The sequence below is a fragment of the Lampris incognitus genome, chromosome 4 (assembly GCF_029633865.1).
Source record: "Lampris incognitus isolate fLamInc1 chromosome 4, fLamInc1.hap2, whole genome shotgun sequence".
Lineage (NCBI taxonomy): Eukaryota > Metazoa > Chordata > Actinopteri > Lampriformes > Lampridae > Lampris > Lampris incognitus.
Genome location: NC_079214.1, coordinates 52,821,326 through 52,951,704, shown reverse-complemented (window position 1 = coordinate 52,951,704; position 130,379 = coordinate 52,821,326). Strand labels below are relative to the sequence as shown.

The 130,379-nt window shown below is 42.2% G+C and overlaps 2 protein-coding genes across 2 annotated transcripts; one reads left to right on the top strand and one right to left on the bottom strand.

Annotated features, from left to right (window-relative positions):
* Positions 1–15,262: 15,262 nt before the first annotated feature.
* Positions 15,263–28,399, bottom strand: gpib (glucose-6-phosphate isomerase b). Its single transcript, XM_056278103.1, has 18 exons — positions 28,226–28,399; positions 27,284–27,374; positions 26,695–26,763; positions 26,001–26,120; positions 25,755–25,838; positions 25,158–25,304; positions 24,231–24,302; positions 24,088–24,132; positions 23,925–23,978; positions 23,288–23,348; positions 22,387–22,430; positions 22,144–22,296; positions 21,001–21,130; positions 19,801–19,877; positions 17,802–17,930; positions 16,947–17,022; positions 16,501–16,567; positions 15,263–15,720 (listed from the first exon to the last, which is right to left on the bottom strand). The coding sequence occupies exons 1-18, from the start codon at positions 28,342–28,344 to the stop codon at positions 15,597–15,599; spliced, it is 1,662 nt and encodes a 553-aa protein (XP_056134078.1). The 5' UTR covers positions 28,345–28,399; the 3' UTR covers positions 15,263–15,596.
* Positions 28,400–29,388: 989 nt separating this feature from the next.
* On the top strand, positions 29,389–125,867 carry LOC130111078 (granule associated Rac and RHOG effector protein 1-like). Its single transcript, XM_056278102.1, has 14 exons — positions 29,389–29,418; positions 52,886–54,397; positions 86,000–86,212; positions 87,142–87,282; positions 87,761–87,856; positions 98,234–98,395; positions 100,810–100,968; positions 109,649–109,746; positions 113,132–113,257; positions 113,800–114,917; positions 116,266–116,431; positions 119,681–119,818; positions 121,261–121,336; positions 123,778–125,867. Exons 2-14 carry the CDS (start codon positions 53,894–53,896, stop codon positions 124,093–124,095), a joined length of 3,315 nt encoding a protein of 1,104 aa, XP_056134077.1. The 5' UTR covers positions 29,389–29,418; positions 52,886–53,893; the 3' UTR covers positions 124,096–125,867.
* The last annotated feature ends 4,512 nt before the right edge of the window (positions 125,868–130,379 follow it).

The window sequence follows — 130,379 nt, the reverse complement described above, 5'->3', positions numbered from 1 at the left end:
GGCTAAAATTCCTCCAAGCCGATGTGAAGGACTGATCAACAGTTACCAGAAATGTTTAGCTGCAGTTATTGCTGCACAAGGGAGGGGGGTCACATCAGATACTGAAAGCAAAGGTTCACATACTTTTGCCACTCACAGATATGTAATATTGGATCATTTTCCTAAACAAATAAATGACCAAATATAATATTTTTGTCTCATTTGTTTAATTGGGGTCTCTTTATCAACTTTCAAGCCTTGTGTGACAATCTGATGATGCTTTAGGTCATATTTATGCAGAAATATAGACAATTCTAAAGGATTCACAAACTTTCAAGCACCTCTGTATGTATCCTGGTCGCTGCACTAGCTCCTCCTCTGGTCAGTCGAGGTGCCTGTTTAGGGGGAGGGGGAACTGGGGGAATAGCGTGATCCTCCCACGCACTACGTCCCCCTGGCTAAATTCCTCACTGTCAGGTGAAAAGAAGCAGCTGGCGACTCCACATGTATTGGAGGAGGCATGTGGCAGAGGGGGTGGAGCAGCGACCGGGACAGCTCGGGAAGAGTGAGGTAATTGGCCAGGTACAATTGGGGAAAAGGGGGGGAAAATTTTTTTTTTTAAATGTTCTCGTACTAAACCATTGCTGATAGGAAAGTAAAACTATTTAAAGTTAGTTGTCAATCTAAAGAGCTTTGCTTTTAGTAAATTATGATCTCATCCACGATGTTTACATGGTGATTTGGGATGAAACCAGATTGAAGTTCTCCTCTAAAATCACATAAAACAAAGCCCAGATGTTTATTTGCTTTCATGACGTGACCAGCTGTTTGTGATGGCCTATTTTAAGGGTTTTGTTCATCTTGTGAATTCTATTAAGATACCACAGTTGAATTATGTACACCTTTAATATTACAAACGCAATGTTTGCATATTTGTGTCAAGCCACATTACCTTTGACATCACAATGCAGGATTTTGTGGAATTATCACCCATGGATGCATGCAGGTAATACTATGATGCTATTTTAACAGACTATAACTGTATTGGTTACTGCAGCATAGCTTTACTGAATTTGAGGAGCAGAAGTATGTCGAGACATGAACGTTCCCTATGACTGCTGGGATAGGCTCCAGCATCCTGCAACCCTGTTAAGGATAAGCGACTTGGAAAATGGATGGATGGATGGATTCTTTTTCAAGACTGGATGTTCAAAGTTATATGGTGTTGAGTGGAACGACTGATGGAGAGTGATCAAGAATGGTTTACCGGTCTAAACATGGCCAAGAGGATCTCTTGAGACTGGGAGGACTGGGAGAGGTTCCTTTGAAGCCTCAGGAGCCTTAAGTTTCTGCTCTTCTCATTGGCTGATGAGGAGTGGAAGATGCATTGTGCCACCAGAATCCCATCAGTTCTCCAGTCACTAATTGCTGCTGCTGCAAAAAAAAAAAGATTTTCCCTCTCTGTTTAGCTCTTATTTCTCCCCTGGCGATTCTCTCTCACATGGTTATTTTATGTGTTAAGTATCATTGTTTGGTGACTGTGGCTTGAGACCTCTTCAGCTAGATGCCTAAAATTTATAATGTGTACACAGCTCTTTGCTCTTGGCTCATGTTGCTGTGAGATCTGTGACAGGATGATGTTAGAGTATGATTGCATCCATACACGCAACCCTCTTGCACATCTTGTGATGGACCCCCCCATAGCCCCTGCAGGCCTTGCGCTCTGCCCCAATGACCAGATAATCTGGAAGAGGTATATAGGGTGTATAAAAAGGGGGTGCGCGCCAATTTACGAGACAAATTTTAACCTCAGCTGGAAACTAAATCAGTCATCGGCCAATCCCCCTTGGACTGAGCCTGATTGCAAATTGATTTTTTTTTTGTCAATTTGTCAAAGTAAAATTGAATCAAGAATTCACCATCTGCCAGCAGTACGTCATATGTGACACCAGAGAGGGGGGAAATGCTTGGCCAGCACCACACCACTATCGAAGCCAACTCACCTCTGCATGGACCGGGGACACTCCAACCGCACAATGCCCACGTCTTCTTGACAGAGATTGAAAGTTGCATCACCTCTAGTGGGCAGCATGGTGAAAAGGAGGTCCAGAGACTGCCAAGAACTTGGAGAAATACAGTACTTTCACATTGTAACATCCTACATCACTTCTTGTGAGGACATCTGCACAAGCTTATATACAACCAGTAATGTACAGTGGTAAAGTATAAGCTTCAGTCAGAAATCATGCAACCAACCACCACTGTGAGCAGTATTCTCATAAAAACACAAACTGACATATTTTCCCAATGAAATACACTGTTCTGTATATCTTACATCAGTTTTATACAATTTTCTTTCATGTATACTATGAATGTATGTAGTGAAGATTCATTTTAGCCTCGGGTGGTGTGTTTACCCATCATCGTCCTGCTAGTCAGACCCTACCTCAAAGAGCAGGGTCTGACTGAGCCCATTACCAAAGAAGGATAATGAGAGAAACAGGTGTGGGTTTTTTTATTTTTAAGAAACCAATCACTATCCTGGCGGGCAGGATTTCAGGCGACCATGCTCCTCCAAAATGGCGTTGAGTCGCAAATATGTTGGCGATTTGAGAAAGTGAGCAATGGTCTCCCAAAAAAAAATACTCCAGCGAAAAATGTCGACATTTGTCAGCTTTGTGGTTTTAGTCATTGAGATGAGAGAAACAAGCACAACCTATTCAATGGCAGCTACCTTAAACCGCGAATATGCTGTAGAAGTAGAAGGACTGTTTGGGCCCATTTGGACTACCGATGTGGTAGTTACCCACTCCCAATAGATGAAGGGCCATACCTGAAAAACCAGGCTGCTACTGTAGCTGGTCGACAAAAGAGCAAGGCCATCGCAGTTCAAAACTAAATGTTTAAAACATTCTTTGCTTTTTTTTTAGATATCGCTGATAGAACAAGTCACACATGATAAAGAGAGTGCAATCATTTTTGTTTTTTGTTTTTGTTGATTTTTTTTTTTAGGATTTTTTTCCCCTTTTTCTTCCCCATTGTACTTGGCCAAATCATCCCACTCTTCCGAGTTGTCCCTGTCGCTGCTCCACCCCTTCTGCCGATCCAAGGAGGGCTGCAGTCTACCACATGCTTCCTCTGATACATGTGGAGTCGCCAGCTGCTTCTTTTCACCTGACAGTGCCAGGGAGAGGCGTCACGACTGACCAGAGGAAGTGCTAGTGCAGCGACCAGGACACATACCCACATCCGGCTTCCCACCCGCAGACACGGCCAATTGTGTCTGTAGGGACGCCCGACCAAGCCGGAGGTAACACGGGGATTCGACCCGACGATCCCCGTGTTGGTAGGCAATGGACTAGACAACCACGCCACCCGGACACCCCATCATTTATTTATTTATTTTTGGGTCATGTTATCCATGTTGAAATTGTTCTAGTGTTTCTAGCGGGGTGTTGAAATCTGTAACACAAGGCGCCCGAGAGGAAAGGATGGGATGTGTCCAACCAGATTTGGTCAGCACCAATAAGAAATAAACAAGAGTTTCTCACATCTGTTAGGCCAGACTACCCTCCACTACACCACAGGATACAATCACAATGTGCCCTGGATGACAGGAGAACTCCGCCAGTTTGACTGGGCAAAGGAGGAAGCAGGAAGGAGCAGCAATTTAAGCGTGTCTACAAAGGCCAAGTTGAGACTTGAGAGCTACCAGGCAGAGGCATTTTTACAACCAGTTCCCAGTCAGTGACTCATCCTCAGTGTGGAAAGGCCTTGGTGAAATCAACGCATCAAAGAAGAAAAGAGAAATAAAAACACTCCACTGACAAAATGTTAACTGACTAACTAACTGAATTGTGTTACAGATTGCAGGTGAACCTTAATCTCCACTCCCCCAGTAGCCAGCAAGCCTGTGCACACCGCAGAGGCCAAAGCCATCGTGGCACTTCTTTGGCTCCCCCAAATGATTTTCTTGCCAATATGGATGAGTCAAATTGCATTTCTGATTCAAATATACTGAAGCTTGAATAGACTATTTAACACGAAACATAAAAAAAAACAGCAGAAGAAAAAACAACTACCCCAGACTCTGTATCCCCATAAAGCATTGTGCTGACAAACAAACATTTCAATGACATTTTTTACCAGTTACTATTCCAGCAGATGTCATGAAGACATTTTAAAGACTTGCACCAGTCACCCTAAGAACTATTGTGGATCCTCTGCAGTGCACCAACAGAGCCTACAATGTCTTGAGAGCCCAAAGTCCTACGCCAGGATACTTCTAAGATCTGTACTCAATCCCATAGCAGGCCTTTTCCTAGATGACCGTACTAGACTCTATAATCTGTCAGACCTGAGACAAACTGACCCTCGTCACATGAGCTAAACAAGGTGGCATATCCTCTCCTCTATTCCCACTGCAACAACAACTGCCCCGCTAAGGAGCCCTCTGCAAAGCTCCATAAATTTCGCTGACGGTGGATCGCTAACTGGCCTCATATGAAACGATGCAAGTCAGCGTAAAGAAAGGAAGTCAAACAGCTGGCTTCCTGATGATACCACAAACATGATCAACTTTTAGCTCTGACTTAAGATGAGCTCCCGCAGATGTTCAACTGGTTGGGGATCTGGTGAACAGACGGGTCACTTCATGAAGATATATTTATCACCAGGCTCTTGGAACCATTCCTGGAAACATGAGTGAAACAGGATCCTGCTGAAAAATATCCATTGATCCACTGATGCCATGAAGAGATGTGCAATGATTGGCAAGGATGTTCACATGTCTTGCGGTATCCGTCCATTCTGTTCTTATCAAGGGGCCTGATGTTTGCCATAAAAACCCCATGCCATCACAAACATGGAATATGTGGACTACTGACATGAGAAAAAAAATGGATTTGTGAATTAGTCTTTGTCTCCATACCCTTGTTCTCCTATCAGGGTGAAACAGCAGGAATCAGACAGGACAATGTTTACCCAGTCCTCAGTGTTCACTGTTTCCTGTTCTTGGCTTACTGTAATCACACTTTGAAAGAGCTGTCTGAGGTGGCGCAGTCATACATTTTTGTGTCCCCAGACCGTCAGTTGACTTACTGTCGATGGTGGCTCTACCTAATTAATGGCAACCTCGTTTGGCCTCTTTTGTCCATAAGACTACTGGATTGCTGTGGGCTGGATGTCCTTTGGGTGGAGAACCACTTCAAATACCCGTGAGGTGCTGCTGAGTATGAAAAACCCAGCAACACTGCAGTTCTTGACACAATCAAACCAGTGACCCCGGCACCAACTATCATAACCCATTCAGAAGCATGTAAATCTGTTTTTCTTTTTGTAATATTTACACTCACATACACATTCTCTATGTCTCAGTTGTCTCAAGCCTGTGAAATCCAAATTTTTGGGAAGGCGGGGGGGGGGGGGGGGTTCTCCCTTTTTTATCCGATTTGGCATGATCAATCCCGTGTTCTTCTAAGGACCCACCATTGCACAACCCTGTATGGTGGTTGGGGAGGGTATTGACTTCCAGGCGTGTCCTCCAATATATGTTGAAACAGATGACCTCAAAATCTTATCTGATTATCTGATTGAACAGGTGGTCTGTCTGTCTGTCTGTCTGTCTGTCTGTCTCGCTCTCTCTCTCTCTCTCTCTCTCTCTCTCTCTCTCTCTCACACACACACACACACACACACACACACACACACACACACACACACAGGTGAAGCATAACAGCTTTCAACCTGGATTCAGCTAGTCTGTTTCAACAAAATAAAGGTAAAAGGAAGTGGAAGTATAACAGGAGATGTTTCAAAAGTCTTATTACCTGAAGCCCATCATTCAATTTATTGAAAATGTTGAAGAAATCAGATATTAAAAGTTTTGTTTTTTTATTCAATCAAGGGAGTTCATTTATTGATCCTTTCTTCTCCCTGAAAGGAAAACCCAGATTTGTTGTAATTTGCTTGTCCCCCCACACACACAACAAATGGCGGATCTAACATTTTATGAGTGAAGCTCCAGCTATGCAGAGCAGCAAAGAAGAGCTGGAGTTATATTTGCACAGTTTAACCTTCTGATGAACTATGAGAATATTTCTGGAAAAAAAAAGAAAGTCCCTTTCGGATTTCACCCAACTGCTGAGCCTCGCGTATCCTCGCCGGTCTGTTTCTGTCCACGTTTCAGCTTTTAACTACACAGTACGTTTTATAACCTGAATAAAACTGGCGGGCTATGTAGATGAATGAGTGGACGGCACCCCTGGGGTGCTGTATTGTACAGCGTTTCAGCTAATTGGAGCATAAAGTAGGATGATGACTGTAACGCTTCTAATCTCTTAAGTACAAACCCCTCATCCACCCGCCCACGCTAACCAAATACTTTCCAATAAACACATCCATCCAGGAGACCTCCTCACACAGTTGATGCAGAGACACAAGGTTTTACAAGGGATGTTTAAGCAAAACCCTTGCAGATAAAGCCCTCTTGGCATCACTTAAAGTGACAGATCTTACATTCCTAATCACCCGAGTTTGCAAATAGTCCAAAACTCGAGATCAAAGCTATCCTATATATATATATATATATATATATATATATATATATATATATATATATATATATATCAACTATTGATATTCCGCTCCTTATTAGTTGAACACTCACAACACCATTGATGGTTTCGGAAAAAAAACACTATATATGTGTGTGTGTGTGTGTGTGTATATATATATATATTATCCCTTTTTCTCCCCAATTGAATCCGACCAATTACCCCACTCTTCCGCACCGTCCCGGTCGCTACTCCACCCCTCTGCTGCAGACTACCATATGCCTCCTCCGATACATGTGGAGTCGCCAGCTGCTTCTTTTCACCTGACAGTGAGGAGTTTCGCCAGGAGGACATAGCATGTGGGAGGATCACGGTATTACCCCCCAGCCCCCGAACAGGTGCCCCGACTGACCAGAGGAGGCGCTAATGCGGTGACCAGGACACATACCCACATCCGGCTTCCCACCCACAGACACGGCCAATTGTGTCTGCAGGGACGCTCGACCAAGCCGGAGGTAACATGGGAATTCAAACCAGTGATCCCCGTATTGGTAGGCAACGGAACAGACTGCCACGCCACTCGGATGCCCCGTATCCTAGATATTTCTAACCCATTTAATCTGGCAAGTAATGTTATAAACATTTTTTTAATTGAAATTGAGAGCTTGTATAGCAAGATGGACCCCAACCAACTCTCTCATCTTTTTTGTTTGTTTGTTCATTGAGCGATAGTAGGGGAAACACAAGAGTTGAAGGTTCAGGTGGGGTTCGATCGTGGACCAGCAGAGATACTGTACGTGCATGCGGCGTCATGTAAAGTGCGGAGTTTTTATCCTGCAAATTGCTGGCAGGCACGTCAACGTGTTATTTGCAGTTACATCCTGCAGAGAGAAGAGATATTCAAAGCACCGTCACCTGGACGGTGCCCTGCGGTGCACCGTCCGGCCCCACTGGGGCAAAATTGGGGTTTCGTTGCCTCGGTGAAGGGAATTAAAAAAAAAAACCACACAGTTATTCAATGGGGGTGGGGGGGGGGGTGCGGGGGTTAAAGTTCCACGTTATTAGTTTTGATCTTTTTTTTCCGGCAAAAGAGGAATTGCCTCTGTAGTCGGTAACAAAAGATACAGTTATTCTCCAAGGCCGTCTGAAGCCCTGGAATCCCGCATCGGGTGCCAGAGCTTGCACAGTTGCTCATAGTCAGAGCAGCCGAGATGAAAGCAAGGCTGGAGGCCGAGGCAGGTTTGATTACTGAGCCAGTCACCACGCTTATTCAAGCACCCTGTTGTAATAAAAGCTTGCCATGTTATTAATAATGCCCCCACATTTTGGAACTGGTCTTCGAGGTGGAGAATGGAGGAAAATCACAAAACAGGTAACCGCTGTCAGCTATGTTGAGGATTTTCAAGGTGAGCGGGTGGATTTCAAGCTATAATTACTCTGGCAGTCTTCCAGGGACAAGTACGGATGTATCCATTGTAAAAGTCTCATGTTTTACAGTGAGCTCACTGAACCGCCGCCACACTTTGACTATGGCCCGAAGAGAAACGGTTACACGTTTTTTTTTTTCAAGCCGGAATATTTGAGGAATGGTCAAATTGCCGGTTTGTCGAAGACTGTTCGGTGGAAATAAATAGATTCTTTTGCTCAATATCCTCAAAAAGAAACGTCTGCAGTAACAGTGGCAGATAGATGGCAGGATCCAATTTTTAAAGTTGTTACCCTAAACCAGAGAATACAATACGGGATCACACAGAAACCCTGAAATTCAAGACAGTTTGATTTCCATATTTCCACAACAATAGGTTGTATTGGCATGTTTTGGGTATGCAGATTGGTTACAAGGGCAGATATGGTTTATGGAGGAGTTAAAATCAGTCTGCCCTCGGACTGAGCTCTCTCGAATCCTGAACAGAGGCGTTCAGTGTGAGCAGTTCTCCGGTGTTGGTTGACAGCTACCTGAGTTTGGGGCACAATGCACCCTTTATCTGTATGTGGGCTCCGCCCTGTGACTCAGGGAGTGCAGTGTGTGTGTGTGTGTGTGTGTGTGTACCTGTGCATACATGTTCACGTGTGTGTGTGCGTGTATTATGTGTGTGCGTCCCAAAGGACCCACAGTAAAGGGAGCTCTGTTACACCGAAGGAAAACCTCACAAGCCTTACAAAGGCGAACCTTCTCCACCGAGCACACGGATCCCTCCACCTCCCAGAGACGAAGTGAGAACATGCTCGGGAGGTGCAGGATTACCTCATACCCTCAGATTCTTTTGGTTACTGGCACTCTGGCCGGCTTGTTTGTCATTTAAACCAGTGACAAGAAATCTGCTTCCTGTTTGCATGACCATCAGAATGTGACCCATCTGTGCGCCACCTTGATTCTGTCAGTTTATCGAACCACTGAGCGTAGTGATGGTGTTAAGGCAGATTATTACACCATCCAATCCAACACCAGGTAGGTGGAAATACTGCTGAATAAACTAAAGGGTTATCAATACAGTGAGTGAATACTTTTTATCTGTTCCATGATGAAAAACCACAGCAAAGTCTTGAGTCATTATGACTACAACATCTGGACAACAGACAGAGGGATGTCTTGTGCACCAACCAACACAGCCGCATTATAATAGTTTCAATAAGCGGTTCTCAAACTTATTGGACTAAGCACCACCACTGACCAAACCTGTGTATGGCTGATCTTTCCACATGGTTAAAAGAGTATAGGACTGGATGGATGCTGGGGGATAGTGTTATTAACCATCTGATGTACGCTGATGACTTAGTCTTCCTGTCTCCTTATAGTGCTGGTTTACAGCAACTACTCAGTCTGCCCAGTGGTTAGCACTGTTGCCTCAAACCCCAGGTCGTCCCAAGTCCTTTCTGTGTGGAGTTTGCATGCTCTCCCTGTGTCTACGTGGGTTTCCTCCCACCATCAAAAAGACATGCATGTTAGGGTTAATACTCCTGTCTGTGCCCCTGAGCAAGGCAGCGGAAAGAAGAACTGGAGTTAGTCCCCGGGTGCTGCAGCAGCCCACTGCTCCTATGCAATAGGATGGGTAAAATGCAGAGAACACATTTCACTGTAAGAATACAATGTCAAATAAAGTGACTTTAAGAATGTTGTCATGATTGCTAAAACCAAGGCGGGTCAGAGGAAAAAATTTTTCCTTCATTCTTTATGGCAGACCAAGCGCTAAATGTGGTGAACAAAGCGAGATGCTTGAGTCACATCATCAGGAATGATCTGCGTGATCACGACGATGTGCACCAGCAGGGCTGCAAACTGTATGCACAGGCCAATACGCTGGCACGCAAAGTTAATATGTGTACAGATGATGTTAAAACAAGCCTTTTTAATAACCCGCTGCACTCTGTACAGCCCACTTGGGGTGCAATTATAGTAAAGCAAAAATGAAAACGCTTCAGGTGGCATTTAATGATGCATTCAGAATAATCAGAGTCATGTGTTTGGGACTGGTCATGTTCCCACCTTTCATGCTGTATTGAGGAATTTTATGTTCAAATTTATGTGTCGATTAACTGCTTCAAAAACGCAATCACAATGTGCAGGCCTTAACTGAGCCTACACAAAGTGACACAAGGTACTCCTCTTTTTACTGGTAAAATTGGAGCAAATGTCTTTATGTGTTTTAATCACTGGAGACAAGTGATTCGCAATCATTATATCTTTGTGTTGTTGTCTTCATGTTGCATTTTTATTTTTATACTGACATGCACCTATGTGTCTGAAATAACATTAAATTGAAGTGAATTGAATCAAGCTACAGCAAACCAGTTCATCCAAGTGCCACCTGCAAGCTGCCAATTTACTAAGCCACAGAAATAAATCTCAACAATTAACATGAACACGCACACACACACACACACACACACACACACACACACACACACACACACACACACACACACACACACACACACACACATGCACACACACACACACACCCAACCATCTACAATCTCTCAGTGTGACAAACATGAAGAGGACACATACAAGTGGAGTTCTTTGCTTATAAATACAACCACACCAGCAACATTATGCTATGATAATATGATTATGCTATGATTATTCTGGTTAAATAAACCACAAATTTGAAATATTTAAACATTTTAATGTTTTTGATTAAGCTTCTGGGCAGCACAGTGGCGCAGTGATTAGCGCAGTCACCTCACAGCACGAAGGTCCTGGGTTCGAGCCCCGGGGTAGTCCAATCTTCGGGGTCATCCCGGGTCATCCTCTGTGTGGAGTTTGCATGTTCTCCCCGTGTCTGTGTGGGTTTTCTCCCACAGTCCAAACACATGTAGGTCAGGCCGTACTAAATTGTCCCTAGGTGTGCATGTTTGTGTTTGTTGGCCCTGTGATGGCCTGGCAGCCTGTCCAGGGTGTCTCCCCGCCTGCTGCCCAGTGACTGCTGGGATAGGCTCCAGCATCCCCATGACTCTGAGAGCAGGATAAGCGGTTTGGATAATGGATGGATGATTAAGCTTTGCCAGTTCGTAAGAGCATAAAACAAATTTCCAGAGTGAGCCACCAAGAGACGCCCTGTTTACCAGCGGTGGAAGATGTTACATGGTTTGAGAACCACTGGTCTAAACCAGTGAGGTCAGGAAGGCCTGTTCCCTTTGACTCCTACAAGAGATGGACTATGTCTTTGTCCTGTCCCCAATGGGCAAGTGCCTTATTTTATAGATATACATTTATAGTTATCAGAAGAGCGCAATTATATATCAGTACATTAAATATATAAAACATGAAAAAACAAATATTCCCATCTTCTCTCTCTCTCTCTCGCTCTCTCTCTCCCCGCCGCTCTGTGTACGTTATCTTTTTAATTCTGTTTCAAGGGAGGGGGTACAGTAAGTGTCGCCCGATTCGAGGTTTACTGTGTTTCTTTTGTGGGCCCCAGGAAGAGTTGGAGGAACATCTGTCCTGGCTTATGGGGATGTAGATAAACAAAATGACACCTCTCGCAGAGCGATGGTTTCCAGAGAAATGGGGGACCACCCAACGCTCCCTGCCGCCTCACGGGGCTGGCTCCCTGTACTAGCAGCATGACGAGCTCTGCCCACGCACTTCAGCTATTCTTTATATAACTCCAGTAGTCGTGGGAAAAATGGAGCGGAGACCAATTCAATGGTCCCCCCCCCCATCCTCTTTTTTTTTTACAACCCCTTGGGTCTCTGTGTCATACTGTCAATAGCAGCCTCAACCATAGGCAGACTGGGAACTGGAGAAAGCTCATCCACTGTGCTACATATGGGAGGTGGCGGTGGTGGTAGGGTTGTCGGGGGGGGGGTAAGTCATGTGTTTGACCCTATGGAGCTGAGGTTTTTGCAGAGAGAGAGAGAGAGAGAGAGAGAGAGAGAGAGAGAGAGAGAGAGAGAGAGAGAGAGAGAGAGAGAGAGAGAGAGAGAGACTGTCATCCTGATGGATTGCCTCAGAGGAGAGGATCGATGATTGCAAACAGATTAAAGGCATTCCAACAAAACTTCCTGTAAGTATTAAAGGAAAATTCCGGGTTTTTTTTTTTTTTTTACAAATTGGGTCTTATTTTTTTAGTTTTTTGCCATTGTGCATGTCAGTTATATTATTCCACTCATTTCATTTATAAGATTTTGAACATGGGACCCCACAGCACAGCCTTATAACAGCGTCTTAAAGGGCATCAGAACATGAGGCTCACAACATAAAGCCCCTAGTGCCCCAGTTACTGTCACAGCCCCGGCTGTATCTCCAGTTGTCTCCCTTGGGTTTCTATGGGTTTCCCTTGTCCCCTTTCTATCTCTGTCTCCATGTGCGTGTATGTGGTGTGGGCGTGACTTTCTTCCCTGACACTCTCCGGCTCCCTCCTGATTGGGGCTCATTCATCTCACCTGCCCAGCCTGCACACCTGCCCTCCGTCCACTCACCGCCAGATCGTTGTTCCAACCACTGTGGTAGTCTCTCGCTCTGTGCCGGTCTGCAATAGTATATTCAGAGTCATTCCTCTTGTTTTTTGTATTACCTGTATTTACCTTATTTCCTTGTGCTTCCAGGATCACTACCCTCCGGCCTGCCTGCCCATTTACTAACCCTCCTGAGCTTATCCTCAGCCAGCCACCATTGCCTCACTACTTTCTGCCTTACCTGCCCCCCTCATTCCCCTTTATTCCTACAATAAGCCTCTTTTCATATGTCTTCCAGTCTGTGTTTGGGTCCACCTCTACTGATCATAACGGTTGCATGATCTCCCATTATCTATGACCTCTCAATTGTGCTGGCTTATAGATCATCAGTCTATACCAACAGATTGATTAAAATATGATAAAATTTGACATTTTTGTGTGATAACTTGCATCTTGCACTTTCACTGTCACTTCATGATATGCATGGTTTAGATAAATGGGTTAAACTGGTCTTATGGGGGGCATCAGAATATCCCCATAAGATGCCGCTGTATAGCTGAGTCAATCGTTGGTCCCGTGTCCAAAATCTATACAGTGAAGCTGGGGGTAAAAAGATATAATCAATATGCATGATGGCAAAAACTATGAAAATAAGACCTAGGTTGTACGCACACAAAAAGAAAAACGAAAAACCCCGGAATAATCCTTTACAACTGTTTGCTGACCCAGAGGGCTGCGTTCTCAGAGGAGGAGCTTGGTCGCTTGTTTCCATGCGAGGATGCTGATTTCAGAGTACTCCCAGAGACATGCACTGCGCTTTAAGATGAATACGAATGAAAGGTGAAAGTGCAGAAGGAGAGAACCGGGAGTTCAGATTATTTATTTTCTCATTCTTGCGCGTGATGAGCCAGGGGCACAGCCGGTAGTTTTCATGGTCAGTACACAATCATACCCAACCTTAGTCTGGTTCCTCCGTCTGACACTTCTCACGTCTCTCGTTGAACTTGGGAGTGTGTAGTCGGGGTGGCAGGGGCTGATGTTGTCACAGCAACCGCACCGCTTAGGCAGGTTGGGACCCTGATCGAGCTAGGGGGGCAGCTCTCAACCGGGCAAAGAGGCAAAATGACTGACAGGCCCAACCAATAAAGCATGAAACGGAATGCGAGGGTATACACCGCTATTGTTCAGCAAACATCTCAGGAACGTGCCCCTTTTCATGCTTTCATGCTATTCGATTCTGCTCTGCAGTGAATAGACCTGAGCTCCTTCCTGTAGTAGTCTTAAGCATTTGTTTCCTCGTGTTTGTGTGGTGTTAGTGCGGTTCAATACAAAACTATCCCATGAATGTTTGCCTTGCTTTGGACGGACAATGAAACAATCCATGTATTAAGTTTTTTTTTTTTTTTGCTTCATTTCATGAAAAAAACAAAAATTTGCTTCTGAAATGTGAAAACTGTCACAAGTTCAACCGGGGCATTCGAGTAAAACCGCACAAAGCCCTAGTAGATATCATTGGAGTTAACTTTAGTGAAATCCAGGTCGTCGCACTTGCTCAAAAAAATGGCAGCGTTTGTGAGAATGCAATCCTTTTTTATCATTAAATGCTGAAACAATGAACATCAAGCAATTACATCACACCCGCTCCCCGGTTTCATTCGTTTTAAATCAGGGATTTTTGTAAAAGGTGCAAAAGGGATGGATGGGTAAGGTGTCCCCTCCAAACAGCGGGCCGTTCTGCTGACGGTTTGCAACACTTCTGCAGCTAATCATCCTGAAAACGTCAATTAGCACAATTTCTGTCCTCGGCCAAATTCACTTTGTTCTAATGGTTGTCTCGGAGCCAGAAATAAAAAAGGCCAAGTTATGTTTGAAGTAAAGTATTGTTGCCTGGCAACAGCGATGAAAAGCCAGCAGTGTCTAGGGCCTGGGATTTTTTTTTCTTTCTTTCTGTTGGTCCTTATGCACACACACACACACACACACACACACACACACACACACACACACACACACACACACACACACACACACACACACACACACACACACCATAGTTGTACCCAGCAGCAATTTTGCGGAGGTATTTTGAGGATACATGCTGAAATGTACTGTAAGTCTGCCTGTTAGTGGATTGAGGCAAACTGCATTAGATAACACGCTATATGATATCCTCCGACATCCTGCAGACATACAATGCAGTGTTGTAATGAGGGGTTACCAGATAACTTTACCGCGATGACATCCATGCACAGCAAAGTAGGTTTAATGTTTATGAAATGGATTGACTGTAAATGGCGTCGTATCACATAATGTTTCCCAGATGCAACCCCCCCCCATCCCATCAGCATATGTTTGTTTTTCTGCTCTTTAAAGGATACTGTGATGTCTGGGGATTTGCAGCGAAGGAACAGAGCAGATGGACTGATCTCTGACTCTTATGCTCCACTGAATAAATACAGTGGGAGGCCGGTTGAGGCTCCACTAAACGGAGCTTGCACTCTTGTGCCATCTAGTGATCTGTTGGTAACAGACGCTCAGTAGATGGTCCCTGAAACTGTATTTCTTACATTTCAGCCCTGGGAGCTGTCCAGTACAGCCGTGGTCTTCCTACTGTTGCCCTTTTAGCAGCATCACTGCAGTATTTTGTGGGTTCCGGGCCCTGTTGAAGGGCACCTCAATGATGGCCGCCAAAGCAAGGGGAAAACAGGACTTTTCTCCGGCGGCTTACTGTTACATATGATATTAAGTGTGTTTCCCCATTCAATGGGTCTGTGGAGGAAGTTATGTTAATCGCAAAAAGGCATGGTAGCCAAAAATAGAACGATCACTGACAGTGAAGATGTTTATTCCAAAAGCTGAATTCCTTTAACGGTGTGTGTGTGTGTGGGGGGGGGGGGGTTGACCTGTTTTCCATGTTGCTCTGATACAGTAGCTCACATCTTCACAGTGTTAAACTAACAAACATAAAAAAGATGATGGCACAGTAGACTGACATAGACGACAGACATAAAATTCGTAAAGCCAGTATGAAAACAGAAAGTGCTTCTGCTTGGCTGTGTGGGAGTGACCAGCTGCCTGTCCAAGTCTCAGCCCCACAAGCCGATCTGGAGTCGGTGGACGTAGCGCCGGGGGCGGACATCACAGGTCGTGGGGGCCGGGGACTTAGGCGAAGTTCTTCTTGAGGAAGTTGATGAGTCCATTGGTGGAGGAGTCATGTGAGTGGACCTCTGTCTTGTCCTTGAGCTCAGGCTCAATTTTCTTGGCCAGCTGTTTGCCCAGCTCCACTCTGAGGCAGAGGAGGTAGAGATGTGAGAAAACGCACTAAAACACACACAAGCACAACTCCAGAAAATACGAAGGCTTTCAATCTAAGATAGTGTGTTCAGAAAAAAAAATCATTCTTCAATTTTGTACAAGTATTAAAAACACAACATTGTCTTGCAAATGCTTTTCAAAAATAAGATAATTCTGATAAACGTAAGGAGAAAATCTCCTCTTTATCCTCTGGATGGGCCAAAGAGTCAGCCAGCTAATGTGACGGTGATGCGTCTGACAGTCTGACAGGTTGGGGTGTAAGTATCTTGCTCAAGGATACTTGGGGACAAATGCCACCTTGCAGGGGGCTCAAATCTGGGGTCCCCAGTAAGGCCAGCAGTCATTTTGTTAGAGTGATCACACATTTTAAAAAAATTGTTGCGCTCTCATTTGGCAATGGAGTCATTCACATACACCCAAACAATAGGTACGGGCACAACTCAAGAGCAGCATAGACACAGTAAAAACGAGGGTGAGTATATTGTGAAATCCCGCTAACATGCAGTAGCATACATTCACTCCTGGGAGAAAGACACAACTACAGCTTACTCCTGCAACTTGTGAGCAGGAGAGCAGCCCCCACGGTAGCAGTTAATGCTTAAATGCTCAAGAGCACCTTGACGGTGGTGGTGGTGGTGGGGGCATCTGCACCAATAGATAAAAAAGTTACAGATTTTGGAAACTCTAGTCTTCCGGGATCATTACAATTTCACCCTGCCCTAACCTAATATATTCACAGTGTAGAACTCACCCCCACTGGTCAAAGCTGTTGATCTCCCACATGACACCCTGGACGAAGATCTTTTGCTCGTACATTGCTGTAAAACAATACACAAAAACATTAGAGAAAGGACTTTTCCACAGAGAGACTTTAGGGACTGTTCAAATGCAACGAGGCTTTGAATGAACAAAACAGATTTGCACCTGACCCTTAGTTTGGCCTCTTAGTGACATAATAAACAAGCCTCTATTTGCTTTATGTTTCTATATCCTACTGTTCTCACCCTCAGCCCAGTAGCTCTTTTGCAGGCGTTGCATGCACCCCTTGCCGTGTTTCAGAGACCAAGAAATGTTCCACTGCGGCATAGAGTTATATCACTAATACTGCAAATACTACAAGCAACACTATCAGTGTTTCTTTATGTAAAACTGAATACAGTAGCAATGCAGCTCATGTGCACCATGCATCACTCTCACCAATAAGTACTCCAAGTGTGTAAGGAGTCAGTTTCTTGAAGATGATGGAGTTGGTGGGCCTGTTTCCTTGGAATACCTGCATTGAATAATCAAAAACATTTCATGGTACAAACGGCTTAATGGGCATGACTGTCCTTACAGCATGAGACGTGGATTTCTATGCTTATTTAGAACTGTCTTGGTCAATAGGGGGCAGCACTACCCTTTCAACAGTCTCATCAGTCCTCAGTCCATAATGCACCTGGTGTGACACTGAAGTATTATGTCAGACCAACATGAGGGGTGAGTGTCTTCTCTATCATCTGCTAATGTGAACTGGTGAATGAATATTCATGTTTTTTTGTGATGTGCACCAAGGAATAATTAAATATTTAGTTGCATGTAGGTCCTCAGACAAAATAATTATGAAGACCACAACTTACAAGTACACAGTAATCTAGACTCAGCAGCAATTGCTAAATTTTTTAGTATTTCTTAGCCATGGTATGTCTTTACAATAGGAGATAGTGGACGGTAGCAGCAGAGTATGTCAGTACTTTACAGAAGTCACATGGCTTGTAAATAGAAATAATCTCTGCTTTACTCTGTACTTTTTTCCTTTATCCTTTGTTGCTCTAAATGACACTTAATGGCAAGCCTATTTGCTAAAAGCACTCAATAAGCATATACATTTTACATAATACTTTATATAAGGATAATCTTTAAATTTTGAGATGAAGCCCTTCAGTGTTGCGCCTCTTCTATTTCGTTGAGTATCATTGTTCCTTTTCTTATTGTCACATGAGAAGAGCAGTGCTACAAACAGGACATCTATGGCCTTCTCTTTCTGACTACATCTAATGTGACCTGACTTACTTTGTGTGGCAGAATCTTCTCCAGAGCTTCTCCGCTCAGGCCACTGGCCTCCAGTTCCTTCTTGGCCTCCTCTGTGGTCTTCCCAGTCATGAGAGCCTCAGTCTGAGCCAGGAAGTTGGCCACCAGGATCTGCAGGAACACCAGAACCAAATCAACACACACAGAGCTCTAGATACACAACTGTGACCTCGGACGTGTACTACAAGCAGTGCAAAGTCAGATAAAATCTTACAGAATTTTCTTGCCAGTATCTTACACATTTTGTATGTTTTCTCAGTACAACTCATCAACATGTTTGTTTCTCTTCGTGGAATTATGGTTGCCACAATATCTTTGGCTTTCTTTACATGCTTATATGCTTTACATATTTCAAAATGTGTTAATTACTGTGTTAAACCTAGTTTAATTCATCATCATCATCATCGGTGGTCACTCGGGGTCAAGTATGACTGTCCTCCTTCTGAGTCTTCAGCTGGGTGTGGAGGCCGATCCTGGAGCTTCATAATGGGAGGACACCTGCATGTGACAACTTTTTACGTGGAGTGGCTGATGTGCCTGCAGCCACCACACAGTCCTTGGCAGGGGGTGGACAGAGTCCAATGGCATGTAGAACCAAGACAATTGGAGATCACCCTCTGTTCCAGCCTTCATCCGCCTTCACTGCCATTGTGACCTGGAGACATCTTCCACCAGTTCCACCGTTGAGGTCTTTCTGGGATCACGCTTCATCTGGAACCCCTTGACCTATCCACCTTGGGTGATCCTACCAGGAGCCAAGCTCCGGACGGCATAGTTCTTGTGATCATTGGTACACGCAAGCGTCTCCACCATGGCAAGGTGGCGATCCAGGAGAAGCTATTGTAATTATAAATGCAAGACTACATGCATATGAATGCCTTTCATCAGAGGAGGACAAAGTGTGAAGGCAGCCAGTGGACTGCACTGCAGGAAGATGGAAGGGTTCAGTATGTGGTTCAAGGATACTTAAGACAGGGACGAACACATTGGCTGATATGGAAAAGGCACCTGTGATGTTCTCGTTAAGGGGTGGTTTCTCTAAACAACAGGTCACTAACATAAATAATAATAATAAGTGAAAAAACCTCAACTGTTCCTAACCGTTAAAAACATTATGGTACTTACTCAAGTCATGTCAAATTTGTCTGTGTAGCCCAAATTCACAAATTAGTCCCAAAGGACTTTACAATTAGTGCAATACATGGCACCCCCTATCTTTAGAGCCCCTCGACTCAGATGAAGAAAAACTCCAAAAAAACAAAAAACAACCCTTATCAGGGAAAAAAATGTAGGGGAGACCTCAGGAAGCGCAACAGAGCAGAGGTCCCTCTTCCAGGATGGACAGACATACAATAAGTGTCAAATACACAGAGTACACAAAAGTAACATAGTTTCTATGTACAACCAGAGTTACATTATAGTAACTGGTTAGCGACTCAGCACTGACATGCCCGCTGCAATCCTACATCAGTAATGCAATGACAGTGAGATCAGTGCATCTTAATCTAATCAGTGGAAACTGAGAGACCATTTAAGTGCACAACTTTCGAGAAAAGTCTGTTTTGTTTCAAGTTATTGTTATATGAAGTTTTGTGATTTCTTCCCAATAGTAAGTAAAACTGCATGAGAGGGAGAAACTGAATAAAATCATTTGGTGGCAATGTTTCAAATTTGAAACCGTGTAAGTGGGAATAACGATTAAGCATTTCTTGGTGTGTGAATGTTATAAACTTTTAAGGAAGAGAGCCACCAGTTCAGTGGGTGTGCATAGTGCTGCACTACTATCTAATATGAGTCAGTCGTAGATACTTGTTTAATGGCATATTTCATCAAAATATACTCAGTATATACCTCTCCATACTCATATACCTTCCATACTCAAAAATATCCTTTATTACACTACTGGTCCCTATACAAACTTGGGAAAAAATTGATTTACTTGGATAAATCAACAACTTTTTCCATTGTTCCATGGTATTACCTTGTGATGCAGGCTGTCTCTGATGGGGTGCTGGGACTGAGCTGGGATGAGGAAGTCAGCAGGGACCATGCGAGTTCCTATGGGAAACAAAGTGAGGCTGAATTAGGTGGGCATTTTCTACACTGTGTGTGAGACAGAAAGGCTTCATACGGTCTATACTGGGCCTCCTTGGATAAGGCTAACAATGTAGTCTTACCATCAATATAACAAACATAAGCTTTTATAATATTTTGCAGTCTTTTGATAGTGAAACTGATGGGTATTACCAGAACTTGTTAACAGAAATAAAAAGTAGAGCTTTGGTTCACAGGCAATCCATTGATATTGGCTTGGATGCTAAGCATAAGCCTACATTTCAAACTTGGTGGGGGTTTTTTTCTTTTTCTGTTAACATCTGTTTCAGTTGTGGACAACTACAGGGGACGTGTGCCATGAGAACTCTCAAGGGATGATAATAATAATAATATATAGATAATGGGTAGCTACCTTTACACACACTATGATTTGTTGCTTGGATAGAGTTGGAAAGCAAGCAGAACAAAGCAAGCTAAGCTTTATCGATTGATGCTGACGATAAACATGACTGTTGCTTGGCATTATGGGCTCCCTGAGAAGACACTGGACACCACTGACCCACCAACCCCCCAACCTGTAATGTGTAACATACTACATTGGTATCCCGTCTTTCTGAAAGGCCCCTTTCAGTTTGGGGCCCCCTGACAGTACTCCAAGGGGATGATGATAAATTCACTTGGAGTCCAAAAAATATTCATTCATTCGTTCATTCGTTCATTCATTCATTCATTCATTCATTCATTCATTCATTCATTCATTCATTCATTCATTCATTCATTCAGTCATTCATTCATTCATTCATTCATATGCTCTCATTTACATTTATTCAAATTCAGTTTGGATGAGTTTGTTCCAAAATGAGACATTCACCATTTGCAAAGGGACATTTTCGAGAAATCATTGATTGCACAAAGTGAAAGCGACATATTGTACTTTTTAAAAAAGGTTTCCAGACAGTAGATAACTAAAGTCATTGGTTAGAAATTTGAACAAACACTTACAGACTGGGTTCTTTTATTATTCAGCAACATCGAATAATCAACTTTACTGTAAATTATTCAATTGATGCATTCAGTGTGAATTAACTCATCCATGGTTAATGTACCCTTCATGTCTGAACAGTACCTTGGTGGATGAGCTGGTAGAAGGCGTGCTGTCCATTGGTTCCTGGTTCACCCCAGACGATGGGTCCAGTGTGATAGTTCACACGAGTCCCATGGTTTGTGATATACTTCCCATTTGACTCCATGTCGCCCTACATAAAGAATAAAGAACACACTTAAATTTGGTTTTACGCTGTAGATAGGATCAATATAGCAAGTGAACAGGCCTCTCTGTGCTTTATGTCAAATGAAGCGACTAATATTTAAAGCACTAATCTATTTTGCCATCAACGAACAAGCTAAATGATAAAACTGAAAAATGAAGTTGTACTGTAGACTCATGTTAGATTTGTTTGCGCTTTTACATCCAAGGCAGCTTATTTCACTGAAGGCACAGAAAGGAATAAATGTCTACATATACATTAAAGTTACTGCACACTGTCGACAGATCTGCAAAGTCAGTCACACTTTTGCCATCAGAGTCCAGCACTGTACCTGGAAAACTTAGGTCGACACACTTTCATAGTTTGCTTTTTGTAATGTTTCACATTCTGCCCAGTGGTTAAGCTTGTTTTTCATTTTCTTTTTGTTTTTTTTGTTATGAATTTGTTTTATAATAGTTTTTCTTTTGAATATGTTTCCCAGTTTCTTTTTTCATTTCATACTCTTTTTCCTACCAATATTGATATCATTACAAGTTCCTTTATTTATTTTTTTGTGTGTGAGCCAGACTGCATTGATTCATCCTTCAAGTGTACTTGGGTGACAGTTCTTTACTCTTTCTTTTGGTGATTCACAAAGGTGAGAAGACACTTTATTATTTGCCGTTGTACATACATACAACGAAATTTGTTTTCTGCATATAACCTATCCTATACTGGGAGCAGTGGGCAGCTGCAGCGCCCGGGGACCAACTCCAATTCTTCTTTCCATCGACTTGGTCAGGGGCACAGACAGGAGTATTAACCCTAACATGCATGTCTTTTTGATGGTGGGAGGAACCTGGAGCACCCGGAGGAAACCCACGCAGACACAGGAATAACATGCTAACTCTACACAGAAAGGACCTGGGACAGCCTAGGGTTCAAACCCAGGACCTTCTTGCTGTGGGGCAACAGTGCTAACCACTGGGCCACCGTTCCGCCCAGGTAGGATAAACACACACCTGTTGGAAATAGGCAGTGAAACGGTGCATGTACTGGTCATAAGGCAGCATGGCGTGCGTCTCAGCATGGAAGAAGTTGATGTACCAGATTCCCAACAATGCCAGCAGGACGGGGGCGTTCTTGTCCAGAGGAGCAGTGCGGAAGTGGTTGTCCTGGAGAGGAGAGCGAAATGTTGTATCGGCATTAAGAATACACAGAGGCAATTAGATTATGCTCTTATAAGCTAACTCTGTGGTACTTACCATCCAGTGAGCACCTGAAAGAAGCTTCTCATAGTTGTCAAAACCTAGAAGAGGGAAACATAATAAAAAAGTAAAGCGAGTGAATTAACATTTGAATCTAGGAACGAAGAGTGTTATGAATAATCTATTATCTGTGCTGTTTCTTGCACTGTGTGTGAGGAAATGGTATCCTTGGACCATTTGTGTCACGCATATGTGCCTTGTGTAAGTACTACCATGATAATCTGCAAATTGTCATTAACTTTTAGCAAAAATATCAACAAGACAAAAGCCTGTACATTTATCAGACTTGACAATTAAAGTGATCCTGATTGATTGCCTGGGTTCTTGATTTCTTGATCACCAAAATAATTTTAGAATACATTGATTACTTACTAATTACGATTTTTGGATTCCCGCAGATTTTTCATTCTGATCAATCTATATCATTCCATTATTCTGTTTAATCTATGAGGTTATATAGTCTCATATTGTATCGTATCGTATCGTATCGTATCGTATCATATTGTATCATATCACATCACATTGTATCATATTGTATTGTATTGTTTCATATTGTGCTCCGGGAAGGAACAAGTGCTGATCAGTAGGAGGGCAAAGAGTGTTTGGACCGGTGTTAAATCAACAAGGTTTGTAGTATCTATGTGACAATCTCTTTACTCCAGTGTACAACGGAGGAGCTGCTCAGCTATCAAGGTTAGAGAGAATCTCGAGCTGACTACATTTCTGTTGACAGGTTTTCTTTATCTGAGTCTACACAATAAATAGCAGATCAAGACCAACTCTCCAGTGTTCGCAGTTTTCTTAAAATTTAGCTCATAACACATGAACGAAAATATAACTTTTCAGTTTGGTCTAAAGATAATTTAAACTTTAAAATGGTTTATATCTGAGCACATACCAATGTGCAGGGCAATGGCCATTCCAATTGCAGACCACAGGGAGAAACGACCACCAACCCACTATAGGAGAGAAAACAACTGATGAAAAATGCTGACTTGTAGTCAGCCATATCTCATGAGTTTATGGTGTACTTCTCAAGTTTTGACCTTTTAACTCTTACTAAGCTATCAACTATCTTTTCTCCATTTAGGGGAAAGGAGCTGTAATGGCTTAACGTAGTAATGCTAAGGCCTCATAAATGCCTCACATGAAAATTGCACCTATAACATACATTATACACGTAAAACTGCTGCAAAAATTCAGCAAGCAACCACTCTACCCCTGACATAAAGGGCATATTAGGGTTGTTACCCTTTAAATACCAACAATGTAACTAAATGTGGCTCCCTGACCTTTGATGCAAGCCAGTCTGTACAGTAACCTCTGCAAGAGAGAAGGTCACTACCAATAATATCGTGCTCTTCAGAGCAGCACTGCGTTGACAGGCTTCTGATTACCCAGCAGCTGCTGGCCAGTGTCCATTCTACCTACTTCACAGGTCAAAAGTCAAGCCTATTTATAGCCATAGCTACAGCTTCAGGCTCCATCATGGCCAGAAAACATTTCCTGCTGCTATACACATACTGCATACTCACATCCCAGAACTCGAACATGTTCTCTGTGTCAATGCCGAAGTCCTTAACTTTGGGCTGAGGGAAAGAGGGAGATGTTGGATATCATACAAGTCTTTTTGAACAGGGATTTGATTGCCTTTGTAAATGGTCCCTTGTGAATGAACAGTTAAAACAACAGATTTACCCCGTTTGTGGAGAGTGCCACAAAGTGCTTGGCAACAGCAGATTTCTGTGGCAAGATAAGATGTATTAGATACCACATAGGATGTGTGGATACAGCACATTACCACAATATAATGCTGCTTTCTTTGTCAATGGTGTACTTACATCTTTAGCATGCTCAAGGAACCATGCCTTGGCGGACTCAGCATTGGTAATGGTCTCTTGTGTTGTGAATGTCTGAAAAGTTAGAATACATTTAGAAAGATAAACTTGCTCACATCAAGTTACAATGTCAATGTCAGACTTTACAAAATAATTTATGAAAAGTGAAGACCAAAATGTTTCATTGCAGTATATCTACCATTTTGAAAAACCAACACCTATTCTAACAAAGTAATTGCTGGCACTGAGTTAAAGCACATTCATGTCTATGACTAAAGCTCATCCTTTTTTCTTTTTCCCCCCTTTATTATCGCTGGCTGGATTTGAACCGGCAACACTTGCACCTATGGCGTATGCATTGTAACCATTCTGCTACAGAGGCACTCCAAGCTCATCTTGCAACTTGTAAAATAATTGTTTTCGAGGGCAGAATCATCTGCATCTAAATATCGACCAATGAACCTAAGTCAGCAGAATTTCTACAAAACAGAGATAGTGTCTTTGCATAAAAAAATAATCATATTTTATTTCATTCCTGTCTATGCTTCTTGTCTCTATCTGCCACGGTTGGAAAGCTGACACGAGAGACATTCATACATGACTGTAAGCGTTGACTGATGTTACATTGGCTTACATTTCCTGAAAAAGCATGACATGGCTTAAAGCCCTGCAGCAAAACCACATTCCCCTGCCTGAATGGAAACTTCAATTACACTAAGCGAATGTTTCCAAGTCTAGGAGTAGCCGTCATAACTTACTAATTACTGTACAAACCAACTATGTGAGCAACTGGGTCGATTGGGTGTCTGGTTTTGATTGCCAGATTTTTGATTGAGCCAGCGAGGTTGAGCACAAATCAAGATTTGAATTCTTGAAACACCTTATTTAGAGTGGTGCAGTATACACAACATTGTATAGGCAGCTAGTCACCTTTGATGCAACGATGAAGAGGGTGGTCTCAGCATTGAGATGTGCCAGGGTTTTGGCAATGTGTGTACCATCAATGTTGGACACGAACCAAACATGGGGCCCTCCCTTTGAGTAGGGTTTCAGGGCTTCAGTCACCATCAGTGGACCCTAAAATTCAAGTCAAGAGATTGCCAACAATAAGTTCAAGTTAAATTCTCCACAAAGTGCTCGCTACACATGGATTAATCAGAAGTCTCTTGTGTTGTGAACGTCTAAAAAGTTAGAGATAAAATAACAAACAGGAGAGATTTTTTTTCTTTATTTTCACTTTCTGACAGATTTTAGGATTCGAGGCCAGAGCCTGTTGGTGCGCACGTGTTTACATGACTCGATAGGAGAACACTACGATGGACTGCAGCAGTAAAGAGTAAATGACAGTCTGTGGAAAAGGAAATGAGGGCAAAGTAATGACTGCTATGATGGAAGTAAAAGTAGATGGTAAGTTGTACTTGAAAAGATGCTGTTGAGTCTCAACTAAAGCAACACAATAAGACAATTATGCAAGGGCTTATTGTTGAATTTGACATTTCCACAAATATGCGTAATTTTCGCACTCACAAGGTCAGATCCTCCAATGCCAACATTGACAACATCGGTGATGGCTTTTCCAGTGTAGCCCTTCCACTCCCCACTACGAACTCTCTGCGAAAATTGCAGTGTATGAAATGTATGAAAGTGAAATTGCGGAACACATGAATACACAATTTTTGGAATGTGTAAAACGACAGCATCTCACTCCATGATGGTGAAATATAGGAAGTGGAAGAGAACAGTTGTGTCTCTCTTGGGCTTGATTCTACTCACATGACAGAAGCCCTTCATCTTCTCCAGCACCTTGTTGACATCTGGCATCACATCCTTACCACCGACCATGATGGGGGTGTTGGAACGGTTCCTCAGAGCTACATGTAGCACGGCACGGCCCTGCACATCCAAGGCACCGGGCACAGGGCAGAGTTAGTACACACATTGGTTTCCTCAGGCACTCAGCATTGGGGACCCCAGTCCCTCTTGTTTCTGGCTACTTATAAAAATGGTGATTTGAGAAACCGAATACTTTTTTTCACTTTTGCACTCATTGCAAGTGCTTTTGGCTAACAGCACATGATTCAACTGTAAATATAACTATAACATCAAATATAGAGCAGAAGGAAGGAATTCATTTCAGGTAATTGTGTGAGCTACATTTCAGTGGTGTTTTTTTTGGGGGGGGTTGCCTGGATATTATAATTGATCCAAACTAACTAGTTCTCATTAGTTTGCTTTAATTTTGACTGGGTGTGTGTTGCGAAAATGTCACAAAGTAGCAGGCCTCTATGCCTCCTGTATTATCACTGTGCTGCAACTCATTTGTAAGCCAGTGTCACCCCCATTTGTACAGTTTTCAATGGCAGGTTTTTGAGTCACATGGTTGCACTGCTGTTTCAGAAGCCTCTCCAACTCTACCAAGATAAAATGCTTTTTGGGACAGGGTCTGGGGACACTGCTGTCTGATAACCTCAGTGAAGTTGATCTTCTCTCCAGAGAACATCTTCTCCCTGGCAGCCTCCACTCCTCTTGACTTGGCCTACAAAGATAGTAGCAAAGCTTTAAAAATAGTACATTTTAATTATGCAGCGTCACTTTACATTAGGTACATGTAATAAGTCTTAGTTAATAGGTAATAAGGCCATTTTAAGTCCTTATAAAATGCTTATTAACATTATTATGTGTTAATAAGACTATAATAAGCATTAGTTAATAGGTAATAATGCCCTTATAAGTCATAGCTTTTGCATTTGGTGGACTATCAAAATTCTTTTAATAACTTGACCATTAGGGTCCTTAAATGTTACTTGCAAAGCTTGAAGCAGATTGAATTTACAACCTAAGACGAGGGTAAAAAAAAGTAGGTTACGCATATTTTGCAAGCGCCACCTAGTGGCCCACAACGTATTTACTATGCTATTATTAACATACTATTATGTTATGCTATTATAACGTTTATAAACTTACTGTTTATGAAGGTGCACTGGATGTTTTAGTGTGTATAATAGACTCATTGACAAAGAAAGCATTTGAAACACATTCATTTTAATGGATTTTACCAGCTCGACCAACATCTTCACGACTTCATCGGTGATGAGATTCTTGGAGTAATCCAGAAGGATGTCTCCTTCTTCCGTCTTCAGTGTTGTGCTGTGAAACACAGAACGTTGTCGAAGACCAGACTTAATGCTTTATATGGCGTAAGACCATATGAAGATCTGTTCAAAAGCTAGATAATGCCAAATAAAAGGGCGCTCTTCAACCAATATGCTAGTCACTAAAATGATTCTGCAATACATTCAAATACAATAGCAGTTTTAGCATTCAGTTTGAAACTACTATGTTGGGCATAGGAATTAAAGAGAAACTGTGTTAGTGTGTACCTATTTCACCAGAGACATTTGCAACCAAACAAAATGAATGTAAAACCAGCACAGAGAACTCATATCTTTGTATGCTCAATTCATAATTTTCCAGTTAACTGGTGAATTACCCTTTTATCAACCAATTAGATGTGTATATTGAATAACATAAGTACAGCTTTTTGCTAAACCCCAATCCCAACCCCCATCCCTCACCCTAAACCCAGGTCACAACCTGCTCCAGCACTGCCTATCTACACACTCATACACAAGCACTTAAATGCACTTTTTATTCACCCCTAAGCACAATTGTATGTGTAAAGTTAATGTTTGCTTAAATAAATATTGTGCTCTTGTAATGTGCATTTAAATTTGGTGTGTGATGTGTGCTAAATAAAATAAAATTTGATTGATTGACGTTTTTAAAAAAATTTTGCATTAATAAATAGGTGTACGCTCCAAAGTGAATGTTGCATTTGAATAGAAATTACTTTGCATGTTCTGGTTTCGTATGTTGTTGTTCTATGGCAATAGACATGTTAACTGGAAAATAAAAGGACATTGAGATTTAAACATTAAGAAGCAAACTACACATATAGGAAAAAAAAATCCAAAAGTGAGTTTTCAAATGACAGATACCTGAGTTTGCTGAATCTCTCCTTGTCAGCATCAAACATGTGTCTCATATTGAGACCCAAGGCATGGGCTTTGTACCATTCTTGAAGCTTCTGGAAGGTGGGGTCGTGTGTGAGTCCCATATTGTCAAGAGGGGGTTTGCCGCGGTCCGTTCTGCTCAACTACCCTGGCTGAGTGCGGCCAAGCAGGTCAGGGGGAGAGCCTTTTGAAGGACAGCCAGTCTAACACTAGAATTGCCCCTCCTACATGTGACACTATATTCAGGGCCTATGAACAGTACACCGCCAACGTCTGCAGCAAGTTTGAGCACCAGCACAGCAGCACACAACGTCCTGTTGGGTTAGGTTAACGGCCTAATCTGCTTGTATTGCTTGGATTGCTGGCAACCTATGAATTTACGTTTTTTCTTGTTTTTCTCTGTAGTTTCAACACTGCAGCAAACTCCATCAGCAGTACATAGACTTCAGTAGAGTACTAAATTATGAAGTTTATATTAGAGGCAATTGCAAAAAGAAACTGCACATTATATGACCATAGCCATTGCCACACAAAGGTAATATTCATAAACTCTACATTGGTATGCTACATACCTATGTAACATACTGTAAACTACTAATAATACACATTAGTCCCTAGCTAATGGGTCTGACCCTTTAGCCGAGCGGTTAGTGATGTCGCCTTGTGGCGCAGTACATACCGTATCGAATCCCTCCACAATACCTATGTGGAGTCGTTTGTATAGTGGCAGCACACCTAGAATTCCAATGTGCAGTTTAAATGTGAAATATCGGTTAATAAAATCAAAAGAAACTGTGCTTAATACAGCTGAGCTTATATCGCCCTCAAGCGTCCGGTTAATGATCATGTTGTAATATGTGGTTCATGTCTTAAACCAGTCGTTTGGAGGCGACAAAGTCCACAATTTGTTAAGCCACGCAACAGTCCACGGGTACAATCAGCGCGTCATTCTTGTTAAATTCCCTGAAAAACAGTACAGTGCTGGCGATACGTCAATACTAAATATTGTGCTTTTCAGTTTATGCGTGCAGTCGTTATTTATCTCGTTTCTAATCTTATTGAAAGAAGTGTCACGGGCTAACGACCGCCCCCTCCAGATAAAACTGAGAAACGTCTCATCCGATGTACACACATACAGACAGGGGAATCGCTGTCAAGAGGGTGGATGCCGAGAGCTGGTGAGCGATGCGGTGATAAATTAATGACACTAACAGTACGTCTTGTGTTTAACTGCAGCCGCCGATTTAATCGGACTCGTCTGATAACGTTGGCCGTTGTCGCCAATATGTAAATACGACCGCGACGCTGGGCGTTTTCTAATGTTCTCTCAACGCTGAGAATCGTGTCGCAGAGAGCTAACCTAGCTTGGGCAGCTAACGTTAGCTAGCAAGTTACCCACCAGGCTAAGCTAGCTGGCGAGCAAGCGAGCCCTGCCCGGCTGCTTGCGGGCTGGTCGGCGAGTGTCAAACCCGGGAAAGGCAGCGGACACCAGGTACCGACTAGTTAGCCTCGGTGACCGCCGTTGTTGTTGTTTTTTTTAATGTCATTCGCGTATGTAACCTTTGTCGCACCGGTCACTCGAGAGTCTTTTCCGGCGAAAATTGCGCCCAGGGCGTTAAAAGGCCGTATTATTGAAAGCTTGCGACGTAGCCTTCCCATGACTTGGGCCGTGTCATCTCGGAGAGTTTCGGTGAAACTGGATAACGTTAACTGCGCCTGCGGGGATTCCGCTGCACCTTCCTGCTTAGCCATACTCGTTTTCGTTAATAGTGCGGCGGTTAGTTTTCCTTTAGGACAGCCGGTTAGCTTTCTGTCTTATTTCATGTGCCATTTGAGGAATCGGCGTCCGGGTTCCAGATGAGTTGCCCTGATCGGAACAGCAAAAAAAAAAACGGTCGTCAGTTATCTGCAATTGGAGTATTGTCTCTATAAGATGAATCATGCAGCTAGGTTGGCTGTTATAACGCTTGACCCACGCAGAACTTCAGAAACCGCTTCTGTAATTTAACCTCAAGTCAGACCAGATACTAACAATGCACGTTTCCGCCCACGATAAGTAGCATCAATTTCAACAGTCCATTAAGTCCAGCGTAGATTTTAATTGCATCGATAAGTAAGCTAACGTTGCCCCACTTACAGTAAGAATTCTGTCTGTCCTATCACGAGGAATGATTTTCCCATACTGCTCTGTGGGGTTTGGAAATTAAAGAAAAAACAAGTCTTATCGTTGATTAATCAAAGCCCTGGAGGCGTTGTTCATGAATGTGTAATGCTATAGCTGGTTGTATCATTTCATATCACAATGTTTAGTTTGCAGCCTTTGGTAGATTGGTAATTCTGGGTATAGTCTGTTTGATCGATGGGTTACTTATCTTTTTATTAATGAGATGCATGAAACAAGAAAGCCAGTGTGCCTATATATTTATAACTTTTAATGGTTTAAAGGCATTACAAATGGCAGGAAGGTTTCTCATTCTTTGGATACTTGGTCAGCTGGTTGTTTAAGAAAACGAAACGGATGCTGTTTTACTAGGAAATTTTTTTTTTTTACGAAAGAAACAGTGGCAAATTGTTAAGTATTTTGTTTGTGTTGAATTTGCCGTCTTGGTATTCTGTGTATTCTAATAGGAGCTTAGTTGTTTTTCATTGACAATGTTAAGTTTTAGTTACTGCACTGCTGGTATTGTTGAAACAGTAGATACAGTGAAAGAATGGATGGGGTATTACATTTTGTGTATAATGTTATGAAACTTAAGGGTACTTATGACCTTTGACCTTTTAAAACAAAAATATGGTTACTGTTTGCATTTTTATGGCAAGCTTGACAGTTTGTGGGAAGCCCAATACAACTTTAAATGACTCTAAAATCTTAATTAAGTTGCAAATCATAATGTAGCTCCTTTTCAAAGGGACATGTCCTTTTTAAGCCTTTAGATACACAATACCTACTTTTGTTTGACTACCTTTGCTGCAGGCTTATGGAGAGCTTTTACAGACACAACCTAGGCCTGCGTGTTGACATCTGCCACAGCTGTGAGGCCATGGAAATACATGCTGGGGTCTGCAAAATTCCTGTCTCTTTGTGCACACATTCTCTCCCATGGCTTATTCACCACCCTGCCTGAATAGCCATTATTAACTGGTGAACTAATGCTCAGGCATGAGTTGTTTTCGTGATTTTTATGAGCCATTTTGGAGTGACACTTTTCCTTAGTTCAACACAGAATTAGGATGTATGTGTTAGGAAGTCAATTTACGGTCACAAGATTACTGTTTGCGGCTGCTTTGGGTGAAGCATAGGCCAGGCCTGTGCTATACCACCACTGTCTCCATGGGCCAGAGTGATATTTTCCCTCAACAAAGGAGCATTCTAATGTTTCTCTTGTTGCACAGTTTTAGATTATGCAGTTGAATGTCACAATGGAATCTTTGATGGGGGATGGGAGGGGCGATCCATGACAAATTGTGGCGAAGGACTCTAATGTTTTATGGCTGTGTGTGTGTGTGTGTGTGTGTGTGTGTGTGTGTGTGTGTGTGTGTGTGTGTGTGTGTGTGTGTGTGTGTGTGTGTGTGTGTATGTATGTATATACATATATATATATATACATACACATATCTTCCTCCCACCCTTTTTCGGGTGGTGTGTGTCTTCTTCAAGTTTGGGTCCTCTACCAGAGGCCTGGGAGTTTGAGGGTTCTGCGCAGTATCATAGCTGTTAAGGACTAGAATTGCACTCTTCTGGACAGAGACATCAGATGTTGTTCCTGGAATCTGCTGGAGCCACTCTCCCAGTTTGGGGGTCACAGCCCCTAGTGCTCTTATTACCACTGGGACTACTGTGGATTTCACCTTCCACATCCGATCTAGTTCTTCCCTCAGCCCTTGGTATTTCTCTAGCTTCTCATGCTCTTTCTTCCTGATGTTGCTGTCGCTCGGGATTGCTACATCAATCATTACTGCTGTATGAAATATGGTTTGTCACGGTTTTCCATCAAACATAGTAATTGGGGAACTTTTTAGGTCAGGCAGAATTAATATTTGAAAGCATTAAATCTTTGTTAGAATTTAACTGAATCCTCCCAAGTGAAATTTTGCCTCAGCCTTTCCTTTTCAAAGTGAGCAAGTGCCGCTAGTAGTTATGTTTCCTCCAGTGAGCTTTGGGATTCTGCGAAAGCCATCTTCTTAGCTTGATGTCATAGGAAAAACAGGTGTTACAGGAAGGAAACAAAATGTTATCGTTAGGTTGTTGAAAAGGCTTCCCCTCCCTAGACACCTACTCAGTGATCTTGCTTGGCCATGTTGACACCACGAACAAAAGGGGTAGTCCTGGAGCTAAATTAGATGGATTTAACTGTATATCTTGACAGACAGGCTTCTTAATGTCCTCACCCGCAAGCCAGTTTAAGTCGGCGGTAGTGAATTTTTTTATGCTTTGACACACTTTTGTTTGGTAAATATCTTTATGGTTGGCTTGTTGGCATGGATATGTCAGATAGAGGAATCGAATCCGATTCAATTTGATCACCAAACTTGATAGATATTCAAAAAATGTCTTACGTACACTAGTGAAAAGGTATAATTAACATCCTGCAAGAATTTCACAATACACGTTGGTCACATACGACACTGTGCAAGGACAATGGCATGGATATGTCAGATATACAGAAATAGAATCGTATTCAATTTTATCACCAAATTAGATATTCAAGAATCTGTCTTGCATACACTGCAAAGGTATAATTATAATCTTGCAAGAGTTCACATTACATGTTGGTCACACATGGCATGGTTTTGCGACAACAGGATGTCATGAAGTCAAAGAGGGCAGTGAAAGACACACTAACTTCTAATTCATAATCAAATAAGATGGATGCAAAAGAAGCTGTTGGCCAAAAATGTATCTGTAGTAACTTTTATGGGGTGACAATGCTTTATTATTAGCAAATTTCATTATGGAATAGTGATATTAATGCAAAAGTATGTCACTTACTGATGAAGAGCCCCTGACCTAGGGTGTACTTTATACTGGATTATGCTAGCTGGGTTACACCTGAAAGAATGCATGTATTCACTGAAATATTTGTCATTTTAATCCAGTAACCACAAGATTATCATATTTCAACAAAGAATTTGTAATGAATATTTGTAATGAACATTGTAAGACAAAAGCATTCTGAATAAATATAGAACCATCTCTTTATTTTTAAGAAATGTAAAAAAATACATCATGATCCTTTGTAATTTGCAATTTAAAACCATTATCGTTGCTAAAAGTAAGACAGACATAGCAATATGACATTTCGGCATTGACCTTTGTAGACGTGGAAGACGAGCACCATCAGAGTGTGCTTTTCATCACCGAACATTAGATAATATCCACCAACTGCTCAGTGTTTTCCCTCCCTATGTATTTGTGAAATGTAGGCTTTGAGTTTTAGTGTCTCTTGTGTCACATAATTTACATTTGTATAAACAATACTAATGACACTGTTTGCACTGTTAGGGCACCTTTTTTTGAAAGAAGAGATGTGTTAGCATTACATCCAGATTTGTAACATCCAAATAAATCTATTTTCCACTTTTTTTTTTCTCTCCAGGTGGAAAGCTGTTCCATTTACTGCTTCATGAATACGGTTTCAATCTCATATACCTAAACCTGGTAGCCAATTTTATTGGTAGAGTAGAATAAGCAGCCAGTGCCCAGTGGGAAGTGGCAAGTGTGGTTGTAGATTGGAGAGAGAGAGGGGGCATCTAGCATGGGAAATCTCCCCCTTGTTGTCTCCTGGGAAACCAATCTAGGCTTAGTCTGTGGGCTATCTATGTGTCCCAGAGCCAAAGATCCCCAGTGAGGTGCTTGAACACATGTACACTACATAATCACCGCGTACAAGAATTTAGGCTACCTTGAAACTCTGAAGTTAAATGATACTTTACATCTCATGGTCCCTGCAAGACGGTTATCATTTTCTTGTCTTCTCCCCTGGGAGGTCAGCCCTCGGGGTAAGTTATAGAACAATTTGCCTTGAGTGAGTAGGAATCCAGTGTTTTGCTAAAGGACTCCTCAACTGGTTTCAAGGACAGTCTCCTTGCTCAATACATGTCCATGCTGCCACTGTTATATGCCCGTAAGTGGCCCAATTACTGAAAGATGTTTATCCCTAATTTTGTTTAGGGCTGTGATGGTATGGATTTTTTCTTAATGCAGTGCGGTTTGGCGGTTTAGAATATTTTTTTCTACAAATGCGGCATATTGCCTCGTCCAAATTTACTGGCTCCCCTGTCACCTGGCTCAAAGCCAAAATGTGCCCAAATAGGCAACGTAATATTTGCCTTTGGAGCTAGATTTATCGCCATTGTTGAATATCTAGCAACTGGCGTCAACTCTATGGGTGTTACCACATAAGAGAAGTGTGTTCGCTGGAATCACCCACCTGCAATCAAAATCTAACTCCAACTGTTCACTTTATGCTGCTGTCTTTTATGTCTGTAGTGTGTGTGTGTGTGTGTGTGTGTGTGTGTGTGTGTGTGTGTGTGTGTATTCAACTGAACATTCTCTGTAGATATTACAAATACTCACTTGAGCCTAGAAATAATGAATAATAATCGGCACACACACAAAAGAAGTCCCCAATATGTTTAATGGACTGTCCCTCTCCCTTGCTTGCGAAGCTGAAGTGACAAGCAACTGAAAAGTTTTGTTTCTCCAGAAGTCCTTGAACATAGGATGGAAGACAGTCAGTGATGATAACTAATGATGATTGTGTTTATATTTATTAATGTGTTTATATTCATATCACACACCATATGCAGTCCTGTAACTTTCATCATCTAAAAAAAGAAATACAAAAAAACATTTGTGGTGATGGCAGTAATCAGGTCAACCCCGCGGTAGGTATCACATGATCGTGGTCATGCGGTTATCGTCACAGCCCTAATTTTGGTTATCATGTGTAATTATTCAAGGTTCACTCTTTTCAAGCCTTCACTGGTAGATGGATACCTGCAGTTACTGTGCTTTGGGGTTTATCCACACCATTTATCTGGATTTCCCATGTAAAGTTTAGGGATGCACTGGTATCATTTTCATTGCTGATACAGATTCCAAGTGTGAATCTTTAAGTATTGGTGGTCACCAAGTTCTGATCCATTAATGTTGCTGGACAGTGCAAACTTAGACCATTAGTTAGGGGTCAGTGGGCAAAATAGTTGAGACAGAATTTTTTTTTTTTTTTTTACCTGCCATTAAAGAAATATGTTTCCATGTGCAAAAATTGGAGTAAATCAAGCCATTTCGCTTTTATTAAGGATTTGTTACCTGTGGCTTTTCGTATTAGATTTTAGTCTTGGATAAAATCTCAGATACCGATTCTCAATTTTAGCCTGGTATTGGCCTGATATCCAGTACCGGCATAGGCACATCTCTGATTAAAAAATAAAAACCCTGCTGGCTCCGTAATTAGACCTGAATATGTCTTACTTCCACAGCAACTCCATATCCTGTCTGACTGTGTCTGGAGTTAAAAAGAAAATTCTTACCTTTGTCCTGGCTAAAAATACAACACCCGGCTCGCTGGCATGCTGCAAAACCTGGAGCCTTAGAATATAGCTGTCTGAATATAGGCTGGGGGAAGCCTTTCTGTCCCCATAGGTTGCCAGTCTGTCTTTTAAGAATTGAACTGCATCAGAGACTTTCCAGTGCTTTTTTTTTTTTGTTGAAATCCACTAGCCGGATTTGCAAAACACTGTTGTAAAATACTATATTATAGTAATTATGATATAATTTACAGTATAATGTTTATCCAGCGAAATCTGAGCTAGTGCAGTTTGTTCATAATCTGTTGCTGAAATGTAGCCATGATTTGTGTAAAAGCTTCCTAGCAGGTCAGAGGTCAAGTTAGTCAGTTTTTATACCCACAGTATTAATAAGTGTTGTACTATCCATTGTCCTCTTGCTCATCTTGGTGAAAATAAGGTTGAAGAGAAATGTTGTGAGGCTTGTATTCCTTGTTCAGTGTGTTTGACTTATTTGGTGAAATATCATATCAGTATTTGAGTCAAGCAAGGCCACTGATGTTTAAATGTGGGCTTACAAAAGCATCACAGACCTGTTTAGTCCTCAAGCATGTCCTTTGTTGGAACGGGCTGTCTGCTATTTTTATAGGAGCCATAAGCTACTTACAGTGTCTGTTGTGGTATTATAGGTTAACAAACATTGTCCAGCCAGCTGTATCAGCCTTTTTACTGATGGGTTTATTTATTGTTTTCCTCTACATTTATTCAGCATACTGGACTACCACAGCAACAGGGCTTTCCTCTAGGATATGGAGTAGGCAGCAAGTGGGAAAAAGAAGCCAGCTTGGCATGTCAGTAGGGTTGGGTAACATAATGGTAATACTACTCTTACCAGCACTGCTTATCGATCCAGTACTTGAACAATACTCTTATCAGTTATTTTTGTTAATTTTTAAGAGAAAAGCAAAAACAAAAAATGAAACATTAAGAACAGAATTAGCATTGCTTGATTTTCTCATGTCTGGACAGAAGCGTTATTTTAATCATTAACGCATGTTTGTATAATTAAGTCAACTCCATGTGGGCTCTGGCTGCTAGCATACATAACATACCTGAGGTGGATGGGGCAACAAGAGATGAACTATGAGCTAAGCAGTCGAAGCTGCGTTTTTCCACCTGTATTTGATGCACTTAAGCCAGATGTTTCGAAAGATTGCTTGTGTTTCAACCCTTGCATGCAAAAGACATTGTTGCACTTGTCGCAGTGAGCATTGTCAGCATCGACTCTAGCGACGTATAACCAGACTTTTGACCGTTTGGTTCTCCATTAGTTCGGCAGTGTCACTAAGACCAGGCTGTGTGTGTGCGTGTGTGTCAGAGAGAGGCAGAGGAAGCTGGCCCCGCCCCTTGGTGGTACAAGACAACATTTATGTAGCCTAAATAAATAGGAACTTTATTTTCTTAATTTCTCCAATACCGATAGCGGAACTGTTGATGTCGGAGCTTATCTTATACGACAGTCTTTAATAATTTAACACCAGTGCCCGTTTAATACCGGGTTTCGGTACCCATCCCTATAAACATTTTTGCCATAAAAGCCCAAATTTGGTGGCCTCTGCCACATTTTAATGCCACTATTTCATCATGAACACCGATCTTGGGGCGTCCAGGTGGTGTGGCGGTCTATTCCGTTACCTACCAACCCAGTGATTGCTGGTTTGAATCCCTGTGTTACCTCTGGCTTGGTCGGGCGTCCCTAAAGACACAATTGGCCGTGTCTGCGGGTGGGAATCTGGATGTGGGTATGTGCCCTGGTCGCTGCACTAGCACCTCCTCTGGTCAGTCGGGGTGCCTGTTCGGGGAGGAGGGGAACTGGGGGGAATAGCATGATCCTCCCACGCGCTATGCCCCCTGGTGAAACTCCTCACTGTCAGGTGAAAAGAAGCGGCTGGTGACTCCACATGAGATGTGGTCGTCTGCAGCGACCATGGAGCAGTGACCGTAACGGCTCGGAAAAGTGGGGTAATTGGTTTGGTACAATTGGGAAGGAAAAAGGGGGAAAAAATCTCATCTCATCTCATCTTCAGCCGCTTTTCCGGGGTTGGGTCGCAGTGGCAGCAAGCTAAGTAGGGCACTCCAGACATCCCTCTCCCCAGCAAAAAGGGGGGGAAAATCCACCCCCCCAAAAAATAAAATAAAATTAAACACTGATCTTATTTATTGCATATTTAATGAGTTTGCCTACCTGATTGTAAACATGTAATGAATTATTGTAAAGGAGAATTATGCTTCTTGTGTGTTTTTTAGCCCACACAGTCTGTAAATAGTGATTCATATTTAAAACCACACCTATTCCTGACTGATCAGAACTTTTGTAATTAAGAATCATTAGACCTTATTTATTTTTTATTTGATTCATTGACAACTTAACTGTAGGGTTTAGCAAGGCATGCCGCAATGATGGTTAATGTATTGTTTTACCAGAAACATAAATGCACTCTTATTCAACAAAAATAAACATGGTTATTTTAAGGGGGAACATGTTTTTAATCCCATGTTTTACCTAACCTGTGTATTGGTTTTAAATTAAATTATTTGTAACATTATTATTATTATTATCAGTTTGCATAATTGGTCAATGGCAAAAAAACAAAAGTGTTCTAGGACATTTTAAACTGTAAAATTACAGTGTGAGGTTGAGGCACAGCCTACATTTTCCTCATATGACATAGGCCTGTTACTTTGACAACATTGCCTGTTTTAGTGTGTTGCAATTCATGCTACAGATGGCTCTGCTGTAAAAATCACAATGTAAATGAAGATAATTAATTCCTTCGTTCATTCATTAAGCCCATAAATGTCTGTGTGGCGTATATAGAAAATGCAACGCTTTCACGGAAGTTTTTAATACTTAAGGTGCAATCGTCAAGTTGCTGCCACCAGTATTTTGTGAAGTAGCCCGTCTGAAAAGGATGTCCCCTGTCCGTGCAATCAATGCAATTCTTGAAGTGTTTTGTCATCAATTATTTTGCTAATATTTTCAAACACCGAAGACGACTGCTCTCTACTTGGCAGGACACAGCCTCTCAGAGCGTGCACACACACTCACGTTCACATGGCGGCAGGACTGATACAGACGGGCACGTTTTTCTGCCGTCATGCTCGCATTGTTTTGAAACAGAGGCTAGTGTCGTTAATGTACAGGCAGAGCGAATCCCAACTTGTTCATCAAAACTATTTTATTGGAATCAAAAATTAATATATTAAAATAGCTGGCTCGACTTAAATGAGTGGTCGGCTCTTTGGCAGGCACTTATTTAGGAATTTATTGAAGGATAGCCCCTTGAGATGTAGCATCTAATTTTCAAAGGGGGTCCTATTGACAAATACAAAATTATAAAACATACAAACAAAAACTGCATCACATAACAAACATACACTGCAAATACACAGATACAGACAACTCCCTCTCCCACCCAAACCCCCAGTCCTCAAAAATTGTACAAGAAAAATTTGATACAATGACCTGGATAATAAATCAATTAACTCAACAAAGAGCAATTCAAGCAGTTTTTCTTCAAGTACACACAAAAGCATTAGCAGGTTGTTTTAAGATTAGAAAATAAAGATGTCTTGAAGCAGCAGAAAGAGGTTATAGGTCTCAGAAAAAGAGGAAGATTATTCTGGTTGTATGGAGCTTTGTATTGGAATGACCTGCATCCGACTTCTTTGAAAATTCTGGGGACCAAAAGAAAGGGATATTGCATATGTCTGAGTGGATATGAAGAGCTACACAGAACCAAAAACTGTTTCAAATGGGAAAGACAATTAATGTAAACACTGGAGGATGAACTGAACCCAGTGAAATTGCCTTCAAGATTTAAGCTGCAACCAATTAAGTGACTCATACGTGAAACAATGTATGACATGGACATCTCAAAACAAATCTACATAAAGAATTATACACAACATTAAGGGGCCTAAGATAAGTGTCAGATGTGTTCTGGTAGACAGTGTCAGCATAATCAATAGGTAGTATCAACTGAGAAATTATTTTTCTGACGTAAAATGTAAAACAATTAATTGAGCGATGAAGTGAACTCAGACAACCATTTTTTTTTTTTAGATAATAAAATCAATGTGGGGCTTAGAAGAGAGTTCAGGGTCAATCTAAAGTCCAAGATATTTGAGCGAATCAACTTTCTCAAGGGGTAAGTTTATGGTAAGCTCTGCAGCACAGCACAACCAGAAAATGTAAAAAAAAAAAATGATAGCCTGTGTTTAGATTTTCAGTGACTGATAATGCCCTTTGATGCCCCCATATTAAGCAGACAACTCGGGGAGGGTTGATCTTTATTTGTTTTACCTGGAAGCAACGAAAAACCTCCGGGGTAAGAAAAACCTTGAATTTTCTCCCTTAAAGTGGCTGTGTGTTGTGTTTCTTTTTTTGTTAGATTTTCCGTGAAGGCAATCAATTTTACCATCTTAGGGCTAGGGCCCTACCAAAAAATTTCAGCCCAGAAATTTATTTTTTTTGGGGGGGGGGTGCTACCCCTTGAATCTGCCTTTGGTTTTCATTGGACCTTAGCCTGCTCAAAGTAATCTGGAGCTGTAAGTTTGCTTTCGTGAAGGTGCGATCTTGAAGTTGTTCTTATTCTGTTTTGGAAAGAGAATCCCTCCTTGGCTGGCAATCTGGAAACGTGGATAATCAGAGCAATTTTGGTCAATTTTTACCAGTTGGGGTATAGTTTGGTGAAAGTGTGTATGAGGACATGGCAAGCCATGCTGAAATGTCATCCACCATATCCATAAAGTGCCATTATCATTGACACCACATCATCACCAAGTACAAGACCTATATTTGACTTTGATGTTAAGAGTGCATTAAAATAGATAAGAATAATAAAATACAAGATTAAAAAATATCTCAATGATTTTTTTGGACAGGCAACAGTTTTGTTTGTCAGCTTTTGAGGTGTGTTTTTATAACTAACTTATGACTGGCGAATAAAAAAAGTTTTACTATATAGCCAACTTTAAAATCACACTTTACAGAAATAAAATGAATGTAGTTCCATGTTTTCCATATGATACTTGTGTTGAAACGCGACACGATAAAATCACCGATTAGTGATCTACTGCATTCAATGATTTAGCCTTTTTTCACTTCTGCCGGACTTTTTGGTCAGGCATGACCGGTATTTTTCCTTCTTTGGTGATCTTGTCGATCTTGTCAACCCACAGTAAGAGATGTGTTTTATATATCAGTGAAATGCGGGAATTCTCTTTGGGATAACCCTGGAAAAGGAAAAGAACACTGAGCTGTAGCAGACAGTGTTATTATGGTGCTTGAAACAATGCCAGACAGAACTCCTCAGCCTTTGGAAGAAAGTGAATAGAAAAGATCTAAGGAAAGGCAACAGGTGAAAACACAAAGTGATAGGCAGAGGAATAAAAGTAGAATGTATATTGGTGCCTCCTTTTAAAGGGGTTATTTAATGAAAATGTTTTAAGCCATTAATTCATTTTTGGTAAGACCCTTGACTTCCCCTGACTCACCCTTTTTGCTTTGCTTTGCTTTTTGATTATCAACCATGATACAAGTTTTACAATCATCTCCGGTATGTAGGCATCAGTACAGACAAGATGCCAGTGCTTTGGAAAAAGTGATCTTTATAAATATCTAACCTATATATGCAAAACTGCTCTGTAGAGATTGACTGTAAAAATATTTTTTTTACATTTATAGATTACTATTTATGATGCAAGTTTCACACTGTTCACCAGTTTCAATTTGACTTTAGACACAGCTAGATCTCTGCCCCCAGATGCTAATCCTAATGAAGCCCACCAAGCCTCTATCTGAAATTAACCATCTCCTATCTAATGCTTAAACCTATCTATTTTTGAAGGTATGCTTAAATTTACTCATATCTAACTGCTGTATCCTGGCTGAAGTAGCATGTTTAAGAGCAGTCACATAATCTGACAGGCCCCAAATTTTGGTGTAACACAGACTACTCATCAAAGTGGTTAATCAGAATTACTGACTGGACATTGTTGGTTAAGCTACAGTGCCTTGCAAAAATATTTAGCCCCCTTGACAGTCATCACTAATTTCTGGATTATAAAAGCTACTCGGACATCTGTTCCTGAACAATATTATTTCTGTGAACCCATAAGCTCTAACAGCATGTTCCCAAAGCCAAAATAAGTTATGTTTTGCTGACTTTTTGTTAATGAATGAAAAACTTGCATTAGTATTCAAGCCCTAGTGCTCTGAAAGCTCCAAGTTTACACAAAGGACAAATTATTCCTAAAACAAACTCAGGTTAACACAATTGGACACAATTAGTGTGCGCCTGTAAGATATTAAAGTAATGGTCTTGTTTACGGGTATAAAAAGCACTCTGTTTAAAGTTCATTAGCAGGACGTGAACTCCATCAGAAAATGAATACAAGGGCGTCCAGGTAGTGTAGTGGTCTATTATGTTGCCTACCAACACGGGGATCATCTATTCGAATGCCCGTGTTACCTCTGGCTTGGTCAGGTGTCCCTACGGACATAATTGGCCGTGTCTCCAGTTGGAGGCCAGATGTGGGTATGTGCCCTGGTCACCGCACTAGCGCCTCCTCTGGTTGGTCGGGGTGCCTGTTCGGGGGGGAGGGGGAACTGGGGGGAATAGCGTGATCTTCTCACGTGCTACATCCCCCTGGTGAAACTCCTCACTGTCAGGTGAAAAGAAGCAGCTGGCGACTCCACATGTATCGGAGGAGGCATGTGGTAGTCTGCAGCCCTCCCCGGATCAGCAGAGGGGGTGGAGTAGCGACCAGGATGGCTCGGAAAATAAGGTAATTGGCCAATTACAATTCGGGAGAAAAAGGGGGGGGATCCCCCCCCCAAAAAAGAAAGACAAAGGAGAATAATACTGAAGTAAAAGACAAATCGATTAAAATGCAGAAGGCTGGAAAGGGATACAAAACAATATCCAAGTGTTTGGATGTCCCACAGAACACTTGAATCTATTGTCAGAAAGTGGAAGCTGTATCACACCACCCAGAAGCTTAGTAGGACAGGCCATCCCTCAAAGCTAAGTGTCCGAGCAAGACGTGGGCTGGTGAAGAAAGCCACAGATGATCCTACAGTAACTTTGAAGGAGCTCTAGAGGCCAGTGGCTGAACTGGGGTAAATGTGCATGAGTCAACCATATCACAGGCTCTCAATAAATCTGGCCTGTATGGGAGGGTGGCAAGAAAGAAGCCGTTGCTCAAAACTATGCATATAAAAGCACGCTTGGAGTTTGCTACCAAGCATGAGACAGACCCAGTTAGGATGTGGGTAAAGGTTTTGTGGTCAGATGAAACGAAAGTTGAACTTTTTGGTCAAAACTTGAAAGCATTATGTGTGGCGCAGACCTAACACTGCTCATGCCCTAAAAAAACACCCTCCCTGTAGTGAAACATAGTGGCGGCAGCATATTGCTATGGGGTTGCTTTTCATCTGCAGGCACTGGGAACCTTGTTCAAATTGAGGGAAGAATGGATGGAGCTAAATACAGGGAAATATTGGAAGAAAACCTGTTGCAGTCTGCCATAAAACTGAAGCTTGGGAGAAGGTTCACCTTCCGGCAGAACAATGATCCTGAGCACAAGGCTAAAGCAACAATAGCATGGCTCAGCAACAAAAAGGTGAGCGTTTTAGAGTGGCCAAGTCAAAGTCCGGACCTCATCCCCCTTGAAAATCTGTGGCACAGACTGAAAATCGCAGTCCAGAGGCACCATCCCACCAACAAGACCTGTACAAATTCTGCCAAGACAAATGGGCAAAATTTTCACCAGAAGACTGTGCCAAGCTTGTACATACTTACCCCAAGAGAATCATGGCTGTTATTGCAGCAAAAAGGTACTCTACAAAGTATTGATATGTGGGGGTTGAATACTTGCAAGTGCTATATTTTAGTTTTTAATTTATTTTAAAAAAGTCAGTAAAACATAACTTCTTTTGGCTTTGAGAACATGCTGTTAGAGCTTATGGGTTCAAAAAAATAATATTGTTCAGGAACATATTTGTGTATATCTTTTATAATCTAGAATTTAGTGATGACTGTCAAGGGGGTTGAATACTTTTGCAAGGCACTGTATATGTCAGTCAAATTGGCCTCATTAATATTTGTGATGGAAGGACAAATTTGCTCAAACAGGATGAGCTAGGAGTCTCTCAAAGCAGCTTGTAAAGCCCCTAAATGACCGATAAAAGGGATACATCTGATGTTTTTCGTTTTTGGATTTTGACTTTTTTTTTTTTACAAAATTGCAATTATTGCATAACCTCTAACATAGTGTAGGCATGTGAAGGTGTAGCAAGACCTCTAAGCAGATGCAGGCATGGCTGTTTTTTTTGTTTGTTTTTTTTTTTTTTTACTGGACAGGTACAGTAATATCTTCAGAAGCCAATTGCTTTTTCTAATTGCACTTAATATTAGATGACTGTATATATGCAGTAACCACTGCTGTGTTGTTGGCTGCATAATTATCTCAGAAAAGCTGACCATTTTGCTGTTAGTGGATTTTTACCGAGAGTCACAATATAGCTAAGTTGTTAGCTCAGCAGTTTTTGTAGTGTTCTCAAACATTGTGTCGGTCGTAAATTACATGTATATATTGGGAAGGTAAACGCACCTCTATTTTCTAGGTGCCAAGTACTACAAGTGTCATTTATAGGTCAGGATAAATTCCTGCACACTGGCTGCTTCCTTGTATTCGAATTATTCAGGACAACTCTGCTGGGATACTACTGTGCAGCTATTTAGCCTAGAAACATTGCTCTTTGCTAAATAAACTCCCAACATGAAGGAGCAACTCTCTTTGTTTTTATCTCAAACAGCAATTTCAAATTCAGCCATTTCTAATTATTTCTTATGAGGTTTGAGAATTGTATATTGATTTAACTGTAGAGAAGTATAACTTACAGATTAAAAAAAAATACTTGACAAACATTACTTGGCTTGTAGACATTATTTGTGCCAAACTTGTATCTTCATTCCACTAGCAGAGGAGGAAAATTATGTTGTCATCTATATGTTGGTCATTCTAAATACTGGGCTGATCTTACAACTTTGTTTGCATGCAACTGATGTTTAAATCTTGACGTCACTAAAATTGACACCAAAGGATTTATGGGTGATTTTAGTCAAACCGTGGTGCAGTTACCTCTTGTGGCCACAGAAATTAAGCATAAAATTTACATTGTGGACCTTGAAGTCAAAATCTTACATGTTGTAAGAAGGAAGCCTTTATCATAACTAAGTATCCAAGCAAGAGCATCCAAGTGTTCTCTGTGCTGGTACTGTCAGTGGAACTGCATATGGGACCCATAGAGGAAGGCATCAAGATAAAATCCCTCACCTCACAAACCAAAAATGTTTACTAATTGTTTTGTGTGCTGCAAAAGCGTGCAAAATGATTCGTGAACAAAAAAAACAAAAACAAAACAAAAGACAAAAAGAAAAAACAAGGAAATAAGCCTAGATGTTGATTCTAAATCATTGCCAAAACTTGTGTTTTTTTCTCCTCTGTAAGCGTCATGCAGCTGTATGAGGGTGTGTTTTTTTTTTCTTCTGTGCGTTGGTATGGGGAGGCCAGAGCCTGCCACAATACACTCCTTGTGCTGTGTGGGCAAGTAGAGCCTGGTTCAACTCCTGTCACACAGTTGCTCGCGACATTTGTCCTGCCATTTGTCTTGACCTCCTCAACCTGTCTGCTGATTCTGAGACTTGAGCTTATCTGCCCTATGGATTATCCCAGGAGGATATGTTCTCACTGGATAGCCATAGTCCCAGTCTTCTTTGTTCTTTAAGAAATTGGCTACAGTCTGATATGTATCTCTACACAATGACATTTTGAGACAACAATTTACATTGTAGGGCTGGTTTGCCTTACCAGTTTTAGTTTTTTTCTTAAGCATACTAGTTTGAATCCATATTAAGAGTATTCTGGGGAAGTGCATTCCTTTGCTTCATTGGCAACAGATGTAGAGGAGGACATTTTTTTCTAAGCTGAACCTTTTGGAGTGTCTAAAAACGGTGTGCTGTGGAGTGTAGGGCAGCTGTTTTGACTATGTAAGACTTAAATAGACTTCATGAGAGAGCTAATGTCAGGCCTGCGGTTGCAGCGTCAGAAGGCCTGTCTGTACCACACGACTGCAGACAGATAAGGAGCTGTCAGCATTGGCAACAGCTGCCCCATCCACAGCTATCAAGCTGCCTTGCTGTGTTGTGACAAAAGTCCCAGATATGGTGGAGTATCCAAAAATGATAGATGTTGGTACCTTAGGTGCTGGTAGCCTTATGGTGAAAGTGCTTTCTGACCTGAAAGTTGTTTGTTTCCATCCCAGGACCATTGGGGTAGATTTGAGTGGCGAAAAATAACACCAAACCCTTTCCCTTCCCTTAAAGACCAAATGAAATGGAAAAATTTATTTTACTCCATGTTAGTTTTCATTTCTCATGTCTTATCATTTTGTGCCAAAAAAAATCACAAAAAACATTGCTCTTTAATTTGCATCTAAAGAATCCTGTGTTTTCTGTCCCTGGAAAAGCGGTCAGGTTCATAGTTGCATCTCTTTACACATGAAGGGATGTGCCCCCGAGCACTGGTATCATATGGGCTCTAGTTCTAAATTATGAAAGACCAGAGTATTGATAAGTTCTGATGTTAACGGTTATGCTATAGGTATTGGAGAAGTTAGAGATTTCCTGATAATTTGTGCTGCATAAATATCGCGACGAGTATTTTGCAGCTTTATTTCTCTGATGCTGTTTATAACGGAGCTTTTCCCTATTCCCGAGATGGACATGAAATATCCAGATCTCTTTCCTTAGCCACTTTTCCATACACGTGATGGCTTGGCTTGACTCGGTTTGACTCTGCTTGTCAGCCCAGTGCGGCTGGGATTTGCATTTCCATTACAACAGGGCAACCCACCCATCTATAACTGATGCCGTGCTTATCTTGAGTCAGTGATGTTTAAAAGTTGTACCCTATTTTTGATGATGATTAAAAGCAGTGCCCTCTTTAGCACCGTTTACTATTGCACTGTGCAACAGTTGTTGGTAGCCAGCCACTTTATCACCATGGATTTTCAGGCTGTTGTTACGATTCTGCTTGGCATCTACCACTTATTGCTTGAAAAACAGAGACATGATAAAGAAATGAATCTAGAAGAGGCGAAACCCATCTGATGTCACCGCAACCTGCTTGGAAGTGGGTCTGGCGTGCTTTGGCCCAACTCCGGAGATGGTCTATCTTGGGCCCAACTCGACGTGTTTAAACTGGTAATGGAAACGTAAATCAATGCGGCATGGTTTGACTTGGCGCTGCCAAAAATGCCAATGGAAAAACCCTACTTCTGTCCTCCAGAGACTGTCCTGGGGCAGGAACCTGCTGCCCTGTCCTCTCACATATTCAGAAAGTGAGTGAAAATGGCAGCCAGAACAAAATGTACTAAAATGTGGTTGCACTTTACTAGGGTAAATGCAGATATTGCTTGTTGCCACAAGTGCAACAGCACGTTTGCCTGCAAAGGAGGGACACAAGCAAACTTGCAAAACATTTATCTAAAGTACACAACAGAGTGGATGGAGTATGTTAGATTACCTTGCTAGCTGTTCATCACTGCCTTTCCCATCTAATGCAGGGATGATATTAGCCTAAAGGAGTGTTTTGACTTAAATACATATTAATAAGTACAAATTACTTTGCCAGGGGTAATTTATATATAAATCTACATATATGTTCATTAGATGCAATACATTTCTCAATGTTATGAAACCCTTTGGTGTGCTACTCAGAAGTATATGGCTAGCTACAGGTAATGTTAGCTCGCCCACAGTTAGGCAAGTCAATTTTATTTGTATAGCCCAATATCACAAATTACGAATTTGCCTCCGGAGGCGTTACAGCAATACAACATTCTGTCCTTAGACCCTTGCATCGGATAAGGAACAACTCGCTAAAAACAAGAAAACCTTTAACAGGGAGAAAAAATAGGAAGAAACCTCAGGGAGAGCAACAGAGGAAGGCTCTCTCTCCTAAAATGGACAGACTTGGAATGGCTGTTGTGTGTACAGAAAACACACAATTCATCGAATACAACAATGAAAGAGGATAACAGAATTATAATGGAATTATAAAATATATGAAGACTATGATGAGGACACCAAGCAGTATCCAGATGCCACCGGAACAGCCGAGGACCTGAGCCATGTGACCACCATCACCATGTAGACCTGACAGGACAGATTACACATGCACACAGGGGAGACACATCACACCATTCACATACAGGGGAGAAGAGACAAGAAAAGACATAAGTCACACATCGAAATGAGAGAAGGATATAACATTGAAACAGGATAACAAAATTATATGGATTTATAAGATGTATATAAAGATTGTGATGAGAAGGATGCCGAGTAGTGTCCAGGTGGTGATTGCCATCAGCATGGAGACCAACGGAGCTATTTAGTGACATAATTTATGATTGTGCTGGTTGTGAGCAGCTCCTGGTTATGCATGTGTGCGTCTTTATGATTGAGAAGCATGGCAATGCTATAAAAAAGGCTGTGCCTGTTCATCTACATTCCCTATATAGATTAAGGTTATTAAAAAGTCCCTCTGTTTTTGTCAGAGGTGTTGTTCAAGTTTTCTTATTGTTTATGGTAATTTCAAGTACTGTAATTTGCTAATTTTGGTCTGATTCTTGAGAAAAGTATATATACACATGATAATGAATTTTGTTGATGAATAAAATGTTCTTTGTATCAACAAAGAGGTGTTTAAAAAAACAATTGTTTGAAAGCCGATCTCAAATTCGGTTGCTGCAAAAGATTCCATCATTCAACCTTGCACGGACAAACAGAAGACGTGAACAGCCTTGTCAGCCTTCTTTCCTTTCCCAAGCTGCCCCCCTCCCCCTCCACTTTACATACTTGTCTGTATGTAGCTGTATCTATCAGTTGGAGGGCCTGTCAGACAGGTAGCTTGTACTCTTGGAGCTTGACAGTTTTGTAACTGGCGACAGAGCGCTCCCATCAGGAAACCTAAGCCTCCTTCTTGTCGAGGTTTAGCAGCTGAGATGCACTGTGAGAGGGGAAGTTGAGCTAACATTAGCCCTAAGAGCTTTGCCTGTTGAAGGAAGGACATTAAGCTGAGCTGGCACAAGGCCAGCACAGACCGGGGAGTCTCCTATCACATGTGTTTGTTTGGGTGCAATCTCAAATACGATGTGCCCTGTACCGGGAGGCTGTCAGCCAACGGAACTGCACTGAAACTTGGCCAACCTCATTAATATGGATGCTATGTCTGTTTGTCTTGGGACAGCCTCTGCTTACAGGGTTTTACATTCAGGCGGGAAATGTATACCTTGGATACTCTCTTGTGGAGCCACAGAACATAGAAATCTGGATTGTGGCGGGGCCATGAGTCGTTGACTTTGTTTCATTCACTACCACTCAGCAACCCCTACTGATATTTATTAGTCATATTATGCTTCAGGAAGGCCAAAATATTACACACGGTATACTTGATATTCTGAAGGACTCCATACTGGTTAAGCCAAATGACATTTATTAGAAAGTATATCTAGTAAGATATAATTCTGATTTCTGTTGTAGAAAATCTTTCTTAACTTGTGACTTCCTTGGTAACAAGATGCCCTGTTCAGTCGTGGGATGTGCTCTAAGCTCTATTTCTTGAGATTTTTACAGTACTCTACTGAAAATTGACCTAAATATGAGTGGATTTTAAAGGGGTTAACTAGCTGGCATGATGGGGCATTTTCTCGCGGAGGTTGTAATCCCTGGGATTTAGATGGTGGAGGGGGGGCACTGCTCACTGTTTGGCCATTTGCACTGGTTAGCTGCTCTTTTAAAAATCCCACCGAGTTGACAGCTTTCATGTGCCTATGCTCCCTCCCAAGGATAAATGAAAACAGCCCACCTAAAGTACTAGTTAAATTGAATTTATTTCTAAAACACTTTTAACACATATCACAGAGTGCTACAGTTCACATAGTCACTGCTTTCAAACAGTGACTATGTGAACTGATGGCTGGGATAGAAACATTCCTTGTGATGGGACAGAAGCAGCTGTTTGTGTGTGGTGCTGCTCCATATGCATGTTTAAGTAACACCCCCTCTTCCCTACATTTCCTGGTTGAAGCTGTAAAGACGACTGTGTTCTTATTCAAGTCGCTTGGTGTTTTTATTCAAGTCACCAGGTCAAGTAAGGGTTAAAGGAAATAGGGAAACTTGTCTCTGCTGCTCTCTGTGCAAGGAGGTCACTGGTTTCCCTTGGCTCTCCCTGTGAGTGGGAAAGCTCCTCTGTCACTCTTTGGCAGGGACTTATGGTGGCAGAGTGTTTGCCGGGCGTACCACTCTGTCAGAGGAAGTGGGACAGATGTTAGTGGAATGTCAGGTTTAAACATGGATGCATAGTGGAATGTACTACGCACATATGGGCAGCCCACAATGACAGCAGTGCCGTTGGCATCTTGCAGAGGAGAAGCTGGGAGTGGATTGTTTTTCCCCTGATAGCTGCTGCTCCTCTCTCAACCCAAATTGCTGGGGGATCCAGCATGGGGCTGTGCGATAACAGTCTCGATGTTCCACAGCATGATAGCCTGACTGTCTAGGGTACAGTGTATCTAGCAGATAAGTCTGTGATGTTGATGTTTTGTTTCCAATTTAGGGTGTGATATCATTAGAGGATATAGCCATAAGGTCTGCTTGTCCTCTAGATAACAATAGAATATGTTTTAATGATTGCATTTTTTTATTTTTTTTAGGAAAAAGGAAATCATTGATTCAAAAATAAGTATGTTTACACGCTTTCAGTTCTATGGTTTTATGTATTAGGACATGGCATTCCCTCATGTAGTCCTCTACAAGCTCTACCAGTAGATGAACCTAACTTCATGTGACAACTAGCAGAAAACCAATTGTAAGTTGTAATTTAGTCTGCCAAAATTGAGCTGACATGCAGAGGCCATTTGTGAAAATGCAACTACATCTCATGATTCAGTTGCATATTTATAAAGCCTCTTTTTTTTGGGGGGGGGGGTTCTTCCCCATTTGTACTTAGCCAGTAACCCATTTTCCAAGCCGTCCCGATTGCTGCTCCACCCCCTCTGCCAAACAGGGGATGGCTGCAGACTACCATGTCTCCTCCGATACATGTGGAGTCGCCAGGCGCTTCTTTTCACCTGACAGTGAGGCGTTTCATCAGGGGGACGTAGCATGTGGGAGGATCATGCTATTCCCCCCAGTTCCCCTCCCCCCCGAACAGGCGCCCCGACTGACCAGAGGAGGTGCTAGTGCAGCAACCAGGACACATACCCACATCCGGCTTCCCACCGGCTGACATGGCCAATTGTGTCTGTAGGGATGCCCGACCAAGCCGGAGGTTATATGGGGATTCAAGCTAGCGATCCCCGTGTTGGTAGGCAACGGAATAGACCGCTACACTACCTGGATGCCATTATCAAGCCTCTTTGAGTGAAATTTTGGTCTTAAGTGAAAGATGAAAGTAAAAATCCCTCAAGTTTTACTCATTTTTAAACTTGAAATTCAAAACTAATAATCAAATTTCTCCGACCTCTGAAATGCAAGTTTCAAACAACCCCAGACCTCACAGGGCATGACTTTTAAGGTTGTCAGAGAGACCGGATTTTTTTCACAGGACATTTACTCAATGCATACCGTCTGTATATAATGGGCATTTTCTCAAAATACAACAAAAAGGTGTTAAAAGAAAGTTACGTACAGCAGCTTTAAAGCCATGTGCACTAGCGTTATTAATGCATTCAGTAGTAAGTAAGCACTCGTTTTTAGCCTATCTCTGCCTACTTGAATTTTTTTTAAAAAGTTGTAGATGTACAGTGATGGTGGTATGTGTGGGTGTGTTTGTGTGTGTGTGTGTGGGGGGGGTGGTTGCCCTATTATAGCAAGACACCATGCCCCAGCTTCTCACAAGTCTTAAGAGAGCTGGCTAATACCAGATGCGCCTTTCTACCAAAGTAAAATTCCCCTTTAATTCTGACAATGTGTATGACAATGCAAAATTAGCTAAACAATGTTACTGAAACCTCGTTCTCCATCGTATCGAGATAGTCTCTTAACTTGGAGAATCATGATTACATATGTAACCTAGCGTTTGTCTTCGTTGAGATTGATAGCTACACAGATGTTAGTTAACACAGTTCTTGCTTTGTGTGGGCTAATTAATATTAGAAAATCATGAAATGATTCAGGCTAACTTGTTTGGGTACAAATAAAACACAGTTAATCTGTTCAATCTCCATCTAACTTCACACATAGAAGCGGTGTCTCCTCTGCACAGTGACGGTTAACTTGAGAGTTGCGGCTCGCTCTTCGGCTGGGACAGTGCCTTTCCAGACACAATGGGTTGCTTATGATATAGTGCCACTTTAGATTGATGCCACCATTACAATGACTAATGACATTCCACCACACCAACAGTAGTTTATGGTCTGAGCACAATAATAGTATTTCGGCACCCAAAATTTGAGAAAAGCAGCTAGCTGCCTTTGAATTCTCTATGCAGGAAAAACCTTGATTAAACAGGCAATTCAGAAGGGATTGATTATAACCTTTTTCCCATTTTGACTGTAATCTGTTTTTCCCTCAAAACTGCCATATGATGCATCTCATGTGTTGTTGACTTTATCATAAAGGCAATCAGCTCTGCCATCCCAGGCCCATACCATATTTTTAGCTCAAAAAGTGTAAAAGGGGGGGAAAAAAGGTTTATTACTCCTTTCAACCAGTAACAAATATTGTTAGTTTTTTTTTATTCTAATGCATTTTTTCCATTGTATTATAGTTTTAGAGTTGAGAAGTGTTATACTTGCATTTTCAGCTGGACTTTCAGCTGGGATTGGAACATACCCCTACAGTGAAGGGAGGGGGTCCTTTACCTACTAGGGCATGTTTGAATGGAAATCCACTTTATTTAGGGCGGGGGAAAAAGAGCAACCTTTAGAGCTTAACCCATTTTTCCTGTTTGACTCGATGGTAACCTTCTATTTTGTGTCTTTCCCCTTTCCTCCCCTAGGAAATGACCTAGAGGCCTTACAGATACATTTGTGCTTTTGTTGCTCTAATCGGCGTGTGCAGAGCACATCGAGATCAAGAAGCACACTTGTTTCCGCGGTGAGTAATAACTACCTCAGTCAGCAGAAGAGAGGGGAAATTGGGAGGCTGGTGGAGTTGCTGGACAGAAAGACAGAAAACACAGGGAGGCAGAGCCTTCAGCTGGCCACTTGCTCACTGCCTGCTGAGCCCTGTGTGGTGAAGAGGAACTGAGACGGACTGGATCTGTCTGGCCATTGCCTCACAAACTGTTCTGGTACCAGTCATTAGCCAGGAAAAGCTGAGGTCTCATCAACCTGTCAGCATTCAGACGCCTGTTATTACTTTGTTAATTATTATTTTATTTTATTTTCCTCTTTGCTGTTGACCAGTGTCTTGTTTTCGCCCAATATCATCTCTGCTTTTTGTGAACAGCTTTTAAAAGGTTTTCTATTTTTTATAAGCGGCAGACGCATACAGTTATAACTATAAATGTACTTGTATATGTATACTCCTGTCTAAAAAATAATTTCTTTTCTGCTTCCGTTTGAAGTAAAAGTAATGCACTTTGAATTTATTTTTTGGCAGTAGCTCCGAGTAGCCTGGAGTGCAAATCAAAGACAGTTTTCGACTTCTTTTCCTTCAGTCACGGTTCTTCTGTTTTAAGGTGAAAGTCGGGGAAACTGCGCTTTGTGGTCACTTCTATTTGCCTAGCTTGTCTGTTGTAATCTGCAGCAGGACTGCAAGTAAGCATCGCACTCAAGACTGTCTGTCTTTTTCAGTGCCCTCCCACCTCCTCCTTTTTTTCTGCAGCCTCTCCACAAGGCACACTGACATGAGCCTCTGGCAGGTGGAACACTGGAGCTCACTTTTTACTTAACCTGAATAGTTCCAGAACTCTCAGGTTGGGTCCTTTTTGTTTTGTAAGAAAAATAAGAGCTTGTGGCTAGTAGAAAGAAAACAAGAAGCTTCCGGTGCCGGCGCACCACTTATGTATTGTTGCAGTGCACAGGAAAGTAAAATGGACTACAAGCGGCGCTTTTTGCTAGGCGGGTCCAAGCAGAAAGTGCAACAGCACCAGCAGTACCAGATGCCTGAGCTTAGTCGCACCCTCAGTGCCCCCCTGGCCTCCTCCTGCTCTGCCACCTCACCCTTGGGCACTGGGGTGGGCATGCCTGGGGGCTGCCACCCACCTCCATCAAACACCACCACTGCGGTAGCCGACATCCAGCAGGGCATCTCCAAGTACCTGGATGCCCTCAATGTGTTCTGCAGGGCCAGCGCCTTCCTTACAGACCTGTTCAGCAGTGTGTTCCGGAGCTCTCACTACTCTAAAGCAGCTATGCAACTTAAGGACGTGCAGGAACACGTCATGGAGGCGGCCAGCCGACTCACTGCAGCAATAAAGCCTGAGATTGCCAAGATGCTGATGGAGCTGAGTGCCGGAGCTGCCAACTTCAAAGACCAGAACGACTTCAGCCTTCAGGATATGGAGGTACGTTCTCTCTAGGATTAATGTAAACACAAAAAAACATGCAAATGTATGTCAGCGCCTTTCAAAGCTTTGTCACAATATTGTGTTAACATAACCTCCTAGAGAATGACAAGCTTTGTCTCATTTCCATTGCTACCAAAATGATGGAAATGAGATAAAGCTTGCATTCTTCAATAGTTTATGCGATTCAATCCTACTTTTTGTAGGCTTGATTCCCTGAAAGAACAACTTTAGCTCACATCTGGAGGGATTAGAATGATGGACCCATCTACTTTGTCATTTTCATTGATATGTCTCTGATCTTATAGCACTGACGCTTAGATGCATTCTTTTGGGATGGCTAGTTCCATTCCATGATTCAGTGTTTCCTGGCTGTAATTGGACTCTCACGCTCAGTGTTAAGCTGGTGTCAGGAATTGAGGGCGAGGTGTGAAAAACAATGAGGACGTGAGAAAAGAACGTCCCTTATCACTCTAGATTTCTGGGCATCTTTTCACCACACCCACATTTGCTGATGGGTTGAATTTGAAACTTAATTTTCCTTATAAGAAGAGGTTGGAGTCTGGGTCATTTATTTCCTAAAAATTCCATTTTCACCTTGGAATATACATTATATGTTTGCTCTGTCTTTCTTATTCACTCTCCTTCACTCTTAACTTTCCTATCCATCTGTCTACCACTCTCTTTCTGACTATTTTCTTCATTTCTATTTTCCCAGTCTCTTTCCATTGTAACATTTCACATGCTACAATAAGATAAGAGAAGCAATACAATAAGAGGAGCAGCCTTGATTGGCAAAGATGGATAGATTAATGATTGGATGATAATTAAAATTGTGATTGCAGTCAAACTCTATCACATGAAATACTTTGCCATCAGTATCAGGTTTTATTTACAGTTGTGCGGGGCAGTGCCACTCCCAAGCGGCCGTTTGTAGGAAGCCCATCCTTCCTTGTGATTACCAGATCTGTTTAATTGTCCGCCTCTTAATACATGGCAGCAAGGCCTAACTGTGGCTCCCTTCATTGTGGATATCTGAGGTCTCCATCTGACCTTCTTGCTCGGAAGACTTAGAGAGCAAGACATCGATTTCATCCAGGTAGTGGCAAATAGGGCTGCACAGTTACTGGGCTGCACAGCTGCACATAGTGGCAAATAGGGCTGCACAGTTATAAGATTACAAATGCTACGACCCTCCTGGTCATAGCATTTGTAATCTTAATTTTGTCATTGTGAAATATGACATTGGTAATATTGAAACATTTGAATACATTTTTTATGGTTCATAGTAGTTGAGAAACTGACATAAGTTATAAAAAATACTTCGAAATGATTTAGCTCCTCAAACAGCAAAGGACACTAATTTTGAGTAATAATCAACTTCCCATTTTGGTCAGCATCAACCAGAAATAATGGAGATTATCATGTTACTGGTAATGGTGCAGGCTAGTGGCAGTGATGGGGACTTAATTCGTTGGACCAGGATACTGGAAGACTGCAGGATCTCAGTGGATGTGGCAGTGCCCAAAACAGGAAACATTTTTGTACCACAGTCAGTAAATCTGACTCCCTGTGGTCTTGGATATCCACAGATGAACATTAGAGGAAGCGCTAACTGGGAAAGTTCAGACACAGTGGCTTGGCACCCGTTTTACTCAACTTGACTTCAGCCAATGTCTGGCTGTGGGCATAAAGGGTACAATTGTTGAGGCAGAAAAATTAACGGTCAAACGCTTTGCGGAGGCCTTATTCCAGTATATTAATGTACATGTTAACATATCAAAACAAAAAAAAATGGGCACACAATTGTATAGTTAGTGATTACAAATGAAACAATCATAGTACAGTTCTTTCAAATACAGACTGCTGGCTAAGTATTTCTCATTTAGAAAGAGCAGCAGCTATATGAGATTAAGGATAGATGAGACCACAGCCACCACAAAATGAAATATTTTAGACAGATGACAAGAAACCGTTAGCAGAGCGTCTCGCTTTTTCCCCCCCTACACACTATAAACTCCTTATTATGGGATATTTTACTCAGCAGCAACTGGTACTAAATGGCATTTTAAGCTTTTCACAGATATTTCTATATCGGTGTGAATGATGAAATTTTATTGTAGTTTTTAAGATTTTTACACTTACTGTACACTTAATTGACTAAAATGAGAAGGTTTGACCACCCATCATGTTGTCATCTTGTTATAAAATATTAGCTGCACCTTCAAAAATAAAGAGCAAGAAATGCTATGCCATCTTAGAATTTACGTGTTAAAGTGGATAATCTAGTCTGCAGTGCCAGCTCATCCACTTAAACTTGTATCTTGCCTTATGGAACACAAAAGTATAGGCACAAAATCTTCAAATTGTGATTCCATATCTCAAACCAGTAATCATCTCTCTCCTAAGAATATCTGAGATCGAAAACTGTCTAATTTTTCACATTGTCAGGTAAATTACTGTATCTTTACCAAGTTAACTATCCCAGTTAACCTGTCCTTGTACACCATCAAGTACATAAGTGCCAGGAATTGCTGTGCGGCATACATGTCTAGGCGGGTCTTCCTGTACTTACAAGTCACTGAACATCTCTTACTTTCCTGGCAAAACTTTAGGGCGTTTGGCTGGTACAGTCCATCAGCACCTTCAATGGCAACTGGAAAACTCTAACTGGTGGCTGGCCACTAGGGAAGAGCAAAAATGATAGTCATGAACTGGGAATATGTGATTAAACAGTTGAGGAACGAGATGGGTTTCACATTTTTTTTGGCAATAGGCTCCATTCTGGTACTCGTGCTGGGATGCGCTCAAATTTTCATGCATCTTTTCATTTTGGCCAAAATTAGCATTTTTTTGTAGTTGGCGTTGTTGTAATGCAGACTATTTTTTATACATATTTTGATTATTCTGACTGATTGTAGTCTTAAAGTTGTTTTTGTTCCTCACCTCCACTCTTTAAGTGTCCTATGTAGCCTACGTCAGTGTGCTACCCATCTCTTTGGTGCCATAAATAACTGACTCTGATGGCCCAACATAAAAAAGTACCAGCAGCATGGGGTTATTTCATGTTTTTTTGATAAGGATAACAAATAAACTTTTTATCTAAGTTACTCTGCTGAAATATCAAGATGGGTTATTCCGTCAAAGACCCTCTCCACTACAAATATAATTTACCACCTGAAAAAACGGCCCCCTGATAAGCATGTGAGAAGGCAACATAAAGAACAAGGACTGAACTTCCCCCTCCTAACATTTTGACCTCGTCCGCAAATTTTTGGAAAAATCTTTGGAATGTTTACCTCTGGAAAGTACTAATCTTCCATTGGGCCAATCAAAAATGTCCTCCTTCTGATTGAATTTTTATTGGAAAGTATAAATCCAAATTGATTTATAGACCATTACAGGCAAAATCTTGGAATAAATGGAAAAATAAATCGGTATTTGTTTGGATGAGGGCCAAATTTTATATTGGTATTATTAACCAATAATTTTTATTGTAATGCATCCCTTTTGTAGTGGTTGATGATGGATAATGACATTGATCTTGGTTTAGTTTCTACATATGCTTAGTTTTGGATTAAGTTTACCCTTTAATCTGTCATTCAAGAGAGAACTCCAGAAACATACAACCAAAGCCTCTGGATATTCTGAATGGGAAGGGAGTTTGCTCATTTCCTGTGGAGAAAGCTTATGTCAGTTTATGGCCATTTCGTGGCTATTTGATTTGACATGACACTGTGGAATATTAACAGTGTTTAGTGGCCACACATCATTTAGTAATGTCGTCCTCAATTGTGGCATGCGTGTTGCCAAACTCGTCCATTGGAAATCCCCCTGATTTATATATATATATATATATATATATATATATATATATATATATATATATATACATACATACATGTAGTGCATCCGGAAATATTCACACCCCTTCACTTTCCCCACATTTTATGTTACAGCCTTATTCCAAAATGGATTAAATTCCTTTTTTTCTCATCAATCTACATACAATACCCCATAATGACAAAGCGAAAAAGGTTTTGTAGAAATTTTTGAAAATTTGTTAAAGATAAAAAACTGAAATATTGCATGTACATAAGTATTCACACCCCTTACTCAGTACTTGGTTGAGGCACCCTTGGCAGCGATTACAGCCCCAAGTCTTCTTGGGTATGAAGCTACAAGCTTGGCACACCTATATTTGGGGTATTTCTCCCATTCTTCTCTGCAGATCCTCTCAAGCTCTGTAAGGTTAGATGGGGAGCGTCGCTGCACAGCTATTTTCAGGTCTTTCCAGAGATGTTCAATGGGGTTCAGGTCTGGGCTCTGGCTGGGCCACTCAAGGACATTCACTGACGTGTCCCAAAGCCACTCCTTCGTTGTCTTGGCTGTGTGCTTAGGGTCGTTGTTGTGTTGAAAGGTAAACCTTCGCCCCAGTCTGAGGTCCAGAGCGCTCTGGAGCAGGTTTTCATCAAGGATCTCTCTGTACTTTGCTCCATTCATCTTTCCCTCGATCTTGACTAGTCTCCTAGTTCCTGCCGCTGAAGAACATCCCCACAGCATGATGCTGCCACCACCATGCTTCACTGTAGGGATGGTATTAGCAAGGTGATGAGAGGTGCCTGGTTTCCTCCAGATGTGACATTTGGCATTCAGGCCAAAGAGTTCAATCTTGGTTTCATCAGACCAGAGAATCTTGTTTCTCATGGTCAGAGTCCTTTAGGTGCTTTCTGGCAAACTCCAAGCGGGCTGTCATGTGCCTTTTACTGAGCAGAAGCTTCCGTCTGGCCACTCTGCCATAAAAGCCTGATTGGTGGAGTGCTGCAGAGATGGTTGTCCTTCTGGAAGGTTCTCCCATTTCCACAGAGGAACGCTGGAGCTCTGTCAGAGTGACCATCGGGTTCTTGGTCACCTCCCTGACCAAGGCCCTTCTCCCCCGATTGCTCAGTTTGGCTGGACGGCCTGCTCTAGAAAGAGTCCTGGTGATCCAAACTAATTCCATTTACGAATGATGGAGACCACTGTGCTCTTCGGGACCCTCTTTGGGACCTTCAAAGCTGTAGAAATTTTTTTTGTACCCTTCCCCAGATCTGTGCCTCGATACAATCCTGTCTTGGAGGTCCACAGACAATTCCTTTGACTTCATGGCTTGGTTTCTGCTCTGACATGCACTGACAACAGTGGGACCTTATATTGACAGGTGTGTGCCTTTCCAAATCATGTCGAATCAATTGAATTTACTACAGGTGGACTCCAATCAAGATGTAGAAACATTTCAAGGATGATCAGTGGAAACAGGATGAACCTGAGCTCAATTTTGAGTGTCATAGCAAAGGGTATGAATACTCATGTACGTGCAATATTTCAGTTTTTTATTTTTAATAAATTTGCAAAAATTTCTACAAAACCTTTTTCACTTTGTCATTATGGGGTATTGTGTATAGATTGATGAGAAAAAAAAAGGAATTTAATCCATTTTGGAATAAGGCTGTAACATAACAAAATGTGGGGAAAGTGAAGGGGTGTGAATACTTTCCGGATGCACTGTATAGATGGTGGGATAATTGCCAAAATGGTGGCTTGTGGATGATGCTCATCAGCAGTTTAGATTGCAAGTAAGATGCACTGTGGACTACTCAAATACTGTAATCCTGTTGTCCCATGACAGAATGGAGAAGCAGTGACTGTTAAATGGAGTTGTGTAAAGGGCAGTAACTTTCAGGGATTCATACATTTTAAAGCTCTCACTATCCGTGAAGGTAATGTTTGTATCTTTTCATCAAATAGCTCAAAAACAGAAGTTAGTGTGTTTTTGGATGACTTGCTGGTCTTTTATTCATGCAAATTTACTATGTGCATACTCTTAATTTTATTCTACTCTGTTGAGAACAAATTACAGGGAACAAATTACAGGGTTGTTTTTTGGCCATCATTATCTCTTGTTAAAAAAAGTGTGGCTAGGCCTACTTTGTTCTCCAGACTCATGTTTCAATAAAAGAATGCAGTAGAGAAGATGGGGAATCGATCTGATGTCAAGGTGTTTTTAAAAATAAAAAATGTCTGTTGTTTTAAGATATGATTGTTTTATTTAACATTTAAATCAAAGCGGCTATCGGCAATTTTAATTTGGAACTTTTTGTATAATATGTGATCAAACTCACTTGATCCTGGCAACTATCAAGTAAATGCTGACAAAAAACAAAACAAAAACAAAACATCCTTTTTGTGATTTGTTTTTTCTTCTTTCTTTCTAGTTTGTTCTTCTTGTTTTCTAGAAATTTCTAAAACTCTAGTTTTTTCTTTTTTCTTTTAGAAAAATCTTTCTATTTTTTTCTTTTCCTTTTTCATTTTCTTTCTTTTTCTTTCTAGGGTGGCCAGGCCCTGGCCGCCCTAGGTGCTATAATTAGAGACAGAAAGTTTTCTCTGTGCCCGCTCCTTATCAGCCAATCAGGAGAGTTCTTTATAAGCCAGTCTCCATTGCTCCTTACTTGCTGTCAGTCAGTTTGCATGACCATGGACTCTTGCTAACTTCCGCCCAGAAATGCTCACCGTCACTTTAGGCTTTACACCTTTAAGTTCTGTGGGAACGGTGTCACACTTAAATGGAGGATTGTATGCAGATGCATCTTATCTTTATTGTTGAGGGAAATACTATCTGCATGAAAAAACAAGACCAACTCGAAACCTAATGTATGGCTGGACTGTTTTTGATCAATTTTTGAAATTGTGGAAAATTTGTTACAGGGACAGTCAGTGGTAGTTTCTATAATATGAATTCCTGGATATTAAATGTTCATTTGCAATTTTCTATAGTGGTCCCAGTAATATTTGTTGCTAAAGTGTACTGAAGTAGCGTATCACATGGCACGGTTAAGCTACGTGCGAGTAAAAAGGTAGTTGCAAGAAGAATACTTTCCACTGATACCTTGGGATGTTTGATTTGAAAGAGAACTTAATTGTAATTATAACTATTGGAATTATCTGTTAACTTCCCCTCTTTCATCTGTGTCTCTCTGTGGATGTCTCTCATTTTTCTAAAACTGTATTGAGTGTTTTGTCAGAGTGATTGTTATTTGGGGTGCTCTAACTGTGCGCTCTCGCTCACGCTTCTCGGTGCATGGAGAGCTGTTTTCTCCTACTCTGCTCTATGCTGAGCTGTTACAGTGCATAACCAGATGTGGAAAGAGCAGCAAAATATTACGTTCTTAGTGTTTCAGTAGTATCCACTCGCAGTATCACACTCATATTCTGTTCATTAGCATGCAATATCTATCTGCCGAGCGATCATGTAACTTCAGTGACGTCGTTGGTCACCTGATCCAGCAGCCCAATCGTGTCAAACATGAGGGTGTCTCCCCGCCTGCCGCCCAATGGCTGCTGGGATGGGCTCCAGCATCCCCGCGACCCTGAGCAGGATAAGCGGTTTGGATAATGGATGGCTGGATGATCATTCAGTCAGTCAGTAACTCTAAACATGATCACTCAGCAACATTCTTGGTTGTAGGGCTGGCCGGTCCAGCCAAAAAGGTAAATGTAACCTGCTCTGTCGTTTTGTTAGTGACCCCCAAGGATAGACCTACTGTATCAACATGCCAAAAAAAATAATTTCTCCAGCCTTAGAAAGTGCAAAGTACTCCTTCCTCCACAACTTCAACTAATTGCTTTTTCCTCTCCCTACCCCATTAAACAATTTGAGGGCCTCTGCATTCTATGAATGAAGTGTTGGACTGAGTTCAGTATAACCGATTTTGAATGTTGAGTAAATTGTAGTCATTTACTAGTAATTACCCGTTTGTGTTGCCTTTTTCCATGCGGTTTTTCTTTTTTCTGCTGAAAGTGCTAACATTGGAACTTTTTCCCCTAAATAGTAGTTTAGAAATGGAAATGATTCAGAACAATACAAAGGTGTGTGTGTGTGTGTGTGTGTGTGTGTGTGTGTGTGTGTGTGTGTGTGTGTGGGCGTTCAAAAGAGTTTGGGAATGTGAAACTCATTGACAAATATTCCAGTAGATTTTTGTTTAGTCTAGCTGGCGTTTAGGTTTGTGTCACATATGGAAACAAAGCCCCATATTTTGGTAGGAATCTGTAGTCACAGAACTTGTCTGTTAGTGTGTGTCTACCATTGTGCTCAAGGACCAATCTGTCAGTTGCCTAAAAACCATAAATGACCTGCTACAAATTGATGCATGGACCCAATGGACCCCTTCCCAGATTAGCTAGGGGAAAACTGAAAATATAGTAAAGCATTATTTTTTTTTCAGTCTGAGGGTGACGCAGTTAACTTTTTTAGAGCATTCAATAGTTAAGGCTGCAGGAAAGAAAGGAGCCCAACAAAAAAATGGTAGCATACGATTGGCAGTTTTGTTTAGCAGTACTAATGTTGCAGTAGGCAGCCTATACTGAGAGGTAGCAGATAATGGCCAGATTACAGAGAACGGCATAGAATCAAGGGAGATGGTGTGAATGTACACAAACTGACTGGGTTTGGATCAGATGGCACCACAGTACCGCTGCAGTCACGTAATGGAAATTCTGGAGCGTGCACAGCACATTGCCACAGTACAGCTGACACACCAGTGTCAATTTTCAAAGCCCTTCTGTGACCTCTTCTGCACAAAAATATCATTTTATCATACCTTAACAATAAAACTAGGCCTTTGATTAACATATGAAACAGGGGTGACTGGGGGGAATTTGTAACTTTGTTGAAATTTTCCTCTGTAATGTAGGCTATTTTATAGGGTTAGTGTTAGTGGGTTATAGTCCATAGGGTTAGTGGTTGTCAGGAAGGGCATCCAACATAAAATTTTGCCAAATCAGTATGCAGACTGACAAGACCATACTGGCTTGGTCAAAGCTTACGTTAACAATGGCCACTATTGGTGCTGTATCCTCACAAGGTATGGAAACTATAAAATATGCTGTGACGACCCCTGAAAAACAAGGGACAAGCCGAAAGAAGACGAATACAGGCTATTTCAAAAACTACTTTTTTATTGGCCATGTAGGTTTGCACGTACATGGATTTTGACTCCGGTTTTGCAGCTCTCCCAGTGTATTTAACATAGAACAACTACATGGAACAACACTACAACACAACAGTCTTCAGATATATGAAGATTACTGCACTAATTGCTTACTGCACTAATGGATATTGCCATTCCTATATTTTTACTTAGAAGGACAAGACCACAATTTGGAATTTAATGCACAAAGTCAGAATGATCTGGTGGTTAGGGGCAATTTTAACACTTGGAAAAGCAAGCCACATTGACCCACTTATCCTTTTAGATGTCAGGCATGGTATGCATTCAAAACAAAGTCTCTTTCTATTTTTGCAGAATGTGAGGCATCCATCCTAGTTGGAACTACATTTTAATTATGAAATGAGTTGAAATATATTGTAAACACCTGTTGATTAGCTGATGTGTCAAGAACAGTGTTAAACCAAATACTTTTGAAATTGTACCCGTTGTGCTTACAAGATGGACTTTTTACAGATTAACAGTGAATTATGTTTTAAAATGTTTATTAGTGTTTTACATTCACGATTTGCAGAAAAAAATTGAAATTATTTGCTGTTTTAAAATTCATTAGATAATTCAAAAACTAAATTTAGAAAATTGTTACACTCGTCTGATTCACAATTGTGGCACATCTCGATGTCAGCATCACCAGTGCAGACCGTGTGTGCCCAGCATCCACAAGACACACACCATACAGCCAGACCTCCCTTGGTTTCAGCCTTTTTAAATTGAAATTTTGTGGAGTAAGTTCGTTTTCTTAAGCTACAGTAAAATCGGTCAACTCAGACAAACTTGTTGCTTACACTTGGGCGTGTGGCCATGGGCAGTTGCATGACATTGTTACGATTCCCCCGATCTTGCAGCCATGAGCAAATCTTATTTGCTTGCTTACAGTATTTGCAAAAGCTAATCATGTTCACCCCCCCCTTTTTTTTTTCTTCTCCCCAATTGTATCTGGCCAATTATCCTATTTACTGAGCCGTCCCTGTCACTGCTCCACCCCCTCTGCCGATCTGGGGAGGGCTGCAGACTACCACATGCCTCCTCCGATACATGTAGAGTCATCAGCTGCTTCTTTTCGCCTGACAGTGAGGAGTTTTGCCAGGGGGACATAGCACATGGGAGGATCACGCTATTCCCCCCCAGTCCCCCCCCTTGAACAGGTGCCCCGACCAACCAGAGGAGGCGCTAGTGCAGCAACCAGGACACATACCCACATCCGGCTTCCCACCCGCAGACACGGTCAATTGTGTCTGTAGGGACGCCCAACCAAGCCGGAGGTAACGCGGGGTTTCGAACTGCCGATCCCCGTGTTGGTAGGCAACGGAATAGATCGCCATGCAACCCAGATGCCCTTCATGCTAATTTTTAACCAATAAGCTAGATATAAAATAATATGTTTAAATTCATAGGCATCAGAATTTTAGACGGCAGATAAAAAAATCCTGCACATCTGGGAAAAAAATGGGTCCGCGGTGGTGTAGCAGTCTAAGCATTGGCTTTGTGTCGATGCAGTTGCCCATTGGGGACTGGGGTTCGCGTCCCGGTCTCGTCAGCTCGATGAAGCAGCAATAATTGGCAACGCTGTCTTCGGGAGGGGGGCGGAGTCGGCTTGTGTTCGTCACATGAATGCGTCTCTGGGTGTGTCGGAAAAGCAGTGGTTCGGCCTGGATTCACCTTGTCACGGAAGTGGGGAGGCATCTCCTTCGGGAGAGATACAGTTGGTGAACACATGCAGTATGAGGGTGGGTGTTTAAACTAAAATAGGGATCAATTGGTCACTAAATTGGGAGAAAAAGGGAAAAATCTGAAAAATGTTTATTAAAAAATGGCTTTAATTCTTCAAAATAATTTGTTCAGAATCATCTGAGTTTAAATGATTATTCTTCCTTTTTCTCCGGCAGAGAGAGAACCCTACAGAGCATGTGCAGAGAAAGTGTTGTCACTCAAGCTTCTTTCTAACTGGAGGAATTTAATATGTTAAACTCACTGCTGTTACAATTGATCCAGGTCAATAGTCAACATGGGGAATATAGACTATGTATTTCGATTGGTTTAGACATATGAAGATGCTATCAAAAAACTGGAAAAAAAAATTCAAGAGAACATCAAATATTCTAGTAACCTGATAAAAATATCCTGTGTTGGACTACACATGATCAGTACGCTCCTTGCCAAGGGGCAAAGAAAAGGCAGCAAATGTCCCATTTTCATGACACAAAATCCTCTCACAAAAATGAACAGAAACCGTAAAGGATTGTTTGTTTGTTTTTATGATATAAAAACTGAGGAGGATGTGAGTGTGGACTAAATGGCATGCTGTTATGGTATGTTGTCAATAGGCCTACCTGTTGTGGCTTATTTTGACTGGTTTTTATTGCAGTCCACAAACACCAGAAAAAATGATATCTCACTTCAGTTTTGCAATGCAACAATGAAATGATACACAACTCCCGTTGGTGGTGGTGCTAAAGGCATCTTGACTAAGAACTGATAAAAGAGAAAGGCCACTTGTTAGTTTATGTGAAGGACTGGTATTCAGTTGTAGGCTGAATGTTAAGTCAGTTGGGGCCATTTTAAAAGCTGTACAACACAAATCAGTGAATAAATCGTATTGCTAAACACAGAGAAAGCAACTTGATAGGTGTGTGGAATTTGATTGCTAAATCTGGCAGGAGCAGTTTTGGCCAGCAATAATAATTATAAAAAAATAACACAGATGAGTTAATGTGTTATTAATTAAAGATTACGTAATATTGGCCCTGTTGTGTTTTTTTCCTTTGCTTTTTTTTTTACATTTTTTATAATTGCCCCCTGAAATGTGACAGTGACCCCTAAAAATATAGCTGGCCCCCTCAAAATAAATCCTGCATCTAATACCATGTCAGAAAGCCAATTCAAATACTGGCACTATGGCTTTAACTGGCTGCGTCACCAAAGCACATGCTATGTTTTAGGGGAATATTTATATTTTTGTCTATGTATGTGTTTGTTTAATTAATTATCCATTTGCTGGTTCCTTTGTCTTTTTGTGATTTGTTTCTTTCAATGGTTTTTATGATAGCTTACCTTGTATTTTAAATCATCTGCATAAATGAGCAATTTTCATCTCTGTGTTTTTCGGATATCTTGGTTTAATTTTTTCCATCAATTAATGCTTCTTAACTAAGTTGATAAAGGCTAGACCTGGCACATGATTGATGGTGCTCTAATCGCTGGCGACCATGCTCGTATCCCTCACATATGTATCATACATGACTCTAACAGGGATTTTCCTTTGTCAGTGTGAGTCAAACAATGCTCTTTGGCAGTTGTTCCTGGCCTCAAATGAACCAAATACATTTCTGAGTTTGGGGAGTTGTCATGTGAAGCTGGATTTATCTGTGCTTTTTCCACTCTCATTTCTCCATCTCACCCCCCCCCCCCCGTTTCTCCTTTTTACCGAGAAACCCAAGAAGTCCAGGCCAGTCTGGGAAAACAACCAGCTTGTTTTTATCAGAGCCCAGCTCCCTGGCCGCCCTAAACGCCTCGGCTGCCAAGTATGCATGAAAATGTCACGGTTTGTTAAGAGGCCGTTTGCCGAGCCTGTGAGTTGAAACCACAAAGCTCAGGCCAGAGGCAGTCATAGAGGTCCCTGTGACCAGGAGGCCATTACTGCTGCTCTGGACCAGCTACACAACTGCCCAAGCACCCCCCCCCCCCCCAGCTACACACATTGGGAGCCCCAGCCCTGGTGCCCCTTGACAATATGGGATCATATTACATCACTATTTGGTTTAAGTGCACCGAGTCTTCACTTAGTATTTGCACTTTGACTTTTGACTTCATTTTGGTGGCATGGGTGCACGTTGTGTAAGGATGGCTCGATACCACTGCCACAACCTTGAATATCTACCGATACTAATCCGATACCATTTTTCCCCTCTTAAACAACTTAGCTGTTATTGATACATTTGTATGGATGCACTTTGTTCAGCCTAGCCATCTAAAAACCATCATCAACATCAAACTGTGAAACAAATACTCTATGACCCAAAAGGAAGAAATACATAGCCCAAAACACGACTCAAGTTTTGCAATACTGCTGCTGCTTTTTATTCATATTTTTTCCACACACAACTTTTAGCAGCATTTTGATTGGTCAGCACCATTCAAACATTCAAAATGAAATTGAAAGCGCGACTTTGTGCAAAACTTTAAGTATTTAGAATAACAAGGGAATTATAACTCTAGTGTACATAAAATACTGGCTATACACTAACTCGACATTCAGTGATGGCCTATACCTCAATGACATAGCAAAAAAAAACAAGTTGCAATGTAGACCATAACTTAATAACTATAACTTAACATGAAAATAATAACATCTCCAGTATAAAATGCACAAAGTACAGTAGACATGGCATCTTAAGGCATTCACAACTGAAACTAGGCCATTACACCTGATATCAGTTTAGCTACATTGAAAAAGAATATATCTAAGGGTTGAAACAGTGCAAAGCTCTAAAGTTTCTTTCACATGTAACTAGGGATGGGCACCGAAACCCGATATTAAATGGGCACCGATGCTAAATTATTAAAGACCGTAGTATTGATAAGCTCCGAAGTTAACTGTTCTACTATCGGTATTGGAGAAATTAAGAAAATACATTTCCTATTTATCTAGGCTACATAAACGTTATATGGTACCTCTTATCTCACCAACTCCGTTTCTAATTTACAATAAGATTAAGACATGTGTCTATGATGCATTTTTGCTATTCCCAGTCCAGAGGAGAGCTCTCCCTCTCGGGGCCTGTTGTATGTGCAAGCCGAGGGGCGGGGCCAGCTCTGCCTCCCCCTGACACACACACACACAAGAGCCTGCTCTTAGTGACAATGGCGGAGAGAGAACTAAATGGTCTAAAGTCTGGTTATATGTCACTAGAGTTGATGCTGACAATGCTCATTGCCACAAGTGCAACAAGTCAAGTCAATTTTATTTGTATAGCCCAATATCACAAATTACCAATTTGCCTCAGTGGGCTTTACAGCAACACAACATCCTGTCCTTAGACCCTCTCATCGGATAAGTAAAAACTCCCTAAAAAAAACCTTTAAGAGGGAGGAAAAAATGGGAAGAAAATTCAGGGAGAGCAACAGAAGAGGGATCTCTCTCCCAAGACAGACAACGTGCAATGGATGTTGTGTTTACACAATTTACAGAATAGAACATTGAAATTGGATAACAGAATTATAATGGGATTATAAAATTTATGAAGATTATGATGCGCAGGATGCAAAGCAGTGTCCAGACGCCACCGGAACAGCCCAGGACCCAAGCCACGTGACCAGCATCACCATGTTAAAAAAAGAAAAAAGAAAAGTCTTTTGCATGTTAAAGAAGAAATACAAGCAGTCTTTTGAAACATCTAGTGAAAATGCATCGAACACAGGCAGAGAAATGCAGTTTTCAACTGCTTAGCTCGTAGTTCATCTCTTGTTGGCCCATCCACTTCAGATATGTTATGTATGCTAGCAGCCTAGAACCCACATGAAGTTAATGCAGTTTATACAAACATGGGTTAATGATTAAAGTAACGCTGTGTCCAGACATGAGAAAATAAAACGATGTTAATTCTGTTCATTTGTTTTGTTTTGTTTTTTTCTCTCTTAAAAAGGCAACAAAAAGAACCAATAAGAGTACCGTTAAAAGTACCAGATCAATAAACAGTACCAGTAAGAGTAGTAGCACTGTTAAAATCTTAATAATACCCATCCATACATGTAACCTCAGGGGTTGAGCTGTATGTAAAACACCTGTAGAAAACTAAGCATTAGAATGAGTACAATTCCACTATGAAAAGATAATTGCAATATAAACTCAAATATTTGCTTTCAGTTTTCCCCTAAGATAATAAAACAGTGGTAGCTGTAGCTGTCTGACCTTTAAAAGCTGGCACAATCACTGACTCATCTTTTTAAAAAAAAATTTTTTTAAGTCTTTATTGTGACTTAAGTTTGTTCACTTTAATGTGAGGGACAGATTCCTCTTTAGAAAGATGAGCATTTCAGCTTTCTGCCTGCTCTGCCTTTCATCAATCATAATGGATGCTCTGCTGAAGAGTCTTTTGCTCTCCACACTTGTTGAAGGTGTGCAGAGAAATGTAGCTGCCGTGACCGCCAGGGAGGGCAGTCTAGGTTGGTTGACTTTTCCAGTACAGCGGTGGATTGTCTGAACGTCGAATAGTTGGCTCACTGAGGTAGGTCTGCACTTCAGTGCATGCACTGTTGTGGTTGACTCGGGACCAGGTTCTCCTGTGCTTTTCTCCAGAATTTCATCAAAAACAATTCCAAGTCTGCTCTTGCTTGCAGCCTCCACCCGTGTAGTCTTCTTTGCTGGCTCTGAGGCTGCTGAATCAGATGAGGTCCCCTCTGCTGGCTCTGAGGCTTCTGATGTGGTCCTCCTCAACACTTCCATCTTCCTTACCTCTGCCATTAATGCATCCTCTGCATGTCTTGAGGTTTCTGCATTTGTGGTATACCTGGAATGATAAAAATACACACATTTAAAATTAGCCTACCCTTAATATCAAGTGATTAATCCCATTCTGAAGACTGATGCTTGATATGAAATACTGTCATTAGATGTGCAAAAATAAAAATTCCACACACACACTGACAGGTGTGGGATTTGTGTGTGTAAATCTCTCCCTCACATGCGCGCGCACGCACACACACACACACACACACACACACACAAGAATCATATTAAATAAAGTGGAGACCCCACATACCTGTCTTTATATCTTGGATCCAGTAGCATTGCAACCTATTGTAATGGCTCAGACTCCATGTCTCTGAAATGTCTGTTCACAGCCTCAAAGAGGGTGCCTTTCATGGCTTTAATTCCCTCATAGGCTTCATTTTCTTGAGTGAAAATGCTTTTAAGGACACGGGGATGACATCAGATGCAGATGAGGAGTTCGCCTCTCGAACCAACTCCTCAAAAGGGGCTAGAGCTGTGATAGTCTGTTCCAGTACCCCCCACTGGTTTGCAGTCAATGTGGCTGGCAGGTCATACTCTGCTGTATGCACACAGGGCCCATTTCTGTGCAATGAGGCTCTTGATCATGTAATATGTACTGCTCCACCTCGTTCGTACATCTTGTTGCAGACACTTGGGTGGTATATTCAGCTCCACTTGAATGTCCTCCAAGCGTGAATACACAAGTGGCGAGTGCTTGAAATGACCCACAATTTTTCTGCCGAGAGCCAGTCCATCACTTACACTATGCTGTGGTAGCAGTCCCTCGTTCACAATACGTTGCAGGGTATGCGCAAAGCATCCCAAACTGGCAACTCCAAGGTGATCCATTGCTTTTATTACATTACCGGCATTGTCTCTTAAAATGACAAGGACTTTGCTCTTCTCAATTTCCATGCATTTAACATCTCATCCGTTGCTACAGCGATATACTCTGCTGTGGGTGAGCCATGAAACTGCTTAGCTAAAAGGACTACTCTTTACCAAGTAAAACTTGAGCCTATCCACTGTGCTGTCAGACTTAGTCATGACATTGGTCATACGTCTGAGATCCAGATGTCAGTTCTGAAACTAACCATAGCAACCCAAAGGAGTTGAATCAAGTGCAACTGGACTTGGTATTTATCCGTGAAGACGTCTCGCCTTTCATCCAAGAGGCTTCCTCAGTTCGTGCCTTTCTGACTAGACCAAGCTAGTCTGAAAGTCATCCGGCACGAAGAATCCGGTGACTTTTTCCATTTTTGGCTTTGCTTTGTCGCTTTCTGGAGGGAGTTTGGTATGCTTCTGAATTGTTTCCAGCAATGTCTGTTGTTGTGGCACACTTTTTTTCTTGGCACTCATTGCCTGTATAATTTTGGCAAACTCCTTTCCATGATGCTTCTGCAAGTGTTTAATCAAGTTCGTAGTGTTGGAAGTTTCCAATGCTGCTGCCACCCCTTGAAACACCCGCATTGCATAAATTGCAGTCGACTGTTTTGCTTTTTTCTTCCTTAAGCTTAAAATAACTCCCCACAGCTGACATGATGACAGCGCTGCTGACCGGTCTCACTCATGTTCTAGGTACGTGACACATGCTGCTCATCTGTGTTACTCGTCGAGACCAGTGGCGTCTCTCACACGGAAAGTCTGATGGGGCACAATAAACTCTGTATAAGTAACATCTGCTTCATTGATGAAACTACACACAAACCTACTTGCTCAATGGGTCCAAACACAAACGCACCTCATCAATGATATCGCAAATGCACACATCAACTTAATGCGGCACAGGTGTTAGCCGAAGCGGAGACAGGGATATGAGTGACATCATCAGTAACGGCATTTGATCTCACACAACTGGTATATTACCTTGCTATAAAACGTCATATTACAAATCCAAAGTTATCAAACATATGATCATTGTGGTCTGAAACTGTAATAACACATCTAAAGAAACATATCAGAGCAGGGTAACCCATTGCTTTCCAGGCATTAACCTATAGCCAAAATGACATGCCTTGTAATAATGCAAAATAGACTCACCAGTGACGTTCGTTGTCAATAAGTTTTCTGTCAAAGTCCACAAATCCATGAATGAATTTATTTTCAATTGATAGCATAGTAAGTGTATTTAACCTCTGTTGCCCCATGGTATCGCATGTAAATGTCTTAGTCCTTTTCAACGTTGAAAAGGTTCTCTGCAATCCCAGTATTGTAAACGTTTACCAAACATCTTGACGTATGCCTTCTATACACTGAATTATTGCTCGTTTCATGCACCGGCGACATCTAGTGGGGCCCGGCCCCACGACTCCTAATGTGGAGATGCTGTTGGGCGTGACACATCTCTCTTTATGGCATGTCGCTCAGTTTAGTTAAGCATTTACGTGACAGTTTAGGCTAATGGGTCATATTGGATTATACTTTGTTTTGTTTTGTTTTTCCCCTGATATATGATCCAGTGATTTTGGCCAGTATCTAACTGACAGAAATTGAGTATCGGATTGGTGAATCCCCGATGTTGTGCACTCAAAGGTTATGATTAGTCAGAGGTAATCGAAGCGTTTGATTTAGCAACATGGTGACTTTCAGTTTCATTGAAAATATAATGTAAATGCTTCAAATCAAGTCAACTTTATTTGTATAGCCCACTATCACAAATTACAAATTTGTCTGAGGAGTTTTACAGCAATACAACATCCTGTCTTTAGACCAGCGGTCGGGAACCTATGGCTCGCGAGCCATATATGGCTCTTCCGGTGACGGCATATGGCTCCCAGACAATTTTGAGTTGAAAATTATTTTTTTTTCAAAAAAATCAGTTTGGAACTGATTTTAAAATACTTGTGATATTTCTTAATAATACTGTGTCATTTTAAAGTAAACAGAAATTAGTTTTGAAGATAAATTTCACGGGTCACCCGTGGGTCGGGTCGGGAACCAATGGCTCGCGAGCATGTCCGGGTCATTGTAAAGGTGAAGAAATCAATTTTATCAGATAGCCAACTAGTTTATCCGCTTCAACCCTTGTAACGGAAAAGATGGCGAAAAGAAAAAAAGACGATGATTACCGTGCATTCCAGGCTGCGTGGACAGAGGAATTTGCATTTGTGGAGAGAGCAGGATCTGCGGTATGTCTAATATGCAATGATAAAATTGCATCGATGAAACGGTCAAATATAAAGCGGCACTTCGATACGCACCATGCTTCATTTGCATCGAAATATCCAGCGGGGGACAGCAGGAAAAGGGCATGCGAGGAGCTACAGCGGAGAGTGCAGACGAGTCAGCAGCAACTACGTGTGTGGACCAAGCAAGGGGATGGGAATTCCGCTAGCTTTGCGGGGGCTTTGGCAATAGTAAGGAATGGAAAGTCATTCACAGATGGCGAGTATGCCAAAACATTCATGCTTGATGTGGCCAATGAACTGTTTGATGACTTCCCAAATAAAGACAAGATAATCAAACGAATAAAAGACATGCCCCTGTCAGCAAGAACTGTGCACGATCGTAGCATCATGATGACAAATCAAGTCGAGGAAACACAAATTAAGGACATAAACGCCGGGACATACTTTTCTCTCGCGTTAGATGAGTCAACAGACGTTAGCCATCTATCTCAGTGCAGTATCATTGCCAGGTATGCTGCAGGTGACACACTGCGTGAGGAAAGCTTGGCTGTTTTGCCAATGAAAGGGACAACAAGAGGAGAGGATTTATTCATGTCTTTCATGGAGTTTGCTAAAGAAAAAAAACTACCGATGGATAAACTTATTTCTGTCTGTACTGATGGTGCACCCTGTATGTTGGGGAAGAACAAAGGATTTGTAGCGCTTCTCCGTGAACATGAAAAGAGAGCCATCCTAAGTTTTCATTGCATCCTGTACCAGGAGGCGCTTTGCGCTCAGACGTGTGGCCAGGAGCTTGGCGAGGTGATGTCTCTGGTCATTCGAGTGGTCAACTTTATTGTTGCCCGAGCTTTAAATGATCGCCAGTTTAAAGCTCTGTTAGAAGAAGTTGGGAATCATTATCCCGGTCTGCTTTTACACAGCAACGTGCGTTGGTTGTCAAGGGGGAAGGTGCTCAGCCGTTTTGCAGCTTGCCTGAGTGAAATCCGGACTTTTCTTGAAATGAAAGGCGTCAAGCATCCTGAGCTAGACAACACTGACTGGCTCCTGCAGTTTCACTATCTCGTGGACATAACTGGCCATCTGAACCAGCTCAATGTGAAAATGCAAGGTATTGGAAATACAATCTCATCCCTTCAACAAGCAGTGTTTGCATTTGAAAGCAAGCTGGAAGTCTTTCTCAGGGACATTGAAACAGGTCGTCTTCTGCACTTTGAAAGACTGCAACAATTTAGAGATGCATGCTTAGCAAGTGACTCCACTCAACATCTGGATCTCCAGCAGCTAGCTGGCTTTACGTTCAATCTCCTGCAGTCATTCAAAGCACGTTTTGGAGAATTTCGTGCGCGCACTGGTCTTTTCAAGTTCATCACTCATCCACATGAGTGTGCAGTGGACAAAATCGACCTGACATGCATCCCCGGGGTCTCTATCGGAGACTTTGAGCTGGAAGTTGCTGACCTGAAGGCATCAGACATGTGGATGAGTAAGTTCAAGTCACTTAATGGAGAGTTGGAAAGTCTTGCGCGACAGCGAGCAGAGCTGGCGAGGGAACACAAGTGGACAGAAATTAAAAATCTTCAACCTGAAGACCAGCTGATTCTTAAAACTTGGAACGAGCTTCCTGTGACATACCACACAATGCAGCGTGTAAGTATTGCCGTATTGACCATGTTTGGCTCTACATATGCATGTGAACAGTCTTTCTCGCATATGAGGAACATTAAGACCAACCTACGCTCACGTTTAACTGATGGAAGCCTCAACGCCTGCATGAAGCTCAACCTCACCACGTATGAACCAGACTACAAGGCCATCAGCAAAACCATGCAGCACCAGAAGTCGCATTAAAAGTAAGACATATTTAATTTATTATACGTTAAAAATACTATATGGCTCTCAATGAAATATATTTAGAAATATTTGGCTTTTATGGCTCTCCCAGTCAAAAAGGTTCCCGACCCCTGCTTTAGACCCTCACATCGGATAAGGGACAACCCCCTAAAAACCCTTTAACGGGGGAAAAAACAGGAAGAAACCTCAGGGAAAGCAACAGAGGGGGGATCTCTCTTCTCTCCCAAGACAGACGTGCAATGGATGTTGTGTGTACAGAATAAAACACAATTTACGGAATACAACATTGAAAGAGGATAACACAATTATAATGGAATTTAAGATATATGATGAGGAGGACGCCAAGCAGTGTCCAGATATCACCGGAACAGCCTAGGACCTGAGCCACGCGACCACCGTCACCATGTAGACCTGGCAGGAGGACAGACTACACATGCACACGGGAAATTCACATACATTGGAAAAGAGACAAGAAAAGACACTAGTCACACATTGGAGAGAGAAAGAAGGATACAACATTGAAACAGGATAACAAAATTATATGGATTTATAAGATATATACACTTCATCATTATCAAATCATATGATGATAATAATTGTGGAAGTACAAAATATCAATATGTGATTTAGGGTTGGGCCGATGGCCAACAGTCATTGACCACTGAAAGTAAAGTAACATCGTGATTTAAAAGCCACCCCAAAGCAAACAAGCAAATCAACACAAATACACTCGCACATACACAGACAAAAGCTCTCCCAGGCCTAGCCACTCCCACACCCACTGGTTTCCTTAAAATGCCAAATGTACACATACCCATACAATGCTATACATGCCTTAACATGCACCTACACATGAGAGATCAATTATTTCCATATCTCAAGTATAATTAGAAGCCAGAGCAAGTTTTTTGAAGAAGGGTAAAGATATGCCTTAAAGTGATGAAAGGAAGTAATTGATCTAATTAAACTTAATCGAATTGAATATTCGACAGGATGGTGTACATGCAAGTGGTTGTGAAGATTTGTCATCTGTCCATCTTTTGCGCAGATTGCAGTAGCACAAATCCTGCACACCACTTCTAAGTGTCTCTTGGTTTTCTTCTTTCGCTAGGCCAAAACCCAAAGTACTGACAGATGGGCAAAGTGGTGCCTTTTTTACTGATCAAGTTTGTCGGTGCCATAATGCATGATGATTTGCCACAGTCACTGATCAATATCCACTCACATCCGCCGGGCTGACGTCCAGGGGCCTCATTCATCAATCGTTACTAGGGGCAAATTTGTGTGTCCACACCCATGGAATTTTTTAGCCCTAAAGATTGTCTGACAGGCAGTCGCAAAGCATGATGGTTATTTGTAATTCCTTCCTCCTAACATCTATTGTCTACCTCTTGCCACGAGCAATCATCCATGCCTGCAAAGACATCAGTGTTAGCCAATCGGTGTCTAAATTCAGGGGTTACCCAGGTTCTACACTGGCCTTTGAGACAAACCTCGGGGCTAAAAAATCCCATGGGTGTGTACGCACAAATTTGCCCTTAGTAACGATTGATACATGAGGCCTCAGGTGGGTAGGTGAGGATGGACTGTGAAAGGACTCAAATGTGCAAAAAATAGAAAGTCATTAATATCATTAATAGCGTATTAATAAAGTCATTAATATTAATGAGTAGGATAAGCGGCTTAGATAATGGATGGATGGATACATATAAAAAGTATAAAAAAGTCTATAAAGGATTATAATACATTTTTAGGCGTATCCTCCCCCCAACAACGATATCGTCGTCCATCGCGATGTTTCACTGTGGACATATGCCAATTCGGTAGACATCGGCCAATCCTAATATGATTATGTATGATTAGTTGTGCTGCCCCTCCAGTCAGGACTCCAGAATGCAACCATTTAGTCACATTTTGTGACTGTTTTTTGAAATGGTGTGACTAGGTGTTCCAGTGCAACTTGGAAATACTTTCTTTTTCTTTTCTTTTTTTTTTGTTTTCCACCATCACATATGTTCACTTTTCAGTTGCATGTACATTGTTGATGAAAGAGAGAATTTGTCTGTGAGGGTGTGTGTGAGACGGAGTGAGAGAGAGAGAGAGAGAGAGAGAGAGAGAGAGAGAGAGAGAGAGAGAGAGAGAGAGAGAGAGAGAGACAAAGGGGGAAAGAGGAGCCAACAATATCCAGTGTACTTCATGCATTCAACTATAACATAAAAGTTGGTTGAACTCGCACAACACTCACTGCAATGCAAAACATTTGCGATGCAACCCCCAAAGCAATGATGCAGTGTTAACGGACTCACTAGGATTGAATGAACCGCTTGTACAATGCCACACATTCAACACATTACGTGTATTCACACAGTAAGTTTAAACATGACACAGAATAAATGCAAGAACAGATTTTTCCTACAATGGCAGAGTTAAAATGGATATGCTGAGGGAATGTCTCAAAATTCAGACTTGAGAGAATTTAAAATGGAATAACTTGGCACCCTAAAAACATTGACACAGCTAATGAATTTTTACTGACTGCATTTCAAGATCACTCTTAGCCAATGTACATTAGAGTTATTAAATTCAATATTGTGGGTTTTTTTAGATGTCATTTTAACATTTCTGAAATAATATCACATACAGCATAAAAAAGGTGTCCTTATACTGACATGTAGCTCCCCGATCACAAGGACGGACACTCCTTCCCCACCACGCTCCCTCCCTCACTTCAAAAAGCATCTTTCAGAGTTGTGTAGAAGATGGAGACAGACTGAAACCATGAGTGTGATCATGTTAAAAAAAAAGGATAGTAATGAAATGGAAAAAAATATGAACGGGCTGTTTTAAGTGGTGCTACTAAATATGGGCTGGTGCTCCTAAAAGCTTCAATGAGGAGCGCCGTTGCTCTTGGTGAAAAAATTTAGAGCTATGCTTCCAGTGCAGATATCCGTTGAAGGCCAACTTTGGCCCCATTGTGCTGGTTGCAGTGTAGACTGTAGGTGATGCATTGAGTGGATTGTTGTGGTAGTGGAGTCTGCTATCATAAAATGTGTGCAAAGAAAAGACAAAGCTATATGCACTGCCAACTGTTTAATGTCAATTGTCTGAAATCCCAAACCTGTGTTTTTGAAGTTGTCATGGCTGTGGACACTGTAGTTCCTAGTATGTTTATAGGAATGCTCTAATTTCAAAAGAAAACAGTTATTAAACCAAAACTAACACACAGGACTTATATTTGGTTTGGACTGATGGTGGTTTATTTGTTCGGAACAACTTGAATCTAATGTGACACTGGAATAGGTTTCAGTTTTTGCAAGCAATCAATTGGGGGCGCAACAGTCAAACTGCCCTCGTCAAAAGGAGTTACAAAATATTCCTTTTGACTCGTGTAGGATAGAGCGGTGCCTAAGCAAAATGAAGAGGTCAGCGTTCCTAGCAGACCAAGGTAAAATATGACTGTTGACACCAAGAAAGCAAGGTAGCAGACCTGTATGTTACATAGATTACAGTGCAGAGCATGAGAGGCATCTGTTTAACATAATGACTCTGCACTCCCTTGCCTCAGAATAGGTTCTAGAACGTGAAAACTGTTTTTCTAGATTTTGAATGCCGGGAGTGCGGGTGTTGTCAGAAAATAGATCTGTAAATGTTGATTGATTAACAACCTGCCTTGTTTGGGCTCAAAAAAGGCCCAAACTTTGGCTTGGCTCTGCTGCGCTTTTCTTCCTCATATTTTCCATGAACATGTGGGATATTGGAGAGTCTATCACATGTGTTGTCCATTATGTTGTGTTGTAGCCTTGTCCTTTTTTTTTTTTTTTCTTCCCCTGCTTGGATAATGGAGAGGTCTTTGTAATGCTTTCTTGATTTGGATTCGATCTCGTTGTCAGCATTTTACATGATTGAAAGAGAGTCCCGTATCATAATGAAGTAACTGGATCTTTTAAGCAAAGCTGTGACAAAGCAGGAAAAGAAACAACAAAAAAGGAATGAACAAGACAGACAGGATTTATGCTGCTCCTTATATACCAAGCAAACTGTTAAAGGCAACCATAACTTGAAGCGTTGACAAGGAAAGGAGGCGGAATAGTCTTGCCAGAGTACATGTAGGCAGTATGTTTTCTACCTTTGAGGTCATCCTACAAACGGATTTAGGTCTTGAGAGGAAGTGGCAGTTAAACATAGAATACAGAAGCCATTTTGCAGCATCCATTGCTTTTCAGCTGTTCAAGTCAATTACTGTGGTGTAAGAAGAAGCAGACATTCCTATACATCTCTAGAGCTTTGCTAGAATCACTGTTAAGCTGTAAGTACACAGGAGGGACTTTTGTTACAAATAGATAAAACACAATATTCAATCCTTTAATTGTTTTCGGTTTGAATCGCCAGGGCATATGTGTTATCTACAACAGTGGTGTCCAACCCTGCGGAGAGCTACCCTCCTGCTGGTTTTCACTCAAACCCTAATTTAACACATCTGATTAAATTAACTTTTTTTTTCACTGCTCGTCTTCTCATATTGCTCCGCGGATTGTAAGCCCAATTCCCCGCCATATTATCTTAAGTACTTAAGTACAGTTCTGCTTGATCCAGAAACCATGTCAAACCCAAACACCGCCCTCCAAACACTGTCCAAAGGCATGTAGGTCAGGTGAATAAGCCGTTCTAAATTGTCCCTAGTTGTGTGTGTGTGTGCGTGTGTGTGTGTGTGTGTGTGTGTGTGTGTGTGTGTGGGCGCTGTGATGGACTGGCAGCCTGTCAAGGGTGTCTCCCCGCCTGCCACCCAATGACTGCTGGGATAGGCTCCAGCATCCCCGTGACCCTGAGAGCAGGTTAAGTGGTTTGGACAATGGATGGATGATTCAGTTAATCAAAGTCTTGGTCATTAGGTAATTAGTAGAATCAGGTGTGTCAAATTAGGGTTGGAGTGAAAACCGGCGGGGGGGGGGGGCTCTCCAGGAGCAGGCTTGGACATCACTGATCTACAATATCTCATATGGTTTTGTTATGACTCCTTTGAACTCACTTTTTTTCTTTCTTTCTTTCTTTCTTTCTTTCTTTCTTTCTTTCTTTCTTTCTTTCTTTCTTTCTTTCTTTTTTTAATTTTTTTTTTTGAGAATGATGTTGTTGGTTGATATGTGATCTTAATATGCAGCTCAGCATCTGCAGCAGAATGTGTCCGGATTTAGGCTTGTGTTTTATCAAGTCAAGTAGGTGAAGAGCTAGGTAGCACATTATCCTTTTTTTCTTTATAGGGTATAGGCCTAAAGTTATAGATCCATACAAAGATATGCTACTCTAACAGAATATGCCTTTACTGTTGCTGATAATTTTCAAGCATGTTTTGCAAAATGTTTTTATATTTATTAATAAGGAATTGGTGATATTGATTACAATAGACCACCGAATTACATTCACACTCTAACAATAAACAAATGCAAAATGTCAAACAAACGTCACGTTAGTTATTTGTTATTTATTTAACTCATCAAATATTATTCTGTCAAAAATAAGATGCATCAGGCGTCCAGGTGGCGTGGCGGTCTATTCCGTTGCCTACCAACATGGGGATCGCCATTTCGAATCCCCGTGTTACCGCTGGCTTGGGCGGGCGTCCCAACAGAAACAATTGGCCGTATCTGCAGGTGGAAAGCCGGATGTGGTTATGTGTGCTGGTCGCTGCACTAGCGCCTCCTCTGGTTGTTCGGGGTGCCTGTTCAGGGGGGAGAGGGAACTGGGGGAAATGGCGTGATCCTCCCATGTGCTACGTCCTCCTGGCGAAACGCCTCATTGCCGGGTGAAAAGAAGCAGCTGGCGACTCCACATGTATCAGAGGAATCATGTGGTAGTCTGCAGCCCTCCCTGGATCGGCAGAGGGGATGGAGCAGCGACCAATGGCTCAGAAGACTGGGGTAATTGGCCAAATACAATAGGGGAGGAAGAAGGGGGGGAAATCCAAAAAAAAAACAAGATGCATCACAATTTCATATTTTGGCCCAATTTCTCAGCTTTCGTTTAGGTATTGACGTAGAATCACTGAATCATACTGTTGTTACTACTAGCTTCATTCTCTCCATCTGGTCCAAGCACGTCAGAGCAGTCTCTAATGTAGACTGGACTTTGTTTTGTGTATATTCCTTACATATACCTTTTTTCTACTGTCGTGCTGCTGGCTGTAATGAGGGCACTGCGACGTGCTGGCAAGTTATCTTGTGCACAATTATCATCCGTGGCTAGGCATCCGTGGTCGTTACAGTATTTCCAGTTTTGTTCAAGCTGAAATTAGGACTAGGAAGTCTCGCAGAAAAACTAGGCCATTGGCCAAAGAAATGCAGTAGTTTTAATTCCTTGCTGACAGGCACCTTGACAGCAATTGTTCAACATGGAATGCTGATCAGTTATCTGTGATTTGAACCCGACAACCTTCTGGTCACAAGCCCAGTTTCTAACCTTTAGGGTACTGCCACGCCAAACTCTGCCAAAAGAAGCTGACTATTTATTTGAATGGTGTTTTACTACTGTCTTCAGAGGAACACTTGGCATGTACTGTTGAGCTGTGCCGTCAGCTGAGGACAGATTAAATGGCAGTCATGAAAGCTGGACAGTTTGTGTTTGTTCTCTTGGGGAATGGTGCCTTTTGGCCCTCCATTTCTCTTTCTGTCCCTGTTGGAGCCAGTACTGTCTTTTTGCTGAAGGCAGTCATAAACCCCATTAAAGAAATATTTAGTTTCTTAGCTATTTGTCCATGAGAATGACCATGACCCCTGAAAACAACTACAGACTGACGTAACAATATAATTTACGGGTATTTTTTTCTCAATTGTAAAGTAACAGAGAAAATCAACTACTCAGTCCTATATATTTCAAAGATATAGAATGGATTTCATTTCATTTTTTTTCCTAAAGATTTTTTTAGAGTTCAATTCTTCAAGTTGGAGTTGCCGTTATTTGCTTCAGACTCACCAAGTTGCTTCAGGTTCACTTATTTCAAAGTTGATGTGAAACCTGGAAACTTTTGGCTTCAGTAATATAAGCATGCTAGTTTTAGGTCCTTGATATGTTCTGCTGACAAGAGGATTTGATCTGCCTTATTTCTGTCAGGCTTCGAAAAACATTGGCATATTTCTGTCTTAACAGCTCAACCCCCAGTCTCCTAGAACAAGATATTTTCAGCTGGTACCTGAAAAGGAAACCCCGGTGACCACATTGGTGCCTGTGGTGTCTTGTTGCTTTCATTTTCTGAACTGAACAACAAATGGTTTCCTAAGTCGGGACCATTCTCTCATTGCTCACATACCTGGCCGCGTACATTTTAGCTTGCCCATAAACATCAGCAGAAAAAAACACAAGCATGCAGTAAAGATGGAAGTATTGGTCGATGAATGTTAAAAAAAACCTAACCATTTTGGTACAGCAGTCTGGGTTTGTAGAGCACAGGTAAATAAATGAAAGATTCTGTTTAATGTAACCAACGATCTTCATATTAAGTTGACACAGCAATTCAGATTTTCAATACACTAGTGAAAATAATTCCTCAAGTTGCAAATTAAAGCTACTTTTGGTGGTTAAGAGTACATACGGTGAAAGCTTGCTCTTATTTTGATCATTGGACAATAAATGGGTGCATCAGCCTTGGCTGTTCTTCACCACCTGCACAAAAACAAAGACATGCGCACACTGACTTTCTCACACACCGTAACATTCACACAGATAGAGATAGACACACATAGAGATATTCTGGCATTAGGAGTGTCCATGCCACTTACCGAATTCATGCCCATACACACTCTTTCCACACATAGAACCAATGGATCAACATTTCCTTAGGTATTGAAGCCAACAGGCATTTCAGACCTGCAGGGGCAACAGAAATGTTTGCAAGAGACTTTTCTCCACAGACCGCTATTATAATCCAAGACTGTGAAACTTCACAAATACAATGTTTCTGGTGTCCATTCAGCATCTAAACTTAGGATAATAGAGTTTGTCAGAAAAAGCAAATAGTACTTAGTTCCTTAGAGTTACCCTAAATTATATTTTTTGAAAAATCCATATTATGCATAATATCCCATGTGAAATAACAGTGATTTCATGATAAAAGTCCCCCAAATCTGATTGTGTAGATCTCCCCATGGAATTCTCCCTATGGAATTCCACATCTGGACTAACAAATATGTTTACAGTTTGCTGCACTTCAATGCATCTTCCACACAAAATAATATTACAGTGAAACTCATTATTTTAGTCACAATTTAAGCTGTGAATCATAGGCTACATGTGATTATAAAAATAGAAATTTTCTATTAGCTATAATATGAATTTAGCTATAATATCAAAAACATTTTGTCTACGTAGGCTATTTTTTTTATTTTATTTTTTTAAGCCATAGTAAGGTTTGCTCACACAAAATACGTGCATAAAATGTGGTAGCCTCTGACTTCTGTGGGTAACCTTGTCAGATGCTTAATTTGACAGGCAGTAGGATTCATACAGCAAAGTGCCACCATTAAAGCTGAAATAAAATTTCATTATTTCTTTATTCCTGTTTTATTCCTGCAGTAGCAAATTTTTTTGTCAGACTCCCACAGTGTTTTGCAGAAATGACCAATCACCATCTTGATTTGAGCCAAAAAAGTTGCTTCAAGGCACGCCAGTAGAAACTAATTGGGTTACTTATACGTTTTGATATGATTTTGATGCATAGTGTACTCAGAATTTTGCCAACATGGACTTAGGCGTACGTAGATCTGGGGTACTTTCATGTGTAATGACCAGATATTTTATTTTCAAAATAGTTGTGCGCAATGACACACTAAGGACTTGGTCTTCATTTCATAGCACATGCAATTGAAGGATGATGTTAGCTTCTGTAGACTTTAGGGTAGTACTGAAGACTACTGATATGTAAAAGCAGGGTGGTTACAGTATAGAAGGATTTTCCTAAAAGATGATTTCATGCTGCTTTTGAGTAACAACTGAGATCATTTCATGGTTTTGAGGAGAGAAATTGGCCTTGACACAGTGTACTGAATTTCATTCTACTAGATGTGAACTGGCATTTGTCTCTGAGAAGCTTATGAATGCATCCTGTTAGACCGGGACTGAAATTGTCAGCTCTCCAGATTTACAGTGCAAAGCTTTGTCTGGACATCCTCAAATTCATTTTTAAATTTATCATGGTATTAAGAAGTAAAGTTGATTTGGGTCAGTAAGGGATTTGACACCTCACTTGTCTGTACCTGCGCACTATTGAACAACCCAAGTTTTTAGCAATTTTATTACACTTACACTACCGTTCAAAAGTTTGGGATCACCCAAACAATTTTGTGTTTTCCATGAAAAGTCACACTTATTCACCACCATATGTTGTGAAATGAATAGAAAATAGAGTCAAGACATTGACAAGGTTAGAAATAATGATTTGTATTTGAAATAAGATTTTTTTTACATCAAACTTTGCTTTCGTCAAAGAATCCTCCATTTGCAGCAATTACAGCATTGCAGACCTTTGGCAATCTAGCTGTTAATTTGTTGAGGTAATCTGGAGAAATTGCACCCCACGCTTCCAGAAGCAGCTCCCACAAGTTGGATTGGTTGGATGGGCACTTCTTTGAGCAGATTGAGTTTCTGGAGCATCACATTTGTGGGGTCAATTAAACGCTCAAAATGGCCAGAAAAAGAGAACTTTCATCTGAAACTCGACAGTCTATTCTTGTTCTTAGAAATGAAGGCTATTCCATGCGAGAAATTGCTAAGAAATTGAAGATTTCCTACACCGGTGTGTACTACTCCCTTCAGAGGACAGCACAAACAGGCTCTAACCAGAGTAGAAAAAGAAGTGGGAGGCCGCGTTGCACAACTGAGCAAGAAGATAAGTACATTAGAGTCTCTAGTTTGAGAAACAGACGCCTCACAGGTCCCCAACTGGCATCTTCATTAAATAGTACCTGTTAGAGCCTGTTTGTGCTGTCCTCTGAAGGGAGGATTCTTTGACGAAAGCAAAGTTTGATGTAAAAAAAATCTTATTTCAAATACAAATCATTATTTCTAACCTTGTCAATGTCTTGACTCTATTTTCTATTCATTTCACAACATATGGTGGTGAATAAGTGTGACTTTTCATGGAAAACACGAAATTGTTTGGGTGATCCCAAACTTTTGAACGGTAGTGTATACATTTTAAAGTGCTTGTTTATAGTTTTGTGTAAATGAGTGAAAGTAGGTGCATGAAATTATAATTACATCATTAGGAAGTATTATCCTAAACTATGCATTGTCATAACTGAACTGCCCATATTTCTCATAATTATCACAATCTTCCATTCAGAAAATACTGGATTGCATTATTGGTGTAAATGTACAGTGAAACTGCATAGAAGCTGTACTTTTTTCCAAAACACCATAAGCAGTCCAAGGGCAAATGGCTTAGGTAGTTGTCCTTCCAGCAAAGAAAAGAAAGAAAACTGGCTTGTATTTTCAAGTTCAGCGCAAATGTCACTCATTAAAAAAAGAAAAACCTTGAAAATCAGTTTGGCCTTTTTGTTCAAGGATACTCAGTGTTCAAAATAATCACATCGCCCTCTCCTTTCAAGAGAGAAACCTAAACGATTCTGCATGAAAGCTATGATGCATTGTTAATTTCACCTTTTAAACTCACTTGTCTCATGAAGATGAGCTGCATGTAGATAAGGAGACAAGTTTTAAGGTGGATTTATGCCATAAGACAACTGAGCATGGATGAACATGACTATGAAACTTTATTATTACAACAGTTGTTGATGGTAGGAAAATAAGGAGTAGCCACCAGCCGAAAGTAACTAACTTTTCTCAGCTCTACTGACCACTTTTCTCAGCTTAACCAACCCTCAATTCAAGGTACTGTTGTTGGAAAATGTAGTTGGTTGGTAAAAGAGTGAAAGGGTCTATAGCCAGTAGGAAAAAAATGTTTTCTGCCCCTGTGGTGTTCCTAATTTTTTCACCATCTCATTCATCTGGAGTTATGTCTGGAGTACTGTATATTAGCATGGTGATGGGGGATGGTTAATGAATAAGGCATGTTGTAAAAATAATCTCTATTGTATGTTTTCAGGTACTAGGCCGGTGCTTCCTGACGGTGATGCAGGTCCATTTCCAGTTTCTATCCCAGGCCTTGCAGAAGGTCCAGCCTGTGGCCCAGTCCTGCCTAGCAGAGGCCCTGGCCCAGGCCCAGGAGCGCCGCACTAGCGCCCGTTCCCAGAGCACTGGTCCTGGTCCCATCAACGAGCTAGAGGAGGCCTCCCGCTCATGGAAGGGTGCGGCTGAGGTATGAAGCTGTTGGAGGCCCCTAGGTTATTCCCTGGTATGGGCCTAGGAAATGGGAGGGATAGGTATCTGCAAGGTGAAGAGATGGCTTGTTACACATTCCTGAGAAATGCCAGTTATTTATGGTTCCCAGCCACAATTTCCTATTTCTTCTTTTTTTCCACTGAAGTTTGTCTGTAAACCAACACTGCTGTGTTCACTATCCCTCTCAACCCCTAACACTGTAATAGAGGCCATTTTGTAAGAGGAGCTAGCTAATCCTTTGGCTAATCAGTCCCTCTGGCCCACTTCTGAGCTTTGTTCTGTACAGTGAGCCAGAGAGGAGAATAGTGGGCCGATTGATCTGCTAAGCTCTGGCATGCATGGGTTTGAGCCCTAGAGGGGACTAGGCCTGTGGATAGATCCTGGTGGAATGTGCTGTGGAATGGCCCTTGCAACTGTGGAGTTTGGACAGCAGGCAGCCAGGATCCAGGATTTCAGCAGCCTTTGCATATTTTTATGTCCTGGAAATATGTGAAATATGATTCTGTTTTCAAGGGTTTTTGTTGCCCTTATTAATACAAATCGAAGAAATGTTTCTGATAGTTAAAATTTGAAGTTTTTCCAAGATGATGCATCATCCTTTTTGGGAAATTGACCACATGTGCCTTGTCTCCCTGAAACAGGCGCATCTGGTCTATAATAGTGTTTTCATTTTGTCAGCAGTCGGCTTTTCTTTTAAGAAGAACCATCACTTGATTTCATTTTGTCCTTAGATTATTATTTTTTTATTTTTTTTACTTTCTAAATGGTGAGTTTCTAATTGTAGATTTAACATCACTTTACTAATTATCAAACTTTTTCCTGTCTTTTGAGAGTCTGTTTTAGCTTTTCTGTATTTGCTGTAGTTGCTGTCACCTAATGCTATGCTGTGTGCTGTTGTACCTCCAGGCCATGGCACGGCTTAGGGAGAGGGGTCGAGACGGCTGCCTGGCAGGCATCCAGGTTCAGCAGCTCTTCTGCTCCAACAACACAACCATCCCTGAGCACCAGCTCAAAGAGCTCAACTTAAAGATTGACAATGCTTTACAGGTACTTTCCCCAGAGCCCAGTCAGGAATGTGACTTTTGTAGCGTTGGCCATAATGAGTGATGGATTCCAAAAATAAACTGACCACCAGCAAAATAACTTTTCTCTTAAAATGGACAATGATCTTAAGAAGGTTTGTCATCTGCTAATATGTTTGGTAGAAAGACAACCCTCTATACAGTTTACCACCACTTGGCTGGTGGATGGTTGTAATATCCGCTTTTCCCCATAGACTAGAGCTGCCCAATTGATGGTGTTTAATTGCATTCCACAGTTTATTTTCCTCAGTTCAAGATGCAATAATTAAAAATGTCAAAACTAGGTAGAAAATAACATCAATTTAAAATTAAATTATAATAAATTAAGATTAAAAGCAAAACGCTACAGAGGAGATTGTAGGGATGGAGTCAGAGAACATCATATTTAATGAAAAGGGGGAGTTGGATTTGATATTTGCTTTATTCTTCGCCCCTATCCCCAGGCCTATAAAACAGCACTAGAGAGCCTAGGTCACAGTGAGTACGCTCTGAAGGCCGGATTTCATCTCAACCCCAAAACTGTTGAGGCGGCTTTACAGGTAGGTCCCTGCTCAGAACTGAGCTGTCAGCAGAAGCAAAAGTTTGAAAAAATCCCATTATTGAGATTTCCAAAACATATATATTAAAATGAATGAAATTGTCTTGTCTCATTTGAATCTTGTTAAGTCAAGTTTGTTTGTATAGCCCAATATCACAAATTACAAATTTGCCTCGGGGGGCTTTACAACAATACAGCATCCTGTCCTAAGACCCTCGCATCGGATAAGGAACAACTCCCTAAAAAAAAAAAAACCTTTAAGAGGGAGAAAAAATAGGAAGAACCTCTTCCTGAGGTTCTTCCTATTTTTTCTTTCTATATTTGTCAATCTTGGGAGACCAAGATGGACAGATGTGCAATGGATCTTGTGTGTATAGAATAAAACACAATTTACCGAATACAACATTGAAAGAGGATAACAGAATTATAATAGAATCATAAGATTTATGAAGAATATGATGAGGATGCCAAGCAGTGTCCAGATGCCACCAGAACAGCGTTGGATCTGAGCCATACAACCACCATCACCATCTAGACCTGGCAGGAGGACAGACTACACATGCACATGGGACATTCACGTCACACCATTCACATACACCGGAGAAGAGACAAGAAAAGACATTCGTCATACATTGGAGAGAGAGAAGGATACAGCATTGAAACAGGATAACAAAATTATATGGATTTATAAGATACATAAAGAATGTGATGAGGAGGATGCCAAGCAGCGTCCAGGTGGCAACCACCATCAACATGGAGACCTGACTGGAGGATAGACTAAACGTGCACACAAGGGAGACTCGCATTACACCAGTCACATACATGGGAGAAGAGACAGGAGAAGACATTATTCAGGGAGAGAAAAGACATGAGAAAGAAGAGAACAGTTGCAATAATCAATCTATAATCTTGTCAACAGAACAGTGCCTGGTAAATTGAGACAGAAACCGACCCACCATGCAGCGCAGGTCGTGAAGTACTAAATTTAAAGGCAACTAATTGTAGGTTCAGGAAAAAAGATGAGTTTTAAGTTTGAATGTAAAGGATTCAACAGACTGTCTGACGGCAGTAGGCAGGTTATTCCATAAGAACGGGGCCCGATAGGAAAAGGTCCTGTCACCAGCTGACTTATTTTTAACCTTGGGTACACACAGGAGCCCCTTACTTTGAGAGCAAAGCACTCGAGATGGAATATACGGTTTAAGGAGATCAGACAGCTATGATGGGGCAAGCCCATTTGGGATTTTATAAATCAGCAGAAGCACCTTGAAGTCTGATCTAACATAGATGGGAAGCCAATGAAGGGAGGCAAGAATTGGTGTAATATGGTCACATTTTGTAGTTTTAGTAATCAAGTCTGAATGAAACAATTGCAGGTATTGGAGTCTCTCTATAGTGTCAAAGGCTGCACTGAGATCCAGTAGTAAGAGCACGGCGGTGGAATCAGTCCATAGCAAGTAGAAGATCATTTACCACTCTGGTTAGAGCAGTTTCAGTGGAGTGACAGGCCCTGAAAGAAGATAGCATTTGTTAGAAGGATAAACTCCTTGAGAGGAACCATCTTGTTTTCAAAGGGGGCTTAAAGCCGATTGAAAGGGTTCATATTGATAGGTTTTTTTCTATTATGGGTCAAAAGTTGTTGATACACACAACTCTCTAGAACTTCTAGTACTAGTACACATGTCTAGCACCTTGGATTGAGGTGCAGTTTCTTAAGTAGAGGTTTGACCACAGCTTTCTTAAAACTGCTGGGGGGGCTCACCTGGTAGAGCACGTACCATATAAGGCTGAGTCCTTAACTACAGTGGCCTGGGTTTGAATCTGGCCCCGGCCCTTAGCTGCATGCCATTCCCTCTCTCTCCCCTGCCTTTCCCTCTCGCTCCCCTGCCTTTCCTGCCTCTCTCGACTATCGCTATCTAACAAAGGCGGAAAATGCAAAAAAAAAAAACTGCTGGGAACAATGCCAATAGAAAGTGATAAGTTAACAATGTCTAGCATTGTAGGTCCTAGGAAAGGCCAGAGGTCTTAAAAAAGTTTTACTGGTAAAGGGTCAAGTTGGCAAGTAATTAGTTTAGAAGCTGACATCAGCTTAGTCAAATTATCAGGAGAGATAGTCTCAAAAGCTGTAATAACAGGGACTATCAGTGACTCATTGTGTAGATATGAATTTTGTAAAACAGGATCTGCAGGAGAACTAATTTTGTTTATGATCTCATCAGCCTTATTGCAGAAAACATCTAGAAACTAATGAGCCATGAATGGTGAGCAGCTAGTAGACGGCTGCTTTTTGGTAAGTTTAGCTACAGTGTCAAAGAGAAATCTGGGCTTATGTTTATTAATATTAAATGAGAGAGATACGCTGGTTTCACAGCAGATAAAGCACACTTGTATTTCAATAAACTTTCATGCCAAAGGTAAAATACTTCCAATTTTTGTTTTCTCCATTTACGTTCCAGTCTGCTGCAGGCCCTCTTAAGAGCACGTGTCTCATCGTTAAACCATGATGTAGGCCACTTTAGTCACCTAGCTGTGGTAGTGAGAGGTGCAACTGAATTGTGGAGACTAGAGATGGCCACATTTCAGTCACTAGTGAGAGTTTCAACAGAGTCTCTCTCTTCAGTAAAAGGAGCCAAGACCTCAGGCAGCTGTTGGCCAAATGCAGCTAAAGTGCATGGACCAATGTGGCAGTAGCAACTACATCTGTGCCGAGATTAACAGGACAGACCAGTGATGTTTCAGATTTAACGAGAAAATTATCTGACACAGCAGATGTGGTTGGCAAGACTGTCAGATCAGGAACAGCTATCCCTTTAGATAAAAGGAAATCAAGGGTGTTAACTACTGCAATAAGTCAACTCTTGGAAAAAACTGAGCGAACCCAAAAGTATCAACAAGCGCTAGAGGATCACCAGGCTTGTTCAGATAAATATGGAAATCGCCAAGAATTAGAATCCAATCAGAATGAGTAACAATACCTGAGATAAATTCTCCAAATTCTTCAAGAAATAGTAAGAGCCAGGAGGTCAATAGAGAAACACAATGTGGACTGAGCAGAGTCTGTTCGTGGCTGAGGGAGATGGACTTAGAATAAGAGACTCAAAAGATCTGAATTTATTTTCAAGTTTAGAAATTAGATTGAAAATAGACTTAAATACTAATTTTACTAGTCAGTCTTCATGCAAACCCTCACCTATGGTCATGAGCTTTGGGTAGTGACCGAAAGGGTGAGATCGTGGCTAAAAGCAGCTGAAGTGAGTTTCCTCCGTAGGGTGTCTGGGCTCAGCCTTAAGAGATAGGGTGAGGAGCTCAGACATCCGGAGGGACCTTGGAGTAGAGCCGCTGCTCCTTCGCGTCAAAAGGAGCCAGTTGAGGTGGTGCAGGCATCTGATTAGGATGCCTCCCGGGCGCCTTCCTTTGGAGGTTTTCCAGGCACGGCCAATTTGTAGGAGACCCCGGGGTAGACCCAGAACTCGCTGGAGGGACTACATGTCCAATCTGGCCTGGGAATGGGGAGAGGGATATCTGGAGTGCCGTTCTTCCAACCCCAGAGAAGCGGCTGAAGATGAATGAATAGACTTAAATATTAAGGTGACACCCCCACCTTATTTATTAGCCTGAGTTACATGGGCATCAATATAGTGAGGGGGCAAAGCTTCATTTAAGGGAAGGAAAACATTTGGTTTCACAAACTTACAGTGGTGCTTCAAAGTTTGTGAACCCTTTAGAATTTTCTATATTTCTGCATAAATATGACCTAAAACATCATCAGATTTTCACACAAGTCCTAAAAGTAGATAAAGAGAACACAATTAAACAAATGAGACAAAAATACATACTTGGTAATTTTTCCCATTGAACATTTTAAATGACATGAAAGAACCCAATACCTGTAAAACCCAGGTATGTATTACTTTAAATGACTGTATGTTATATTGTTCCATCCAGTACTCCACATTATGTATACCCGATTATGGCAGTGATAGTCCTTAGTCAAGCATGTTTTGAGCATTTGGGGCAGCATGGCTCAGGAGGTAGAGTGGGTCGTCTAGTAATCAGAAGGTCACTGGTTCAATCCCCAGCTCCTCCAGAGAATGTGTCGAAGTGTCCATGAGCAAGACATTGAACCCCTAATTGCTCCTGATGAGCAGGTTGGCGCCTTGCATGGCAGGCGGCCTTATCCATCAGTTTATGAAAGTGTGTGTGAATGGGTGAAGGTTGGATGATGTGGGGACAGTGAATCAGGAAGTGCGGTGGATTAGCAAGGAGGAGGTGAGGGCAGCTATGAAGAGGAGGAAGAGTGGAAAGGTGATTGGTCCAGATGACATACCTGTGGAGGCATGGAGATGTTTAGGAGAGATGGCAGTGGAGTTTTTAACTTGATTGTTTAACACATCTTAGAAAGAGAAGATGCCTGAGGAGTGGAGAAGAAGTATACTGGTACTTATTTTCAAGAATCAAGGGGGATGTGCAGAAATGTAGCAACTACAGAGGTTTAAAGTTGATCAGCCACAGCGTGAATATATGGGAAAGTAATAGAAGCTAGGTTAAGAAAATAGGTGACGATCAGCAAGCAGCAGTATGCTTTCATGCCACGAAAGAGCACCACAGATGCAATGTTTGCTTTGAGAATGTTGATTGAGAAGGACAGAGAAGGCCAGAAGGAGTTACCTTGTGTCTTTGTGGATTTAGAGAAAGCATATAACAGGGTGCCGAGAGAGGAGGTATGGTATTGTATGAGGAAGTCAGGAGTTGCAGAGAAGTATGTAGGAGAGGTGCAGGATATGTATGAGGGAAGTGTGACAGTGGTGAGGTGTGCGGTTGGAATGACAGATGGGTTCAAGGTGGAGGTAGAATTACATCAAGGATCGGCTCTGAGCCCTTTTTTGTTTGCAATGGTAATGGACAGGTTGACAGACGAAATCAGGCAGGAGTCGCCGTGGACTATGATTTTGCAGATTGACATTGTGATCTGTAGCGAGAGTAGGTTGCAGATGGAAGAGAGCGTGGAGAGGTGGAGGTATGCACTGGAGAGAGGAGGAATGAAAGTCAGTAGGAGCAAGATGGAATACTTATGTGTGAATGAGAGGGAGGACAGTGGAATGGTGAGGATGCAAGGAGTAGAGGTGACGAAGGCGTATGAGTTTAAATACTGGGGGGGTCAACTGTCCAAAGTAACGGGGAGTGCAGAAGAGAGGAGAAGAAGAGAGGTGGACGTCGGATTATATCGAGGATCAGCTCATAGCCCTTTCTTGTTTGCAATGGTGATGGACAGATTGCAGACAAAATCAGGCAGGAGTGTCCATGGACTATGATGTTCGCGGATGACACTGTGATCTGTAATGAGTGTAGTTAGCAGGCTGAGGACAGCCGGGCGAGATGGAGGTATGCACTGGAGAGAAGAAGAATGAAAGTCAGTAGGAGCAAGACAGAACACATATGCGTGAAGGAGAGAAAGGACAGCAAAATGGTGAGGATGCAAGGAGTAGAGGGGACGAAGGCGGATGGGTTTAAATACTTGAGGTCAGCTGTTCAAAGTAACAAGGAATGCGGAAGAGAGGTGACAAAGAGAGTGCAGGCAGGGTGGAGTGAGTGGAGAAGAGTGTCAGGAGTGATTTGCGACAGAAGGGTACCAGCAAGAGTTAAAGAAAAAGTTTACAAAATGGTTGTGAGACTAGCTATGTTATATGGTTTGGAGACAGTGGCACTGATTAAAAGACAGGAGACGGAGCTGGAGGTGGCAGAGTTGAAGATGCTAAGATTTTCATTGGGAGTGGCGAAGAAGGACAGGATTAGGAACGAGTATATTAGAGGGACCGCTCAGGTTGGACGGTTTGGATACAAAGCAAGAGAGGCAAGATTGAGATGGCTTGGACATGTGTGGAGGAGAGATGCTGAGTATATTGGGAGAAGGATGCTGAATATGGAGCTGCCAGGGAAGAGGAGAAGAGGAAGGCCAAAGAGGAGGTTTATGGATGTGGTGAGGGAAGACATGCAGGTGGCTGGTGTGACAGAGGAAGACGCAGAAGACAGGAAGAAATGGAAACGGATGATCCGCTGTGGCGACCCCTAACGGGAGCAGCCGAAAGTAGTAGTAGATATTAGAGGGACCGCTCAGGTTGGATGCTTTGGCGACAAAGCAAGAGAGACAAGATTGAGATGGCTTGGACATGTGTGGAGGAGAGATGCTGGGTTTATTGGGAGAAGGATGCTGAATATGGAGCTGTCAGGGAAGAGGAAAAAAGGAAGGCCAAAGAGGAGGTTTATGGATATGATGAGAGAGGACATGCAGGTGGCTGGTGTGACAGAGGAAGCTGCAGAGGACAGGAAGAGATAGAAACGGATGATCCGCTGTGGCAACCCCTAACGGAAGCAACCGAAAGTAGTAGTGGTAGTGTGAATGTAGGGCATACATTGTAAAGTGCTTTAAGTGGTCTTTTATTCAGGCAATGTAAACGTTATCTTGGATCTTTTATCTCACAAAGTCCATTTCTAATTTGCAGTAAGATCAAGATATTTGTCTATGATGCATTTTCGCTATTCCCAATCCAGAAGAGCGATCTTTCTCTCGTAGCCTGTCGTATGTGTGAGCCGAGGGGCGGGGCCAGCTCTCTCAGACGCACGCACACATGCACACACACAGCCTGCTCTTAGTGACGATGATGGAGAGAACTAAATGGTCAAAAGTCTGGTTATACCTCACTAGAGTCGATGCTGACAATGCTCATTGCCACAAGTGCAACAAGTCTTTTACATGTAAGGGTGGAAACAAGTAATCTTTCGAAATATATGGTGAAAGTGCATCAAATGCAGGCGGAGAAATGCAGTTTTCGACTTCCTAGCTTGTAGTTCATCTCTGGTTGCCCCACCCACATCAGGTATGTTATGCAGCTAGCAACCTAGAGCCCACATGGAATTGACTTAATTATACAAACATGGGTTAATGATTAAAAGTAATGCTTTGTTCGTCCATCCATTATCTGAACCACTTATCCTGCTCTCAGGGTTGTGGGGATGCTGGAGCCTATTCCAGCAGTCATTGGGCAGCAGGCGGGGAGACACCCTGGACAGGCCGCTAGGCCATCACAGGGCCCACACACACACACACACACACACACACACACACACCCCCACCCACCCACCCAGGGACAATTTAGTATGGTCAATTCACCTGACTTACATGTCTTTGGACTGTGGGAGGAAACCAGAGCCCCCGGAGGAAACCCACACAGAAAATAAAGCAATGTTAATTCTGTTCTGAATTTGTTTTGTTTTTTTCTCTTAAAAAAATAACGAAAAGAACTGATAAGGGTACCGCTAAAGTACCGAATCGATAAGCAGTATCACTAAGAGTAGTAGTACTGTTAAAATCTTAACGTTACTCATCCCTAGTCTGCATTTATTGCAATCGTAATATTTAGGGGGTGCCAAGGCCACCTGGTGGGGCACTAAGGCCATTGACCAAATTCAGGTTTTGGACCCTGCTAAAAGTGTGGCTATATGGTTTTAAATGATTGCGTTAGGTTTTACATGCCTATATATTTATAAATTACCTCTTAAAAGAAAACACAATGGCATGAAAATGACATTGGCATAAAACGGGTTTCATGGTGTTGGTGTTTTTCAGACATTTCAGAAAAAGCTGATAAAAAATAATTACAGATGGGCTACATTGTAAAATTTAATAGGTCTTAAGTGTACAGCTACACAATTTAAAGCTGATATCTGCAACTTTTCTCTGTTAATATGCAACTTTTCTCCGTTACTATGGAGTCATTTTATCCATCTGGATCACGGGGTCAGGTTACATAATACTGAGCAGCATCCTTACCACGGTTGGAGACATTCTCCAGTATATGTATGTATGTAACACTTTTTACATTTTTTTCTCGGGTCTCACCAACTAGTGCAGCAGCAAACAAGTCCACGTTGAAAACAACTTTAGCCAGAAAAAAAGATTGAAACGTGATGCAGATTTGGCAATGCTTCTGTTGAACAAACAAGATTTCTGTTGTACAGTGTTACAATATATTTTGCTGACGTTTGTAATACATTAGACAAACTGCATTAGCTTTGGTCTTAAGATGCCAATTTTACGCAGTTGCAGATGATTTACTGGTGAGCTGATGGCACACAAGTGACAATGGCTGCTTCAGTAATTTCAAGTAGATCAGATGCCACCGGTCAGTTTCTTTCTGCCGACCACATTGAACTATATTGGAACATTGTTGTACTGTAATATTGATGTTCCATCCAGCAGAATCGCCACATTGTCATCGTGTTTCAAATGGATAAAATTGCGAGAAAAGTCACTGATTGTATCTTTAAAACACAAAATAACATTGAAGATTTAGGTAAGTTAGATTATGCACAAGTTTTGAAAATATGGTCTTTTTAAACAGAAACAAAAAAGAGTCAACCTGGAGATACATAAGAGATTACACTACACAGTTTTACCGTACTACATAATAGAGCTTGCACAGAAAAGTCGACTTTTCGACGCGTCGACGTCACTACCACAAGTCGACGCCTACCGGGAGACGTCAATGAGTCGTTGACCACTTTTTTTTTTAACTTTTTTTTTTCCTGTTCATACATTTTTATTCATACATTCTTCCTTGTTAATATTTTCTTAGAATTGTCTACAATTTCCCCTCCCAATTTGGTTGCCAATTGAACACCTATGAAATCTCCGACCCCCCCCCACCCAGCCAATTTGTCGCTCCTATGCGCCGGCCATGAGTCGTTGACCACATGATCACACAGCATTATTTTTTTCCCGCAATCACCGCAAATGCGGTGGCCGGTGGAGGGAAAAATTAAGCGATTTCACATTGACACACACGCTAGAGATCTTGTCAATACAAGTTGCTCATTTTTGGACAGCCCATTCTGTCTGTGTTTTTTGCGTGCATGTGTATGTGATGACATCATCAACGATGCGTCGACGTTACGTCGACTTTATTGATAGAAACGTCGACTTGAAAAAATCAGAAGTCGTGCAACCCCTACTACATAACAGGCTTGCTTATAAGTCTGCTTAGAATTTTGGGATTTTGGGCTATACAAATAAGCTTGACTTTAGTCAGCAATTCCATTATTATTGATAACAAATGGCTGTGTGTGTACAATGTTTACTTATCAAGCTGCACTATAAGCAAAAAATTAATGACCAACTAAGAGGAATCAGTTGGCCAGCTAGCTGATGCTGTTACCTGGCACATTAACCACCATCAACGGTATCTCGCAGTAAATAGAATCCTAAATTTATTCAGTGAATGCTTTTCTCTCATTTAACTGCAGTATTTAAGCATGATTTAGAAAGATTGGTGTCTAGGTAGTGTAACGGTCCCTTGTGTTGCCTACCAACACAGAGATCGCCGGTTCGAATCCCCCGTGTTACCTCCGGCTTGGTCGGGCGTCCCTACAGACACAATTGGCCGTGTCTGCGGGTGGGAAGCCGGATGTGGATGTGTGTTGGTCGCTGCACCAGCACCTCCTCTGGTCAGTCAGGGCCCGTGTTCGGGGGGTAGGGGGGACTGGGGGGAATAGCGTGATCCTCCCACATGTTGCTACATCCCCTTGGCGAAACTCCTCGCTGTCAGGGGAAAAGAAGTGGCTGGCGACCACATTTATCAGAGGAGGCATGTGGTAGTCTGCAACCCTCTCCAGATGGGGTAGGGGTGGAGCAGCGACCGGGACAGCTTGGAAAATAGGGTAGTTGGGCAAGTACAATTGCTCATGGAAAGATAATTATTAGATGGATCAAAGATAATTTTGCTTATGTCGGTAGTTTTGATTAGGGAGAAAGGTTGTTCGCGGTATGTGACAGTATATGTAACGGTCATGTTGTGGTGGTTTATTGGATTGGTCATTTTCTTCTTCTATGTTAGTGCTTGTTGGTTGCGTGGTACATCCAGGTCAACAGAAAAAATGCTGGGGCACAGCCAAATAGAGTTTTCCAGCCACTTGAATGCACCACAATACTCATCTGCTTCAATCAAAGTGAAACGGTACTCATGCCACAATGACCTGAAGACTCCCAAAAATTATAAAGGCATCACAACCAAATAGTAAGGCATCAACGGCCATGGCCACTGTGAATTTAATGCCCTACTTGTAAAGGTTTCAGGTTGGGACTTTCATTATATTTGTGATTATGTGTGTGATTATTCTGATGTTAGGTTTAGGGTTACTCTACATTCTATATACTCAAATGTGTTACTTTTGTCTTGTTACATGTCTATTTTGATGCTTTTTATTTGCATGTGTAACTTAATGTCCGCATCTCTCTACTGGTGTGTATCTGTTTATGTCTTGTCTTTGTGTGCATGTGTGTACGTGCACCCTTATGTGTGTGTACAATCACTTCTGTATAAAGGGCTGCTGCAGTGAAGCGGAGGCCCAGCAGGCTGGCAGGATACAGACCACTTCTCAGTCCATCCAGTGCGAGCTGCCCACCATCCCTGTGCAGATTGGATCCCACTTTCTCAAAGGAGTGTCCTTCAACGAGTCGGCCGCTGAAAACCTCAAACTGAAAATGGTAGAGCGCTAATGTTTTCCTCACCTCCTTATCACTCTTCCATCTTTGCTTTGATTGACAGCTTCTCGCCTCTTTCATTGTCCACTGGTAAATTTTTGATTGATATACAAGATTTTGAAAAGGCAAAACACTTCTCTCTCTCTCTCTCTCTCTCTCTCTCTCTCTCTCTCTCTCTCTCTCTCTCTCTCTCTCGTTGTCTCCCTTGCTGCTAATTCTCTTTCTGCTGCTAATTTCGCTGTTGCTCTCTCCAATTATCTTAGTTAACTCTTTCTTTCTCTTGCTCGCTCAGATTGTCACAAACACGCACCACGAAAACCACCCAAAATATGTGTATCTTATGTTTGGCAAGATTTCCATGTTTTGACTCAGGTTTTCTTCAGTCTCCAGTCCGCATGGGCCACATGAGGCCTTGGGTCTCTGTCAGCGATACTCAATTACACACCACAGCTCTAGTGTAGTGTAATTAATGCTGACTGTGCTAATTACCCCACACCTATCCACTGCTAGTCATTCACTGCATATCCATCTTCTTCACTGATCCAACCGTACTGAACTGGCATGATGCCTCACAATATACATCTATTGAATGTTTAATGTATGCAGAATTATGTGATAGTTCTAGTTATGTCTGAAATAAGTTTTCCATTGGCATTTTTGTACTTTGCACCTGCTCTTTGTGTGTCGATTTGTGACTTAAATTTGTATATTTTCAGAGGGCCATTTGGCCAATACCCAGAAGACACCTCTTAACTTTAAATTACAATCCTGAAGATATTTTTTTTAATTTACTGACTTAGGGAGATATGTGGCAATTGCAGTGCTGTTTGAGCCCTCCTAATCCCAGAGATCCATTTGTAATTACACAGTTGCTTTGGCTGTTAACATCAGCAGCCTTACCATTAAAAGGAAAAAAAATATGGTGTGACCTGGGTTTTAGCTCTTGACGTAATTTGTATTAGCAAAGATCCTCTGAAATTTTGTTTGACAATATTATCTGTTAGCCACAACAACTTCTCTTCTTTTTCAAATTTGGCCATTACTTGCCCTCTCCTGCATTTTGTTTCTATGCTGAAGATATCAAATGCATGATTATGCATTTTATTCTTTTCTCTGGAAAGTTATGCCCAATAGTAACCATTGTAATTAGAAGGTACAAAAGTCACAGAAAGTTGAATCAGTTCAAACGGATCAACAGCTGGGGCAGGGGAGAAAGCCCACATTAAACAGGCCATGGTTAAGTGTGGTTATCCTAACTGGGTGTTTTTCAAAGCCAGGAAGGCACCCAAACCAGTGCACCAGCCGACTGAAGAGAGGAGAAGGACAACAGCTGCCTAAGCATAAACCAGTGGTGATTGCATATGTGGCAGGAGTGTCTGAACAATTGAGACGCATATTTTCCAAACACCACCTCTCAGTTGCTTTCAAACCCCAAAACACGCTGCATCAGAAATTTGTCCACCCCAAAGATTGGGTCGCCCAGCACAAACAGCAATACCAAACAGACGCTGATGAAGAGGATGGCACAACACAGAAGAGCTAACACATCAGGCTAGGACTCTGCGGTCTACACCCATCTATAGGCCAGTGGCCACTCCTTCAAGGATGAGGATGTGCACATCATTGATAGGGAGGAACGCTGGTTTGAACAGGGAGTCAAAGAGGCCATCTGTGTGAAGAGGGAATGACCATCCCTCAACCGGGACGGGACGGGGGGGCTTAAGAGTACATCTGTCACCATGTTACAATGCTGTGATTGCAACTGTTCCTCAATCCTCTGTGAATAGTACACATGGCCATTATAACCCTAGTTAATGGTCACAGAATTTGCATTCGAAACCAATCTTTGTTTTTGGTTGTTATGCCACTGTGCTTTTTATAAGGGTGGGGACACCTGCAGTCAGTTGAAACTGAAGCGGTCACTAAGATGAGTGATGAAACATGTCTCTCAATAAATGTTGTGTCCAGATGAACTGATACAACTTTATGTGATTTCCTTACCTGGATTATTGAGTATGCATAAAGACAAGGTACAAAAGTGTTCATGATTTAGATTTTTTAGATTAGCTAACTAGATAACTTTTTTTTATTTATTTAAATCTTCAGAACTGTTACTAAAAGAATTACCTGGTCTTGTATGGGTTACTAAAATAGTCCTTAGAACTTTGAAACCATATAAATACAAACGTATGATTTCAAAATAATGCATGGTCCAGTCATGAAAACAAAGTTTTTTTCTTTGGATTCTTCAGTATCCGGGATGGTGTGGTCCCCCAACCACACTATTATCTGGATATCTGGAGCAGATATTTGTTGGCAAAGTGCCTTGTGGCACCTCCAGCAGTGTCTGTCTAGTGTTACAGTGGGCATTACACCAGCTCCCTCTGACCACAAATCACTGTGTTTTATCTCCTCAGCACACCACGCTGCAGCTCATTACGGAGGCACTGGGCCAGAACGGAGTGCCCCGCAGGGATGATTCCCCCGTCACTGAGGTCCTCAACCAAGTATGCCCCTCCAGCTGGAGAGGCGCCTGCAAAACTGCTGTCCAACTGCTCTTTGGCCAGGCTGGACTGGTGGGTAGACTTGCTAAAAAACTACAACCAAAGGACTGGACCATGAATATGATGGGTTCCAGATCTTAAAAAGTTGGAGAACAGTCCTGAAAGACTATTTAGTACTTTGGGAACGAAGGGGAGGGGTGGGGGAGAGAGCACTGATCAGTTCCTTACATCTGTAAGTACCTGTTTTCGGTGTATTGGTATATTTAGAGATATATATTGAACATTCGCTCATATTAAGGTTTTGTTGAATAACGGAGCTATCGAAGAAGGGGCTGTAATTGTAGTCCTATTCAGAATACATGTAATTGAACACTGACTGACATCTTCAAACTCAACTAATAAATGAATGCCTGGCCGCTCTGGTGGCCGAGCGGAATAAACCGCCGTTCTTGCAACCCGCTCGTCATGTGGCTGGGAGGTTCGTATCCCAGACTCACCGTAACCGGTCATGGCCAGAGCGTCCATGGGGTAAGGCATTCATTAGGCCACCCTTACCCGAGGGATAGTGGGTGTAGATCGGTGTAGTGTTCGGGGACTCGTCGTTCTCCAGCGACCCCTCTGGCCCCCCCGGGCGCCTGCAGCCAAGCAATTGAAAGCATTCTCCGTACGCCTCCTTCGCGGCCTGAAGGTGATGCAATCCATGCGAGGCTTCAGCGTGTAAAATAGCGAGAGTAGCTGACACGAGTTTGAAGGAAGCTGGTGTGACGACTATCTCGTTCCTGTGGAAACGTGAGCCAGGGGAGTTATTCGACAAGAGTTCCGGCCATATGCCATTGGGTTAATCGGGTGGGATAAGGGGAAAAACTAGAAATAAATTAAAATAAACAAATAAATGGATGCCTGAATGATTATGGAAATTCAAAATGAACACGAACAATCTTGGCTGGCTATGGCAGGTTTCCCCGATGTTATTTTGTTAGTATACAATCTCCTTTGTCTTCTTTCTTCTTCGTCGTCGTCATCTTCTTCTTCTTCTCCCCCCACCCCCATTAGGGGTTGCCACAGCGGATCATTCGTTTCCATCTCATCCTGTCCTCTGCATCTTCCTCTCTCACCACATCCATAAACCTCCTCTCTGGCCTTCCTCTTTTCCTTTTGCCTAGCAGCTCCATATTCAGCATCCTTCTCCCAATATACCCAGCATCTCTCTTCCACACATGTCCGAACCATCTCAAGCTTGCCTCTCTTGCTTTGTATCCAAACCATTCAACTTCAGCTGTCCCTCTAATATACTTGTTCCTAATTCTGTCCATCTTTGTCACTCCCAACGGAAATCTTAGCATCTTCACCTCTACCACCTCCAGCACCGCCTCCTGTCTTTTCGTCAGTGCCACTGTCTCCAAACCATACAACATAGCTGGTTTCACTACCATCTTGTAAACCTTCCCTTTCACTCTTGCTGGTATCTTTCTATCGCAAATCACTCCTGACACTCTTCTCCACCCACTCCACAATGCCTGCACTCTCTTTGTCACCTCTCTTCCGCATTCCTTGTTACTTTGAACAGTTGACCTCAAGTATTTAAACCCATCCGCCTTCGTCCCCTCTACTCCTTGCATTCTCACCATTTTGCTGTCCTTTCTCTCCTTCATGCATATGTGTTCTGTCTTGCTCCTACTGACTTTCATTCCTCTTCTCTCCAGTGCATACCTCCATCTCGCCCGGCTGTCCTCAGCCTGCTAACTACACTCATTACAGATCACAGTGTCATCCGCGAACATCATAGTCCATGGACACTCCTGCCTGATTTTGTCTGCAATCTGTCCATCACCATTGCAAACAAGAAAGGGCTACGAGCTGATCCTCGATATAATCCGACGTCCACCTTGAACCCATCTGTCATTCCTACCACACACCTCACCACTGTCACATTGCCCTCATACATATCTTGCACCACTCTTACATGCGTATATGCCACTTCCCACTTCCTCATACAATACCACACCTCCTCTCTCGGCACCCTATCGTATGATTTCTCTAAATCCACAAAGACACAATGTAACTCCTTCTGACCTTCTCTATACTTATCCATCAACATTCTCAAAGCAAACGTCACATCTATAGTGTTCCTTCCTGGCATGAAACCATACTGCTGCTCGCTAATCATTACCTCTCCTCTTAACTAACTTAATTCCGTTACTCTTTCCCATATCTTCATGCTGTGGCTGATTAAATTTATAGCTCCGAAGTTACTACAGCTCTGCACATCACTCGTATTCTTGAAAATCGGTACCAGTACAGTTCTTCTCCACTCCTGAGGTATCCTTTCACTTTCCAAGATTGTGTGAAACAATCTAGTTAAAAATTCCACTGCCATCTCTCCTAAACGTCTCCATGCCTCCACAGGTACGTCATCAGGACCAACTGCCTTTCCACTCTTCATCCTCTTCATAGCTGCCCTCACTTCCTCCTTGCTAATCTACTGCGCTTCTGATTCACTATTCCCACATAATCCAGCCTTCTCTCTCTCTCTCTCTGTCTCATTTTTTTCATTCACCAGTCCCTCAAAATAGTCCTTCCAGCTTCTCAACACACTCTCCTCACTTGTCAGCACATTTCCATCTCTATCCTTTATCACCCTAACCTACTGAACATCCTTCCCAGCTCAGTCCCACTTTCTAGCCAATCGATAGAAGTCCTATTCCCCTTCCTTAGTGTGTAACTTCATACAACTCACCATGTCTTTTCATTTGCCTTCACCACCTCTCCACTTTACATCGCATCTCCTGATACTCCTGTCTACTTTCTTCATCTCTCTGGCTTTCCCACTTCTTCTTTGCCAACCTCTTCCTCTGTATACTTTCCTGTACTTCCTCATTCCACCACCAAGTCTCCCTGTCTTCCTTCCTCTGTCCAGATGACACACCAAGCACCTTCCTAGCTGACTCCCTCACCATTTCTACTGTAGTTGCCCAGCCATCCTGCTACTCTTCACTACCACCCAGTACCTGTCTTAGCCTGTCCCTGAACTGCACACTACAGTCTTTCGTATTCAACTTCTACCATTTGATCCTTGGCTCTGCCTTCACTCTCTTCCTCTTTTTGATCTGCAAAGTCATCCTACAGACCGCCATCCAATGCTGCCTAGCTACGTTCTCCCCTGTCACCACCTTGCAGTCTCCAAGTACTTTCAGATCACACCTCCTGCATAAGATATAGTCCACCTGTGTGCACTTTCCTCCACTCTTATATGTCACCCTGTGTTCCTCCCTTCCTCTTCTCTAAATATGTATTTACCACAGCCATTTCCATCCTTTTTGCAAAATCCACCACCATCTGTCCTTCCACATTCCTCTCCTTGATACCATATCTCCTCATCACCTCCGTTCCCTTCACCAACATAGCCATCCAGTCATCACTCTCTCCTCCTTGGGTACACTCTCCACCACTTCATCCAACTCACTCCAGAATTTCAAAGAAGTTTGAATCAGTTCACCTGGATACAACGTTTATTGACAGATGTGTTTCATCACTCAACTAAGTGACATCTTCCAGTCTAAACTGACTGCAGGTATCCCCGCCCCTTATAAACAATACAGTTGCGTAACGACCGAAACCAACGACCGTTTCATATGCAGATATAGGTGTGACCTTTAACTATAAGGGGTGGGGGTACCTGCAGTCAGTTTAGACTGAAGATGTCACTTAGTTGAGTGATGAAACGTATCTGTTAATAAACATCGTATCCAGATGAATTGAGTAAACCTTCTTTGATTTTCTTACCTGGATTATTGAGTGTGCATCAAGACAGTCCAGAAATCTTCTTTCGCTTCCATCTCACACCCAACTTGCGGGGCATATGTGCTGATAAAATTCATCAACACACCTTCACTTTCTTTCCAGCTTCATACTCATCATTCTGTCAGACACTCTCTTTACCTCCAACTCACTCTTAACATATTCTTCCTTCAGAATTACCCCTACCCCATTTCTCCTCGCATCCACACCATAGTAGAAGAGTTTGAACCCACCTCTGATGCCCCTGGCCTTATTCCCCTTCCACCAGGTCTCTTCCACACACAGTAAATCTGCTTTCCTTCTCTCCATCATATCAGCCAGCCCTCTCCCTTTACCAGTCATAGTGCCAACATTCAAAGTTCTGACTCTCACCTCCACACTCCTACCCCTTCCTCTTCTCCCGCTGTCTCTGGACATACCTTTCCCCTCTCCTTGTTCACCCAACAATAGCATAGTTTCCACCGTCACCCTGCTGGCCAACAGTACTGATGGTGGTTGTTGGTAACCCGGGCCTTGACCGATCCGGTATGGAAATCTGATTTATGATCCGCATATTTGATTTGGCAAAGGTTTTATGCCAGATCCCCTTCCTGACACAACCCTCATTTATCTGGGTTTGGGGCCGGCATTCTTTTTTTCTTTTCTTTTTTTTTCTTTTTCTTTTGGTGGTGTTTGTCTTCCTCAAGCTCAGGTCCTCTATCAGAGGCCTTGGGGTTTGAGGGTTCTGTGCAGTATCTTAGCTGTCTGTAGGACTGTACTCTTCTGGACAGAGACCTCACATGTTGATCCTGAAAGCCGCTGGAGCCACATTCCCAGTTTGGGGGTCACAGCCCCTAGTCCTCCCATTACCACTGGGACTACTGTGGATTTCACCCTACACATACGTGTGTGTGTGTGTGTGTGTGTGTGTGTGTGTGTGTGTGTGTGTGTGTGTGTGTGTGTGTGTGTGATAACACTCTCATGGCAACACTATCTCATGATAGCACCTGATGTTAATAAATCTGAACTATCCCTTTAAGTCTGACAGACCTGTATCTAGCAGCTTGTTGTCCTTGATATTGCAGTGTTGACAGAAAGCATGTTGCCTGCTCATGTGAACAAGTCCGGCCACACTGCTTGGTTAAAGAAACCTCTTCTATTGAGTGTCTGCTGGTTTGGCAACTTGTAGTCTATTGTTTGTCAGGTTTCTAATGGAGATGAGGAGTTCTGATGGTCTGCTTTAAGGTGCTGAGAGGTGTAAACAAACTCCAGTGAGACACAAAGGGAAAGCCAACATTCCTGCTATATCTGGGTGAAGGATAGCCTCCCTTGGGCGGGTCTGCAAACACAGCTCCCCTTGCATCATTACTTTATCTTTTTGAATTGTATATGAGTTTATGTTGTGAATTCTTTAGGCCCTGTCATTCCTTGTGTCTGTGCCTTGTGAAGCATTTTGTGTCAACCTGAGTTGGTGTTTCTTAAACACTCCTTAAAAAGGAGAGCCAGTGGGAGGAGCAGGGAGAGCAAGACTGTCCTCAAAGCTAGCACCAGTATGTTTATACTCCAGTGTTTATTTCCTCAGTGTGGTCTGCAGTGTGTGTGGTGTGTCAGGCTTTGGGAGTGATCCCATCCACCCTGCCAGCTCTGCCATGACTGTAAAACAAACTGTGTGTGATGGATGAGTGCTTTACATTAGCTCCTTATCTGAGTTCAGTTGCCGTTCATCCCAAATATAGATCTCTCTCCCTCACACACACACACACACACACACACACACACACACAAACTTGCATGTTTTCACTCTCACATAAACACACACACAAACCTCATACTCTCATACAAGGAGAACCACCATGTCTTTCCGAGTGTCCTTCCCGACAACATTACTCACTAGTGAAAAGTGAAACTCATCCTTATGAAAAGTCAAAACTCTTACTTCTGAGTCCCAAGCTACTAAATCAACTTGGTCTATTTTGCTGTAATTTCTTCCTATGCCTGTCCCTGATGACCTTGTTGTCAGTCTGTGAACATGGTGGGCAAGGCTATCTGCCTGGATGTGCGTTCCTGTCCCATGGGACCATTGGTAGCCTGAGAGTTCTGAGGATACACCTGCCTTATTAATAACAATAGGCCAACTTCCTGCAATACAGGAAATGGGCTTCTCCCTCCCTTCCCTCTTTCCCTCAGTGTGACCCAGTTGCATGGGTCTTCGGCCAAGGCCACTTTCAAAGAACTTGAAACAAATATACACAAGCGGCAGTCAGGCCAGGCTGTTGGCTGCTGCCGCCGGGCTGACTACGTTTATCTCCCTCACCTCACCCTGAACCTCCCCTTTCCACATGATCGCAGGCAGTCTGGAAAATTAGCAACAACTACCAGGCATTGTTCCTCATTTGTGGCTGTGGAGGTGTTTTACTCTACCATCCACTTAGGTTGATGCCTAGTGTCAGGATATCCTTTTTATAGTGAAAGTTAGATTGTAAAATGGTGGATGTGGCTGGTGGATTTTGAGATTCTTCAGCCACTGTAGCCTGGGGATATTTAAGTTAGTTTGCTACCTTGTCTTAAGCATTAAGACAGAAAGCAGAACCAATTTCTGATTTTGCTGAAGTCCTTTTACAATTCTATCCTTAAATGATGGGTGCAGAGACATGTGTTGTGAGAAAATGTATATACATATATATGGCATATTTCTTATATGCACTAGTCACATTTCTTATATGCACTAACAGAAATAATAACAAAATCCAGGCCTGTATGGGCCAGTTGAATTTCAAAATCATAAGTGCCATTGAAATTAGATATCGGCTTAGAAGGCAATAATTTCTTGTATGCACTAATATAAATTATGATTAACAACAACAAAAAATGTGTTCCATGTTCAAGTGCCAGTTGAATTTAAAGTTTTGTTCACAATGTTCATTACATGTTCATAATGGCACATCATGGAACCCCATATGTGCCCCAATGGCACAGCCTAGTAGAATATCTAATATTCTCCATGTGTGGATGGGGGCAGGGAACAAATAAAGCCTACTGCTATGAAAAAGCGTAGATGAAGGTTACGCACTGTAAAAGTCCTTTCAGACACAACGCAACACGACACCACTGCACTCTGAAACCCATTATTTCCAATGGCTTGCGCTGTGCCACAACGGTTTTTCGCCGTTGAGCAGCACGCTGTGACGAAAACCCACACGATCAATTGACCTTTCGCAAAGTTCTGCCCCCCCCCCTTAGTTACCGTTGCTATGCCTGTCAAGCTTTTCAGACCCATTCAGGAAGTAGCTGGAAAACACCAAAACACAAAGGAAGAAATCAGCGCATTGCCAGAGAAAATAAGTGACGTATTTTGGAGTAACTCATCCTTGATATCATCCCATGCAATGCAGAAGGGGTTACAGTATGAGGTGGAGGGATACATTCAGAATTTTAAAATCAATACTGACCTGTGTTGACTCCGGTCCGCCAGGTGCGACTGTAATTGAAGGTAAAGCTTACCAGTCACAATCAAAGAATGAGAAACCCCATCAATTAATTCTGAAACACAACCAAAATAAAATGGTGGCCCAATCGTGTTCTTGCGCAGCAGGGTAATTTAAATATTTCAGCTATTGTTGGAATCTTTTTCATAATCCATTGTCAACATCATCATATTTTAATGTTGATTTTGGCCAGGGTACATCATAGTGTTCTTTTATCCATGCTATTCCAGGCGCTCTATATGGGCCTCTGGGGACATGCCACAGGGCCGGGTGAACTGGCCCGCAATTTTTTTACCTCTGGACCGGGACTGGGATTTTCAACGAAAGAAGGCCAACTAGAGGCCTCTGCAGGCTGGTTGACTTTGCCAAACGGCCCTGCGTGGAGCTCACAAAAAAGGAGAAAAGTTTAAAATAGGCCAGATATGGCGAGAGCAGACTAGCCAGAGCCTGTCCCAGGGCCCAGCCGACCCTCCCCACGGGTCTTTATGTTCTGAAATGAGAGATGGAACCTGGCTAACCTGTGACTTAGATAATGAAGTTATGTTAGTGGGCTAGCTATCGCTAACTTAGGTATCTCTGGCCACAGACTAAGCTAGTTACGTTCATCAGGTGCCTTGATTTTGTTAGTCAACAATACGTTGATTTGTTGATAATGGTAATAATCATTGTTTGGGTAAAAAGTAACAGTAATAATACGTTGGCTATATTAGCTGTCGATAATAGCTAGTAGCAAGCTTACCTTAGCGCAGACAAAGGTATTTTTGTTTATTTTGTATAGATTAAGCTGGCTATGGGGTCTGCTAGAAGTTTTGAAAAGTCCCACTAAAAGTTTTAAACTCCGCTTATTGTGCTCCGTCCTCCACGACTTGCCTGAACACCTAGTGAGATATGCACTGAATCCAGCTCAAATCATGTTGCCGAGTAGGTGAAAAAGACAATTCTCCATGCGCCGACAAACCGGAGGGAAAGCGCACAGCCAAATCCCCCGATAATGCCTGTGAGAGCCTCGCACAGCTGCCACTTCCTAGTAAACAAAATGCAGCTGCGTTAATTGCATTTATTTTTAATACACTTAATATTTCAAATTAATTGCAAAAATTAACATGTTAATTTTGACAGCATTTACATATTTTATATATACGTACACACACAGAACATGCTTGTGCTCGAAACGTGCTTGCATTGGTAGAAGTTTTGTTCCTTCTGCCATAGCAGCACTAAACAAACTGCCTACATCGCTTAAAATATAGCCAAACTTATCTTTGGGTGTGATACATGTATATTTGCTGGAATATGGGTGGGGAATAAATGTTATGTGTTTATGTGTCTGTATGTATATCTGTACGTTGTGGTGGGGTTATCTGTATATTTTTGTGTATGTACTGGCTGTGAAAACAAATTTTTCTGCGGGACAATAAAGACTATAGCTATTTGTATCTAATATTGTATAAGGAGCTATGCCGATTCCGGTTTTTGTGTGTTTCCAACAGGTAGTTGTTGATACAGCTCAGATTGAGAACAAGGAGGCCTATGCTCCTCAGATCACTCTGGAGGGTTCCAAGGTGGTCGTACACGTTCCCTCTACCTGGTGAGTAAGCTGTCTTATTTGCCAACTTGTAAACTCTATTAATTAAAATATATTCATTCATATGTATTATATATCACAACCTTGGATTGCACTTAACGGTAATCATGGGATAAACATGGCTCCTAGAATCCCTTGAAATAGTCATTTTCAAAAATCTTCAGTAGTCCATATAAATATTTTTGAAACTTGAGTTTTTATGGATAAATTAGCATAAATCAGTTCTCATAGTCAACGTGTTGGATGCAGGAGAAATGGTCAGGAGTATAGATCTGAGCAACTTTGACGAGGGCCAAATTGTTATGGCCAGGCAACTGGGTCAGAGCATCTCTTAAAAAGCAAGGCTTGTGGGGTGCTCCCAGTCAGCAGTGGTGAGTACCTACCAACGGTGGTCAGAGGAGAAACAAATCACAAACCAGCAACAGGGTGTTGTGCGCCCAAGGCTCATTGATGCGTGAGGGCAATGAAGGCTATCCCATCTGGTCCGAACCAGCAGAAGGTCTACTGTGGCACAAGTCACAGAAAATTTTAATGATGGTTACAGGAGGAATGTGTCAACACACAGTGTGTCACACCCTGCTGCGTATGGAGCTGTGCCACTGCAGACCAGTCAGAGTGCCCATGATGACCCCTGTCCACTGTCGAAAGTGCCTACAATGGGCACATGAGCATTGGAACTGGACCTTGGAGCAGTGGGAGAAGGTCACCTGGTCCGATGAGTCCCGTTTTCTTTTAGATCATGTGGATGGCAGTGTACATGTGTGCTGTTTACCTGGGGACATGATGGCACAAGAATGCACTGTTGGAAGAAGACAAAATGGTGGAGGGAGTGTGATGCTCTGGGCAATGTGCTGCTGGGAAATCCTGGGTCTGGCCATTCATGTGGATGTCAATTTGACACGTGCCACCTACCTAAATGTCACTGCAGACCAGGTGCATCCTTTCATTGCAATGGTATTCGCTTATTGCCATGGCCTTTCAGCAGGCTCGTGCGCCCTGCCACACTGTACACATTGTTCGGGAATGGTTTGAGAGAAACATGATGAAATGTTGAAGGTTTTGCCCTGGCCTCCAATTCTCCAGATCTCAATCCGATTGAGCATCTGTGGGATGTGCTGGACCGACAAGTCTGATCCACGGTGGCTCCACCTCGTAACTTACAGGACTTGAAGGAGTCTGCTGCTAATGTTTTGGTGCAGGATACCACAGAACACCTTCAGAGGTCTTGTAGAGTCCATGCCTCAGCAGGTCGCCGCTGTTTTGGCGCCACACGGAGGACCAACAGCATATTAGGCAGGTGGTCATAATGTTTTGGTTCATCAGTGTAATTTACCAATTCATTATATACTTAAAAGGTTTGGCTCATTACAGCAGAACATAACATTAACATAATATTAATGTAATTTACAACCTGGTCACACCGATTGCATCAATGCATAAATCTGACGGAACTTCATTCAGATTCAACAAGAGATTGTGTTGCCTCTGTATCGTCTTAGCGATGCACATATTGTGTGTGTTGCGTGCACTGGATTTTTCCTACTTCTGTGGTGAAATTGTATGCATTAGCTAAACCGGACATTATGAAACTGCCAAATTCTTTGATAAATGGTTTTTGATGCTCCCAGAAATGTATAGTCTGATATATTATAGTAAAATTACATTTTTTCTGTCATTCACCTTTTATTTTTTGTTTTCAACTCCCTTCACAACTTCAAGAAAGATTAAGCTACATAAAGTGAAGCTATTCTACTTTTGCCTGTTCAGCTAAGTTCATATTGAAAAAACGCCGTGATGGAGTGAGATTTTACAGGCCTGTGTTACATCATGCTTATGCGATCAAATGAATTGGTGTGACCACAGCATTTTTTTAACATTGACTACACAGGGGAAAAACAATTGGTAGACTAATTCATGCAGCTGCATTTCAGACATTACACCCTCCTTGCCCTCTCTGCATTTGCAAGCTGTCTCTCAACTACATTCTGTGTAGATTGATCATTTGATAGCCTCTCCATCCACTGCTAATCCTTCTTTCTACAATATTCAGCAGACCTGATGAGGGATTGTCTGCTACCTGCATAGCTACCATACACAAAGGCAAGATGCTTCCAGCTCTTGTTGTCAGCCTTAAGGGCTTGCTTATGGTAGTTATCTTTTCCTTGAAAAAAAATTATCCCGCTCGTTCTGCCTTCTTCGGGAATTGTCGACAGATGGTGCAAAACATTGCAGGGATCAACTCATCATTTTCCACCCTCGTAAACTCTTGTTTCCATAATGTAATGAATGGCCTTTTCCTTTTTGCTTCGTAATTTGATGTTCCCGCCACCATGGCTTATTTGTCTCTTTCACACACTCACACAATCTATTTAGTCAGAAAAAAGCCCAGCAGAGATAACGACATGCCAGTAACAAAGCAGAGTGGTTAAACTGATGATTATCGCTGGGTGAAAATGTGTCCCGATTGGGTAAGTGACCGTCAAATCAACTGGCCCGATTCAACATTTGACCAGCCCCAGGCCATCCTTATGGTTGGATGCTGCCTAACAAACGTACTGCTCGGTAAATGGCCATATGCAAAACTAATGCACACGGCAAGTGAGCAGGTGGAGAGACATGGTTGACTTAGAAATGCAACACGTCATGAGCCATTAGGTTAACCCAGCTGCTCCACTGTTTGTCAAGACACACTTTCAGGATCTTTGCTACCGGCAAACAGCACACTAAAGAGTAATAGAGGCACTGGTTGCACTGGTCTCATACACCCAATAATGGTGCTGTCGAGGTACCAAAAGCAATTGACATGGACATGCTGTGACTAAAACCACCCAAAATGAACCCTTTTCCTTATCAAAATCTCGAGCTCTAAAGGTTATAATGAAGAATTTTAGTAAATTGTAACAAAAACCTACAGCGCATCTGAGGATTTGAATGTGACCTTCATTTTATATAAAGGAAATACTGCTTCTCCCTCCACAAGCCACAAAGGCCTCATATCAAGTATTTTTGCTGACAAATCAAATCTGAATGGTCCTTATAGGCAAATACAAGTAGAGAGTGCTGAATGCATTTGATTGCACACTGGAGCATTTGAAATGGCATCTAGTTAGAGGCGAGGTGTGTTTAATTTGTGACCAGTTGAGATGCAAGAGGCCATGGGCTCCCATTGGGATAATTTCATGGTACTTGCTGATTTTTGTGAGCCATGGGTCTTGTTTGTCACGCATGCTTTTCATGAACAAGTAAACAAGAACAGGACAGCCAACTATTGATTTCATTGGTATAATGCAGCTTTTGTATGCAAATTGTGCAGGATCTACCATTTATGATATGTCCTATACTGTGTGTATGCATATTCACACAAGAGTGTGTGTGTCTGTGTGTGTAGGTGTCTGAAGGAAGACCCAGCGACCATGTCCCTGCTCCAGCGTAGCCTGGACCCAGAGAAAACACTGGGTCTTGTGGATGTGCTCTACACAGCAGTGTTTGACATCAACAGATGGAAGGAGAGAAAGTGAGTCATTGTTGATGCGAATTGAAAGCTTCACATCAAGAACCAGCAAACCGAATCTTTGGTCTAGTCCAGCTTTGAACTTGATCCCTGGATTAGTACATTAGTACATCTGTAAATTGTAGAATATACAGAAATCTTTTTACATGAGCTGTGCATTGATGTTGGAGCAAGTCAGATTTATTTATAATTTTTTTAACAACCATTGCCGCAAAGTCTTCAAAGAAAAAAAAAGGGTCCAATAACAGATAAAGCCAAATATTAGGAGACAAGAGGCACTGATAACGAGAGAACCAGTCCATTGCAAATTATGAACTATGTCTGTGTGCATGCATGTATGCCTTTGCAAATCAAGAAGCACTGGGCAACACACAGCACCCTACATGACATTTTAGTTAATGTCAAACTGGAAGTTGACAAAGAGAAAGGAATAGCTTAGTGTGGAGTCAAGCTAGGTCGTTGGCTGTGTTAAATTAATGGGTCTTGAGTCTGTACATAAACATTGTCCCAGTTAGATGTTTGTGGGTATGTCCTCCCTTCTACAGAGAACAAGCCTTGCCCACCATTCAGATGCAGTTGCAGCGGGATATTCCAGATTACGTCGGCCAGGCAGACTTGCCTCCAGGCACCAGCTCTAAGACATCCAGTGGCCTGCCCAAAACCATCTCTAAGCTGACTTCCAAGTTTACCAGAAAGGCTTCATCCAACTCTAGCAGCGGGGGCAGCTACTCCATCCCCAGCACCCCGTCTCGCAGCATGCAGTCTGCCAGCTCCGAGGACAAGCCTAAGACTCTGGGCCACAGTGATGGGAGGCTGCAGAGCATCCTGCAGATGGGTAGCCTTTCCTCCACCCCTGAGTCAGCCCAGCAGAACCAGCTGGCTAATGGCTCAGTGTCTGATGACCAGGGGATGAACCTGCCTACTGACCAGGAGATGCAGGACGTCATTGACTTTCTCTCAGGTTTCAACATGGGCAAGTCCCAGCAGGCCTCTCCACTGGTTAAGAGGAGGAACTCTGTGGCGTCTGGTAACCCTGCAGAGTTGAAACCCCCAAGCGGTGTCCCGCCGACATCCCAGGCAGTTTCTCACGGTACCCTGCAGCCTCCAACTCAGACCCAGCCCCAAACTCAGCCTCAGCTTCCCCAGCCGCCACAGAAACAGCTGCCTCCACAACCACAAACGCAACCCCCACCCCAGCCACCACCACAACAGCAGCCTCAGCAGCAACAGCAACCCCCTCCCCCACCACAGCAGCCCTCCCCACAGGCCCTTCAGTTCTACCAGCACCTCCTCCAGCCCATTGCTCAGCAGCAACCACCACCTCCTCCCCAGCTCCCCCCCCAGCAGCCCCCGCCCCAGGCCCTGCCCCAGCAGAGAGTGCCAAACAAGTGGCTGGGTGGCTCCAGCCAGCAGCCGCCCCCACAAGGCCCCCCAGGTGGGCTGTCTCCACTAGGGCCCATAGGCCAGTGGAGCTCACCAGCTCTCCCGGATCTGAGCTCAGACCTGTACAGCCTGGGCCTGGTCAGCTCCTACATGGACAGTGTTATGTCAGAGATGCTGGGCCAGAAGCCCCAGGGGCCCCGCAACAACACCTGGCCCAACAGGGACCAGAGTGAGGGGGTGTTTGGAGTTCTGGGGGACACGCTCCCCTTTGACCCGGCAGGTGAGATCTTCCATTAATTATTGCATTCTGCTATATAATATCTGTTTCGCGAGTGGGATAACTTTATTCTCCAGGTGTAGTAGATGCACGGAAATGTATTTTGGGTGACACTGTGGAGACTTGTTTCATAGCACAGGAACACCAGCCCCTGACATACAGTGTGCTGGGGGAAGCTTATACATACCCATTGTGGAGAACATTGCAGCTGGTTGCAGCTGTAGAGGGGAACTGTAATGAGTATATAAAAGAGCTTGAAGCTCTTTGTCTTCATGAGGGGTGTATCTGGGTGTCAGGGGACTCCTCAGTGAAAACGTGGTGTCTGCTAGGGGCTAGGCAAGCTGACTTTGCTGTTTCACCACCCGGAGTGGGAGAAAAATGAAGGCCTCCATGATTGAATGCTGCAGACTTGAGTCAGATAGAGGTCGTTACTTTTATCAGAATCTTTACATAGAAAAGATCACTACTTCATTTACTATACAAACATTGATTGGGTAGACAAGAGAAAAGGTCAGTCACCAGGACAGTGCAAAAAGAATTCTCATCAATATACAATACAACATTTCTTTTGCCAGTTAAAGAGGGAATAATGATTCCCATACAATTTATGCAATCTTTTTCTAGTGCTACTTTTGCATTATTAGGACACCATGAAACATCATGTATGGAAGTACGTGAAATGAAATGGCAAAGTGTTCCTGATTCCTGATTAGATGACAAGCCTCAAACAGCCTGTTGAGAAAATGATGGGAACAAATCCAATAATTGGCTTGCCTTATCACATTGTTCTCAGAGATATCACACAGTTGTACCTCGGTTGCTGTACTGCCTCCAAACTGTTGATTATTTCATTAGCTTAAGTTGCAAATTGATGGAACAGAATTATGCATCAATTTTCTATACCTAGCATGGTAGTGCCCTAAGTGTCAACACAACGTACAGGTCAAGCGGCTAGTTTCCATTTGAACAGTTTGTCTTACTCTTCCAGTTATTGACTTGAATAGATTTGATTGGCCTTAGGCCTCTGGCTCACTCAACTGCATATGCTAGAATGTAGGTCAGTGAATGAACAGCTGTTTCCCCACTGCAAGCAACTGTGACTACAATTTAACAATTTATTTGAATTTTGAAAGTGTTTGTTGCAGCTTTTACAGTGAAGCAGACTTTTTTTTTTGACTGCAACCAAGACCATTGTGCAGAGCTGACTTAACGGCTATTGTGATTTTTCTGCTATGGTAGACAGTCTGGCTAAAAGGATAGAGCTCCAGGGTGCAGGCGGGGAAAAAGGCTAGAGAGAAAAGCTGAGCATGTCAGAAACTCACCGTTGTGTTTTTCTCCTTTTCATGCACAGTTGGCTCTGACCCAGAGTTTGCACGTTACGTTGCCGGGGTCAGCCAGGCCATGCAGCAGAAGCGTCAGGTGCAGCACATCCGTCGCCCCAGCAACACTCGCAGCAACTGGCCAATCCCCGATGAGCAGCACAGGACCTGGTCCCACCCAGAGTACTACAGTGAGGGGTAGGTAGATGCCTCGCCTCAAAGACTGACTGAGTGACTGACTGACTGCCTGCCACTGACTGGCCGTCTGAAATACCCAAGCTTCCAAAGCAGCATCCAGAATGCTTTGGTGACACCCAGTGCATTTTGCTTGACCTGAGTAAGAGGTGAAACAGTAAGGAACCTTGGTTTATAGCATTTTTCAACAATTTGCAAAGTAATTTATGATAAATTGAGGCTATAAGACAGTCACAATGTCAGCCATGAGCTAAAAGCAGGCTTATGGAAGAATACAACTGGTCAGTACAACAGGGATATGGATGAAATTAATCACAAAGATGCCTATATGTCAGAATCCCTCTAAAGGTCTATTTGCAAGGGGTTTTTATTATGTGATGGCCTCATGTAATTGTGAATTACCCCCTGACCCCTGGATTTTTTTTCCAGTTCATTTGCATGGATAAGGCAAAGTCTGAAATTCACTTTGGTCCCAGAAATTAAAGCTACAGTGTATTAGATTTTTATTTTTATTTTTTTTATTTTGCTCCACACATGGACAAACCGACTCACCATCCACTGAGTGAGTTTCATAGATAATTGTGCAGTTATTCCACTTAAGTTTCACAGCAAGCCTGGCCCATCTAATCAATCATAGACGCTCAAAAGGAAAGGGCGTACCTCCTGGCTGTCAATCAACTTTGCAAGCAGTTCAGTCACATGCTTGACAGTTGGAGGGTCAAGCCCTATTTACAGTAGGCTTGTCTCCCTTGGCCAATTGAAAACAGTGATCTTTATCTTGAGAAATATGTCACATATGGGTAAAACAGTGCTTTACAACAACTATGTTGGTGTAACCAAGAGATTTGTAGAATTTTTTTTTTAATGCAGTATAGATTTGCCAAGAATTTTATTTATGTATTTTTTTGTTCGTTTATTTAGCGTATGCATGCACATGAACCTGATTCAGAGGGAGAGGTAAGCGGAGACAGGCTTTGGATATTTTTGGTTGTGTGCTCACTCTTGATCACTTTTCCAAAGCTACATATTGTAGCTTTAAGCAATAGGTGAATATTAGGTCATAGTTACTGATAGTACTGTATATGGATAAAAAATTGAAGTATGCATCTTGCCTAATACTGGCATGCATCAAATCCATCTTAACTTTTGAAATTCTAGCCTGTGTATCAATTTGGTCTTGCGCCTTCTGTTGAGGTGTTGCTGTTGTCAACAGTAAACTTCGCTAGTGCTGGAGGGTTTGGATGGTATTGTGTGAAAAGCAGGTGCTATGGGTTGTAAGGAGATGCTCGGGTGTTGTTGCTTCTCAGTGATTGAAGTTTCACAACAAAATAAATATTTCTTCTGTTCATTAGAGTTGGGTACTGTTCACATTTGAACCAGTACCTAGAATTCGGTACTGGTACTTAATGGTACCTTTTTTCTGTACTTTACTCTCGCTGTAATGACAAAAATGTTAATTTCAGTTGTAACAAAATAAGTAAACAAGCATGAAACTATCCAGGCCCATGGCGCACCTGCTAAGTGTGAAGTCAATAGGATGAATGTTGTTAAGAAAATCGAAGGACAGACAGACAAAGACTCCTTCCATTTTAGTCATTCCAAGGGATTTTGAAGACTAACGAGCACATGCATTAAGCGTCCCTCTCAGGTCATCCGTGAGTGACCACAATTTGTGACTCATAGCCCATGGCACCACCGCTGTGGCAAAAATAAGTCAGCTTCGCATTTCACATCACAAATATTGCAGCAAGCGTTCTCTGCATCAAGTTTAGAAAAGTGCGCCTTGCCATTTCCCTAACTGTATTGGACGTGAACAAGCTGTAGGTTCAGGGGTTCTTGGAGCCCAGAAACGAAATCATCAGGACAACGGCCAATATTTTGGGGCTTCCGGTGTAGCTGCTGCTGGCTAGTCGCTTCCATCTCCTATGAAGACTCCCTTTTCTGTATGCCTGTCATTGTTTCCAGTTGGATTAGCAATTTCAGACACAAGAATGGAGTTGGAGTTGAGAGACAAAGTCTACAACTGGAACGTTTAACAAGTAGTCGACACGAGTCAAACATTTCTCCACACAATACACAAACATGGATAATTTATTTAGGTGTTTTAGGTCCAGACTACGTTTTGGCCAATGCATTCTGCCTCTTTCACTGCCAACACGGACCCTTACCAACATGCAACCAAAGCACGTCCCTGTAGAAATTGCCGTCTACTCAAACATGATTGAGCAATTCTGCTTGAACTAAAACGGGAATGTAAACGAAAACCAGAATGCTTCTGATACCAAACATAGTCTTGCTCTCTCTCTTTCTCGCTTTCTCTCTTAACTAGAGAGAAAGCTTAACTTTCTCTATAAACTAGGAGGGATTTTTTGAAAGGCTCATAAGGAATCTTGTCATTATTCATTTCAATTCACAACACAACCCGCTTTCAAGGTACCGAAATCTGGCACCAACTGATCTAACGTGAATAGGTACTTGGTATTACCAACGTAATTCGGTCGGTACCATTAAAATCATCTGGGTAGCATAGTGGTCTATCGCCGGTTCGAATCTCCGTGTTACCTCCGGATTGGTCGGGCAACCCTACACACACAATTGGCCGTGTCTGCGGGTGGGAAGCCGGATGTGAGTATGTGTCCTGGTCGCTGCACTAGCACCTCCTCTGGTCGGTCAGGGCGCCAGTTCAGGGAAGAGGGGGAACTGGGGGGAATAGCATTATCCTCACATGCGCTACGTCCCCCTGGCAAAACTCCTCACTGTCAGGTTGAAAGAAGCGACTGGCGACTCCACATGTATCGGAGGAAGCATGTGGTAGTCTGCAGCCCTCACTGGATCAGCAGAAGGGGTGGAGCAGCAACCGGGACAGCTAGGAAGAGTGGGGTAATTGGCCAAGTACAATTCCCCAATTGTACTTGACACACCAGACCAAATTACAGCCACAATTGCAGAAGTCAGTTTCCACCGGATTATTATTATTAGGGGACTTCCATCTTTACAAACTTTTAGCGAGTAATTTGGGTTGGAATTTTTACTTGACAGATTACAGACATGGCGAATTCATACTAGATAAAAATGACTGACAATCTCAACAATTTATTCAGAATTACTGGATGTCCCCGTGGTAAAATTCCCATGAAAGTACAGCTCAAGGTATGTTTTCAAAGATGACACTGATCTTTGCCCGCCTAAGCACCATAGGCAGGATGCTCTAGAGCCTAGAGTCTGTTAACGCCTGTCACTGTCTTTCTACAGGGAGGCAGTCAACAGCAGCTGGTCGGCCAATCAGGGTGACTCAGCCAGCTCCAGCGATGAGACCTCCTCAGCCAATGGCGACAGCCTGTTCTCAATGTTCTCTGGACCAGACCTCGTAGCAGCGGTTAAACAAAGACGGTAGGCTGCCATCCTTGCTGGTATTATACTGTCCTTGAAACTTTTACGATCAAACATCGCCTTTATTTTCTCCTACTGGCCTATTTTAATTTTCTACTGAAAACAGTCCCAGAACAGCCACTGTAGGCTATGCTATCTGATGGGCCTAAAACCTTTTAAGCCAGCTGTTTGCTATAACTCCTTTTTTAGCCCACCGAGGCAAATTTGTAATTTGTGATAATGGGCTATACAAATAAAATTGACTTGACTTTTAGATGCAAAGCAAAACATGGGCCTGGAAAGGGACCGATGAACTCTAGCTATGCTCACGGTTAGCTAGAGTGATCCATCTCAAGGGGGAGAAAAGAAACAAAAAGTTTATAACGAGGTTTTGATGTCAAAATGAGTTCAGCAAGGCTCATGTCTTGAAAATTAAGACAAAATATTTAACAATTTTAAGTACAATGTAAACATAGAACAATTCGGTGTTCAGCCCGCTGAGAGTCCCCCTCAGGTGGACTGTATCATTTGTCCTACTATGAGCTGCTTATATGCCCTTATAAGCCTCTTGCCACTGAACACATATAGAGTAAGGCCATGTGTCCACCAGAGAGCTTTATCAAATAAACATTTCCTGTGCTGGTGGGTTTGGAAAGCACTAACTGAAAAGCAACTGCTGAGTGTTGGAAGGAGATGCATGGTTGTTGTTGCTCCTCAGTGATTTAAGTTTCACAACAAAATAAATATTTCTTCCGTTCATTAATTTTTTGATAATATGCATATAAAATGTCAATCGGGGGTTTTGTGTTATCGACACTATTGATTCATTTTCATTTCCTTGTGATTCTGCTCACTGTTTTGACAAATCTAGCTTTCATCTCCTCTCTGACTCTCTCTGACCCCCACCCCCTCTCATTCTTTTGGGTGGTGGAACTAGAAGTGACCGATGAGTTGTACAAAACATCAAAAATTGAAAGTATTTCAACTTTGGAAAGAGGTGGCACACTCACTGTACTAAGCTTTTAAAATAAGTCAAGTCCCTGCAGTGGGTCGAGAGCAATCAAAGTGCCACCTTTCTATAGAAAACAATACAAAAATGCAACAACCAGGTCTCCATTGGACACACAACCCTAAATCTAGTGAAAGCAAATTTAACAAATCCTTACTTTTGACTCAGTAAAAGTAGTACTTTGCATTTATAACATTGTGTCCTTGTTTGAACCCAGGGAGTTACTTTGCAATAATTCTCATTTTGTCTTTACACTCGTGTAAACTAAAATTTAACATGGTCCACAGGTAATAGCAACCATTGTATAAAAGCCAAATCAAATCACCTCGAGAAGCTTCTTCCTGTTTTTCTCATACCTATCACAGTTCCAAACCCACTTCTCAAGTATTGTTTGCACAGATAAACAATCTAGCTTTACCCAATAGCTCAATGTATCTTATTTTCCTATCCTCAGAAAACACAGCTGTGGCGAACAGGAAGTGTGCACTCTGTCCTCACCGCCGCTTCATCACGTGGGGGATGATAACCAGGTAAGGCAGAAACGCTCTTGACACTTGTGCTCTCGCCTTGTATTTCTGTAATGAAAAATAAATCCGCCTCCAACAATAAACCCATGGTCATTGAGTGCATGAATGATGAGGGCCATTAAGAGCAGCAGGATGAGGCCATATTTACATCTTTGTTGCTGAAGTGTTCTTGAGAAGACACTGAATCATCCCTACCAGCACCAGGGCTGCGACTCTGTAGCTGACCCACTGGCATTGATTGTCCCATAGGATAGCAGCAAGCAAAAGCAGGGACTGCTTTTGGGTTCAAAGTGTCACATCATTATAATGTATTGTGTATCATTCATTGAGGACACAGAAGGCTGCTTATGAAAACTAGTTAATGAAAACCATCTACGAACAACCTGCATGGATTTTTTTTTCAGAATCAGAATTCCTCAGTGTTATTGCATGTAGTTCAGAAACCATTCTTTTTCTTCTTCTTTCGGCTGCTCCCGTAAGGGGTAGCCACAGCGGATCATCCGTTTCCATGTCTTCCTGTCCTCTGCATCTTTCTCTGTCATGCCAACCACCTGCATGTCCTCCCTCACCACATCCATAAACCTCCTCTTTGGCCTTCCTGTTTTCCTTTTGCCTGACAGCTTTATCTTCAGCATCCTTCTCCTAATATAGACAGCATCTCTCCTCCACACATGTCCAAACCATCTAAATCTCACCACTCTTGCTTTGTCTCCAAACCATCCAACCTGAGCTGTCCTATAATATACTTATTCCTAATCCTGCCCTTCTTCTCCACTCCCAACGAAAATCTTAGCACCTCCAGCTCTGCCTCCTGTCTTTTCGTCAGTGCCACTGTCTCCAAAACCATATAACATAGCTGGTCTCACAACCATCTTGTAAACCTTCCCTTTCACTCTTGCTGGTACCCTTCTGTCACAGATCACTCCTGACACTCTTCTCCACCCACTCGACCCTGCCTGCACTCTCTTCTTCACCTCTCTTCTGCGCTCCCCGTTACTTTGAACAGTTGGCCCCAAGTATTTAAACTCAGTGCCACTGTCTCCAAAACCATATAACATAGCTGGTCTCACAACCATCTTGTAAACCCTCCCTTTAACTCTTGCCAGTACCTTTCTGTTGCAAATCACTCCTGACACTCTTCTCCACCCACTCCACCCTGCCTGCACTCTCTTCTTCCCCTCTCTTCTGCACTTTCCACTATTTTGGACAGTTGACCCCCAAGTATTTCAACTCATCCACCTTCATCACCTCTACTCCTTGCATCCTCACCATTCTGCTGTCCACTGTCTCATTCACCTATACGTATATAGTCTGTCTTGCTCCTACTGACTTTCATTCCTCTTCTCTCCAGTGCATACCTCCACCTCTCCAGGCTCTCCTCAACTTGCACCTTACTCTCATTACAGATCATGATGTCATCCACGAACATCATAGCAAAATATGCTTATAACAAAATATGCTCAGCATATATTGACACAATACAAATATCAGACATGAAAATAAAAGTAAACTGTGTTTCAGCTTGGCCAATATTTGATTAAGCAATAAAACACATATCCTGCACATTAAACCTACAAACCTGACTTTCTCAGTGAAAGCAAAATTATATTTTACTGTAAAAACACAGTACTTGTTTCACCAATTGCATAAACACAATAATTTTGACAAATGCTCTTAGCAGTAACAGTAAACCAAAATTTCATAGCTCACTATCCATCCATCCATTATCTTAACCGCTTATCCTGCTCTCAGTGTTGCGGGGATGATGGAGCCTATCCCAGCTATTCCTTATCAAAAATATTGCTTGACAAATCACGTAATCATCTCTAGCAACATGAGGGGTAACTGATTAAAAACTCCATATTAAAACAAATTCCCTTTTTTTTTCCTCTTTTCGTAACATGGTGAATATTACTATGTAACTTATTTAAGCATCAAATATGTTTCCCTTTAGACACTTGATATTCACAAACCACAGTAAAAAGCTAGAATGGTACTTTGCATGGAAACGACTTCGTTTCTAATGCCTAACAAAACTAGCAAAATAGAACTAGAGAACCTAGCTTACCGAGGCATGTGAAGCGCAACTAGTTAAGATGAAACCCGGACTTCTGGCGGTCTTGTGGCTTCTGCAGGGAAACCGTTTCACTGTCATTTAATAACTGCTTGACTTTGGTAACCGTTTTGACTTAGTTCATACTGTTTCTCAACTTTTGTGAAGCTCAACGTTGTTACACAGAGCAACATTGTTACACAGAGTAGTTCAGAAACAATTACCAGCAGATTTTTATTTCAAAATGGAAGCAACGCTGCTTGAGTGATTTTTGTCTCACTGGCCGATGGTTGTTAAGCCCCAGGTTGGCAGTTGGCAAGTTGACTTTTCCATGTATGTTTGGCTTTGTTATTGTAAAACTTACATGATGACCATCCCCTCTGTTCCACAGGACAGCAAAACTAAGACCTGGCCTCCTAAGGCACCGTGGCAGCACTCAGCCCACACCAACACAATGCCCAATCCCAGCTCTTCCTTGTACCAGATGAATATTCCTCCTTCATCCCAGTGGAGCGACTCCATGCAGATGCTACAGTCTCCCGTGTGGTCCACCTCCAGTGACTGCTCCCCTTCCACAGGGATCTCCTCCGGCTTCCCTTTCACCCAACAGCAGCAGCAGCAGCAGCAGCAGCACAAACCCATAAGCAAGGGCTTCAAATCCTTCCCCCTCAAACAGGAGCACAGACCCTCCTACCTTCACCAGTACTGATCAGATCAAACCCCTATTCTGGTGTTGGGAGCCCATGGTGTGGTGCAATGAAGGGCCTGCAGGTTTTGTTTGATTAGCCAATAAGCAGGCTGAGCTCCACACGTGAGCGACACACCCATTGAATTGGAGGGTCCCAGCGTCGGGGTGTTGGCCCCGGTGCCAAATTAAGTGTACACACTGGCCCCGACTTGTTTTATATCTCTATTTTTCCATGTCACACATCCCCATTTGAAAAAGAGAAATATTTTGAACTACCATGTTTGGACTACAGGTGATGCATGTTTCAAAGAGGCATAAGTTAGTCTAGTGGTCGTCTCTCTGTCTGTCGAGCTGCCCGTCTGCATCTCCTCAGACAAGAGCTGGAGTTGTGTGCGGCCATAACCCGCCTCACCCACTGAAAATGTGTGTCGAGGAAGGGAACTCTTAAGAGGGAGGTAGGGGGCAGCAAGGGCTTGAAATGCTCCAGTTTTGCCCACAATTAATATACTGTGTCTACATAGCTGTAACTGCCAAATCTCACACAAGATGACCAGAATACAGCTACCATCTACTGTTTCATAGCTTGTAAATTACTGAAGTTGAAATATGAATATTTAGTTCTTTTTATTAAGAGGCTTTGAGCAGGCTCAGCATAAATATAGTTAAGTTGTCACAGAGGTGTAATTTGAGAGAAATACACTACTTTTTCAACAACTGACAAGAGTTAAAAATATTATAGCAGTAACTATGTGCCATGTTGGTATTGATAGCACTTGCAGAATATTATTTTCCAACCAAAGCGTTGTTCAGATGACGAATGGTGCTGAGATGATGGGAGGCGGTCTGAGATTATTGTATCGGTCAGGAGAAGGGTTTCACACCCTGTTGGACGAAAGCATTAGGGAACGTCTTCATGACCCAAAGTGAATTGAATTCCTTTTTTTCCCTAACCGGCGGTTTGCTTCAGATTGACACTAACTCCTAAAATACCTAACTTGTGTTCCATTTACAAAATACGATATTTTTCTTGTACAAATATTGACAGTATTAATCTTATTTTTGTATTTTCTTACATGTTATACCATTACTGTATGTTAGTATACTTTGGGTATATTACATAAAACATAACACCCCCCCCCATCCATCCACCCCCTCTGAGATGTGAAAAGCACATGTTTTGTTTTTTCTTTCTTTCCTACAGAGTTGAATTACACCATATATCTATAAAGGTTACCAAATATGCCATGCTAAACACTAAAACATTATGTTGAGGGTATTTTTCCAGCCCTCATTTCTTCGGTTTATATGGCGATGGGCTGCATTTAAAGGCCCAGAATGTTAACTTTTGTGATGTTTGCGGATGCCAATGTTGCCTGTATTTATGAAATGACACCATGTTTTCTGAAAACTAACATACTTACCATGTTTACAGAGGATTGTTTGCTGTATATACATATAAATATATATCTTTTTATAGTTAATGTGCTTTGCACAATCAAGATATAGGGGTTTGTTGCTTTTTGTCTGTGTTATCTCCTAAACTGTTGCAGCCTTTTTTTAAGACATCATTTAAGACCTTGGACTGTAACTGTTAGCATTTCTCAGCTGTGTCAAATGGTTTACTAGTGGCTTCTACAAAAAAAGGAAAAAAAAGAGAAAATGTGGCCCAGATAGAAGATATGAAGGGGGACTGCTTGGCTTATGTTGCTTATTGTTCTCTTGAGCTGGCAACTGAATCTTTCCAAGTGTACCAGCAATGCAAAAAAAAATAAATAAATAAAAATGACTAGCAATTCAAATGGCCTCTGTCTTTTATAGCTTTGGTATTAAACCTTTCTCTAGCACACACAACTGGACTCACATTGGCAGTAACAGCATGCCCAATTTAAAATGGATGCGCTTCAGATTTTCACAACCGACAGCTCTCGTGTGAAAATAACAGGGATTTTGTGTTTTGGTGTCTTTTCACATGTCATAATTGTTTAGTATATCATAGCCCTCTGTATTCAAGCCTTCTCACCATTGTTCAGGTTTTGGTTCCTCTCACAAATGTGTTTGAACCGCAAGAGAAAGCGGTATGGGAAAATGAAGTTACTGCCAGGAGGATGATCGCAGGAAATAGCTGCTGTCTGTTTAACAATGTGAACATGTTTGAGTAGATTTCTGCCCCCTCGAACCCCCATTTTGCATCATATTTACTGTGGTGAATGCTACAGTCAGTACTAATTTTATTTCAATACTGACCAAAAAGTCAGCTTTAATGTACAGGTGAACTTAAAAACCAGTTCATAAAGAAGTGACAAACTTAATTGTGACAATTTCAAACTCCAATACCATGGTGTGAATGAGAGGAAAAACGGGGTAGGGGTAATTCTGAAGTGTGCTGGAGATGAAAGTGTCAGACAGAGTGATGAGTATGAAGCTGGAAATTGAAGATGTATTGATGAATGTTAGCAGCACATATGTGCCACAAGTTGGGTGTGAGTTGGAAGAGAAGAATTCTGGAGTGAGTTGGATGAAGTGGTGGAAGAGTGAACCCAAGGATGACAGAGTGGTGACTGGAGCGGATTTCAATGGGCATGCTGGTGAAAGAGGCGGCACGGTGGCGCAGTGGTTAGCGCTGTCGCCTCACAGCAAGAAGGTCCTGGGTTCAAGCCCTGGGGTAGTCCAACCTTGGTGGGTCATCCTGGGTCGTCCTCTGTGTGGAGTTTGCATGTTCTCCCCATGTCTGCGTGGGTTTCCTCTGGGGGCTCCGGTTTCAGGTGAATCGGCCATACTAAATTGTCCTTAGGTATGAATGTATGTGTGTGTGTGTGTGTGTGTGTGTGTGGTGGTGGGGGAGGGGGTCCTGTGATGGCCTGGCAGCTTGTCCAGGGTGTCTCCCCGCCTGCTGCCCAATGACTGCTGCTGGGATATGCTCCAGCATCCTGAGAGCAGGATAAGCAGCTTGGATAATGGATGGATGGATGTTGGTGAAAGGAACAGAGGTGGTGGGTAGGTATGGTGTCAAGGAGAGGAATGTGGAAGGACAGATGGTGGTGGATTTTTCAAAAAGGATGGAAATGGCTGTGATGAATATGTACTTCAAGAAGAGAGAGGTGACGCATAAGAGTGGAGGAAGGCACACACAGGTGGACTATCTTCTGTAGAAGGCGCGATCTGAAAGGGATTGGAGACTGCAAGGTGGTGACAGAAGAATGTAGCTAGGCAGCATCAGATGGTGGTCTGTAAGATGACTTTGGAGATCACTTTGGACTTTGGAGAAGAGGAAGAGAGTGAAAGCACAGCCAAGAATCAAACGGTGGAAGTTGAAGAAAGAAAATGTCTGGAGTTCAGGGAGGAGTTTAACACAGGCGCTGGATGGTAGTGAAGAGTGGCTGGGCAAGCACTGCAGAAATAGTGAGGGAGACAGCTACGAAGGTACTTGGTGTGTCATCGGGACAGAGAAAGGAAGACAAGGAGACTTGATGGTGGAATGAGGAAGTACAGCAAAATATACAGAGGAAGAGGTTGGCAAAGAAGAAGTGGGATAGTCAGAGATGAAGAAAGTAGACAGGATTACAAGGAGATGCAGCGAAAAGTGAAGAGAAAGGTGGCAAAGGAAAAGGCATATGGAGAGTTGTAAGAGGCTAGACACTAAGGAAGGAAAAAAGTACTTGTACCGATTGGCTAGACCAGCATTTCTCAAACCTCTCCTGGAGGACCACTTGTCCTGCATGTTTTAGATCTCTCCCTGCTCCAAACACAGCTGATTTAAATGATCAGTTTTGTTATTAGGCAGCTTCGGAGCTCATAACGAGTTGATCATTTGAATCAGCTGTGTTGGAGCAGGGGGAGATCTAAAACATGCAGGACAATTGGTCCTCCAGGAGAGGTTTGAGAAATGCTGGGCTAGACGGAAGGACTGAGTTGGGAAAGATGTGCAGCAGGTTAGGGCGATCAAAGATAGAGATGGAAATGTGCTGACAAATGAGGAGAGTGTTGAGAAGGTGGAAGGAGTACTTTGAGGGGCTGATGAATGAAGAAAATGAGAGAGAGAAGGTTGGATGATGTGGGGATAGTGAATCAGGAAGTGCGGTGGATTAGCAAGGAGGAAGTGAGGGCAGCTATGAAGAGGATGAAGAGTGGAAAGGCAGGTCGTCCTGATGACATACCTGTGGAGGCATGGAGGTGTTTAGGAGAGATGGCAGTGGAGTACTTAACTAGATTGTTTAACACAATCTTGGAAAGTGAGAGGATGCCAGAGGAGTGGAGAAGAAGCATACTGGTACTGATTTTCAGGAATAAGGACGATGTGCAGAACTGTAGCAGCTACAGAGGTAAAAGTTGATCAGCCACATCATGACTATATAGGAAAGAGTAATAGAAGCTAGGTTAAGAGGAGAGGTGATAACCAGCGAGCAGCAGTATGGTTTCATGCCAGGAAAGAGCACTACAGATGCAATGTTTGCTTTGCTAATGTTGATTGAGTATTTGTGGATTTAGAGAAAGCATATGACAGGGTGCCAAAGAGGAGGTATGGTATTGTATGAGGAAGTCGGGAGTTGCAGAGAAGTATGTAGGAGTGGTGCAGGATATGTATGAAGGAAGTGTGACAGTGGTGAGGTGTGCAGTTAAAATGACAGTTGGGTTCAAGGTGGTGGTGGGATTACATCAAGGATCAGCTTTGAGACCTTTCTTGTTTGCAATGGTGATGGACAGTTTGAAAGATGAGATCAGGCAAGAGCCTCCGTGGACCATGACGTTCACTGATGACATTGTGATCTGTAGCGAGTAGGGAGCAGGTTGAGGAGAGCCTGAAGAGGTGGAGGTATGCACTGGAGAGAAGAGGAATGAAAGTCAGTAGGAGCAAGACAGAATACATATGCGTGAGTGAGAGGGAGGACAGTGGAATGGTCAGGATGCAAGGAGTAGAGGTGATGAAGGTGTATGAATTTGAATACTTGGGGTCAATTGTCCAAAGTAACAGGGAGTGCAGAAGAGAGGTGAAGAAGAGAGTGCACGCTGGGTGGAGTGGGTGGAGAAGAGTGTCAGGAGGGATTTGTGACAGAAGGGTACCAGCAAGAATCAAAGGGAAGGTTTACAAGATGTTTGTGAGACCAGCTGTGTTATATGGTTTGGAGACAGTGGCACTGACAAAAAGACAGGAGGCAGAGCTGGAGGTGGCAGAGTTGAAGATGCTAAGATTTTCATTGTGAGCGATGAAGAAGGACAGGATTAGGAACGAGTGTATTAGAGGGACAGCTCAGGTTGGACGGTTATGAGACAAAGCAAGCGGCAAGATTGAGATGACTTGGACATGTGTGGAGGGGAGGTGTTGGCTATATCGGGAGAAGGATGCTGAATATGGAGCTGCTAGGGAAGAGGAAAAGAGGAAGACCAAAGAGTAGTTGTGGTGACAGAGGACATGCAGGTGGCTGATGTGACAAAGGAAGATGCAGAGGACAGGAAGAAATGGAATCACATGATCTGCTGTGGTGACCCCCTAACAATGGGACCAGCCGAAAGTAGTAGTAATAGTGTCACAAAGAAGATACATGACTTAATGTACATCATGTGTTACAAATGACAATCATGCTACCACAGTGATCTCATGTAGCTGGAAATGCCCCCAAAGCTTGAAAAGATGAAAATAAAACATTTTACCTCAGTCATATGTCATTGGCCAGGGGTGCTACCCATGTACTGTGACATTTCACAGTAAAACTGTGAAGTTCACAGTTGAACCATAATTGTTCATAGTGCTACTGTCACCGTTACAGTTCAACCAAGAATGCGTCAAACTATGAACTCTCGTTACTATGAAGTTCATGGTCATGGTTTAATGATATTGACTGTGAAGTTTACAGTTCAACTATAAATGTGATATAGTTGAACTGTGAATTTCAGTTTTGACTCTTACATATTAAGTTTACAGTTTAACTATGAACAGTTCATAGTCACCTCTTCTGGTGTTTAATTTTTACAGTGAAGTTTGCAGTTCAACTATGAGCATAGAGGTGAATGACAAGACAGGGACAAATATGAAAGACAAGAAAAATTGTATTTTAATAAGTTAGAATACACTTCAAGTGTTAATATTTTGCAAGATATATACAATATTGTAATATGTAATGGTATATAATACAATTATAGGTGGGGGTGAGAAGGTGTGTGTGTGTGAGTGTGTGTAAATGAGGGGTGTGAGTGTGTGTGTGGGGGGGGTGAGTGAGGAAGTGAGTGACATGACTGAGAAAAACACGAACGACTCAAATATTTACATTTAACATAATTTACATCTAAAAGCTGTTTACATTTTACAAAAA

Excerpts from the sequence above, each read along its gene's own strand:
- gpib (XM_056278103.1), bottom strand. The coding sequence starts at position 28,344 with ATGGGACTCACACACGACCCCACCTTCCAGAAGCTTCAAGAATGGTAC. Across the intron at positions 25,305-25,754 it reads GCATTGGAGGATCTGACCTT|GGTCCACTGATGGTGACTGA; the intron begins GTGAGTGCGAAA and ends CTTGAATTTTAG. Across the intron at positions 22,297-22,386 it reads TTTCAGGTGCTCACTGGATG|GACAACCACTTCCGCACTGC; the intron begins GTAAGTACCACA and ends TCTCCTCTCCAG.
- LOC130111078 (XM_056278102.1), top strand. The coding sequence starts at position 53,894 with ATGTATTGTTGCAGTGCACAGGAAAGTAAAATGGACTACAAGCGGCGC. Across the intron at positions 54,398-85,999 it reads TCAGCCTTCAGGATATGGAG|GTACTAGGCCGGTGCTTCCT; the intron begins GTACGTTCTCTC and ends GTATGTTTTCAG. Across the intron at positions 116,432-119,680 it reads CCAGAGTACTACAGTGAGGG|GGAGGCAGTCAACAGCAGCT; the intron begins GTAGGTAGATGC and ends GTCTTTCTACAG.